Below are 121,896 nucleotides of genomic sequence, written 5' to 3'. Positions count from 1 at the left end.
TCCATGAATCCACATGGTAGGATTTGTAAAGAATTTATTCGTAAATCAGGGTGGAAAATAAGTATTTGGTCAATAACAAAAATACAACTCAATACTTTGTAACATAACCTTTGTTGGCAATAACAGAGGTCAAACGTTTACTATAGGTCTTTACCAGGTTTGCACACACAGTAGCTGGTATTTTGGCCCATTCCTCCATGCAGATCTTCTCGAGAGCAGTGATGTTTTGGGGCTGTCGCCGAGCAACACGGACTTTCAACTCCCGCCACAGATTTTCTATGGGGTTGAGGTCTGGAGACTGGCTAGGCCACTCCAGGACTTTCAAATGCTTCTTACGGAGCCACTCCTTTGTTGCCCGGGCGGTGTGTTTTGGATCATTGTCATGTTGGAAGACCCAGCCTCGTTTCATCTTCAAAGTTCTCACTGATGGAAGGAGGTTTTGGCTCAAAATCTCACGATACATGGCCCCATTCATTCTGTCCTTAACACGGATCAGTCGTCCTGTCCCCTTGGCAGAAAAACAGCCCCATAGCATGATGTTTTCACCCCCATGCTTCACAGTAGGTATGGTGTTCTTGGGATGCAACTCAGTATTCTTCTTCCTCCAAACACGACGAGTTGAGTTTATACCAAAAAGTTCTACTTTGGTTTCATCTGACCACATGACATTCTCCCAATCCTCTGCTGTATCATCCATGTGCTCTCTGGCAAACTTCAGACGGGCCTGGACATGCACTGGCTTCAGCAGCGGAACACGTCTGGCACTGCGGGATTTGATTCCCTGCCGTTGTAGTGTGTTACTGATGGTGACCTTTGTTACTTTGGTCCCAGCTCTCTGCAGGTCATTCACCAGGTCCCCCCGTGTGGTTCTGGGATCTTTGCTCACCGTTCTCATGATCATTTTGACCCCACGGGATGAGGTCTTGCGTGGAGCCCCAGATTGAGGGAGATTATCAGTGGTCTTGTATGTCTTCCATTTTCTGATGATTGCTCCCACAGTTGATTTTTTCACACCAAGCTGCTTGCCTATTGTAGATTCACTCTTCCCAGTCTGGTGCAGGTCTACAATACTTTTCCTGGTGTCCTTCGAAAGCTCTTTGGTCTTGGCCATGGCGGAGTTTGGAGTCTGACTGTTTGAGGCTGTGGACAGGTGTCTTTTATACAGATGATGAGTTCAAACAGGTGCCATTCATACAGGTAACGAGTGGGGGACAGAAAAGCTTCTTACAGAAGACGTTACAGGTCTGTGAGAGCCAGAGATTTTCCTTGTTTGAGGTGACCAAATACTTATTTTCCACCCTGATTTACGAATAAATTCTTTACAAATCCTACCATGTGAATTCATGGATTTTTTTTTCACATTCTGTCTCTCACAGTTGAAGTGTACCTCTGGTGCAAATTACTGACCTCTGTCATCATTTTAAGTGGGGGAACTTGCACAATCGGTGGCTGACTAAATACTTTTTTGCCCCACTGTATCTCATTTGTATGCTTAGCGTATTAAAACTGCATTCATTAAAGAAGGACATCCTTCCTGGTTGACATCAGTTACACTTTAATTTATTAGTAATTTCCCACTTATGGACTTTTTTAAAATAAATGTGGTGAGTTTCTCACATTGAGCAGATAAATCAGCTGCTCATCCTCCTCCCGCTTCCCTCCTTTTCTTCCAGTCTGTTTTTGATGTCAGAGCTTTGTGTATTTTTTTTTACCCAGCTACAGTATACAGCAACATCGTGTCTCAGTGGACACAACCTTCACCGACTCAGTTAGTGCAGCTTAAATATCACTTCTTTCTTTTGTTTGTTATCCATCGTCTTGCCTGAGGAAAATACGAGGAGGTAGACCTTTGCTGGCTTCATCCACGGACACTCTTCAATTTTAGTTTCAGTCAATGAAGAGTTATTGTTGCTGCAGTACTTTTCCATGACACACCTCTGAATGAATGTGTTTACTTACATTCAGATTCACTAACGTATGCATGGAGGTAAGGATGAAACTGGTCAGAGCTCACATTTCATGAATCCAGAGTAATTTTCTGTGGGCACTTTCACAGTATGCACATTTCTGTGCTCATATCGGTGAATGAAGGACCAATGGTTGAGATTCTCTGTCCCCAATAAAGCCACAGAAAAGGCCAAAAGAATTACAACCTCATTCAATCAATCAATCAATCAAGGCTTTATTCGCCACTTGAGGTTGAAAAGTGAAGTTTGACTGTTTGGACACCTGGCGGCACCTTTGCCAATTGGACGGGAGTCTGCTCATCTGATCAGAAGCTCTCGTAAACCCGGGAATCGAAAAGTGGGCCCTAAGGCCTGGGAACACCTCAATCCCTCAGAGCAAGCTAGAAGGCACGATTACTCAAAAGCTGTAGAAAAAAGGTGATTGGATTCAACTTGAATTGCTTGAATTCAGCCAAGAGGAAACTCTTAACAGCCTACATAGAGCACCGTGCATCATGAAAACAAGCAAAAGAAGAAAATATTAGATATGTGTACTTCAGTATGGCCTAAAACTGCACAAACCAACCATATCGATGCTTTCACGTGTGTATCTATTATTTCCAGCTGGTTTCTAGTTTCGAGTCAATATTTTCAATTAAAAGCTCACTGAATTCAGCTTTGTGTGCCTTACATTTGTGGCATGAGGGCTATAACACATCTTGGGTGCATCATCGCTTTGGAGGTTTTAAAAGAGACTCCTACTCAGAAGCGAGCAGAGCGTGGAATGTGTGGCTCCTTTAATGGTGGCATTGAAGTCCAGCTCCTGAAGGCATAAAATAATTATTTAGTGGGTGGATAGCAGATAGAGGGATGATTACTAAATTATCATCCTCCTACTTCTATACTGTATGTTAAGATACGCTAGGTGCCCTTTCACAGATGGTTTTATGTCCAATTTTACTAAATCAGTAGGAAACTTTGAGACTCTAGTGAAAAGTGCATCATATGTCATCCATCCTCCAGAGCAGGAGGAATCAAGACAGATGGCTTCCACCCAGGATGCAAGAAGCTGAAAGACAATTTAATGGGCAGCTAATCACTAATATCACAGGAGGAACGTGTGCACATCCTTATCAAAACACTTAATGTAACAGCTTGTAGGAATCACACAAATCCTGCAGAGGAAGTCTTTTATTTTAATATGGAGAACATAAACAGATGATTCTTGTAGGTCTGTCACTTTTCACATTAATAAACAAACCCCAAACACTAACTCAGAAAACTACAGATATAAAAGAGGGATTTTCAACATAAAGGCAGATTTTATCTGATTAAACACCTAATTCATCAAATACAGACAGAGGAGTGAAGTGTTTGAATACAGAAACAGTATGAATTGCATAGTTTACCACAGGCTAGATTAGGAAAAAACAAAATACAACAAAAGAAAACATGAGGGCTGTTGCCAAATTATGAACAGGAGAAAACAAAAAGGTTTAAAAACAGACTGACATCACTGTGGAATGTGGAGTGCAGGTCACACAGAAATACAAGAGTCATCTCAATACAGATGGGCAAAAATAACCCCACACACAGTCAGGTTATGATGTGATGTACAACACATGCCTAAAAGCTTTCGACCATGTGAACAAAACAATTATTCGGATCTATTTCATGGTCTGCTGGATACTTGGATACAGAGGAAGGAGTTTAAACTGTCACAGTGTTGCCTCATCACGCTGGTGAGAAGCTGTTCCGAGGCTTCTGATCGTTTTATAGATGAATTGTGAAGTTTTCAAAAAGATTAAATAACTTAACAAACGAACTCGGCTCTTTACTGTGAGCCGAGCATTTCAGCTACAATGACGCAGACAACAATTCTGGTTTTCAAACATCATCTCCTCCTCTTGTTTTGAAGTGACGACTGATCAATAAAACCCCTTTGCTTCACCTGACAACAGCTTATTGCATTCTTTAAATGTTTGATCCAAGTCTTGGTCTCATTGGACATTTAACAGACAGTATTAACAGAAACGAGGAAAAAAAATACCCACCTATAGACAACAAAATAACCCCATAAATTAAACAAAAGCTCTAATCATAAAACCAACCCTGGAACCTGATTTATAGTGTACTGTGTTCTATAGAGATGATCTGGCATGCACTTTCTAACAAAAGTAATCAAATAAAGCTGCCACAACTCCCTGAAAGCACTAATGCTATAGCAGATATTTTTCAAGCAGCAACTTAAGAAGGTTAAAAATGAAGCTAAAGCTTAAGTGCGAAAAACTGCAGTAAATCAAGTAAATCAATCCCCAGAGTCCCATGTTAAAAAACAAAAAGAAACTACTACCTTGGTCTCTATAGATAGTGTCCCCTCTCTGAATGTGATCACCTTTTTAATTTTTATAATTCAGCTGGACAGTGGTAGTGGCAGCTTTGACTGTCGGGTGTTCTGACAAAGGTAGCTAGAGCCTAGTGTGGAATTATAGAATTACAAATGATATTGCGGCGTGAGTGGTACAGGTTATCCAAGACGTTTGCGCATGAGTTTTGTGAGTCATTTAATATTTATTTGTCTATTTTTTAGCACTAAATGTTCGATATTTGTGTGTCTTACTTTGCATGTGTAAAAACTCTCAATGCCACTTGCTAACTACAGTGGCTAGCGTTAGCTAATGACTTAGCACTCTGCCTTTTTATCCAAGTGTAATCACCTCTGGTTCCAACTAACCAAACATGGTGACAATAAATATGCTAATGTTAAAGCTTAAAGTTACAGCATGTACAACTGCAGCTTGCAGTCAACTGAATTCTGTTTTCTCATCCCTCCTAATTCAAGTGACAATTCGAGTGACTATTTGTTCCGGAGGAAACTGTAAAACTTTCTGAAAGGAGTCCAATATGTCAGTCTAAAGTAAAGTTTACTTCTGTCTGATGACAAGGACACTGACGTCAGTTGTTGAGGATATCGTAAACTTTTCTGTTGGTAAGTGCTGCTGTTTTTGTTGCTGTTAGCCTGTGTTAGCTGCTGTTAGCCAGCTTTAATGAAACTTTAGGCGGCAGCCTCGCCTCTGTCAGTGCGCCCCAGGGTGGCTGTGGCTACAATGTAGCTTGCCATCACCAGTGTGTGAATGGGTGCGTGAATGGGTGGATGACTGGATATGTAAAGTGCTTTGGGGTCCTTAGGGACTAGTAAAAGCGCTATATAAATACAGGCCATTTACCATTTATTTAAAGTGGATCTCGACTAGGTCTTGGAAAAAAGGATTTAATCTCAGCGAGACTTTTAGCTGGATAAATAAAGGATAAGAAGATTGTTGGACTCAAACAATAAACTCTCATACGGGATAAAAATCTAATCAAACAGTGGGAAGGTGAATTTTAGCATAATTTAGCATGTTTAACATTAGCTGGCATAACGCTAGCTTGTAACCAGCTGTGGAGCACAGATGCAACAGGTGATTTCACCAACGGCTATATCCAGACATGGGCAATGACAATAAAGTTGAATTCTATTCTATTCTATTTTCTAAGATATTCTTACAATGTGGACATGTGCCATACTGTCTTTTTTTAGTACCATGCTGTTACTGAAGTCTTCTCTTTTTCCTGCATTTTGATAAAGTAACCTTTGTTTTGCTGGATATTCATAAGCTATCCTATCATTCATTTCCAGCCTGATCAGCTCACTTTTACTCATGATGACAGGGCAGCGCAGAGACATCCGCACTCAAGTATCATTGCAAACAATGATGTCACCCACCACGGTGCGTGCGCCGCAGGGATTCAGCGCAGTACTATAAATCAAGCTTTTCGACTGCAGGAGTTTGTCAAACTCAACAGAACTGGTCAGGATTATAACGCAGCTTCACAAGATTTTTCACGAGGCCGATGAGATACAGACGGATGTTACTCTTTTCAAGCATAATTCATCATCGGCGCTGCAGTTCCCACAGAGCGGTTCATAATGTTTTATTCTTACAAAAAACAGAAAATCGATCTCCATCTGAGAAAATGTGTTGCTGTCATTCTAAATTTTTCTAAATCACTTTACAATCACAGGAGGAGATCTTGGTAAAAAAAACAACAAAACACAGTATGGGAATCCAGATTTAGTCGGATCAAGAGCTCGACTTGTAAAGACAGTGCGAGACCATTGGACAAGTCGAGCGAAGTGAAGCATGCTGACAGAATAATCCTGTAGATCATTATCTGGTTCATCAACTATTTACATCACACTTTGATATCTTTGTGAGATTCCTCGTTGAACTAACGAGAGGAAAAAGGCACTTGACAATAAGATGCTGCCAGTTTAGCTTTGAGGCTGGCTCCACCAAAAAAAGAAAGAAGAAAAAAAGCTAAATGTGTCCTCCCTGTAATGCAAACCAGCTCACCTGCAGTGATCCATATGCAGCGTGTGTCTGCCCCTGACCCCCCCTGCATTCAAATGCAAATCCTCTTGTTTGTCTGACTTTCCAATGATGCTCGGGGCATTTAAATTCCATTCTGTGCCGATGTAGTAAGCAGTGAGGTCCCTGTCAAGGTGAGTCACAGCAACAACAACGGCGGCAAAATAAAAGGTGACGAGCTCACCTCGCATCAAACAAAAATCTATTCAGGAAAACATGGAACACCAGTGTTGCCTCCTCTTCCCCCACTTTTCCCAGTTTGGCACCTGCTTCTCTGACGCCTCGGGGGGAGGGAGTCAGTGATCTTCGCCCCGGGTGAGACGCTGTTTCAATGCAGACAGCTCATCAAGGTGAGTGACAAGTGTTGGGGCGGGAACATGAGATTCACTTTGGTGTCTGGAGGTGAAAAGATGCATACCGAGTCTTTCAACTTGATTTTTTTTTCCTGGTTAGAACTGCCAGGTTATGATCAACAAGAAGCTTTGAAGCAGTTGCTTCTGTTCGTCGACGTCAAAAGCCCATGAGTCAACAAAATAACTGCTGGAATGATGTCTTACTTTCTACTTTACACCACATCCCGCTGGATTAAAAGTCTAGCTTTTTGTGTTGGAGGCGGGGATATTTTCTTTTAACAAATTATACAAAATTGAAGCCAAACAGGAGGTTTGATGAGTGCTCCAGTCTTCACTGCAACTCAGACTTTACTTTCAAAACAAGAGTCCAAGCACACAGTGAGCTCCATTAAGTACTTGGACAGGGACACATTGTTTGCTCTCTTGGCTCCATACTCTTATTGCTTTGGATCGAAGCCAGCTTACATGCCAGTTTTACTTTGGTGGGATTCTCAGTTATACTGAAGAAACAGATTGAGTGGACGTTAAACAAAGTTTATGTCCGCGGCCCTCTGGCAGACACAAAATTTTACGAGTCGTGCATCGAAATCCAAACGAGAACAATTCATCATGTGAAATAAAGCCCTACTGAAAAGAAGAGGAATTATTAACCCAGTCTTTCTGGAACTTGTTCTGCAGTGTTTATAAACCGCCACACAGTTTTGGATTTTTACCAGCTGCAATTTCGCAATTTTGCAAGTAGAAATCAAAAGACAAACAGCAGTGAGCTCAAACAAATGCTGCCTCTGTGCAGTAAGAACATGTAAAGCTTCAGTGAAACATAAAATCAAAAAAGACTGAATGGAAAAAAACAACAGCATTATTTGTCCTTTTATCAAAAGCTGAAATTTGGATTTGAAGCTGAACAAAAGTTATTTAGGTTTATACACAACATCAAACTCTTTCCTGTTTGCGTCTCTTTACTGAGCTCAACTTCATATGAATGTGGTCATTTACTGGGATACGAGTTCGTAAAGGAGGCTAATGCAGCAAAGACACAAAAAGACCCACAGACATAACTGCTCATTTCATCTGAACATATCGAACACCAAAGTCTGAACTTCTTGTGTCCACATCTTTCAGAATGTCACCAGACACTGGATGGTTACAGTTACAAAAACAGTAATAGAAAGAAAAGAACACAGTTTAGCTAACGGTTTAGTGCAGTGTACTGGAAATATTGTGCGATGTGCTCGAAAACTCCCACTCTGCACCCCCATGTTACACCCACACAGCTGTTTTTACTTACACTTGCCTGATTAGACTCTTTTCTCAAGACTGAGTGGGCACAAAGGAGCTCCACTTGATTGACGTCCCCCTCGAACTTCTGCTAATGTTGTTGGACCCTTTAAACCGAGACAACACACACACTTTCTCACAGCAGGTGTTTTAACATGAACACGGAGAAAGCACACGTAGTACTAAAAATACCAACAATGTTACCGGTACCTGCAACTCAGAGACTACTTTTCAAAGGAAATACGAAGTTCGCGTACGTCTTATGGCATCCTGAATTGTATAATTAAATCATACAGGGGCCTCCAATTCAAGGAGATTTCTGTACTATATAAAAATCTAAGAGAGAACACGGCAACATCAACTGAATACATAAAAAAGAAATGGGAGCAGGAAATAAAAACTGATATCTCAACTGAGGAATGGTTAGATATGTGTGAAACCCAGAACACAACGACTAACTCAAGATGCTGGAGAGAATTTGGGTGGAAACACCTTACTCGATTCTTTATTACACCAAAAATCAAAAGTAAACAGACTCAAGACAGTTTGCCATGCTGGAGAAGATGTGGTAACATGGAAGCACATCATACGCACGTGTTTTGGGAGTGCCTGAAACTGCATAATTTTTGGAAGAACGTGAGTCTTGTAATAGGCAATATCTTGGGCTACCAATTACCACACAATTTTAAAACTGTATATCTTGGGAATATTAGAGAGTATGTTCTGTACGACGACTTGTATTTGACAAAAATCCTATTGATAGCTGCAAAGAAAGCTATAACAAGAAACTGGTACAAACTGGATCCGCCTTCATCAAAAGACTGGTTAAATATTGTTGGAGAAATCTATGCAATGGAAAAAATGACTTACATTCTCAGATTAAAGGAAGATATTTTCGTTGCTAAGTGGGAGAAGTGGACATTGTATGGCACCAAGGAAAATTAATGAACGAACAAAACATTTAAGGTCTATGACTCTGTATATCTATTGATGCATGCCTGTATAAAAGTACATATATAAGCTGGAGTATGTATGCTGCTGAGCAAAGGCAGGCATGCATACGGTAGTTGATTAGAATTGGCACCCACACCTTTTGTTCGCTTTAGTTCTGTTTTGTTTTGACTGTGTGCTTGCATGGTTATTTCTCCTGTAATGCAAAACATGTCTATGTTTAAACTGTGACAAAACTATCAATAAAAATTACAGTGTCAAAAAAAAAAAAAAAATACCAACAATGACTCCCGTAAGACGCAGCAGCCAGCATGAGCAACAGGAAGTTGAGATGATATTTTTTTTTATCATTTACACCTGAGCTCATCGTGCTGTGACAAAAGGCAACTGAGGTTGTGGTCGAATTGTCAAATATTGTCAAAACATAAAAAAGTGTTTGGCAGCCATAGCTGAGCTGGTTGAATGCCAAGGAAAAGAGCTTCAGTGCTACCTTTATTATTACCTGACTGTTTACAGGCCAAATATGAAGGTTATGCTACTTTATTAAAACTCTTCTTGTTGCTTTGCATGAAGTACTTTTTAGAAATCTTCTCTCACTTCATTTCATGGAAATTGTAACTTAGTTTACAGGGGGTTATGTTGTCATGTTGCTCGCTTCTGGGATCATAGTTAATGCCTTTTCCATGGGTAACCTGTGGTGTGTGGAAGACAATCAGTTCATCAAACTTGTCCGTACTAAGCCCAAAGGAAACGCAGTGAGCAGAGTTCATAAAGCACTGCAGCGACATGGATGGACTGGGATTCTGGAGGTCTCAGAGTGGGTCGGGTCAGAGATGTTAATCTCATGTTTCTGTGTAACTTCTCTTGTGTGTGTTTGACTTTTCTGAGCTGTTTTGTTTTGTGATATAAAACAAACAACAGCTCACAGCAGATGGCCCCGCCCCTCCCTGAGCCTGGTTCTGCTGGAAGTTTCTTCCTGTTAAACGGGAGTTTTTGCTTCCCACTGTCACCAAGTGCTTGCTTATAGTGGGTCAGCTGAATGTTGGGGTTTTCTCTGGATTATTGTAGGGTCTTTACTTTACAATATAAAGTGCCTCAAGGTAACTATTGTTGTGATTTGGCGCTGTATACAAAAACTTTAGTCACCAATATAAAAAACTGCTAGGTTGGTTTTCATGTTTTTCACAGTAACTTTCTAACTTTTGGAATAAATAAAGTCGATCTTATTTAGTTTTACTTAAGAGATGATCAAAGACTTAATAAAGGAAAAGCAAATTGATTCTTCAGCAGGAAGAAGTTTTATTATTAATCTAATCATTTTATTGTTGTGGTATATAGTTTTAAACTCCATCTAGTAAAAAGGTTGGTTATTCACATTCATATAGCCTGCATGAAACAACGTGGTAAGAACACAGATGGCAAAATATCTAAGGCGGTATTTCCAGTATTTGATCTCTACCATAGAGGCGAACAATTCGGACAACTGCCAGCCTCCTAGAAAACACGCCTATAGTATCAAATCAAAATCTACGTTGCTTTGTTCTCAAGTTATCGCATTCACAAGATTTTCAGAAAGAAAAATCAGGTCCCGTGACTGAAACTGAAGCAGCTAAATGGAACTGAGTCATAATCATTAGTATTTGCACGTGTGCTCAAACTACCGTTAAGTAAGATCTTTTTCACTTTAGTGACATCGCATATTTCTCAGCATTAGTCTGTACATTTTCACCACTATAAAGCTCAGCATGAATAAGTGAAAACAACTATGAGGGTGCAAGTCGAGACTAAAACAAGTATTATCAAACGCTCACAGCACATTCACATCAAGCTCTCCAGTGTAACATCAAAGTCATTCAATTAATCATGGAGTCAAAGCGCCCGTTGCTGCTCACTGTACACTCATCCCTGAGGTATGTAAAAAAAAAAAAAACCCTCTAAAATCTTTACATCATCTCATTTTTATTCATCCTCTTCAACACTTTTCTTTTTGGAAAAGAATTAAATATTTAAATATGCTTCTCAAAAATACATTAAAAGTGCATCCCCGAAGTATTTTTTGCAACAGAGTTCACAAACATCTATTCACATAATGTGAACAGAATTAACTTAGAGAGTGAAGGTGAGTACACTGTAGCGTGGATCAGGCTGAAAGTCCCACACAGTATAAGACCAAGTCTGATCCTTTAGGGGGGATTTTCAGTCTTTGGCTTCCTAAGACTTACTTGAGCTGGGGCTTTGTTCCATGGTGATGAAGAAGAGACAGACTCCTGCAGTCAGCAGGAGATGCATGGATTCGTACAGTAATTTGGGTGAAAAGACACTCCATATGAAGAGATGATAGCGCAGAACAGTTACCAGCACTATGTAGGCTGCGGCTGGCACAGACCTCAGCAGGGCCAAACAGTAGCAACCATGGCCGACTGCAACCGGGCTCCTGTGGAGAGGAAAAGGATTCATCAGAGAGGAAGATGCACTGCAGAGAGCAAAGCAGGCGACTGTACTGTGGATAATAGTCAAAACTTCCTGTGTAGAAAAGTTTTGATGTAAGCCAAGGTCATCCGAAGCTGCTTCATGTTTGTCGTGATGAAGTTGACTCGCTAAAAATGCAGATTGCTCAGTGATTCATAGCAGAGGCCACAATTTCGCATTTTTTCCTTTACACATGTACCCAGGAGAAGACTCTGATCCAATTATCTTGGCACAGTAATGCGGATTGCTGGCAAATTCTGATAAAGAAGTTAATGACTCTAAAACCTGCAAGATGGGATGGCGCGAGGAGATTAGGAGACGATGATGATGTAAAGCCAAACACGCACAGATATACAAAAGACTCGGTCTGTAATACACTGAAACACATGCGCCGGTTTGCTAAGGGATCTTCTTCATTACAGCAGGCAGAGTCCCAGCTGAGGGGGAGGAACTTTAAGTCTTTTCACAAGACAGGAAGGCAAACCAAAGGAGTAGGTGACATGCTAGGTAGACCGGTTAGCAGATGGATAGATAGAAACACACGAGTGGATCAAAGACTGACCAATACTGATAATCACGTTTTACGACTCAGTGGATAACAGAGAAAATAAAAGGCTTGTGTGTATCATTGTTACTGCACTTTCCTCAGTTGTGGAGGCAGAAATCATTTGAATAAACATTATTAAAATCTCCAAAAGCCACATCATGTTACTTAGTGGAAGCTAACATTTTCAGAAACTCAGTCTTTGTTTTGTAGAGTCTGAAGACGAAGTTCTTGGTGGAGGTGGAAGTGGTGGAGGTTGAAGAAAGCATACGTATGCATGCATGCATACGTACGTGTACATGTACATAACATTATGTAATTTAATTTAATTTTTTTAAATTTTCTATTTTATCTATTTCATTACACGGGCATTTTGTCGTACCACGGGGAAGAAATATTGCCGTTAAGTGCCTTCGTAAGTTGAATTTTTCGTTAAATGGGGTCTTCGTAAGCCGGGGTTCCACTGTATTCTAGAGTCAAATGCGAGGCCATCTGTCTGACAGCTAAAGCTTGGCCCACAGTGGGTCATGCAACAGGACAATGACTCCAAGCACAGCAGCAAATCTACACCAGAATGGCTGAACAAGAAAAGAATCAAGGAGCTGCAAAGGTCCAGTCAAAGTTCGGACATCGACCTGATGAAACGCTGTGGTGAGAACTTAAGAGAGCTGTGTATAAATGTATGGCTGTAAAGAAGAGCGGCACAAAATCCCTCCACAGTGATGTCAGAGGCTGATAAAGTCATACAGGAAACAATTACTTTAAGTTACTGCTGCGAAAGGTGGTTCTACAAGCTACTGAATCATGGGGTGTAGTTAGTTTTCACATGTCTGCACAGGACATTTCTTTTTCCCATGATCGTTGAGTATTTGATGACACTGTAAAGATGGAAGTACCTGAATTTAGACATATTAACTATCACACTTTACTGCTGCAAAGTGTCGCTGCTGTGACCTCCTCTTGACTTGGGTTGATTACTTTTAATTGGAAACACTAGGTTTGTAACAAGATTAAAATATCCTTGGTGTCATGTAATTATTGCATAAAAAAGGTGCAGAAAACTTCATCGCTGTAGTGAACTGCAAAGAAGCTACAGGCATGTTAGCCAAGCATTGTAGTGGGAATACACGCACAGTTTACCTGAGTGTTTGCTTGCATTACATTTAGCGTTGGTGTAAACAGCATGTGTATCAATATAGCCCGAGTGACTGCAGCTTCAGTAGCCTGCATTATGCATGATATGCTAATTAACCATGTGCTCTTGCTTCTTATGCTTTTAGCTACACCAGCCTGATAAAAGCTTTACACACAAAGCTTGTGATGGACTGATGACTGGTGAAACCCTGTGTGTACAGACACATTTCAAACATCTCCAAAGTGACATAAACCACTTCTTTGGAAGTGAAAACAGCTACCACGACACTTGAAAACACCCATTATTGTCATTCAATCCAAACTGCTGGCATGCTAGATAGACTACAGTACGCACAGCCTGTCAACACTGAACTAAAAACTACCCCTGGAAGCTCTAATGGATATTTCCAGGCACTATAGATAATAATATGAACATATTCCTGCTTTTTAACATCACAGTAAGAGGTTGAGATGATATATTTAAATATGTCTGGTTGCTTTTGCTGCCCTAATGGACTCGTTTTTAAAACTATGACTGACAAAGTCTCTCAGATAAAGAGAAATGAAATTGGTGCATGTCATGTCACAGTAAAGTAGAAATATAAAGCTGCATAAAAAAAATGGGGAAATAGAAAACTGAACGCCACCATTCTCTGTTTGTGTTTGCTGTTACGCCTACTTCCACAGAGTTGCTCATATCAAAACATCTTGGGGTCTATTTCTGTGTGCTGCCTCATAGGCGACCTCTCAGGTGGGTCACGAGAACGCACAGACAGTCTGTGAAACCTGTGAACAATACCTATAAAAACTGACAGTTTACAAAATCGCTAAGGGTGTAACTAAGGCTCATTGTGCTAATGCTGTGAGAAACTAACTGTAACTGTTACCCAAGTTAACATGTTTATCTGCTTCACTCTTGGTGGGTGCGTTGCTGAGGACCAGAGTAAATCAGTGCCAAGTTTGAGGATTTTTTGGTAAATGGTTCTCATGTTTTGGCTAAAAGCTGCTCTCTGAGCAAAGCTGTGACCGTAGCCTGCTCCACTCTGTGTGCAAGGAAAGGGCCACAAATATATTTACAAGCATGTCTGTTTGGCTCCGTGTGTTAAACTCTAACCTAATTCTAACTTTACCCCTAATATCAGACCTAACCTTCAAAAAACACCTTCCTAACACTTCACTTTACAGTTTGTCTCGTTTTTAACTACAATCTATTTCAATAAATCATTTCACCTTAAAGCTCACGAGCATGCAGATGCTGAGAGACTGACACTTGTCACTCTTGCAAAGTGTCTTAGAAATAAATCAGCATGAATGTGCCTTATGCTGAATGAATGAAATCTCACAGATTACAAAACCTACAGTGGATTAAGACAAAGAAAAACACACTGTGTGTAAATAATGATTTAGTTTGATGTCATTACTCAGCAGATGAGGACTTCCAGTACAAGCCTCGTGTTCCAGCTGCTGACGCTGCAGAGTGAATTTTAAACTAACTGAGATTATTTTAGCGCCATTAGTCAGAGTACCTCTGAGCACCTATTAGAGGTAAGTCTTTTGTGGATGAGTGATGACAAGCAGGAAAAGTTTTTGCACTGGAATGCAGTGTGTGATGTTTACCATCAGCTGGGCGGTGTTAACCCCCTCCAGAGGCTGCAGCGTTCATTACAGCCTACATATGAAATTGATGGGTTTCCCACTTGGCTATTCAGAGGATAAAACCACAGTGAACATGGCGAGGCTGCCAGGCACCAAATCCCATAACTGGCTGCAATTACGCCGTCGATCTAAATGGAATTTACCGCCTGCTTTCATTGCTCCAGTTTAGGTTCAAGTTTACAACCGATCAATGCAGGTGCTGCATTTGAACGGGCTTTCTCAGAAGCAACGTTTTCAGGAGCTATTTTCAACTTACTGTAAATGCAATAATTACAACTAGACATCTCAGGTATCATGCTTTTATTGGATCACGTAAAGTAATTTTCCTTTGCTGCTGTGCGTGTGTTTGTGTGATACTCGACTGCAGGATAAAATCAGTTTATGTTGATATTTCCGACCTATTTAGAGCACTTAGGGTGAGATTCCCGTGGATGTATGACCAGATGTTCTCCAAAAACACTGTGATGGACACTACGTGGCTTTTTTGATGACACATCAGTACTAAACAAAAGGTCGAGACAAAACCGACCACAGTGCTGGACTACTGGATCACATTTTTCATTTTTATACCCTGCTGAAAGCAGCAAAAAGAAAAAAAAAAACAATTCAGAAGGATGGAACTTTTTAATCAAAGACCGTCTCAACTACTGAAATGTTAAACACAGCTTATTCAAATGTGGGATCAAGGACTATTAAGAATATAAATCATGTATGGGTATTTTCACCCTCTACAGTCTAATTTCTATGCATTCTTTTTGCCAACAAAATTCACACGTTTTATTACATAAAGTAAGATTTCTTTATATCTCAAGGCAGCAGACTTGCATATATATCTCCGCTTTTTAGTTGCTGGCATTATAACATAGGAGGCAGGCTAAAATGACTCCTTTTACACAAACAGTATCTTTTGTCTGCATTAAAATAGCATTTTAGTTTTGGCTCTATCAGCAGGGCAGCTGCTGCCCAGCCACAGACCTCATCACTCAGCGCTGTGCAGAGGCCTCACGCTGAGAGGAAGCGGTAGTTATTGGCTGCTTTCACACACATACAGCAGCCCAGCTACTGGCCCCTCTCCAGTGGAGGTCTACCGCAGGTTAAGCTGTTTACATGCATCTTTGATACCCTCCAAGGAACGCTCCTCGTTGCCACGAGTAAACTAATTAACATAGCATTTCTGCGCGCCAGCACTGTCCCACCCACAGGCTGAAAAAGTATGAAACAAACAAACAACAGTCAAAAGTAACTGTAATAGCGATGCTGGTGTGTGGCGGTGCTGGCACAGAGGGCACAAAAGACAGTGAGAGAGAGGAGTGTGTTTGAATTTGGTTATAACGCAGAGCGGCTGCGCCCAAAGCTTTAGCTGACATACCACGTTTCGAAGAGCACAAGTGCCTCTCCATCAGTGACACCTACCAATGTTCCAAATGTTTTCTCATGAATGGATTACAAACTGGGCGTCGTTTCAAACGTTCGGTTATATAAAAAGTGATTACAACAATGTTTTTATGCAACCCAGCTGACAGTGGAAACTTCGATCATGTAGGACTTACGTATAGAATTGCTGTGCATGACTTTGGATTATGGAATCGAAACGACTACCAGCTCGTCACAGACGCTGGATGCTTCAACCACTTATCCTTTTCTTTTAGCTATTCAGGTTACGGTCATGCCACCAGGAGCACATACAAGATCGAGCAATCCTTGAAGCCAAGAAGGGGGGAGCCTGGTTATGCTGGTGGTTTCTTCCTGTTTAAAGGGAGTTTTTCTTTCCCACTGTTGCCAAGTGACTGCTTACAGGGGGACTGTTGGGGTTTTCACTCTAATATTTATGGTCTTTACTGTGACTGTTAGGGCTATGCGATATAACCAAAATCTCATATCCCGATATGAGACATTTATCGTCCCGACAACGATATGTATCATAAAAATGTTACATTTTCTGTCAATTCTGTGAATCTCGGGCAACTCGACTTGGTTAAAGTGTTTTCAGCTGGGCGTGGTGTACCTGGAGTCGAGTGTTACATATGTTGAAACGGCCGCAGTTTTCTTTGAGTATTTATTACACAGCGTGCTGCAGGGAAACGCCTGTTCTAAGGTTTATTTTTTAGCACCTGACGGCTCTTTTTAGCTTTTCGTCCATAAACACTCTGCATACTATTTCAAGTGATTCAGTTCATTTTGAAAAATCTCAATAGGATCTTCAACTTTATTGTGAAAGTTTTATGTGGAAAATAAACAACCGTACAGCGGAGCCACGCGATGGTTTTACCGTCGTTGTTGCTAACGACAACGCTTAAAAACAACCGCTTGTCCGTCCGTAGTGTGGTTATATTAAATATAAGAGAAAGAGAGAAAGAAATTCTACAGTGACCATCAGAATGATGAAAAAATATTGCTGTAAACAGTTTATTTTGCGACATCACGAAACAAACGATGGCGTATGAAACGATAGATGTTTTCATATCATCATCCGATATATCTCGTTATATCAAACAGCCCTAGTGACTGTTGCTGGAAATTGGTGACACATAAATAACACTTGTTTTCTAAGCTTGGGACAAACAGTTCACACCAGGAAGGTTCCTGCAGTTCACTTCACTTTCATTTTATACACAAATCAATTAAAATGCAGTTACAATCATAATTACGCATAAAACAGTGATTTGTAAAATCCCCAAAAGCCATCCTGAGCTTGTAAACAGGGGTCGAGACATCGCGATAAATATCATTTTTAATTCTGTATCCTAATACTAACATAAATCTTTAAAAGCACCTTGAAACTCCTAAAGTACAGTATAGAGATCCTAAAACAATACATCCAGACAGAGACACATGGGGAATAACAGTATAAATCCACTGGTGGGTGAATTTTAAATGGAAAGCTATGGAGAATATTTAAAAACCCTGAGTGATGCGGGGTTTTAGGAGTGAACATTTTTTAGTAGCAGCTGTCTTAAGCTCTGAGCGAGATGCTGATTTTTGTAGTGCTCTCTAGCTCGTTCCAAACCTGCGTACCTCCAGTCACACTAAAAGTTTGCAATTTTTTTTCTCTTTTGTGTGTTTACATAGCCAACCATTTACACACAGACATTCACAACTATGAAGAATTTTGAATTACCAGTTAATCTAGCCCCACTAACCACATCCCCTTAGACTGTGAAGCCAGAGTTCCTGGAGAACATGCAAACTCCACACTCCAGGACCTTCTTGCTGCGAGGCAATGATGCTAATCACCGTGCTAATCCAAAAACCAGTGAATAGTGGGTTTTAAATTGAAACTTACCGGTCTCTCTCCGAGCTAAGGTAGCAGACAAGGTGACACGCCCAGAGCAGCGGGCCTGCATAAGTGCTGAGCGCTGTTAAGAAGATGGCAGGTGCTTCTATGTAGCTTTCCAGTCCAACGAATCCAACTGAAATGTCGACAGTGGCTATGTTGTTGGAATTCCCCTGCAGGCGCACAAAGAAATCTTCTTCAAATAATTTACATTATATACAGACAAAAATAAGTAAACAAAGAACTGTGGATGTGCTTCAGAGCTCTAAAGAACTGGTGCTTTGCTTTATCATCATTACTGTGAGTTTCTGGCCACTTCCCAGCAGCCCAGTTGTTTGTTTTCCAGTCTCTGGCCAGAGCAGCGCACACAGCTCTCGGTCTGGAGCTGGACTTAGTAGCACTCAGACTACTGTATGCACCAGCAAACACATTTTATTTCTTTATTTGACAAAAAAGAAAGAAAAACAAAACACAGATTTCTGCCTTATTTAACTTTGCACCCAATTTTGAGCTTCTCTGGAACAAGATAAATATGTCTGCAGTAAACTGAAAATATAAAACTTTTGTTGTACTTTCTTTTCATCTCAGCCTTTAGAAGATATCATCACTGCAATGCAATCAGGATTTATAGCCCCAATCTTCTGGAAGTGCAAAATACAGTTACAAGGACAAAAAGACTTTGTTCAAATGAAAAAATATATATTTATTTATTACAAAAAAAGGGACACAACAAAAGTAATTGCTGTTCAAACTTATTAAGGTTTATAAAATCCCCCCAACACCACAGCATTCACACTTTTCCTGTAACTCAAGCCACTGACCTGCCCCTCTGTGCACAACAAGTGATAATAACATTTTAAACGGACGCTGTTTGTTGTGGCAGGTAAAGAAAATGAAGCCCAGATATCAACAGTGTCTCTCCTCTTAAAAGCAAATGTGATGACGGTCCGCAGACAACAACAAGCATCAAGTCAGCATTTGCCTCCCTCCTGTAAGCACATCTCCGATCACAGAGGAGGAAAACACTAACAGCTGGCTCCATTTTAAACAAACAGCAGACACCAGTGAGCAGGTTGGAGACTGCATATGGATATTTTCTGCTTGCTGGAATCCTGCTGCGATCTTTCAAATGTCATTTGGCACCATCAACAAATGTCTCACTTAAGAAAAAAAAAACAAAAAGAACTGCAAGACGTGTTTTTTTATAGACAAGATTGATTCTCACAAGACAGTGTCGGAGAGTGTGGCTGGACTAATGCGGTTCCTTAATGGAGTCGATATCGAGGAGGAGCAGGCGGCACACTTTCACCCTTTCAAATTAAAAATGCTTACAGTGCGTGGTGAGTAGCAAGGTTTCGATCACCTGAATAAAAAATATGCGCTCTAAGTTGCTCTGTGTATTCAAGCCCACCTTTTAGTTCTGCTCTCTGATGAATCATGTTTTCCACAGAAGCAGAACTTGTCACTGCTCATGCGGCAACATTTGCACAAACTGGCTCATATCTGAAGAGTAAACACCGTCCTTGCTGCCTTGCTGACCATCTGGTTTTGGGTGATGGCGATAAATCCAGAGAAAAATCCGTCACTCCCAACGATCGAGACAGACGATATCACTTTATTTATTTATTGTAATGCTAGTGATGTCTGCCGCTGATGTTACCTGGAATACTTCCCATAATCCTCTTGTGTTTTCTAGCATTTGAATGCCAAAAGAGATGGACTTTAGAAACAAAAGCTTTCTGCCAAAAATCATAACAAATCTTTGGAAAACACAACAAAGCAACTCTGTTTCTAGACCGTTAATGTGTTACAGTTCAGACTCGGTGCACCGATCCTCTGTACTCACGGATTCGATTTTAATTGGACATAATTTTGGTTATTCTTCACATCAGCGAGCTTAACTTTTATACTGTACGTCGCTGCTTACAGTTCCATTATGGTTACAGCTGCGCCGAGAATGTTTTTGCTCAAATGCCTGTAATTACATGCCTCGATGCTTAGATGGGAAAATTGTCTGGTGGCGGTCTATTCCCGAGCCCATCACAGCATTAATGACCCGAGGGGTGATGAGGGTGATTAAATTGTTAACCACGTGGAGGTTTGCTGTTGACAACAATGCACAGTCGCTAATCAAATATCTGCGGTAGGTGGAAGTCGAATCAAAAGGTAGGTTTTCCTCTCCAGCCTTTGAGGAAGAGGCATCGTACATCCTCGGGAAGCGGCCGGTCCGGTTGGCCTTCATGGTAGAGCTGGATGAAAGTAATATGATTTATACACAAACACTTCCTCTGCCCAGAACAGCACCTATTACAGTATCTAGCACTTTATCAGTGGCGATAGCTTCCGTAAATGTTGCTACACTCTGTGACAGGGCGTTAAATTAGATGTCTTTTACAATCAAGACACTTGCTGACTGTTTTGTTCTTCACTGTGCTTCCTTTTGTATTTCTGGGAGGTGTGATTTTCGCACAGCGTCACACACGCATTCACTACTCAGCACAACAGTCAAAGTCAATTTGGAAAGGTGGGTAAGGTTTCTCAAGAAAACGTGTTTGGTGATACGCTCAAAGGAGACCTATTATGCTTTGTCTTATTTTCTTTTGTATATATAGCGCTCACATTAAACATGACCACAAATTTAGAGGAGGTCAAGCAATCCTTCGATCCAAGATCTCAGGCTTGGGATTGCTCAAGTGCTCTCTTCGTGATCTTAAGTGGGTTAAAAATGCTTGAGCTAACAAACTTGCAGACTAGCATTATGGACACTGTAGGCCCACATGTGGCAAACTCTGGGGGTAAAAAACAAACAAAGCCAACACAGAGGTGCCAAATACTTCTAGTGGACACTTTATGTTGGCTCTAAAAGCAAGTCAATCCCAAAAAACTCCCATTTTAAAAACCTTAGGTAGAACAATGAATGAGATGATGCAGTAGAACAATTTGGATCTGGCAGGATTTGTGATCCCTGACTAGACTGGGATCCAGAGGAAACAGGCACATATTGTTCTGCTGGGAGAGACTTTTGGGGCGACGTGCTTGGTTTGTAACAATGTTTAGGCACAAAGTAATCGCATTAATTCAAGAATCCATGTTTTCCCAACAGAGCTTTTCTTTTTTGTCTTTCGGCTGCTCCCTTTAGGGGTCTGCACAGCTGATCATCTACCTCCATTTCACCCTCTCCATAGCATCCACCTCTGTCACATCGACCCTCTGTATGTTCTTCTTCTGCAGGTCTTCCTCTTTCCCTCCTGCCTGGCAGCTCCATCTACAACATCCTTTATCCAGTATATCCAGCGTCCCTTCACTGCACACGTCCAATCTGTCTCAGGCTTGCCTCTCTTTACTTTGTCTCCAAACCGCCCCCTTGGTACTAATTTCTAATCCTGACCATCTCAGTCATTCCCAAAGTCCTCACACCTCCAGCTCCACCTCCTGTATTTTTGTCAGTGCCACCATCTCCAAACAATACATCACAGCAGCCTTGTAAACCTTTCCTTTCACTTGTCACTCTGCTTTAGTCACAAATCACCTCTGACACCCAATTCTTCGGCACACCTCTTGTGTCTGTTGCATTAAGCGATTGACCCCAGGTATTTAAATTCCCCCACCTTTACTACCTCTGCTCCTTCATTGCTTCACTGTTACACGTTTCAAAGAAGAAAACCAACTAAACAAAATAAAGAGTTGAATGTTTGAGGAGTTCAAATTCATGCAGATTCTACAAGACTGAATGCAAATTATACTTGTGCAGTATAATTTGATTTAAAAAGAATCAACTTTAACCAGCTTACCTGAAAGTAAAAGAAGGCCTGACCAAACCAGTAGTGCATGATGGTAGTCTGGGCGGCATCATAGTGGAGTTTCTTCCAGATAAACTGAGCCATGAGCGTCTGGATCAGCAGGCAGCAGCAGAGGACTGGCAGGTTGTGAGCACGGAAGAGCAGCGAAACCAACAAAACCAAGCCACTGTAAATCTCCCATAATCCCCTGCTCTTCAGTTTGGCATCTGCTGTGATGATCTGGGATCGCAACAGGTCCTTGGTGCCTGAGAAGAGGATCCCCAAAATGAAGACGTAAACAAAGCGAGCTTCCACCGTGCCCCTAAAAAACAGAAAGATCAAACACTGAGTCATTTGTTGCATGTGCAGGAAGCCTGAACTGAGTTTCTGTTAAACTTCTCATTCATCATTCAAGTAACTGTGGCGAGTGACTCTGGGATGTGTAACTATCCAAGTGTTTAGCAGTTAAAGATCAGGGGTTTGGGGGCAAGAGGAAAGGGAATGACTTAGATCTTATGTTGCAATAGGGTTTTTTTAAAAGTTCACCACTTTAATTAATTTCATATTCCTGTCTCTTGTTACACAGGATTCCTCACATTTCTGTGACTCATAACCCTCCCTTCATTCAGTATGCAGTATGTCAATGTAACATTAATTATTATAGCTATGAGACTTGAAGACAGAACGAATCGCCGCAGGAAAACAGACTTCCTCGCCATCACGGTGTCTGTCGGGGTTCCCGCATCGCTATAATTTGATGCTATTAACATACTTTGAGTACATTTTAAGGTCATGTGACATTTAATCTAAATTGTCCTTGTTCGGTGGAGCACTGCTGCGTGTAAGAAGCAAGCATACTGATGTTGCTGTTAAACACACTACTCCTGAAATTGGCTTGGTTATTTCACGACAGCTGATTTGTAATGGTAAAACATTTCTCAGGAATAATTTTCATCTTTCCTTTGCCAGTAATGACAAGGAAAAGTCCAAACTCAGAGATGAACTATACGGGTTGCCACAGTTACAAAACTCCTACTACTGTATATCAGGTTGACTTTTTCCCTGGGTCCTCACTGTTATCATCAGATGATATGTACTTCTGCTTTAAACACACAGATATGTAGCACACAGTGGTGGTTACACAGGTACGTCCATATGTCTCTTATTTAAAATCTAATAATGGTGCGATGGTGGTGTGAAGGGCAGACTTTGAACTTTAATCATGGGGTTTAAGGAAAGTATTTCATTAACCGTTTGGAAAATAGAGCCATTTTTATGCACAGTAACTCATTTTCAGAGGCTTAAAAGTATTTGAAGTTTTGACTGACAAGCATTTAATGAAGGGAATGTGTGAGGTGAGGCCTGCTCCCTTCATCTTTCATGACAAATTAAGTAGATAAAAGATCTGGAGTTGATTCCAAGTGTTGAACTTCCATTTGGTAGCTGCAACATTCAATATTATATAATGAAATAAATATGTCAATGCACCAAATAAACTTTATGAGACTTTATGCCATGTCCTTAAAAAGAATGAATGCATTTGTCAGCTCACCAAAAGATTTTGAGTGCAGATTCTTTCCTTGGTTAAGAAAAAACATTCAGAATATCACAAAATCTAGCCAAAAACACACCAGAGAAGGTAGATGCATCACTGTCAAAGTTTGCAACTAAGATGCCTTCACAAAAAAGTGCAAACCACTGGTTACACTCAGGCGATCGTGGCTCAAGAGTTGGCAGTTCGTCTTGTAATTGGAAGGTTGCCCGTTCGAGCCCCGGCTCGGACAGTCTCGGTCATTGTGTCCTTGGGCAAGACACTTCACCTACTGGTGATGGCCATGGGGCCGATGGCGTGATATGGCAGCCTCGCTTCTGTCAGTCTGCCCCAGGCAGCTGTGACTACAACAGTAGCTGCCTCCACCAGTGAGTGAATGAATAGTGGTATTGTAAAGCGCTTTGAGGGTCTCGAAAAGCGCTATATAAATGCAATCCATTATTATTATTATTAACTCATTCACTGCCATTGACGTCTATAGCCGTCAATGGCAGTGAATGAGTCAATGGGTTTAACTCATTCACTGCCAATGGCTGGGAGTGAATGAGTTAAGAAGGCAAGATTAGGGTTTTCCAGAGAAAATGAAAAAATATGGAGAGATGAAACCATCAGTAAACTAGTGTTTATGCTATGCTGTCTGCTCAGATTCTGCGAAATGCTGTAAACCTGATAATGGGGGGCGACCATGGCGCTGGGGGTTGGGAAACGCATTTGTAACCGGAAGGTTGCCGGTTCGATCCCCCGGGCTCTCTGTCCTGGTCGTTGTGTCCTTGGGCAAGACACCAAGACACTTTACCCCACCGCCTACTGGTGTTGGCCATGGGGCCGATGGCGTGATATGGCAGCCTCGCTTCTGTCAGTCTGCCCCAGGGCAGCTGTGGCTACAACTGTAGCTGCCTCCACCAGTGTGTGAATGTGAGAGAATGAATAGTGCTATTGTAAAGCGCTATATAAATCCAATCCATTATTATTATTATTATTAATGATCCAAAGCACACTGTAAAAGAACCCGAGTATTTCAAACCAAAGAAATGAGATATTCTTTAAAAGCCAAGTTAGTAATCCGATTACAGCCCAATAGATCAAATTTTCAGATACAGGGAGTGCAGAATTATTAGGCAAGTTGTATTTTTGAGGAATAATTTTATTATTGAACAACAACCATGTTCTCAATGAACCCAAAAAACTCATTAATATCAAAGCTGAATGTTTTTGGAAGTAGTTTTTAGTTTGTTTTTAGTTTTAGCTATTTTAGGGGGATATCTGTGTGTGCAGGTGACTATTACTGTGCAGAATTATTAGGCAACTTAACAAAAAACAAATATATACCCATTTCAATTATTTATTTTTACCAGTGAAACCAATATAACATCTCCACATTCACAAATATACATTTCTGACATTCAAAAACAAAACAAAAACAAATCAGCGACCAATATAGCCACCTTTCTTTGCAAGGACACTCAAAAGCCTGCCATCCATGGATTCTGTCAGTGTTTTGATCTGTTCACCATCAACATTGCGTGCAGCAGCAACCACAGCCTCCCAGACACTGTTCAGAGAGGTGTACTGTTTTCCCTCCTTGTAAATCTCACATTTGATGATGGACCACAGGTTCTCAATGGGGTTCAGATCAGGTGAACAAGGTGGCCATGTCATTAGTTTTTCTTCTTTTATACCCTTTCTTGCCAGCCACGCTGTGGAGTACTTGGACGCGTGTGATGGAGCATTGTCCTGCATGAAAATCATGTTTTTCTTGAAGGATGCAGACTTCTTCCTGTACCACTGCTTGAAGAAGGTGTCTTCCAGAAACTGGAAGTAGGACTGGGAGTTGAGCTTGACTCCATCCTCAACCCGAAAAGGCCCCACAAGCTCATCTTTGATGATACCAGCCCAAACCAGTACTCCACCTCCACCTTGCTGGCGTCTGAGTCGGACTGGAGCTCTCTGCCCTTTACCAATCCAGCCACGGGCCCATCCATCTGGCCCATCAAGACTCACTCTCATTTCATCAGTCCATAAAACCTTAGAAAAACCAGTCTTGAGATATTTCTTGGCCCAGTCTTGGCGTTTCAGCTTGTGTGTCTTGTTCAGTGGTGGTCGTCTTTCAGCCTTTCTTACCTTGGCCATGTCTCTGAGTATTGCACACCTTGTGCTTTTGGGCGCTCCAGTGATGTTGCAGCTCTGAAATATGGCCAAACTGGTGGCAAGTGGCACCTTGGCAGCTGCACGCTTGACTTTTCTCAGTTCATGGGCAGTTATTTGGCGCCTTGGTTTTTCCACACGCTTCTTGCGACCCTGTTGACTATTTTGAATGAAACGCTTGATTGTTTGATGATCACGCTTCAGAAGCTTTGCAATTTTGAGACTGCTGCATCCCTCTGCAAGATATCTCACTATTTTTGACTTTTCTGAGCCTGTCAAGTCCTTCTTTTGACCCATTTAGCCAAAGGAAAGGACGTTGCCTAATAATTATGCACACCTGATATAGGGTGTTGATGTCATTAGACCACGCCCCTTCTCATTACAGAGATGCACATCACCTAATATGCTTAATTGGTAGTAGGCTTTCGAGCCTATACAGCTTGGAGTAAGACAACATGCATGAAGAGGATGATGTGGACAAAATACTCATTTGCCTAATAATTCTGCACTCCCTGTACTGAAGGCAAAACTGAAGGCAGTGAAGCCCACAAACAAGCTGACGGCAGCTAGAGTAAGGGCCTGACTGAGCATCAGCATTTGGTGAGGTTAACGGGTTCCAGACTGTCATCGACTCCAAAGGTTTTCCATCCAAACATTAAAAATCAATCCTTAACTTACGATACCGTAATCTTAGTGTACTAAGTAGGGCACCTATTACCTCCTAACTGTTAGGCCAATGTCAAAGAAACTTTGCATGAACAACTTCACGCGTATATTGATTTATTTATTATAAATTCCAATTCTTTGGCTTTTTCACATGAATTATGTTCATCTCATCATCGGTTTGCGTTTTTTCACGAGTCACCTTCGATATACATCGCACACATGTATGTTTAGAGTTAATTTGTCCAGTTAATTTGGAGCCACTGAAATTGCGGGACTGTGTATAAATGTGTGTAATTCCTAAACAGTTAAAACATTTGAGTCGTTGAATTAAATCTGAAAATCTGTCCTTTAATCAATTCTTGATTATTTGTGGTGCACAGAGACGATTCTCGATGACACCTTTTTATTTTTCATATTTCCCAGGGCCTGAAGTAAAGGTTTAGCCACCCTGTATAGTCAGATTGTTTTATTTTTGACTTGGTGCACTGGCGTAACTTTTTGGAAGCTCCTCTTGTACGGTTTTAGGATTGTTTATGGAGCCATGCTTATTTTTTTGACAGATGTTCTGGTTCTTCTGCACTTTTCTGATATTTAACTGAATCTATTCTGTCTCATAAATTAAGGCTTTTTTGATTTACCTTTCTAAATAAAAGCCTACATGCAGTTCTCTCAGACAGTTTTCTTTGTCTCCGATACCTCAACTTGACCTCCACCGTTCCTGTTAAGTACCATTTCTTACTTGTATTATGAACTCAGGAACTTGCTACTTCAAAACAATTTTCTTTCTTTTTGTAGCTTTCTCCAGCTTTGTGGGCATCAATTATTTCAATTTTCAAAGTGCTAAGCAGCTTCAACGAGGAGTCCATGGCTGCTGATTGTTGGGAAATGGCAGAGAAAGTATTAAGAAAGGTATGAAATTTGTATCGTCTGACCTTTCCTGTTAGATATTGTGAAAAATATATACCACATACTTTGTTTTTGACATTTTCACTCAAAAAAACTTTAAACCATGGACAAAATACACAAATCTTTTTCTATTTATCTTCTACTGACAGTCCTCTTTGTCCATTGCTTTGCATGTGGCATTTTCTCCATTTTCTGTCCTCTCTTTGCACTCGGGCTGTACCGGACTGACCCACCACTCTGGGACCTCTCTGTTTTTCTGGCCTAGCTATTAATGCCTCCAGGATATTCACCCGGTCCAAACAAAGGGTTGAAGTATAGAGGCTCCATATGCTGTGCAGAATGCTCCTCGAGACAAATGTGTGATTTGTGAAATGGAGCAACATCAGTAAAGCTGACTTACATTCTTGTTATTTTGAGCTTGCACCAGTGTTCTGAAGCAAAATTTTCCACGTGTTTGTTTTTTAACTTTACTTTCATAAAATGATACTCTGCTAAGAGTATGATGCCACGACATAAAATATAGCATCGAGCATACCGTGTAGTCTTTCTAAAACAAAACACTACACTGCATTAACCTCCTGTTTTCCCGTTTCATTTAGCTAATTATGATATGTTAAAATGGAAAGATTTCAACCTTCCTTCCTTCCTTCTCTATTCTGATTTTGATCCATGCCACCGTTTTCAGCTTCCCCTCTGTAGCCCTGTGACAGACTGGTGGTCTGGCCAGGGCGCACCCCGCCGCCTGCACCATGACAGCTGGGATCGGCTCAAGCGACCCTGAATTGGATAAGTGGAAGAAGATGGATGGATGGAAGTTTTCATCTTGGCAAAGATATAAGTTGTTTTGTTTAATTCAAGTTAAGTGAAGTCTAGCCTAAGCCTAACAGAAAATAAATACATCTTTCCTCTACATTGTTCCATTATAACTTTTAGCTTACACTCTAACCTCCTGTTTAAAATATTGTCACCACTGGATGCACTCTGTGTCTAAGAAATGAGGGTTTTAGTCAGTTTTAACTGTGTATTTTAAAACGTAATATTCAAATATAATCATCACTACATTAGGGCCAACATGACAGATACCACATTTGAAACGTGGACTGGTCAGGTGCTCACAGCCCACTCTTGTTTTCCTTTGAAGCTTTAAAAAGAAGTTATGGCTTAGAGAAGGTTCCTTCAGATATTTACAAATAAGGCTCCAGGTAAATGAAATCATTAATGAAGGGATGGCTAAAGCTGAAACGGTGTACTTCCTGACAGCTGAGAGACTCCAGCCCAACCACGACCCTGAATTAGAAAAGTAGAAGAAGATAAATGGATCAATGGATCTTCTCAGCTCAGCAAAGACATAATATGTCACTTCAAGTTGAGTTTAATCTATCTAGCCTAAGTGAAATCTAAGAGATATTATACATGTAATCAATTAGATTACAATTTAATCTAAAATTGTAATCAAAAATGTATCTTGCTGTACTTAAAAAAAGTAATCTTTTGATACATAACTTGGGTCAGTGTCACTACTGGTAGCATGAGGTGACACCTGGACCCTACAGAGGTTGCACAGGTAATCCAACTAATCTAGGATGGCACATCAATGTCTCCCAGCACAGCATTAAGGATATTTCAGGAGACAGACAGTTACTGTAGGAGAGCTGGACAGGACCATCAGCAGGACCAGCATCTGCTATGGAGCTCAACTGTCATTTAGCATAAAACAACAGAACTGGGAGAGGCAACACTGGCACTCTGTGATTTTCACACATGAGAGCAGGTTCAACCTGAGTGCATGTGACAGATGTGAAAGGGAGAAGCCTTGGTGAATGTTAAGCTGCCCGTAACATCGTTCAGGATGACGGGTTTGGTGGAAGGTCAGGTTTGGTTTGGGGAGGCATATCCATGGAGGGACACACAGACCTCTACTGGCTAGGCAACGACACCGTGAGTGCCATTAGGTCAGAAATCCTTTGACCCATTGTCAGACCCTAACGCCTGTCCGATGGGTCCTGGGTTCCTCCTGCTGCACAATAATGCCCGACTCATCTGGCGAGAGTCTGCAGGCAGTAACTGAAGAATGAATGAATTGATACCACTGACTGGCCCCCAAGCTCACCTAACCTAAATCCAACAGAACACCTCTGGGACATTATGTTTAGCTCCATCTGACGCCGACAGCTTGCACCTCAGACTGTCCAGGAGCTCAGTGATGCACTGGTCATTGGAACACATGATCTAAATATTCATTTATCTGCCAATTTATCAGATAACTAAGCTTAATTTATCACTGGTGCATTCTCTTGTTCATTGAATCGTTGAAGTATTTTCAGCCTAACTTTATTGATATAAATGATTCTGACAAAAAAAAAAAGAAGAAAAAAAATCAATCCCATCACAAACCACCACCAAAAAAAAGATTTCCCAGCACATAACACATTTTCCATTAAGGTCGCTCACACCCACACGTGCTTTCAATTACTATTTGGATTAGTAATAATAGTATAATAATTAGTAATAATTGCTAATGGGAGCTTTGAGCATGTTGAAATGTAGTGGAGCTGTGAACCAATAAGAAGGTTAATAGGGAAGGTAGTCCTACAGTGCGATATAAAACCAACATGAGTGGGGCAGATATCACTTAAGCACAGGCTGTCCACATGAACACTCACCCACCCACCCATTGTTTTATATGTGCTAAACAGTGAGCTCACTAAGTAGCAAATGTTAGTGTCACCACCTTAAAGTACTGATGTTACATAATTGTACCCATGGTTATTTAAGTACGAGTCACATGAACAAACATTGGAACCAAAGCACAACAACTGAGTTCATGGACACAACAGATTTGCTATTTTTCTATAAATCTGTACATCAGTAACTTTAATTTGGCTAAACTGTATCCACCTTCAGTAGCGTAGAAAGGGTTTGAGCCACACATTTCTTTTTATTTTGCTTCCAATGATCCAGAATTTCTTGCCTTTTTGTAATAGTGACATTAAGAGAATTTTTAGACAACACAGTGTAACAGTCATAATATTGTATTTTTGTACCAACAAGACGATTTCCAAAAGCTATGACCTGAAAACTGGTACATCCCAGCACGGTGTGCAGTGCGTCCTTAAAAAGTCGGAGGAAACTGGACAAGTTGAGGAGAAAGAAAACATCAGTGGCAGAGCTAAAAACTTATTTATAATAGATGAACAGTATGTGAAAGTTGTCGCCTCAAGATATAGGAAAACCCCGCTACCAGGCTCAGGGAGGGTCAGCCATGTGCCTCGACTGGTTGGAGGGAAAACAGAAGAGAGAAAAAGTGAGCTCTTAGAGGGACTAAAAACAAAAAGTAAACTACAGGAGAGCGAAGGCAAGAGTTCAGAAACATGCAGTAGCAGCACACACAGCACATGAGGAATGAAAAGATGAAAAAGAAGGAGAAATGATCATTGCCTCAGCCGGGGCCTGAGCTTATAGCATGACTAGAGGAGTGTTCACCTGATCCAACCCCAAGTAAGCGAGGGACTTATATCACTAACAGACCAACTGAAGTCTCAAATACAGCTCTGGTAGGTGTTCATTTAGTATTTTGGGGGTGATTTTTTTGTCCTGCTGCTCAGGGAGAGGAGAAAATGACACCCTGCATGACTATTGAGACATCTGAGGAGGCACTCCCAAGGCACTCTCAACAGGTAAGAAAACCATATTAGCTCCACATCTGAGGCTTCTGTTTGTTCTTTCTACAACAAGAGGCGGACTGCAGGGCTTATATCTGATGGTCTTGGCAGATGGATGTAGTGTGCAGCTTCTTTTGGTGTGTCACATGAATATATTATAGTCATCTCATATCATGAAGGGTGAGATTTTGAACTGCTGGCACTATATATGGTTACTTCAAATAGACCTACAGTCTGTGCAAACTCACACTGCTTACCAGAGGCAACCCAAGTGAAGCATGGGCTGTGCGTATGTGCTTTTTATATAGCCTGAAAACAAACCGCAAGCATGGGTTATTTGTCATTTTTATCCAACATTTTTTGTAGCTTGTCTCTTTAAGTTAACAAAAAAAGAGGACGCATGATAAGCGAGATTCAAAGGCAGACGAGGCCAGTAATGCATGCCCTGTGGTGCACGACGGTGAGTCTGGATCTAAAGTCTGAAGCTACCGCAAGGTTAAAAAAAAAAGTTTCCACAAGCTCTTCTTCTTCTTCTTCTTCTAAAAGGCTAACTCCACAAAAAAGCCTTTTCAAGCTATCAATAATTTATATACTGAAAAAGTCCCAAATTGAAGCTTTAAAGGAAAAGTGCTTTCGATTATGAAGGCAATTACATTTAGTCTAATTTCCATTTCAGGCATTCAGCATTTTCTCTTATCCAGAGAGACTTAAATGAAAAGATTTTCCCACTCACATCTGCTCTTTAATTAACTTACCGTATTTCCCGGACTACAAAGCGCACCTGAATATTAGCCGCACAAGCTAAAATCAGGGGAAAATCCTGTTTTGTACATACATTAGCCGCACCTGACTAAAAGCCGCAGGTGTTTCAATGTTGACTTATCATATGTAAGAGAATATGCACAAAGGGAATTGTCAGGAAAGAGATGGCTGTTTGGAGACACACCCCTTTTATTAATATTTTGAAAAACAAGTTATGGGTACATATTTGCACATGTAGTACATAACAGTAACCTACAGCACACCAGGAAAATAGATTCGGACTACCTTTTAGGCTCAGGTGCAGTGACACGGCTTTAACAAGAAGAAAAGTCAGTCATTCACCATCTTTCTCTTCTTCCTGCGCTCTAAAACCACCAAAGTCCTCTTCTCCAATGTCGGAAACGAACAGGCTCAGGATGGCTTCGTCATCCACTCTCCGCTTCTCTCCTTCGTTGTCACTTTCAAAACCAAAGAAATCCTCGTTGTCAGTGTCAGAGTCGAACACCCTCAGAAGGGCCGTGGCGGTGTCCTCCTCTCCATCATGCAGCAGTCCAGCCCTTCAAAATCCGTTGGTGATCGTGGATGTTTTCGCACTTTTCCACGCTGTCAGAATCCACCGGTGGAGTTGGGCATAACTTGCTTTTCGCAAGTTTATCGCCGCTCATCATCCACGCCTCCCGCTGAATGCGTAGCGCTACTTTGAAGTTTGTTTTTCGCGCTACTTCGTACGGCACTACGTTGCCTGGCGGACGGACATGTGACTAACATACCACTCTTGAACCCCGATCCTTCCGCCAGGCAACGTAGTGCCGTACAACAGCGGAACAAACAAAACAAATCGTCTTACGATATCACAAAAATCATGGAAAATCCATAGAAAAGCCGCACCTGACTAAAAGCCGCAGGGTTCAAAGCTTGTGCAAAAAGTAGCGGCTTATAGCCCGACAATTACGGTACATTTATTAATATTTGCCCTAAAACAAGGACTAAGTAAATTAGCCTCATAAAACAAAAACAGGCAACAAAGAGTGGACAGAACTGTGACGCGAGTTGTTTTTTCTTCTACCCATTTCATAATAGATGAAGGAGAAATAAAGAGTATTAGGAGGTAATGAAGTTAAGAAAGCCACTGAATATTAAGGCAGTTACAGCCAGAGGGAAACTGAGACTTAATTTTGTTCTCTGCAAACATGTGAAGATTAACAGTCATTAGGATGGCGGTGCCTTGAATATTCTCACCTCTGGACCTTTTTGACATCAGATATCTTGAAAAGCACAGATGGAACTAAACACATTCATGACTCAGTTCCATGAAGTCTCCCAGTAAGCTGTGCTAACAATACCAGGAACTTCTATGGCTGAAAGGCAGCCTTATTAATGCGATCAAATCCATCTGTATTTTTCTTTGACAAGCCAAAATGGCTGTTGTGAATGAGCTCCATTCGCCTCCAAACAGCTGTATAATTTTCAGAATAATATCCACCATTTTTGCTTCTGATGATATTTCCAAACTGCAACAGCAGCTCAAAAAGCTCTTTGCACATTTAGAGAATCTCCTGCTGACAAGCACGGGTGTCTTCAGTTGAAGGCAATCGCTCAGTAAATGAACGTTTCTTTTGCAGCAGGATGCAGTCAAAGCCGCAAAAGTACGACAGGATAATAGCTGACCCTGAAGGAGCTGAGCAAGTATTGGACATGTATTATTAATCAGGTTTTATGGAAACCTGTTCCAACAGAAGAAAGGAGCAGAGTAATATGCCCCATACAGCACTATTCCTTATTATTCACAACTCCCTTAACAATATGCCAGGCATTGTATTCATTATTATTTTATGCAGAGGAAAAGTGGAAAATCCTGGCCTGGATTTGATTTTACACGAGGACAGGGATGGATGTGAGCTGCCGGGTTGGCATAATAACTATCTAGCGTGGATGACAAACCTTTCATTCTGATGTACAGATGCAGGAAAATGTTTGTGAGCTCTCTGGAATTACCAGGATTTCTAAACTGATTAGAACACAAGGCCTGATTTTCATTTAAGCCACAAAATTCTAGATAAACACGATCTGACCAAACTAATGTTAAACAAACAGTGCAGAATCGTGGCAGAAGCTCTTTTAGCAGCAACAACTTTGATCCCAGAGACTGCTTGGGGAGACCTGCAAAACCACGAGGAGGAATTCTGGCCCAGTCCTCCCCACAAAACTGTTTCAGTTCTCACCAGTAACTCTGGGAGGTGTTGACTGAACTATCCAGGTCATGCTAACCATCTCAACTGAGAAAAGGTCAGCAGACTGAACTGCTTATTCTAAAGCTGATGTAGAATTCTGCAGTAAATCTATGTTGTAACTTGTGAACTAACTGGAGCCCCCTTTTAACACTACGCTGTAACCTTCCAAGTGCATGCATTAAAGCTGAGATCAGATCTTATATTGGTGTACTGTTTTTTTAACACGCATTTCAAACAAAGTGGTGTTCATTTTTACCAGAAATGCCAAATTCTGCATCATCGTGCTACAGAACATTGCAGCACATGTGTTGCACAACTTGAGGTGGTCTGAATTTGTTTATTAATCTATAAGTGTTCTGATTATAGACTCTCATGTCTAGCTCCTTAATGTTCCTGCTGCGGTGCTGTGAAAGTTTCTGTGTTCAAGGCACGGCTCTCCCCAATCAATCTTTCTAAAGAAGAGCAGACTTTGTCAGTAGCAAGACACTGTATGCTTTTATTTAGCGAGAGAGGCATCTTTACAACCCACGCTTTCAATCTCATCTCCTTAATTGGAATATGTGATTCTAACTAGCTTTTGGTCCCCCTCTCCTTTACAATGTCCCTTCACTTCATTGAGAATTGTGGACATTCATTGATGCACAGCTGTCTCTCGCCACAGCATTTCAATCAGTTGACTTTGACTGGACCAAAGCAGCAACTCAGTTCTCTTGCTTTTCAGCAAGTCTGTTGTAGAGTTGCTACTTTGGCTGATGGAAAGATGGCTTTGACGTTCTCCTGAACTCCTAATTGTTTTGGTATCTAGAGCAGTTCATGGTGGACTGCAAGGTGCCGAGATCCTGTGGCTGCAGAACAAACCCCAATCATCACCGCTCCACTGAGAGTCCTGTGAAAACTTTTCACATAAACATGCTGTTTGTTTCCCATCCTCAAACGATTACTCAGTGTATTCAATAAAGACTTGAAACAGCTGTTATCACTTATTCAGGTTGCATTTGTTTCTTATAACAAAGTCCAAATTCTTTGCAGAAATTCTATTAATTGTATAGAGTACTGTACAAAAGTCTTGAGCAGTGCTTAATTTCTTTAGGTTTAGTTTACACGGGGCCAGACTTGGAGTCTTGAGCAATGGTTCTTTGTCTGTCAATGTCTGATCATTTTCAGAGGAATGCTTTTTCTTTGACCTAGGAAATCATTCAAGCATAAAAAAGTTACATAAGTCAAGGGATGAACCAGTGTTGTGCTACAACATTAAATTGTATTTTTAGGCACTTGTACCTTTGTACCACAGTTGCAGCCTGTCATGAAAACACATTTGCTCCAATTTCTTTAAACGAATTTCCAAATGATGTCAAAGATAACACAGCTACACACCAACAATGAGATTTCCAAAGAGCTATTAAAAGAAAACTTGGCATATCTCAGCGTGATGTTCAGTGTGTCCTTAAAAAGTTTGAGGAAACTGAAGTGGAAGACAAAAGAAGACGTGGCAGGCATAAAAAACTACTATCTACTAGAGATGGACCGATCCGATATTACGTATCGGTCCGATACTGACCTAAATTACTGGATCGGATATCGGAGAGGAATAAAAAATGTAATCCGATCCATTCAATATCACAAAAGCACCTCACAAACTTGCGACATAGCGTAACCCAGCTCATAAACTTAGCACGTCAGAGGAGTATGGTCTCGTGATAGAGTGGATGGTAAATGGTAAATGGCCTGTATTTATATAGCGCTTTTACTAGTCCCTAAGGACCCCAAAGCGCTTTACATATCCAGTCATCCACCCATTCACTCACACACTGGTGATGGCAGGCTACATAGTAGCCACAGCCACCCTGGGGCGCACTGACAGAGGCGAGGCTGCCGGACACTGGCGCCACCGGGCCCTCTGACCACCACCAGTAGGCAACGGGGGAAGTGTCTTGCCCAAGGACACAACGACCGAGACTGTCCAAGCCAGGGCTCGAACCGACAACCTTCCGATTACAAGGCGAACTCCCAACTCTTGAGCCACGATCGCCCGGATGTGGCGTGCGGTCTGGTTCAGCATTTGGAGCCTCGCTACGTGCTTCCAAACCGGCATTTAATCTCCGAGAAAGGTATCCCAGAGAGAAGTAAAGGAAGTGTGCAAGTTCATCTCTGAATGTTTGTAAAGCATTCCCACCGAATGCTGGGAGCGACTCTCTCCCTCCCTCTCCTGCTGCTACTTCAATCATGAAACTGATCAATGATCAGCTGATCTGCTTTTCTGTCGCGACTCCGTCTCTCGTTTGTTTTTGGCCCACTTTGCGTTAGAAAAAGGAAACCAGCGGATAAACAACAGCAGCACGTTTAAGCTTGATAAACTGTTAATATTACTTTCTACACCAGGATCTTTTTCTACATAAAGATCCAGCTGACGTAACTGTGCAGGGGCGGGTCTAGCAAGGTTTAGCCAGGGGGGCCGATAGGGCATTAACAGGGAAAAGGGGGCACAAAGACATACTTTCCTTTCTAATTGTCATGTCTAGCTTTTAATAAATAATTATCTGAATCTTACAACCAAAGTTTCCATCTGATGTAAAATGTACAGACATCCATTATTGTATATAGTAACTATTAAGTCAAATTTATACCCTAGTAAGCTATAGTACTTTTTCCTTTGGGAAGGCACCATCTGTGCAGTCTGCAATTCTTTTGAAGAAAGATGTTGAATCTATTTAATCATTGTAGACAATTTTCTGATTTTTCAGATTTCTGTGCATTTTTTTTTTTTACACTTGCATTAAATTACAGTCGATTACGTCAATTAAGCATTATAAAGCAGAGGGTGGGGGGTGGTTCCCTATTTTTTTATTATTTTTTGCTGGGAGTTGGAACCCTATTAGTTAGGTTGCTTAATATTTCCACTAAGTACTCTTTGAAATACCAGAATAGGGAGGATGGTGTAGGTTTAAGTTTATTAGATTGATCAGTTTAGCTGATCTATGAAATATTTTGGGTGCAGTGTATCTTTTGCATACAGGTATAACAGAAAAGTTTTATTTTAGTTTAGTTTTTTAAACTTGAGTATGAACTTATACAAAATGCAGCAAGATATTTAAACAAAACATTTTATTGATTATAAAATATGCTATATCGGATTTATATTGGTATCGGCAGACATCCAAATGTATGATATCGTATCGGACATAAAAAAGTGGTATCGTGCCATCTCTACTATCTACAGCACATGAACAGTATGTGAAAGTCATGTCCTTGAGAAACAGGAAAATCCAGCAAGAACCTGACACAATACCTGAGAGATGGAAAGCTGTCACCTAACTATGGTAAATGGCCTGTATTTATATAGCGCTTTACTAGTCCCTAAGGACCCCAAAGCGCTTTACATATCCAGTCACCCACCCATTCACACTCGCATTCACACACTGGTGATGGCAGCTACATTGTAGCCACAGCCACCCTGGGGCACACTGACAGAGGCGAGGCTGCCGGACACTGGCGCCACCGGGCCCTCTGACCACCACCAGTAGGCAACGGGGGAAGTGTCTTGCCCAAGGACACAACGACCGAGACTGTCCTAGCTGGGGCTCGAACCAGCAACCTTCCGATTACAAGACGAACTCCCAACTCTTGAGCCACGATCGCCCCGTAACTACAACCACCTACAAAACACAGTGGAGGGTATGATATGGTTTGTAGCTGCATTTCAACCTTGTGGTGTTAAAGATCTTGTCAAAATTAATTAATGCAGAAAATTACAGATTATATTTTCTGCATTCATCTACGACGCAATACCATTTTTAAAGCATCTGATTGGCAACAGCTTGACTTTTCAGCATGACAATGATCCCAGACACACTGACAATGCAGTAAAAACATACCTGGATTGAAAAACACACAATGGAACAGATTGGCCTCCCCAGAGTCCAGACCTCAACATTGCTGAGGCAGTGTGGAATCATCTTGTCAGAGAACAGAACAAAAGGCAGAAACATCCAAAGAAGAGCTTTGAATGCCCTTCAAAAAAAATCCTGGAGACCTTTTAAAGAAATTGGAAGAGAACTTGCCCAATAAAGTTCAGGCTGTGCTTAAAAAGTATCAAATTTCACATTTCTAACAATTGAAAAAAACCCAGGGCTAATCTACATGACTCTGACACAATAACCATCTTCCTGAACCAAGAGGCACAAGAAAGTCTGAATACTGAAAGCCATCTTGTTTGCTCTGACATTTTCAAGGCAGACTGCGCAAACTGTCCTTGTTGTCTGAGCAATAAAGGCTCTATGTAATGTTTATATAATTTCCATAACTGCAGGCCCTTCAAAAAGTGTCTGCAGTGATTTTAAGAGTACCCTTATTATAGCATGTCATGCACAGTTTTTTGGTTGAAGACATGAATGAGGCTGATTTTAAGCATCAGATTCTTTAACTTTCCCAACTCTCATGGCATGAATCTCAGAAGGCATTATGCCATCCACAGTTTCCATCCAAACGTAGAGACATGCAGCCAAAATACAAAGTGCAGCAACAGTAAACAGGACTCCTGCAGCCCTTCATATCCCTGCTCTCTCATCTCTTTCATAACTCGAATTACAGTGGTCTGTAATAGATATGAATAAAGTCGTGGTTTTATAATAGAAACAGTCTGACAGACAGTTTAAGATGCAGTATAGAATCATTGAGATAATAACACTGTTTATCATGTTGCTGTTTGGTGGTGGATACATGCAAAGGATCCTGGAACTGCAGTCGAAGAATTTTTGTTCCAGATTACAGCCAGTGAAATTGTAAAGTCATTAGTATTGACAATCCATGCTATCAGTCCTCCTCAGATATAATGTTATTTTGTAGTGAATCATTTATAAAGTCTGCCATTCGCCTTCTGGCATGCATTAACTCAGACCACTAAACAAATGCAAAGCTTGGAAGAGGAAACTTGCTCTTATCACAGAACAATAACACAGAATATCCCAAAGTTGTGTTCAGCTGCGTCTTCCAGAGGAAGACATTCATCACAAAGAACAATGCTAAGAGTGCATTTTGTTACTTCTGGTGTTTTTTTGTTGTTGTAGAGATTACTTTTGGGTTTGAGAACTACACCAGGAAACAGATGAACACTTGGATCTTCACAGAAACAGGGAGATGTCCATTCATAGGCCAGTAAGCATTTATTAGAGCAGATAGAGCAATACTGTTGCCTTATTCTAGTTGGTTTTGTCAGATGGGTTAAAAACTGCATTACTAACATACAGCTTTTCTTTGGTATTACTTTCATAAAGACATTACATATAATTTATTTCAACATAATTTTTAAAAGATATTGCTCAAAACCAGTTTCTCTCAGAGATTCTTCACTGGAAATGTTTATTTCAAGGCATTCAAAATAATATTTCTTGTCTTAGTATCTGCTCTTCTCACTGGTCTTAAAGGGGTGGGGCTCAACTGGTATCTACCATAGACTGTATATAAAAGATGGCTCTAGCTTCAGGAAAAAAGAGAAGGCAGAGTAGAAAATCTTACAACTGCATTCTTTCAAGTGTCCAGCAGGGGGCGACTTCTGTAGTAGCAATAAGAAGTCACATCGTATGAAAATCAACAGGATGAAGGCCAGCAGCTCCCTTTATCAATAACCTCAGGAAATATTTTCATGAGTTTATGGCCTCAACTGCTAGTTTCAGGTCTTACTTAAAACAACATGACGTCAAGTTTTTTAAATGAAGACAAGGTACCCTGTGGTTCCCTGTGACTGATAGTCACTAGCTGTACTTGAAGAGAGCAATGTCCTCAGTTTCCTCAATCAGTTCTGCCCACCGGGCCAGATTTACTAAACAGGGCAAAATATCATGTAAGTGCAATCCCCTAAATAGCGCCTTAAGTGTGGTTAGTTTTACAAAAGTTGCTGCTTTCTAAAAAAACTGGCACAGTCAGTTCATTCCAACATCAAGCACAAAGAATAAGCCATGCTTTTAATCAGAATTAAATTTTGGCATAATTAGCAGTAAACTACACGTCTACTGCTAACTGAAAACTTCATGTTTGTGCGCTGGATTTGACCTTCTACACGCAATATTGTCACTTTGTAAAAACGAGGTCAAATTGCATAAAAGCTCATCAGGAAATGACTCTTCTGCTTCTTTGCTCTATGACCAGTCTGGTCATCTTTATTAAAAACATAATGTTTACTTTTCTAAATTATGGTTTCGATTAGAGTCAAAAAGAAGTGCAGTACGTGTCACAACTGTGAATGAAAAGTAAATAAAGCAAGCAAGCAATTGATTTATATAGCACTTTTCAAAAAACCTTCAACTGAAAACAAAGTGCTGTACACATGACATAACAAATAACAAAGTGAAATAGTATATGTAAAAATAAAATAAAATAAAACTAAACAACAATTTTTTTAAAAAAAAAAACCAAATTTTATTAGACTAAGCACACAAAGGCCATTGATTTTGGTCAGATTTAGCCCATGTCTGTTTGCAAAAACCCCAAAACCTTTGATGATAGATAAAATGCTCAGCTTGATGCTTCAAAACGGGACTTTACTAGCAAATTTCAAAGCAATGGCTACATCCATCTATTACATACGGTCTATGCTCCCCACTCAGTGAACTGAGACTAAGGAATTAAAACCCTTTTTCTATAATCAACAATTTTAACAGTTACACAAGAAAAATGTGGCAGGCTGACTGTGATGAATCCAGCTCTGTATTCTCCATTCACCAAAGCAGTTAAATGCTTTATTTGAATCAAAAGGACTTCTTATTGGATTATTTACTCATGTTTCCAGGCCACTGTCACTCAAATCTGATCAAATCACACCGACCTCACCCTGAAGAAGCAAAACCTCCCCATATTAAACTCCTTAGCAATAATATTATCAGTTCCCCCAACCTTCGACTTTGATTGTTCTATATTTAGTAATGAATATTTAATGTGAGTGAAAGAAAAGATGTCTCATTTCAAACTATGTTTTTTAGGGGTGTTAAATCCTTTGGGAAACCTTCACATTGCTTGATGAGGAGGTGCAATTCAATCAATTTCATCTTCTTATCTGCTGGATTTAAAAAAAAAAAAAAAAAGGTTAATAGTAGTAACAGTGGACAGAAAATAGTTGCTTGTCAAGCTGCAGAGCTGCCTGGATTTCATGTTACCTTGGAAACAAGCACTGGCGCTCCAGCAAGTGAATAAGAAAAGGTAAGACTATGTCCAATCCCCTTAACATGTTTGGTAGATCCCCTTCATCAATCACCTGCATCAGGCTAACACTTACAGTGAATCAGCCAAAACAAGTGATTCAGTGCCAGAGGAAAAGCTTTCAAGCAGACGCCTGAGAGCAAGCAGGACCTGCCCACTTTGTCTGAGCCCTGACTTTCTGCGGGATAAAGCTGAGCTTGTCACGGTGGCAACTGCTAAAACGCCACGGGGACCGAGGAGAAGACTTTAAAACAATGGTTACAGACACAACATCTAATTACACAACAAGCCACTAGATCAATACCTGCTTCTCTGGCAGCATGTGTTGATGTCCACCTTTCTTTAGACTTCTATTTTGTGTCATTTCTTTTAAACAATCCCGTTTGTGCTGAAACAACAGAAAGCGGTTTTTACGTACACGGCTCTGGCAGTCAGTGGAGCATAATAATTTGCTAAATGTTACCACTGATATATTGTAAACACAGAATTGACTTTGAAACAGGGTTATAAAACACTTTACCGCCTGGGTAATAAAACTGAAAAATGCATTCTGTGTGTGCCTGTCTGCGTGTGCGTGCGTGCACGTGTGTGTGGCAGAGGTTCACAGGTGTTTTGAGACGAGTTTGAATACATTTCCATTTTTAAGCGGGATCGGTATGCATGAATATTTTTAAATTGGGAAACTGCGCAACAGCCCCCTTTCGAGATCAAGCATACACGATAAAATGGGTCATGTTTTGTGCAGGTGTGAAGCACGCGCGCTCACACGCACACACAAACAGAAGCATAAACATTGTAAATGCTTCTAGTGGCTTTGTGTTCAGTATAAAAAAAAAAAAAGAGCCATAAATGTGGAGGGGGGGACTGAAACAAACTTTGGCTATGATGCATACAGCCTCAGACAGGTTTGGACCTCAGCCGGCTGCTTTGATGTTCAGCTACTTCCTGCTGGAACGTTCGCTCAGAAAAATTTCATTTGCTTCCGCTTTTGTTACCTTAATTGCATCTTCCTGTCTACAGTTATGTGTCAGTGCTGCAGCGGTAATCAGCCACCTCTCAATATCTAAATAAATACAAATAATTCAGAGTATATACGTGCCCTGTCGCCTGACTTTGTTAGCTTTCTATTTTTAGGTTCATTTGAGATGATGCCATAAGGAGGGGCGTGCGCGGGGGAGAGGAAAACTGAGAGGGAAAAAAGACAAACTGTATCCACAGTGACATCAATCCAAGCGAGTCTTTGAGCCCTTTAAAGTGAGCAGCGTTGGCTGTTCTCAACCCCATTAGCCATTTTGAAAGATGCAGCAGCGCAATTAGGCAGTTGGCACGAAGGGAGGTGAGGAGGGAGCCGGGGAGTTGTCAGGGGGCTTTACTCTGATAAAACACACAGAAAGAGTAACCCAAGAAGACCAGACTTTAAACAGGGTCATTATACAAAGCTGCTTCTTTTTAGATCCACATTACAGCATGGGTGGGGGGTGGGGGTGTGTGCATTTTTTATCTCAAAAAGAGATCTATCTAAAATTGCCGTAGCTTTAACTAGATGGCTGTTTAAAAATGGCCAAAACAACAAAATATAGACCCATGGGAAATTATTTGTCTCAAATGTTGGAAGCTTTAAGACGATAAAATCAAAGTTCTATTTTAATTGGCCAAAAATAGAATCTCCTTAGCAAGCAATGAAAACACAGAACCTGAGCTACACGACCTGCTGTCGTCAAAAATAACAGCACTTAAGTTAGTCTATAAGAAGAGCTAAAGCTAAAGAAAAACTTGAGGTGATGCACAATCATGATCACTGCGTGTGAAAAGAAACACTGAAGCACTGGGTCGAACATCGGCCATGTCAATTATACAGTCGGTCAAAAGGAGCGCAAGTCACTGCATGGCTTAAGTAAGGTATCTTTGTTTGGCTAAGGGTGAGAGGTTGAGATTTTAATTAGGCAAGCAGGCAGGCGAGCCTGCCAAGGAGAACAGAAAAGGTTAGGGAAGGCCAGGTACTGGTGGTAGATGAAGGGAGGTCAGGAAAACTAGACAGGAGAACCGTGTGCAGTCCTGAACACTCATCATTTTCTGACAGGGGTTAGTAGCAGGTAACTCTGTGCCAAGCTACTGGCTACAGGATGAAAAATTACACCATTTAGGAGGTGGAAAAATCCTCTCTTTTCAGACAATGCTAACAACAACTATTACAGACGGACTGTGCTAAAGGATAAGATATATACACGGTGTAAAGGGGCTCCAGTCTCCAAGAACACTAATGCATTTCAGAGCCAAACCATGAACATGATTTTTTTTATTCAGGTTGAGTTCAAGGACACACATAACTTCCTAAATGCACTGGATGCTGAGCAGCTGGCACCAGATGAACAGTTTTATCATCAGCTCTTTAAAATGAGAAACATTATTATGCATCTAGGTTGCTTGATTAAGACTTGAGGGTCTTAGCAGGGAAGAGTCTTACCCTCAGATGTATACTGGAAGGGCTTGAATGCATTTTCAGGCTTAAGAAATGAAAACTCTTCTCAAGATTTTTTTTAAATGACAGCAGGGACGACTGAGGACCATTAAAAAAAAAAAAAAAAAATCTGAGATAACAAAATCAACAGGCCGGAAAAAAAGCATCATCCTTGGAAAACCTGTCGCTGTTGAGCCAGTTAAAATGCCTCCAGTCTTACTGTTGTCATCACAATTGCGCACGCAATTTGATCCAATCTCAATACACAAATCAGTTAGCCATGGCTGGCTGACTTGTCAACAAACATGACCCCAAGACGAGGAAAACAATGCTCTCCATGCTTTCAGGCTTTCTTTACTACTAGGAAAGAGGCAGCAAACTTGATTTCTTTAAAATATGGTCATGAAGTAACAATTATAGTTACACCTGCTGGCATCTGATCATAACACAGGTTTAACTATCTCTGGATCTGCAGTTACTTACACTTTGCATCAACATGATTTTATTTTCCTGTTTTTTAATTCAACATACAAATGTCATAACTGAGACATTTTTTGTTTTGCAAAAAATGTATCTTCATCTTAAACAGGAAGCTAGCAACACATTTTGAAAATGTGAGATGGTGGAGGATTACCATTGTGCTGCCTCACATCTGCACTTTTTAAAAATGCGTAGCCATGCCACGGCACGATGTGGATTGGGACACAGTCTCACTGAAACAATTAATACCCTGCCTGTAAAACATCTTGGAATGACAGCATATGTGGCTCCAAAACCTGTATGTAAAGCCGGCTTCAGCATTAATGGTGCCTTCACAGATGTTATGGTCTGCCATGTGCACTATATCCTCAGTCACAATGGAGTAAAAGTACGACAGCGACCTCCTCTCCAAAGGATTCAGTGGAATTTTTCCTCTTTCAGCGACTGAGCGTGCAACAGCCTCAGCCTCTGGGTGATTGCTTTGCACTGAAAGGCGACTGCACAGCTTGCCTGGTGGTAAGCAGCCTGTCTTCAAACAATCACAGTGTGACTTGGCCTGGCTGCAATCACTCTCAGACCAACTGGTGAAGGTTTGTAAATAAATGCAGTCTAATTTAAAAATGCAGACAGTTTGCAAACACATTGTAATCACTCTGAGTCTGTGACACGTATATTTGCAAAGGGGGAATCTATTCAACTGGTTGGCAACAGGATTGTATTGTGTTTATATTATATGAAAGCATGGCTACTGTGCCCCCCCCCCCCCCCCCACCCCCCGTGTGATTTTAATGTTAACTTGTCATCTTGAGCAACTACGTCACTGTTTGTGGAGGAAAGTCTGTTTCAACTCTGTGTGAATCAGACTGGAATTTAAATTTTAACCTCCTAAGACCCAAACGCTTTCATGGCATACATTTTTAATTTCTCTTTGCTATTTTGGCTGATTGGGACCCGATGAATGCAAAAACAAAAAAATATGTGATTTTTTTTTTTTTTACCTGATTTTTGTTTCTGAGAAAAATGAGATCCACACATGAGGACATTCGCTTTAAATTTCGATAGCACAGTAACAGAATAATGTCCTTGTAAGTGGATATTGGGCCCTCGTAGAGCAAAATTTAGTATTTTGGTCTAGACAACCCAAAATGTGATGTCCACATATGTGGACGCCAGGTCCTAGGTTAAATCAGTAACTTGAATTTCTGTGTATGCAGACGGCAACAGATTTGCAGTTTCTGTTGATTTATCACAGTTTGCCATCATATTATCACAAACACATTGCACAAGTTGCCAAATTTACCCTAGGCAACTGATAACAGACTGACTCGTTTTATTGCTATCTTATGTTTGTCTTGACATTCTGAAGTTACTTTGGTGATGAGAATTGGCTGCAAGTGGAGACCAGAGACAGCCACGTCATCTCTGTTCACTCCAATGGACCAGCAATAGTCCATATACTTTTATAAACACACAGTTAGAAACATTAGCTGCACTAAAGGGATGTAGTCGGACAAAACTTTGAGATGGAATTTTAAAATGTAAAAAGGTAAAAAACAAGTCTGCATGTTATCCACTAAACATGTACTGGAACTATCTGAAGGCTACACAAAGCAACTGACAACCTTAAATTCTGAAGCCCCGCTGACACTTGTTCTTACTCAAGGCCTCTAGCGGCGACCTGGTCCCCTTCTTCAAGTCAACCGCTTCAATGGTTTGAGTGATTTACAAATCATTTTGCTTTTACATCCATTTTCACAGCAGCTCCACTCTTGTGGCTATGCAGCGAGGTTATCCATTTAAAATTATGCCAACTAGCACTTAACAGAGATACAAAGATAAATGAGGCTGCTGGGCTGCCATTGGTTTTGGTCTTAAATCAAGCTATCTATCCAAAGTCATTACAAGTGGTAAATATTAATAATGTGTATCCAACATGAAAGCAATCCATCCAATAGTTGTTTAGAAATTATACTCAAAACTACAAATATGAACCTCACTTTGTGGCCTGCACAGTTCTTTGCCGCTCAGGAATAGAGACAAACACATCGATTTGTATTTCAGTCATTGCAGCTAAAAAGCTCATTTTCAAGCCAAATGAAAAGCAAATTTACTTACAAAAATGATTCCAATATTCTGCATGTTAGTCTATTTCTTCTGTACTCACCACTCTAATTAAGTAGCTGTGTTGTGAATGTCATACTTTAGTTTCATAAGTTACAGATGACATGAGGGGAGAGTGTTGATGCGGCCGTACCAGAGATGTGTTGAAGGAGAAAAGACCTGTCGATACTTCTGCAGTTCCCACTGGCTGCCAATTTAAATCAACATTTATAGATTGCTTGATGCCTCTTTTAGTGTAATTAATTTAATTTAAGACACTGTCAAAACCGTGAGGACATGACGTTACACTAGGTCAGGGAGATTTACTGTAGGTAGATGTAAAGCGAAAAAACTGTACTGCAGTTCATCATCAGAGTAAGGGATTGTCCCAGATGACACGAGCAGCACTAGAGTCTTCACGCTCATCTGCATCACAGCACAGCCTGGCACTCCTGAACTTTAAATCAAGTCAATACCAGGGGACAGCAATTTGCCAGCTGTTATGGTGAATGAACTCACTGTTTCGTGGTTCACAAAGACTTACTTACTTGGACATAGTTCGACCAGAATGATGCCAGGGAAACAGGACGTTGCCGACAGCTGCCCGATAGCTGTACACACCCAAAAGCCCGAGGGCGAGGGCGACCTTCGAGACCCACGAGCACAGTCTTTGAACCAGGAAGTAGATGAGAACCAAACAGAAAGCGGACAGCAGGGAGAGGACCACCTTGTGCTCAGAGCTAGAGAGAAAATGGAAGAGAACAGTCACTGGCTGAGAAACGTGCCAAGCACTCAAATGATGAGGAAGGGATTTGGAATTTTCACAATGAAGTTTATATATTTTTAAGGTAAATGCTCAAAGTATTACAGTTGGCCAAGTAGTGGCTTAAGGCAAACCACATCTATGGTCAGTTTATAGATATCTATATCAAGATCTCTCTCTTTCTACATATACACATACATATATATATATACATATATTCAGCTCAGTTCCAGCTCATTGTTGTTATTTTTGGACTCTGCTAGTAAGTAGTAAGTAAGTAAAGTTTATTCATATAGTACCTTTCTCAGACATGTGTCACAAAGTGCTTTACAAGAAGGTAAGAAGACATAATACAGTCATAAATACATCATAAAACACCCGTCTAATTAAAAGCTTTTTGAAATAAAAAATATCTTTAGCTGCTCTTTGAAGGTCTCCACTGAGTCCAGACGCTGTAGAAATAGTAGAAGTGCATTCCACAGTCTGGGGGCAACAGCTTGGAAAGATCGGTCCCCTCGAGTTCTAAAACGAGTGTGGGGTACCACTAAAAGGTTTTGATTCAAAGACCTCAGGTTACCAGGTATGTGTACAAATCAAATCAGCAGTATAGGGAGGGGCCTGGCCTGTAATGCTCTAAAGGTTAAAACTAGAGTTTTAAAATGGAACCTAAATCTGATTGGGAGCCAGTGTAGCAACTTCAAAACAGGGGTCATATGAGCTCCCTTGTTCGAGTGGGTCAGTAGCCTCGCTGCAGAGTTTTGAACAACCTGTAGACAAGCTAGCCCTTTCTTGTTTAGACAACTAAACAGGCTGTTACGGTAAGAGAGCTAGAGTGGCTTTGCGTTACACACTTCAGGATAATCCTTAGTATTCTGAACTGTGAATTCCTATCATCTATCAGTTTTACTGTCTAAAAAAGGCTATTTTCTCCTTTCCTTTTAAGGCCACACTCTTGAAAAACCAGATGTCTTCTGACTGGGCTGCCCCTCGCACCTGGCTCCACCCACAGGTGGGTGGGGCTTCTGTCTTCACAGCCAGAGACCTGTGCCTGAGTTGACTCGACAAATCCAAGAAAAGAAAAAAATATTGATAGACCAGCTGATTAAAGCAGTTTGACGCTTTAGCGCCTGGCTCTCAGGGATTACTTGGACATACACTCACCTCATTACTGTGAACTGACTGTCTTTAATATGACGGTTCACCAGTGTAACTGTATATATAATAACACATGAAGAGAAAGCATTACAGGTTCTCATTTGAAGGCTGAAGGTGAGCATTTACTTTGATGAGATGAAATACTGTCAGTCAAATCCTCTAGATTCAGGTTAAATTTAAAAGAGGCACAGCCCCTCAATTGTTCACTGGATTAAAGTCTGTAATTGCACCATACTGAGCACCGATAGGAAATAGGACATATCAAAGTTGAAGCCGTGTATTTAGCCATTAGCTGGATCAGACTGGCAGTGGACGTTGAATACTTTGAGACAAGATGAGGCATAACGCTACCTGGATCTCATTATCCAAGCAACAGGCACTGCAGGTAGGAAGAAAGGGCAACACTGGACAGGGAAAAGGTCAGAATCCACATCTCTGTTCCACATTGTGATGAATGTTAAAGAACAAACTATAATCCCCCTGCCTCGCACTGCTGTCAGAATATTAATGGCTCTGAAAAAGCCACAGTTTTTACAGAGAAATCACAGTTTTCCTTCAGTCTGGGCAATCTGAAGACGATTTTCTCTTCTTGAATCTTTAAAAAAAAGAAAATGTAAGTGGGTAGTCCTATCAGCTTCTCAGCTAGAAAAACACATTTAAAATGTTTTAGTGTCAGAAGAAAAGACTTGCTCTGTGTGTTAACACCACACAGCTTCCATTAGATGTCTATATCTAGCATTGAAATCTAAATGTATTGTTCACTGAACCACTTTCATTACATCTACTACAGTAAGTAATATCCTATATCACGGCTTTCCCCAAAGAACATCAATGAATTTGCTACATTGATCTGTTACATTTGTGTGTAGGTGGAGAAACACATTGAGATTGAAAATCTTGTTGCTGCACTGCATTTTAGCCTACTGAGTATACTGTCTTCAGACAGATTGCCCTTCTGCAACGAATGTATCCCCATGTGACGGTTGAACTTCTATCCTTAAACAGTGAAAGACGCCTGTTCTTTTTCAATTCTGTTTGATTTGTCGTAAAACATCAAGTGTAGGGTTTTTTTTCAAATTGTAGTTGTGTTGGAAATAAGTTCCTGTTATGTCCTGTCACCTTCATGCTGCCACATATCCACGTAAAAAGAGAAATATACCATACAGCATGACACAGAACTAATGGTCCTCAGCTTTGCTAGCACCCCACCGTTCATTACAACACCAACAATACAACACTGGTTGTCAGAAAAAACAACATAGTGAAGATTTTGCTGTAGAGCCATATCAGCAATCAGTTTACCACTGTAAATTTAGCTTTGAGTAAAAGAGAGCAAATACACTTGAAGGGATTTATGCATGCATGTAACAGATTTCAGATAAACTTCTGAACTTCGGCGAAATCGCTTTTTGTACCCAGCCCTTTTGTACAGCTTAACACAAACACATCAGAGACAGAACCCTCTATCCTTTTGCTATTCATGGAGTCGTCTGATTTTCCCTTGAGGAGCGACTTAGGAATAAAAATGCTGCCAAGTTAATCTTGAATCAACCAAGAAGCTGTTACTGTTGCCACTCTCTCTTTGCTTTGCTGCCTAGTTAAACAATAAATGTGCACAAACCAACAGTGATGGTTAGTTAGGTAGTATTACTAGCTTTCATGCATTAGAATTAGAATCAATGTTTCCGTAACAATGAAAAATATGACTGTGCAAGAAAAGCATCACTGTAGTAATAGAACTATAATCCTCCACATTTCTCCTCAACTATTTACAGTTTTATTGTCCTTTCTAACATTGGTTGATTTTCACAGCTGTAATTACTAACAATACAATGATCACTAGCTGTCCAACCAATAGTTACACAAAGTTAGCGACTACTTAATAAACATAGTTTAGCATTTAGCACATAAAAACACTTGTCTTGCTATCAAGGAGGTAGCTGGCTAATCTACTAGCAACTGACCACTTGCTAAGAGGAAATATGAGTGCCTTTGGGTTTTTATTCAGGTAAAGTGACACACTGGAATTGGGAAACAATCACTGACCACTTAATAAAACACACCTGTTCAACTGCTCAGGAATGGAAATATCTTACCAGCAGCCTGTCACATGGTAGCAACTTGTGGATTTATGCAATTTAGGCATTTAAGTGATAGCCAGAGAAGAATGGTCAGACTGCTCCACGCTGATAGGAAGGCAACAGTAACTCAAACACCCAGTTGTTACAACCAAGGTATGCAGAAGAGCATCTCTGAACGCAAAAGCAGTAACTGTAATTGCTGTCAGCTAGCAACAGGAAACTCCAAAATTAGACAATTGAAGACTGATGAGTCTAGATTTCTGATGCAGCATTCAGATGGTTGGGTTCAAATTTGGCAGTGAGTGTAAATTCACTACTACATGGCATTAGGTGATGAATCATCAGTGAAACCAGTTAATTTATACTGTTTTCCAAATACTGCCTGCATTTTCTTGATATGAATAAAATACAGTGACTCAAATATTTAAACTACTTAAAACTGAAGCATTTATCAAAGTTAATATTAGATCAATAAACCCACCTGTTGAGCCAATGCCCAACGTCAGGGATATGAGCCCACTGCACCCCAGTTTGGTTGAGGGAGCGCAGTAGCCGGCAGCAGAGCAGAGTGAATGGTGGCGTGGCTAACGCTAACCACTTCTCTGAGAAAATCTCTGCTTTGGGGTGAGCGGAGGGATGACGGTCTTTGGAAGGGAGGATATGCTCTTCGTCATCTCCAGAGCCCCTCTTCTCTCTGAAGTACTTGCGGCAGACATCCTGGAACACGGTGAGGCAGAGCGTGTTGAGCAGAAAGTACCAGGTTTGGTGCTCTTCCTCTACGAAACTGCTGGCCGCCAGGCTGAGAGTGTGACCGACGGTGCCGGCCAGCAGCAAAACATCCAGCTCTGACAGCGACCAGTCAACCTCACTGCTCCTCAGAGGAGACTGTGAAAAGAGAATAAAAAAGGATCATTTTAAATACAGAGGAAAGAGCTATTCCATCCACACAGGCCCGACTACATACTCAACCTACTTTCACCTCGCCCACCCCAGAGTGATGGCATCACAATTCTCAGTGGGACAATTAGATGGATGAAACTATTGCTTGGGTGATTCACACTAATATAGCACAATACTGAAAACCTCAGCTCGTGACACTCATTATATGACTCATGCACTTCACAATACTAGGATTACTGCCTCGTGCTTCTAGCAGTCATGTAGCAGTTCATAACAATGAAAGCTTTGAATTGGCGCTTTCTTTAAAAAACAAAAACAAAAGACTTTACCTCATTCATTTATTCCATAATTTGTAGGAAATTCTGTCAAAATTAGCATACAGATTCTTAAATCGGGGCTGTGAGGTTACAATGACCGTGACCATGACCATCAGATCTTAAAGTCCAATTAGATGTTTGTGCCGAATTTAACAAATATTCCCAAGGTGTTCCTGAGAATTCATGAGGTAGGCATGAGTTATGCCTAAAAATGTCTGTCGTAATAATTAATCAGTATTACTATACTCCTTTGAGATTACCCATGATGCATTGAGTATTTCCTTTTCAGTCACCTTTCTCACTCAACATGTGTTAATAGACCTCTCTGCATTGAATCATACTTGTTATTAATCTCTGTCTCTCTTCCACAGCATGTCTTTATCCTGTCTTCCTTCTCTCACCCCAACCAATCACAGCAGATGGCCCCGCCCCTCCCTGAGCCTGGTTCTGCCGGAGGTTTCTTCCTGTTAAAAGGGAGTTTTTCCTTCCCACTGTCACCAAAGTGCTTGCTCATAGGGGGTCATATGATTGTTGGGTTTTTATCTGTATGTATTTTTGTAGCGTCTATCTTACAATTTAAAGCCCTTTGAGGTGACTGTTGTTGTGATTTGGTGCTGTATAAATAAAACTGAATTGAACTAAATACACAAAATGGATTTAATTAATTAATTAACTATGTTTTATGCTGATAATGTAAGGCAGAAAGAGGCACTTAGGTAGATGCATCATGGGAGTGTTCCAAAGTTTTTCCTGATTGGAGAAATGTTTTGGAATATATGGGCCAATGGTTGAAGTGTGGTTTGTCCAGAGGCTCATGCCAGACTGATTCTTGTGATTTGGAAATGATCTCAAACCCTGATGCTAAAACTGTGGACTGAACAGATAATGAACACTGCTGACTGTGAGAAGATGTTGGCTTAATGTTTCTGTGACTTCAAATCCAAAGTGAAAACATAACTTGTGTGTACTGGATGTTTGCCAAATCAATATTACCCAACAACTTATTGCACAAATTGACTTATATACCTCACTTTATGTCAGTGTATTGTTCTGTTGATGTTTTTGTCTAATTCAATAAGATCTGAATAAATAAAAAGGTATCGTGGGGTCACGCTGACCTTGGCCTTTCACACCCAAACTTAGCTCATCTCTGAATCCAAGGGAACATCCCTAACTAACTTGAAGAAATCTCTGACGGCGTTCAAAGAGCTACACAGTCTTCAAAAACGGGAAAGACACAAAGCATTATGGACAAAATTAATGCCTCCAGCTACAGCTGTCACCAGCGGGAGGTATAAAAACAGTTCAATTTCAAACCCGTTATGCCTGCTCTGTTCATGCAGACCAAAACGAGAACAAGCGTTAACTGATGCATGTGCTATTTGCACTCAAATTTAAAAAGGTACACCGTTCAGACTCCTGTTACGATGAACGGAAATATTACTGCCAAACATCAGATCATCCATCACATGTCACTACTGGATGTACAGCAGCAGGTTCCTGCCTTGGCACTGCTGACAGTGACCATGAGCTGTCATTCATAAATTGCAGTCGGTCTGTTATGGATGCTTCAATCCCATTTTTAAGATTGCTGTTTGTCCAATCGAACACTTGTATGCAAATGATTTTATTCACTGAGCTTAAGTTCAGGCTGAGTTCAGCCAGCCTCTTAGCTCAACAGCAATATTTTAACCTAACAAACAACAGACATGCATCTCAGCCTGTCTTTGCCTTGATGACAAAGACAGGCTGGGATGATATATTCAGCCCCTCCAGGATACAGTGGTGGCTTCGCTGTGGGACCGGGCTGTTGCAGAATAATTTCCCCTTACACCAGGTTATTGTTATTGCAACCTTTACACCTATCCCTCTTTAAACAAGATGCCGGGTCATTAAATATTTGGTCTAGCAGTTATGTATACACAGAAAGAGAAAAACATTACTTAACTCTGGATATAAAAGTCGTGGGTGAATACATTTTCATATATTAACAGTGCACTAAGAGCAGGTTGCATTTTTATTAAGGTCTTTTCAGGTTTTTACGAATATCTTCTAGATTAAAAAACAAAACAAAAAAAACAACAACAAAAAAACGGCGTGTTCCTAAACTCTCCCAAAATATAGTTCTCTACGAGTCCCATAGTTTAAGTCAAGTAGAGATTGTTCATCTGTTCTGTGTACGAAACTATAAGCCATCCATGCATTACTGAGAAAAGGACTGATGGCCTTTATGCCTACAGCTCCTGTTTTTGAGATAAAACATGTCACATCCCAAAGGAAGCTGTAAAATAGTTTTCCAGCTTCACTGCTCCTTGCTCTTTCCTTCAGCGGCTGGCAAATTGTGAAATCAGAAAAGCCTGCTGCATACTAATCTGTGTTAATGGCAGGGTTTCAAAGTAGATGGATACATACTTAATGAAAGTATTACTTAAAAAACAGCAAAAACAAGTAGCAACATTTACCCAGGCTAATATAACCAAGTGATGCAGGATAGATAAAACTTCACTAAATCATTGAGTATACAATTTGCATGCATTAGCAATACAGCAGATGACACATTTATGACTCAAGTTAGTCATCGGGTTTAACAGAAAAACTAGAGCAAAACACTCAAGAGATACTTCAGTTTATAGAAAAGTTATTATAAAAAGTATCACTGGCATACGTATTCAACACCTCCTCCACTGTGAGTGGAGGAGGAGGTAGTCACTGTTCATTCAATGACATTCGAATGAACGCTGTCCAGGCAAAATTGCTATTCAGCTATTATTAGAAAGAACTGCTTCTTTTGATGCATTCGGTTATATCCTGGTCTTGGATATTTTTGAAAAAAGGGTTGAGACTGGACCTGTTGAAATACTAGTGCCTACTAGACCCTAGGCTGAACTCAACTCTATACTGCAAAATAAAGAGTCTACAATTATACAGAGAAAACCCCAACAATCACATGACCCCCTTTGAGCAAAGACTTGGCAACCGTGAGAAGAAAAAACTCCCTTTTAACAGGAAGAAACCTGCGGCAGAACCAGGTTTAGGGGAGGGGCAACTATGTGCCACGACTTCTCTGTCTGCTCTTTTCACCAGCAGGTCAGGGCAGATGATTTCATCCTCCTAAGTCTTTCCTTTCTTCCTCCCCATCAAGGTTGTTTGATGTTTTCTCTGTAATACTGTAGGGTCATTTTCCTACAATATATATTTATAGAATATATTGAAAGAAAATGGAGACTTTAGTGATCCTACTTGGTTCAGATATCACTTGCAGGACAGGACTCATTTTATCTCAATTTTGTTCCCAAGCACGTCACCTGTTAAACACAACAAGGATCAGTACATTGTCTCTTTCTATACAAGCTAAACATTAAGAATTTTCTAGTTTTGGTGGTCCTATATGAATTGTAGCCTCACTTCCCTGTTATTAGCTGACCGGAGTAGCACCTAGTGTGGTGTTCTGCTGTGGCCCACTTACTTAAAGTTTCAATTTGTTGTGCATCAGAGATGCTCTTCTGCACACCTTGGTTATAACACGTCAGTATTTGTTACTGTTGCCTTTCTGACAGCTCAGAGCAGTTAAAGCTATTTTCCTTTGACATCAACAAGGCACTTTCCCCCAAAGCTCTGCTGCTCACCGCTAATTTCTCTTTCTCAGACCACTCTTTATAAACCTTAGAGACGCCTGTGCAGGAAAATCCCATTAGATCAGCAGTTTAGACCTGCCTGTCTGGCACTAACCTTTATTCTAATGCTGTCTGAACTGTAGCTGGTCGTCTTGACATGTGTACAGTTAGATTTCTGTCTTAACAAACAGCTGAACAGGTGAACCTAATGAATTGCTGAGTGAGTGTAAATTATATCCCGACTTAGTTTTCTGTGCTTTTGGCTGGTCTACACATCATCACTTACTGAGTCAGGAGGAAATTATACTCCCATCATGTTCTTTGCTGAGAGTCGAGGAAATTTAGTCGAGAAACAATCATCATATATCTTGTAAATAGGGCTGCCACGATTTGTCGACTAGTCACGATTACGTCGATTATCAAAATCGTCGACGACTGATTTAATAGTCGACGCGTCGTTTGAAGCTTTGTAAGATCACAAAAGACGCAGGAATAAGTGGCAGGATTTAAGAGTGTAATAACGGACTGTAACAGAAGATGGCAGCATTGCATGTACAAGGATGTCAGCTACCGTTAAACCCCGAAGAAGAAGAAGCAGCTGTGTCCCAGAATTCATAGCGCGGCCCAGCGCAGTTTCCAACAATGGCGGCAGCTAGTTAGTTTTAATGTTACTCTTATTATTCTTTCTGGGTCACAAAATAAACGTTTAACATATTTTCAGGCGAGAATGTAGCTGTGTAAACCTCAAATATCTGCTCAGTTTATCAGGACACCACATATTTTCAAAAGCGCTCCGACGTTTTCGGAGACATCTGTTACCCACTAGCTCGTTAGCGAGCCGGGGGCTAGGCTCACTAGCGCTGTGAGAACACCGGACTCCCCGCAAATCGTTTTCAAACCCACCACCGTCTTTCGCTACTCAGGTTAAATATATATGAGTCACTTAGATAACTTAAAATGTTATTGTTTGGCTTTTTTTTTAGTATTTTATTTGTTCCTGAGTAAATCAGTTTGTCTGAGATTAAAGTTATAGTTTTTACACAGCTGAATGTTTATTCAGCTGTCGACAACTGATTATCAGAAGTGTGAGATGCTCCAGAATATACTCCGGTGTCCTGTTATATTTTAGATAGCAAGGAGTTTATTAAACTTCACCGAAACAATCTGCAAATTTCATTAAAATTTAATAAACTATCATCTTGTCTTTATTTTTAGTTAGCACAGACCTTAAACACTTAAAGCTGTAAGCTAATGATAGTTATATAAGAGCAGATGCTGCTGGTGCAATAAGCTGTAGTTTTACGTCCAATGGATGATGATCTGATTAGTCGACTAATCGCAAAAATAATCGGTGACTAGTCGACTATCAAAATAATCGTTTGTGGCAGCCCTACTTGTAAAAAGGAAGTTTTAGTTTATACATTTAAAAGAAACCAGTTAATTAAGAGGGCTTCACAGGGCTGTTTTTATTTACTAATGCTAGGGTTATGGGTGTGGTCTTACATTAAACAAACACATGAGGGTTTTTCATCTTCACATGAACCATGAAGTGAACTACGATATGGTCGTCTATTGACTTGAGCAGATCATTCTAAATAATGCATAAATATTCTCTGACCATGCTGAGGGCTCCATGTAGAGTAGAACATAAATCAGGACTTGACCCGAAGCCTAATGTGCTGAAGTAGAATATTGCTCTGCCCTGCCAAAGGCCTTTTCATGACAAAGCACAGCTACTGATGTAGCAAATGACCTTTTAGTCTTTCTAGCCTAAAATTATTGGAGGGTCTTTGATGCCACCGTTGCATCTATGCCACTTAACATCACTTTTCCTGTGAAACCAATGTGTCCAGTATGTGTGTTTGATTTATCATATTCTGCCAGCTGAACCTGCCTTTCCATCACGCAGCTGTGAAATGGTAATACTGACTCAGACTGACTTCCGAGCTCTGCCATTTAAAATATGACTTTTTCCACTCAGGCATAATAAGAAATCATATTAAACTCTTGTGCTGGTGACAGACTAGAGTAAGCTCCTTACAAAAGTCATGAGAGACTCAATAGAATCATTTATTAAGGGATTCTTAGCCTTTTTTTGGTTGTTGGAAAAATATAAGCCACTTTTGGCTGTTCTCTTACCCACAAGGAGTCTCCCACAAGGGGTCTCCCACAGCAGGTAGCGCCGCATGTCTGAGTTGGCAGATTTTTTTATTTATTTTTTAACGCCGGATGCTTTTCCTGACGCAACCCCAACAGAATCAGTGTCTCCTCCTGGGATCGAACTGGGAGTCATCGCTTGATAGGCGAATGCATGAACATGATACACATTGCAGGTATTTCACACGTCTTTACAGCTCTTGTACAGAACTACTTTTTTAAAATGACCTCACCTTTGGGTCATTAAAACTCACTTAAATGGAATTCTCATCACATTTTTGCTGGAGCAGCAAGTTTTTCTTTTCGTTTCCACCTTGCACTGAAACTAATGAGGACAGAGAGTGAATATATGTTTTGGACAGTTTCCCCAAAGCAGTTATTTGTCAAGTCTAACCAGACACAGCTCTGCACTTAGATCCAAATGGATTCCTGAAAGTATACAACATTATTGTGCCTTAGGATTATTTGTCACATTTTCCAGCACTACATGCTACATCTGGTAGTAGCTTCAAACACACTTTTGTGTGAAATCTGTCCAAAGGTTTGTAATTTTGAGCAGATTTCCTCTTGTCTGACAAATATTCAGGGACTCCTGGGAATTCATCAATGTAATCCTTTGATACAAATACAGTTTAACAATAAAGCAGCTTTATTATTTAATCTCAGTATCAAAATGAGTTTGTCAGTCATGACTTTGAGGACACAGAGTCCACTAACTGCATTTCCTCCCACAGGTTATTAAAAAGATCTTGGCTGTAGAGATGGGCCATGATTGTACGCGCTTAATCACCACTTTTGGAACGAGAAATAAAACATGGCATGATACACAACGGCACTTTTATATACACTCTAGAGTAGCAGCAGGACTAAATCCATATGTAGCTTTTAAAGGAATTAATAACATTTAAAATCAATTTCAACATCAACAGGAAGCCAAATTATGGAAGCTCAACACAGTTGTTCTATGAATAGTTAAACATTTCAATATATCTGTAGAATGATTTAATACCTGACATTGATTATAATGTGTATGAAAGACTGACTTAGCTTCCAGGTCTTTAACCTGGATTCTATCTAATGGCCAGCAGGTGGCGACTCTTGTGGCTGAAATGATATCAGATTATTATCAAAGTCGTTGGGTGAATGACCCTCCAGCTCCCTTCATGTATGACTTCAGTAACCACTTTTTTTAAAGTCTTTAGAAATTGAAATGCCAGTTTGACTTCTTACTGAATATAACATGATGCTCATGTTGTGTTCCCTGTGAGAGTCAAACAGTGTGTACTGTGCATGTGTGCTTGCAATTGTGCATAGTGTTTTGGGTTTTTTTGTAATAGCAAAGTGACTTGAGCGAATGCCCTCTCGTTAACGTTGGCGGTCCGTCCAGTTTACATGGTCTTCTGCCAATCCTGCATGAGCATGTACTGCTCTTCGATTTCTCTTTTAGCTCCACCCCCTGCTTCTTATGACTGATTTTGATTTGCAGGCTTCACAAATCCATGATTGTAATGGTGGGCAACTATGGACCTGTTTACAAATTTACATTTAATTTAAAATTTGTGGGTCTGTCAAGCAGAATCCAGTGCTGTGATCCTTCACCAGTTGAAAAAAACAATCCATTACAAAACAACCTGAAAAGATCTGAAACATTAAAGTCATCTATCAAAGCTAAATGCCAAATTATTTTCAGCTTCAAGTCTCGGGATTTGTTGCTTTTTCTGTTTCATATCACTTCAAATCTCACATCTTTGAGTTTTTGTGTTGGAAATTCACCTTTCACTGGCATTTAATAAACTCAACAATAATTCAATTAAGAAGGAAATACCTCCAGGCTAAAAAAAGAGAACAAAATCCATTATTGGTTGCAGCTAGAGCAGGGCGATATGGCCAAAAATATTTATCACGATATATATTTGAAAATTTGCGATAACGATATAACTGACGATATAATTGATGCAAGACAAAATACAACTCCACAACATTACTAGTGCAAAAAGACAACCTTCCTTTTATTTTCACTTAAACAAGAAGCTGGTTTTTATGTACATTAAAGCTATATAAAAATTTAACAGTGCGAATACAAATTCCTTGCTGAAAGTTTAACCAAAAGGCATTTCCAGTAGAAATGGGCTGACATATCCTGAGCATAACCATGTATAATATCCACTGAAGGTAAAAAGAGGTGCTTTGCAACATTAAACTGCAGTGTGCAGTACGTATTTTTCGGACCATAAGGTGCACGGGATTATAAGGCACATTAAGCGAAACAAGGCAGTCAGATAAATCAAACTTTATTAAACTCATTCTTCTTGCTTCCTCCACTTCTGTACCATTGATTCATTAATGTTGAATTCTCTGGCAGCTGCTCTATTCCCATGTTGTTGCAGTATATTAATGACTAACCTCGTATTATGGATGGATTATCTCAGTTGTTATGGATTATCTCAGTTGTTCTCCTGACTGAAGTTTGGTCCGTTTACAGCATCCTGCCATGCGATTGCATTTGTCTCTAACCATGAAGAACCTTCACGTTAACTTTTATAAGTGGAAAAGTGTTAGTGTTCGTCCTCCAGCTTCACTGTTTATGTCATGCTAACATAGCTGTGTCGCTAGCGATCACGTAGCACATCATTATATACCAGCTAGCCCAACTTCAGTAACCCTACAAACGTCACTGCTGTTTAGTTTCCCGTCTTCATTTATGTTGGAAGTGATAGCAGAGCTGTACGTTTGAATTTATTCAGAAATCTCTCAGTCAGAACATGCTATATCATGCTTGGGTAACTAGCGAAACTAGCGAGCTAACTTCCGCTAGCTTCCTGCTAACTTCTAACTCCGTTAAATGTAATAAATGTTGTTTTCATGGATGCCTGGAAGTTAAACTTCATAGTTACACCTGGTAAAGCAGCAATGCTGATCGTTTTATTAAAGATGAAAGAATTTAGACAGTTTTTAAACTCTCAGTGATGCTGCAGTGTTGTTTGACCTGAAGGTTTACGGAGTTTAGGACCCAGATTACTCCCAGATTTAAGAGCATCTTAGTCCGACAAATACGACAATAACGACGGCCGCTTGCATGTTCTGCAAAAAAATGTGCTTTGTCGTGTATCTGACGGACAAACGCCAAACCAGTTCCACATCACTGAAGTTGCACCATTTTTACAAACCAATTCTGGTTCATTTGTTTCACTCAACAATCGGCCATGTGCGTATGAAAACAAAGGCACTGCGCATGCGCGTTTTACTCCCATTCTATCGCGATATTTCATTTTCCTATCGTTGCCTAACATTATACCGGTATTACCGTGAACGGTATAATATGGCCCAGCCCTAGTTGCAGCTATAATCAGCAGCAAATATTTGTGTTTGTTTTCATCCACTCTGAAACCATCTAAATACTGTACTTTGAGTTTGCTGTACATACAGCAGTGCTTTCGATTTATGAATGACTTTCAGCAGCCAAAGAAACGACACTGCTTTGGTGTTTGTTGTGATCAAGCTTTGCTTTTATAAGTGCATTCTCCACTGGGCACATGCTCACACAGCCTTTCAAGGTACTTGGCAGGAAGGACGTTTCATGAATCCTGCAGAATTTCAGTTCAGTGGCTGAAAACAGCTCTTTGACATTTTGGTTTCTACATGAGTTGAGCTTCAACAGTTTGTCTGTTTGATTTTTCTGACCAAAGTCTGGTAATTTCACAAAAATCTGCTGCTGGTACAAAAGCACATTTGTCATCACAGGTCATCATCATTACCTGCCAACTGAACTATGAGCACAGTTTTTTTCTTCACTATGACATTTGTAAGACTCAAAAGAAAACAGTCTTTTCACGGTCACTGGAGCCAGAGAAGAAACACCTCCAGTACTGTACGAAATCCTCCACATCTTCCAGTGTGTCGAGTCGGAGAGTTCATTTCCTCTCCCAGCCTAATGACCCAAGTGGATTCTTCTGACCTTTTTTTTGCTACATCAGCACTTTCTCAAGAGTTCCCAGAAGGCAAATGAGATGTAACCTTTACAGATAAATTAATAATGAGCAAAGAGTTGCAGCAGCAAAGGGAAGCTACTGTTAAAGCCCTTTAAACAAGCACTTATGACTCAAAGCTTCCATTTTTCACTGAAGAACCACTTCAACCTTTCTATGATTGATAACTTACTTCAACATATTGCTGGGAATTACTTCAGTTTGTTGAAGGACAATTTAACATTGCAGTGATGGAAAGAGAAAATTACTGAAACAAATTTAAACTACCCAAAACCTTTGATAGCACCGCCAAGAGTGCGTTATCGTTAAGGCTTAACAAATACACCACTTATCTTCTAACTGCACCAGCAGTTAGAGTCCAAATGATGGACCATCTTTAGTTTTCTTCATTTTCAATTCAGATTGACAACAAGTAAAAATCCTGACTGTCTTTAAACTACCTGAGTGATGTTTTTACGTCATTCTCCTAAAGGATCCTGGCAGTGCATATCTTCTAATTTACTATTTTAATTGTTAGTCAGACTCGACACCCCATCTGTCCACTGTGTTAGTGTCTGTTTTATTTACAGAGTTCGCAGTTTTATGGGCACAGTCAGCAACTCTTCTTCCAATAAACTGGACAGTATGTTGAGAAACGGCATCTACTCGCCTAATAGAACCACAGTCTACTGATGCATCCACTCATATAATATTTTATAAGACATTTATATACTAGTGTAACTTTTTTTAACGTAACTTTATTATGCAGAAACAGCTCCACTTTCCCACCCTCGGAGCCAAGTTTTTGGCAATAAAGAGGCATACATTAAAAAGTGATAATATGCAGCAATTGTACATTACATGGATTGACTTCTCCAGTCAGGTCTTATATGTGTACATGAATCAAATAAGTGTTTTTAATTTGTTTTGTCATCTTTTAAATAATTAATGGGGGGCAGTTGGAATATATAACGCACTTCAGAGTTTTGTATGTTTATGATGTCATGTATGGCTGTGCTTTTTAGCCTTGTTAGCAAGCTAACTGCTGTTTTTGGAGACATGTTTCTAATGTTGCCTCTATACATGAGCACAGTGGATTTAAAATCAAAAAATTAAGTTGTGTTTGAAGATCAGATTTTGAGTTTTCATTTACAAGCTTTAACAGAAGTGCAGAATTTACTGTTGAGGAATAACATACGTTTTTATACACAGCACCCCGTTTTCAAAGGCTCATGAGTACTTCGACAATTGATTTTATATGAAAGTTTTATGTCAAGGGGAGGCCTGTTCCCTCGTTATTCCATAAAAAAAACATTCAAAGAAAACTGGAATTGATTCCAAGTGTTGTACAAGTGAACCTGTATTTGGTAGTTGTGTTCAAAAGAGAGGCTGATGCAAGGGAAGGAGGCAAGTAGTCTGAAAAACCATTTAAAAACAAACAAAGACATAAAGCCATTTGAAAAATGAAAAAAATTGGAAAAATGGTAAATGGCCTGTATTTATATAGCGCTTTACTAGTCCCTAAGGACCCCAAAGCGCTTTACATATCCAGTCATCCACCCATTCACACACACATTCACACACTGGTGATGGCAAGCTACATTGTAGCCACAGCCACCCTGGGGCGCACTGACAGGCCAAATCAACAATCTGGTATATTCCTGAAAAGGCCAGCTCAGCAGCTCAGGAGCACCAAACACCTTCAAAGACCACAGAAGATGAAAATAATTCAAGAACGCTCAAAGAGGTAGCTGCATCATTGTCAAGGTCCACAAGAGACACTTTCGTGAATGGAGACAACAGAGTGCAAACTTCTGGTTGCACTTAAGAACTATCAGAAAATACACTTTTATTAAACTTCCTGAATTAAAGTTGAAGAGCTGCACTTTAATTGCACCTTGATTGGTTAACTTAAATCCCACTGCGGTCATGCCACAAAAAATGTGTCACTGCACAAGAACTAATGGACCTACCTATAAACCCCACCACCTGACAATGCAGACAATACTGCTACAACAATGCTTCAATTTGAATAATTATTTCTGTGTAGCATGGAAATGTTTCACACACAGGGTAAGAAAACACAGGGTAAACACACCAACACCACAAACTTCTGGCATGTCAGAAGTCATGATTATGTGATCACTGCTGTGTCCAAAAATATTGTTTGTGTTGCCTTTCTGCTACTCTCACCGTCACTCCGAGTGCCTGACTCACAACAACAACACAATATCATTTGCTTAAACGCACTACTATTTCTCACTTGTTTTCTTGTGTGATACTGCAGAGTAATCAAAGAGTAATTATTGCAGCTCTTCACAATCTCTGAAGCATACAATTGTTGTCTGCAGTTTTAAATTGACTAAGAGGCACTTACTCAGACACTTCTTTTAAGCCACTTTTTGGCAGAATCTTTTTTTACTTGTCAAAGTGAAAATACACTAAAACTTTTTTCTGAGACTGTTGAGAAGCACTCAAATGATTTAAATCTACATCCTTAAAGACTCTGCAAACTAAATCACTAAGTGAATGCACAACAGACAAGAGCATGCCGCTCCAGTAGATTTAGCAGGTTTTCTCTCAAATAAATTCCAAAAGTCACTTAGGTAACGTTTCTCTACCTACAGGAAGTGAAAAATTCAAATACAACAACACAAATCTGTTTAACAAGCAGCGAGGTTTCTAGAGAGATAGATGGATTCACTAACACTCAGTCTTTTATCCTCAGTGTCCCTTTAAAGCAATCAGAGAGCAGCAGAATGGGTTAGCGCGTTAGCTTGTGCATTCATGCTTTACATGCGGATCCACTGTATGTAAGTATGGCTCTCTGAGGGCTAACATCTGTTACAATATCTACCCGTGTTTCACTGCACTTACTCACCTTCCCATGAATCTTTGCACCCAGGGGGAGTCTTCGTGTTGCTATAGAGACCAGAATACAAAACATTGCTGAGGAGAAGGCAACGGCAGCAAACACGAGACCCCAGGAGAGGCTGCAGAAGTAACAGGAGCTCCCAGCAGATGTGCACACCAAGACGTGCACTGAGGAAAGAAGTAGGCACAAAAGGTAAAAAGGCAGGGAGAGCAGGGCCGAGAGGATGGGGAGGTCCACTGCTGCGGCACTGCTGAGGGCTTCAGGCATAGCCAGCAGTAAGACCAACAGGAGCTTAAAGGCCAGGAGAGACAGAGAGGAGAGAAAAAGTCTTTTACAAATCTGATGCAATCATTGTAATCTCCAGTTTTATAACCTCCCCAATTTATGTGAACAGTGAAGAGCAATTTAATAACAAACATAATGCATGCATGTACACGTTTAACTGATTTTCTAATTGAAAGAGACTTATGATGCTTTTCTCTTATTTATTTATTTTTTATGCAGTCGTGCTAAAAAGGTTTTACAGATCAGGACAGATTAAAAATCATCTGGTCCTCAGTAGGTCTGAAAATTAGGTAAATACAACCTTGGATGAAAAACAGCAAATGATAAATTACACTGTTTCATTACATCCATCCATCTGCTTATCTAATTCAGGGTCGCAGGGGGGTAGCCTATCCCAGCTGTCATGGGGTGAGAGGCTCGGTACACCCTGGACAGGGGTCATTATATATTTAAGCAAAAGTGAGCCCAAATTTACAAGCAGTATGTGAAAAACTAAGTGCATCCTTACTGCTTCCTTAAAAGAGTAAATAGCAGCCGTGTACTGATAATCAAAAAATTTTTCAGTAAAGGGAGCACCTCTATAAAGTTTGATGGTCTGGAGCTTTTAGATGTGTGTTAACACAATGCCAAACCGCAAAGCCACAGCAGTGGTCTCAGAGACCCAACTGTTGCTCTCCATCCATCTGCAAAGGGTTATAAGGCCATTTCCAAACATCATTCTACAGTGAGAAAGATTATTCCCACGTGGAGATCAGACTGTGCAATGTTCAGAGAAACTGCAAAAAGCCCAAGAGCTCAAACTGTTAAATGTTGAAGTTCATAATAGTACAATAAGAAAAAGATTGAATGAGTAGGTCTTGTTTAGAAAGGTTGCCAGGAGAAAGTCTCTTCTCTCTAAAATAAAGAATTCAGTGTGTGTGAGCTAAAAGCTCAGCTATAAACGCTCATTTCAGACAGTTTCATGGCTATCACTGACATCAGTAGAAGGGGATATCCCTAATATCCCTAAGAAGAAAGCCGGCTTAAAGGGTCAGTGGCCTTAATGGAAGAGGACCTAAAAGAACCAAAACAGACAGTGGATGAACTAATGGGTTGTAGCAAGGCCCAGTACAAGATAAACACAATAGATCCCCCTCTAAAGTAAATCTATCTTAGGACGGCTTCATTGTCACAAATATTTCCACTATCAAAAAGAAAGCATGACACCTGGTGAGGGTTTAGTTTTAACTTTTTGTTGCCGTGCACCTCACTCCCACACTCTAAAGCTGATAAGCAGCACACCAAACTATTACGAGTGCAGATAAAAAAAAATATGATGATTCGGTCCTTACCTGAAAGACAAACACCATGCCTGCAATCATGGAGTACATGTCATACTTGCCCAGCTGTTTGCTCAGAGCAGCGCTCATGGCAGCTAGGGCCTCCAGATACTGCCTCAGGACCTTTTTGCCCACGTTGGTCAGCACCTCGGAGGTGTTTCCTTCCAGGTAAAGCTTCATCCAGTTCCCGTGAGCCTTTTCTGCCACACGAAACTGCTCAAATCCCACCTCTGGAGTGGAGAGAAGTGGAAGGGAGCATGTTTTAAAGCACTATTATTTGCAATGCTCCAGCTACTGCAATCTGAATTTCAGGAGGGAGGGAGTGAGTGAGGAGGACATTTATAGCACCTGATTTTTTAACAGTTTATGAGGAATTTCATTAGGTTTACAGTTTGATTCTCACATAATTTCTTGGTTTGCTGCCATGTGATTAATCAGGACAAACCTTCTAAAATACAAAAACTAAGTTTTAGCTTTTATTTAGAGGAGAAAAACTTTGCTGCCTGGATCTCGGTGACCTAAATGAAATATTCCTAATGTTATAGGATAAACCATTCGCTAACTGTGGGTATTATTTCCTCATAATAATGACCAATTTTTCCCCATATGCTGATATATTAATTAATTACAATGTTAAGCCACAGCAAGCACTGGTACAGCTTGCGGAGTATTTTTACTACGAGCTCATTAAAACCCCAAACTGATCCATGACAAATGTGAAGAAAAGGTTTCATATTGCTGCCTACCCTGTTGTAATTTAGCCAAAAGAAAATGCAGACATATTCCAACTGCTTGTTTTCTTAGCAATGAAACTATTTATGAGTTCATCAATCATTGATGTTGAATTCTGTTTTTCAGAAATAGGAACCTATTAAATTTCATCATTTTCTTTTTCCCGCGTTCTTGTGTCAATAACATTCGCTAAATTGAAAACAATACGCCTGTGGTAAAACCATTTAGTTTGGAGCAAAGCAATGTACAATTTATCAAGATGCTAACTATGACAAGCTGTGACTCATTCACATGTTTACAGATGAAATTATGCTCCCTTTCATTTTACTTCAGCCTGTTCAAGGATGAAGCAACGTGTAGGCTTGTGTAGAGTTGTGGTATACTTCAGTGAAACACACACACACTACTAAAAACAATCACCTATCTCAGCAGCATAGGCAGAGATGATAAATAGTCACTGTGGCTTTGCCAGACAGAAGGGTTGGTTGAAATAGCAGAACTTTAAGCCACAGGCATGAATCATGCAATATCAATGGCCCTGGTCATGTTTCATCTGTCTAAAAGTACAGGGATTGGTTAATGGCTCTGCAAGACGCCTGAGGTTACACGCACGCACGCACGCACGCACGCACGCACGCACGCACGCACACACACAAACGAAAACACAATATGAAGATTGAAGCAAAGCAGACAGAGAGAGTGTGAGGCAGAGAGAGTTTCTAAAGTTTGTATCGCCACAGCTGAACTTTATAAAGTTACAGGTTAAGTCTACTGTAACTCCAATAAATGTGACTGCAAAAACAGAGAACACCCCCCCCCCCCCCCCCCCCCCCAAAAAAAAAAAATATCATAAAATATTTAACTTAGTGCACCAGACTGAAGCTGAGAGTGGCCGAGCATTATAAATCCTTGCTAAGTTTTTTCTCCAATGAGCTACTTTTTTGTCTTCCTGATGAAACCTCATTGAATACTGAAATCAGAAACGGACAGAAGGCGGATTTCTCCTAAGCAACTCCTCACACGCCCAGTAAAGATTCGACCCTAACAAATGTCCAACAGGCATGCTACTTAAAATAACATCCCCGGCGAATTTCCCAGCAGTGACAACTATTACATCCTTTTGCATAACAGCTTCATGATTACCCAAGTGGACGAATACAAAAAAAGGCAACATATCCAAATGTAGGTCTGCTGAGATAATTTCCATTTCATCCCATCTCTATGGAAACCAGGGACCAAAATAAAGTGGAAAAACTGCTGCCAGTGCCGAGTGTTTTTTTATGTTACAGGAAATAGTAGTCGTTTTGAAAATGCTGCATTTACTTCATGTAGAAGTTTGCTTCGGTTCACCACATCTGTTTTTTTACATGGGCACATTTGTATACAAAGTGCACAAGGGCTATCATAACATAAATAGGTTTAAATCTTTACACAGGCCTAGAGATTGGTTGGCAACCCCAGGAAACCTCTGATAATTAGTAGAACCCCCCACAAGTAGGGAGATCCTGTCTGTAGCATATTGCTGTCATCACCCATAGTTTACATGGAGGATGGCAACTTGTCAGCATTTAGTCTCCGGCTTGTAGCTGCGCATTTTAAAGTCTGCTGAATGAAACGGTAAGGCACAACTTTTACGCTGAAGCCAAAAGGTCTCTGTTTCCAGTTTGCATCACACATTTTCACAGTTTCACTATCACTTAGTAAGTAGTTGGCGAGTGTTTGCAGACCCACAGTGAGACTAAAGCAACCTGCTGGCAACAAAAAGCAATTGCAAGAAAGGGGGCCGGGTCGTGGGGGCAGCAGCAGAGAAGCCCAGACATCCCTTTCCCCAACCACCTCCTTCAGCTTGTCCGGGGGAACACCAAGGCGTTCCCAGGCCAGCCGAGAGATATAATCTCTCCAGCGTGTCCTGGGTCTGCCCTGGGGCCTCCTCCCGGTGGGACACGCCCGGAACACCTCACCCCGGAGGCGTCCAGGAGGCATCCTTGTCAGATACCCAAAGAAGTTCAGTCATCCGGGAGGGGCTCAGAGTGGAGCCGCTGCTCCTCTACATCGAAAGGATTCAGTTGAGGTGGTTCTCTAAGGGAGAGGCCAGCCACCCTTCGGAGGAAGCTTATATACTTATTTCTACACTGTAGCAACTGCCAGCAACCACTCACCAACTAGTTGTGGAATAACATAGTCTTCTCTTGCAACCAGTGTTTACCAGGGAGTTACTGACATGTCTCTAGGCCTTAGTTCTTCTAGGCCTTAGCAATCAGTTCCACAGTGCCTACCAGCAAACTCCAATGACTGGGGGTTAGCAGATGTCTGCCGACCAGTCTCTAGGCTTGTGTGATTGGGGCCTTAAAGGCCTGGAGCTGAGTCACACTCAGTCCACTGAGATGAGGACACAGCCTCCAGTACATGGGTTGACCAGTAGGGCAACCCAAATATTTTGTGCAAAGCTGTGATCTGATAACGGTCCTTAAATTTAAGAGATCACAAATCTAATAACCTGTTTTTCAGATTTGACATTTCAGAGTTATTTCAATGATGTGATAGAAGAAAAGAAAGATGATAATTAAAACCACTGCAGAACCTCTCTGGTGACACTGGGTGGAAAAAACTATTGCAAGGCCATAAGTGGCCATGAGTTAGTAATGCATAGAAATTGCATAATTAATTCTTAGTCTGTTCACAGAATATAGAATACAAGGGTAAGCACAACAGGGGTTTTTAATCACTGAAAGACAGCAACAATTTAATTTAACTGTATTTTATTTTAATTTTTGAAATTTGTAAGAGTATGCTGGAGAACTTAAGACTTCATCTTATCACAGCCTATAGTGATAACTATAGCCGGTAATTACAGGTTCCAGAGGGTGGTCTTCAAGCAGTTTAGTGGAGAGAAAAGTCATCTAATGCAAAGAAATGCAAAGGATCCAAAGTGCATTAGTAATCGCTGTTAAAACAAAAGAAATGTCTTTGGAAAACAAAGCATCAATCATTTAAATTTAGAAATGAAAGCACTTACTATAATCAATTCACATCATCAGGAGTTGCTGCACAGGAGTACCCTATCGACTAGAGCTGTGCAATATGACCAAAATCTCATATCCCAATATAAGACATCTATCGTCCGATAACGATATATAAAATCACAAAAATGTAACATTTTCTGTAAATTCTGTGAATCTCGGGCAGCTCGACTTGCGTGAAGTGTTTCCTGCTGGGTGTCGTGTACCTGGAGTCGAGTGTTTTAACCGATGCATGACATAAGTTATAACGGCTGAAGTTTTCTTTGTGAGTATTTATTATACGGCGTGCTGCAGGGAAAAGCCTGTTTTAATGTTTGAGACTAAGGTTTATTTTTTAGCACATGACGCCTAAAAACAGGCGCTTGTCCGTCCGTAGTGTGGTTATATTAAATATAAGAGAAAGAGAGAACTTTAAGAAATTAATATATCCACTACAGTGACCATCAAAACAATGAAAAAATATTACCGTAAACAGTTTATTTTGCGACACCACGAAACAAACAATAGTGTACAATGTTTTTATATCGTCATCTGATATATATCGTTATATCGAACAGCCCTACTATGGACAGCAACTTCCTATGGATATGCTTTTATTCTAAAGTGGAAGAGTAACCTATTTGGTGTTTTCTCGCAAGCTCTAGTGATGTTCTGAACTGCTAGACACCAGAAGCCCGCACCACGAAGCAGGATTTGGGGTCATGCAGGTAACTTCTGGGATAATGCTGCTTTATACACAAAAGCAGGTTATTCTTTACTAGTGTACATCGCTCAGTAAATTATGCTGGAAACCTACTTGTTTTCCTACTCAAGCAGATTACGCTACCTTTGTGTGCAGAGTGCAAGAGTCTAAAGTTTTTTTAATAGCATCTGAAGTCTTAGGTCTGTCTCTAATGATGATCAGTAGGATATATGGATTCTTATGTGGATTTACAATCCTGTCCTAATTTTTTTTAGCAAAACATTGATTTACAATTTTAAGAACCTATTTGTACATGGTCTAAATTTACACTTACACAGCTGCAGAGCCTGTGTTGTTCTCAGTCTATATTATGTGCTTTAATATGATAGTTTCTTACTTTATAAAATCAGTTGCTCTGCTATAGATCCTGCTAACTGAAGCCCTTGCATGGGAACGTGCTTTTAGCTAGATTGATAAACCTTGGGTTAACTTTTGGACTACATCATGACCATGAGTTATTAATTTTGTGGCATTAATATTCTTTTACACCTACTGTGTGGGGTGTAAAGTAATCTTCATCTAGGATTCAGTTGAGTTGCTATGCAAAATTATATCACAACACATCAATCAGTTGTGCATATATGTTATTGAAAGTGATGGAGTTATTAAATAGTAGTGTTGTCCTTAAACAGTCAGGTCCATACAGTAAGTACCGTATCTGTCGGACCATAAGGCGCATTAAGCGGAACAAAACAGTCAGATAAATCAAACTTTACTCAACTCATTCTTCTTACTTCCTCCACTTCTGTACCTTTGATTCATTAATGTGGAATTCTCTCGCAGCTGCTCTATTCCCATGCTGTTGCAGTATATTAATGACTAACCTTGGAATTGTGGATGGATTTTTGTCCCTAACCATCAGGAACCCTCATGGTAACTTTTATCGAGTGGAAAAAAGTTAGCGTTCATCCTCCAGCTTCACTGTGTTTATATTATGCTAGCATAGCTGTGTCGCTAGCGATCACGTAGCACATTATTATATCCCAGCTAGTGCAACTTCAGTAACCCTACAAACATCACTGCTGTTTAGTTTTTTGTCTTCATTTATGTTGGAAGTGATAGCAGAGCTGTACGTTTTCATTTGTTTCAGAAATCTCTCAGTCAGAACATGCTATATCATATTTAGGTGGAAGCTAGCGAGCTAACTTCCTGCTAACTTCTAACTCCATTAAATTTAATAAATTCTGTTTTCATGGATGCCTGGATGTTAAACTTAATTGTTACACCTGGTAAAGCAGCAATGCTGATCATTTTATTAAAGATGAAAGAATTTAGACAGTTTTTAACTCTCAGTGATGCTGCAGTGTTCGTTTGACTTTGGGACATGAAGCAGTTTTGGACCCAGATTCCTCTGCAAGGCTCCTGACTACGGTAGCCGTAATGCTTAGCTTTATTAGCTTAGCTTTGTAGCTTAGCAAAGTCGTACTAAAACATTTTTTGACAGAGTTTTGAGCGCCGTGTACCACATAAAATTGGTTTGAGGTCAGTAAGCACAACCAGAATTCATACATAAGATGCACTGTCGATTTTTGAGAAAATTAAAGGATTTTAAGTGCGCCTTATAGTGCGGAAAATACGGTAAGTGAACATTCACACATCACAGTGCATTTTAAAATAAGTTAATCCAGTACTTTTGTGAACCATTTTGAATAAAGCAGAAGCATTGTGCTATTGCCCAAATTTTATAAACCTGCTATATTTGTACCATTAGTTACTCAGCTTCATGGAAGTTAATAGTATGATGGACTATTAACTTCCATCCAGTCAACTCCCAAAATGAAAAAAGTAAAGACATCATCTGAAACTCAAATGTGTTATGCTTTTCTCGACTCCCCCCCCCCTTTGCTCACAACATTTTCTCTAGGATAGCATGCTTAGAATACAACTTAGTCAGCAAAAACATTTAGGGAAAACAACTTCTAAATAAGAAAATGCTATGTGTCAAATTATTTATGTAGTTCTATCTCTGCCTCTTTGGGATACTTTAAAAAGATAAGATAAATTACTTCTGACTGACGGTAATTGCTGCTGTTGGTGTATCGAATGCTTCTGAAAGTGAAAGACGGCAAGAGAAAGAGTGGGAGACAGACAAGAAGGGTGGGGAACAGACTCAAAGATGGATAACTCAGACAAACTGCGTGACCCCGAGATGCAAGTAGGGAGCAAAGCCATGTGTGAATATGTGCATGCATTTGCAGAGATGCAAATGCATGCACAATGCATGTTGAAGATCAGAGCATAGACTAAGTTGTGGGAGTTGGAAACGCTCCCACGACAACAAACTGACTAGTATCTAATGTTTGGCAAAGGTTAGTGCTTTTTTTGTCTCAAACTCTTATATCATTGTAAAGCTTTTAGTGCCATATGGTATGTCTGCAAAGTCACACTGGGTTTATCTTTGACAACCAGGAACTTAAAACTCACTGTAATCACAGACATTTAGAGGATTTTCTAACTGTAAGAAGAATATTTTTTTAACATCTGCTAAACACCATTAAGGCCCATTAGTGCCTAGTAAAACCGCCTGTTTGAATTGGTTCAGTTTCATCTGACACATGTTGAAATATATAAATTATCAAGTCTGCATTTTTGCTCAGGATTATAGCCTTAATTAAGTAGAATCTTTTGAGCTTGTTAGATGATGCGATGCTGCCTTCACTTTAATCAAACTGCTTCAGGTTAAACCATCTAAGAAAACGCTTTGATGCCAAAACACAGAGACAGACTCAAAGTAAATCACTTTTGAGCCATCTTAAGTCTGTACCATCTGTCACAACTGTTATACGCACAAAACTGAGCGGACTGCAAATTAAACTGTAATTTAAATGCAATAATGACAGTGTTAGCATCAGTTCACATATGTTAGCTCAACAGCTTATTTTACTACTTGCAATAGAATTAGCAGACTCATGTTGGTGTTTACTCTTCTTTTAGCTCAGTTCTTAATCTGTGATTATGTATAAAGACAGTATAGGTCTCCATTAGTCCGTCACTAGAAACATCCCTTTTCACATTATCCTTACTCACTGTTAACATGGGAATATTTAAACGTGCAGCTTTAAGCAATGAATAGGTTCGATGCAAGTAGCAGGCGACATTATAAATGACTTTCACTTTGTGGAATTACGACATTAGCTGGACTTTTTTTTTTAAATTTAAAGTATGCCTCCCTTAACTTTAATAGTTTAGGAGAAGGCTGAGGAATAGGGAATGATGGGAATTCATGGATGTTCCAGCTTCAACAGAGTTCTAACTGACATGAGGTGAAGAAAAAGTTCCATATCTTAATTTTGGAATAACTATGCCTTAAATTATTTGGCATACTTACGCTGCTGTGTGCAATGAAAAAAAAAAAGTAGCTACTGACACCATCACCAGCCAGGAAACAATACAGCATAATGATGAGAGTACCTGTCAAACAAGGTCTTGGCTTTTAACGAGTCCAGAGGAGGAACACAGTGAATCTGCAACCAACCTTTCTCATAGTCGGATATGCTGTCTTTGAGCAAGCAGCTGAGCTGGTGGCCATTGAGATGCAGGAAGCGCAGCTGGTCTCGCAGTGAGGTTTCCTCCAAGACACTCTGGATCACGCGGCCAACGCTGTTCTGAGATATGGGCAGGCCAAGGCCTAAGGCCAGGGTTGGGGTTAGGTCAACCTGCTCCACCACTCCTGGTTTCTCCATTCCCGCTGAGAAGACAGGGCAAAAGGGCAAAGAGTAAAAAAGACACAGCTGGTGCAATGGCTGATGGTGAAATAATAACTGGCATGTTTTTGGCCCAAACAATTTTGATTTTGTTTTGAAAATATTTGTTACCCACAGTGATTTTTTTGCTCTATCTATCTATCAACCTGAATCTACAATCTATCTGGCTATGCTACAGCTGTCCAAGGGAAACATTAGTTGTGCGATCTCGCGTCCAAATGATTTGAAGATGGGGACCAGTCTGCAACCACTTGCAGTCAGCTGCTTTTTTTAAAGGGACTTAGGGCGTAAAGAATGCAATAAAATTGTGGTATAACTGTCTGCTATTAATTTCTGATTGAAAGAGGTCAAGCTGGCAATTACATGCACCAAAATTGTACCAACCAAAACAATAACTTTGGTTACTAGCCGGTGGTAACAGCTATCTGAGGTTTTAGATTTGTGTCTGCAAATACTTGCCAACTAGGAGATAAGTGGATAACACAAACGGAAGAAGGTTTGTCTTCAAAGTAAAAGCCCAAATGTGTCAAAACGGACAACTTTTACTTTGACTGTTTGTGGATCACTATAAACAGAAGCCTAAATCAGAAACCAGAAAATGAACAAATTGAAAGAAAAAATATCATTATTATACGATTTGTGGTTGTCATTTCTTGAAGCTTGTCAGACACTTAAGTTGATACTTGGCTTCCTATCCTGAGCTTTCAAGTATACAAACAGAGAGTGGGAGTATTTTCCCAGATTGTCATTGAAGTTTTCAGGTTACAATGATGAACTAAACTGGTGTGTGATATATTCAAAAATGAACAAAGCAAATCACATGTGTGGGGAAATGGGAGAGCCACATACTGAAGCATGAGACAAACCCCACAGCTATGATCTAATTTTGTAATTGGACACAATGAAATAAGCCTGGGAATTATCCATTTCATATTAAAAGGAGATGGATTTGCAACAAGACACGGGTTTTGCTGTATTAAGCTCATAGCTATTTGGGATAATGCCACAAAGCTATCAAGGACATCGGCCTTGTTTAAATCTGCTAGTTAGCGATAAATGTCCCAAAAAAATGTCCAAAAAAATAATAGTCTTCTTCTCAAAGGAGAGTACTTTTCAAACCCGCTGGAAAAAATTAATTCATCTTATCAAATGTTAATCCCACATTAACTGTGTCTTAAAACCACACATTAGAATTTTACAATGTTGTTTTTTGTTCTCTGACAAGCAGTAAGTAAAAGCCTATACAGTTACGTCCAATGAAACTTCTTTAGAACAGTACCTGCTTGGTTTGCACTGTAATTTCTGACTTACACAGAACGTTCCCACAGAATAGATGTGTCATAACACAGTTAAAGGTTACAGCGGCTGAACGCTGATTCATAATTGAGAAAACTGCAGCTAGTGGAAATTCAATGTGCAATCCAATATCTGCCTTGCTAATGTAAAATACAGCCATAACCAGTCATACATTTTTGAAATGGTACAGTGAGGGATCATTCAGAACTTCTGGAGGTCACAGCTTGAGCACTAGCACATCAAACCAAAACAAATGTGTGTCGACCATGTTTTTTCATTTATGACCACAAAGGTTGCGTATTTATTTTTTAAAATCCAGCTCAAAGGATGTATATAAAAGATGAAGAACGCTATAACACCATCCTAACTTTTTGAAACAGGATGTGAGGAGCAAGAGGTGGATTAAATCTGAATAAGAAAATGATGGACACTGCACTTTCACAGGGTCAGACACAAAGTAGGTCTGCAATAAACAATATCCTGCTTTGTGCCCCTTTATGACTCTAAAGCTGCGTTCGTGCTGGAAGCAATTCACAGTGCCGAGGTAAAAAGTCAACACTCAGTGACTATGAGGTTAAAAAACCCGACACCAAGTGGGTGGATCCCAAGATAAATCTGAGTCTACTTTGAGGGGAGTGATTGAAGCAACTACCAATAAGAGCACAGGGTATTGCTGACTGATATATAACCTGGTAGTAAATATATTAAAGGTTTAGGCAGCCAGAGTCTGTAATGCCGGCTTCACAGCGATGGGCGAAAATCCAATTGCTCCCTGTGTGGCTGCAGCCTAATGGGACCATAATTTACAAGATGAACATCATATTGTATTCATTAAAATTTGAAACTAGTGACTGAGACCTTAACATCATTAGTAAAATAATTATTGAAGTCACAAAACAAAAGAGTCAATGGTAATTTCCCCATTGAATTCTATTTCATTTGACCTCTTTTAGAAACAAGTGTTGATTTCAGTCAGCTTCTTGAATTACGGCCATTTGTATACAAAGGATGCCCTTTTCATTTTAAAGTAATTGGAAAAGACATCAAATTAATTGCCAGGAGAGGCCTGTTCACTCGTTATTTCATCCCAGATTAAGCAGAGAAAAGACCTGGAGTTAATTCCAAGTGTTGAACTTTGATTTGGTAGTTGTTGCCTGAGGCTCTCAATAGGAGGCCTACAGAGCACGAAGGAGGCCAAAGGAAACAAAACTGAAGGCGCAGATCGACAAAAAAGCAGCTGTAGTAAAAGCCTACCAGAGCATCTCAAGGGAGGAAACACAGCATTTGGTTTATAGGTTCCAGAGACAAAGAGTCATTGATTTCCATTAAAGTATTAAATACAGTCCCTATATTTAAAAGGATGCTAGTTTGTCCAATCACATTTGAGCATCTGAAAATGGGGACGTTGAATGAAAAGTTTGTAATTGCTACAAATTTCATTTAAAACTGTTGTTAAACTCCTTGAATTAAAGATGGAGGCCGACCATCAATCACAACTTGATTGTTTTTAAAATCCACTATGATGGTACATGGTGCTACAACATTACAAAAGAGGTCTCATTGTCCACAAACCTATGGACCAAAATGTATGACAATAATCTGCTGAATTAATACATTATTAATTATGTGTTATTACAACAACAACAAAAAACTCAAAGTGTCCTATCAAATTTCCTTGGATAAAAGATGGCTCCTTTGCTGAAACTCCTCTCATAATGCACTCCATCTGCAATGCAGACTCCAAGTTTCCACAGCACACTTTTTTTTTTTTAAGTTGTCAGACCAGTTTCCTATAAAGTCACAAATCCACCTAGATTTCATTTGAGCAAACACAAACTTTCCACTGTCAGGAGAATTTAATAAAACATTCTTTCTGTGTCCAAATCCAAGATAAATACAAATTATCAAAATACATTTTCTAAGCAAAAAAAAGGACGATTACAGAGCTAAACAATAACCAGAAGATTTCTGATACCAACAGTGTCTTATTAACGCAGCTTTGCCCCAAGTAACATCAATTAAATGTGTTGTCAATCTGCAGTAAGAGGGTTTTATTTTCTCAATGATGCATTCAGATTAAAAAGTGAAGCTCAGGTAGTGAGGTGGTGCTGAAGTCTGATCGTCCGCAGCACGTTCTAATGAAAACAACAGACAGATGAGCTCTCTGCTAATGACCTATCATTCTCACAACGTTCAAAATAAAGTTCTGCTAATGAAGGCCACTGATTGCACTAACTGATGCATTAAAATAGAACACACTTGCATCAATATATTTACATCTAAAGTGGTAATGAGTAACAAGTCTGTGCCTACAGAAAGAAAAAAATCAAGGTACAGAACTTTAAATAGACGTCAGTGTCCTCAATGTAGTTCAGTGATTCAAATAAATAGATAATAACATAAAAATGTCCCTACATCAAGGAACTATAGGGATATTTCATGATTGCTAGAAATCCATCCATCCAGAGAAGGACTGCTCAGTTATCAACTAAACCTAACATTATTGGTTAGTGAGGGGCATCCATGAACTATACGGGTGAAACACACAGACACACGTATCTGCTGATAGGTTCCAGGTAAACGGCTACTTGAATAAAATACTAAAATGTCACTCACCAAAACTGAAATCCAAACTTCTGATGGGTGGCATCACACCACTTCCACACTGCCTTCATTGTTCGGCCCTGAAGGCTTCTGCTTATTTTAACTACCGTTAATCGAATTGTCTCAACAGGACACAAACACTCTACAAACACTGGCGGCAAAAGACCTCGTGATATTTTTTGATCGTGCTCATTTAAACTTACATATTCAATGTTTCAGACCTGTTTGGATTTTGTTTTATGTTCGTTAGAAAAACTTTAAGGTACAATATTTTCCACTCCGTGTTTGGCATAGAGATCACCGGTTTATGAATGAACTTGAATGAATGAATTCATTCAAAAGAAGAGTTTATTTCATTGAAGAAAACACATAATTTGAAACGTACTTCATCAACTTTCTGTGGTTGTTGCATGTTTAATATTTAAACCAAAAACCTCTGGTGGTTAAGAAAAGAGTCAGTCAAACTGTGAGCCCAGCGGGAGACATAAAGTACAAACAAAACCACACACGCTGTAGCAACTCCACTTAACTGTTAATGATTAATTAAGGTGAATGGTTCACATATAAAAAAATAAAATTAAAAAAAGTAAGTGCCAAGACAGTTTCAAAAATAGACTTGGCTGAGAAAGAAGCAATTATCACGACCGTACTTTCACACTTAAACACATTCATTGCTGCAAAAGAAAGCTCTGCTCATAAGCCTCTGTGTGCAATGACACTGTTCCTCACACTAATGAAACGTTATGTGTGAGAACTCAAGAAAGGCTGTAGCAGCTGGCAGACACATTACAAAAATCACACAAGCTCTTCAAGTTAATGGCAAGTCTGCTGCCACTTGCATCCTTTAAACGTGACCTGTTCTGATCACTTCCAGATCCATATTTTCCATTCTTGGACACGAGCAGATTTGATCACATTTAATCTTCTCGTAACATCCTGCAACTTCCCAAAATTGACATCATTTACTCTGTGCTAGAGATGGCACGATACCGATACCGATATCATAAATTTGGATATCTGCCGATACCGATATGAATCCGATATAGTGTTTTTTAATCAACAAAACTGTTTTTTAAAATATCTTGCTGCATTTTGCAAGTCTGCAAGTTCATACTCAAGTTTAAAACAACAACTACACTAAAGCTATTCTGTTATACCTGTATACAAAAAAAATATTTCATAGTTCAGCAATACTGATCAATCTAATAAACTTAGACCTACACCATCCTCCCTATTTCTAGTGTGGTTCCCCAGCTGCACCAAGGCCGATCAGCAAGCACTCCAGCGGGTGGTGAAAGAAGCTGGCAGAATTATTGGAACAAGTCTGCCAGAGATCAGTAATATCTTCCCCACTCGCTGTCTGAGGAGGGTGCACAGTATCCTGCGGGACCAACATCACCCTGCGCGCCACCTTTTCCATCTGCTGCCCTCAGGGAGAAGGTACAGGTCTATACAGGCCAGAACATCCAGACTGGCCAACAGCCTGTATCCACAGGCTGTGAGGCTCCTGAACTCTCTGCCCCCCTCTCACGGACAATAACCATATCCAACTTCTTAATAGCAATGAACTGGTCTGCATTGGTGCATCATATCTTTATTCTCTTCCCCCTCCTGCCCCCCCCCCCCTCTTTCTTAAATAGATAACTATCATATCTGATATCATATCTCACAGTACAATAATATTGAATGGGTTGCATTGTTGTATTTTGTCATGTTTCTCAGGTCTTTGTCTGAATTTCTACGAACATTATTGCTAAGGATTGTCTTATTGCATTGGAGTCACACTGGGTTAAATATGTACACTTGGGTTTTAAGGGGTATTTATTATTTTCTTCTTTTTTTTGGGTTGTATGGAAGCCCCAAACGCAATTTCATTGTTCTTGACAATGACAATAAATAAATAAATACTAAATACTAAAATACTAATTCTGGTATTTTAAAGAGTACTTAGCGTAAATATTAAGCAACCTAACTAATAGGGTTCCAACTCCCAGCAACAACAAAAATAAATAAATAAAAAATAGGGAACCACCCCTCACGCGCCACCTCATGATGCTTAATCGACGTAATCAACCTTAATTTGATGCAGTGTGAAAAAAAATGCACAGAAATCAATTATTTTTCAAGAAATATTAAATAGATTCAACATCTTTCTTCAACAAAATTGCAGACTGCACAGATGGTACCTTCCCAAAGGAAAAAGTACTATAGCTTACTAGGGTATATATATTAGACTTAATAGTCACTATATACAGTAATTGACTTCTATTCATTTTACATCAAATTAAAACTTTGTGTGTCAGATAATTATTTATTAAAAGCTAGACATTTTAAATGAGAATAAGAAAGAAAAGTATGTCTTTGTGCCCCCTTTTCCCAGTTAATGCCCTATCGGCCCCCCTGGCTAAACTTTGCTAGATCCGCCCCTGCACAGTTACCAGCGTCAGCTACGTAGAAAAAGATCCTCGAGTAGAAAGTAATATTAAATAAATTCTAACAACAGCTTATCAAGCTTAAATGTGCTGCTGTTGTTCAGCCGCTGGTTTCCTCTTTCTGGTGCAAAGTGGGCCAAAAACAAAGACGGACTCGCGACAGAAAAGCCGATCAGCTGATCATTAAACAGTTTCAGATTGAAGTAGCAGCCGGAGAGCGAGAGGCAGTCGCTCGTTAAGCTTAACGCAGGAATGCTTTACAAACATTCAGAGATGGACTTACACACTTGCTTTACTTCTCTCGGGGATAACTTTGTCGGAGATGAAATGCCGGGTTGCTAGCGAAGCTCCAAATGCTATCCAGACCACCACAGGTCCCGCATGCCACAGCCGCTCTATCACGTGATGCATACTGCTCCGACATGCTAACGTTCTGAGGTGAGTTACGGCGTGTTGCAAGTTTTGTGAGGTGCTTTCGTGATATTTAATGGATCGGATTACATTTTTTATTTTTCTCCGATATCCGATCCAGTCATTTAGGTCAGTATCGGACCGATACCGATACGTAATATCGGATCGGTCCATCTCTACTCTGTGCATTACCCTGCTAATGTCAAAACCTCAGATTCCTGGCTGCTGCTACTGTTGAAGTTTTAAACCAGCTCACTCTGGAGAGCCTGTTGTTAATTTCATGAACATGTTTGGGTTGTTCACAGCTCATTTGGATTCTTATTCCAATTCTCTGCAGTCAAAGATATGAAGTACTGAGTAATCAGAATGCATAAATGGTGTGGAATAAGTCATTCAAGCGCCTGTTACCCTCCCTTTAAGCCAACTTTCTTATGATTGGCTGATTTGTAAAGAGAAGGCCTGAGCTTCCGTGGCCAGAATATACCCACTACAAGGTGTTTTACAGAACAAAAAAAACATGTAAACTGAGCATTTAATACAGTCTGAAGTATTTGGCTCACGTGGATTACTTGAACATGTCCTGAGCCATATTTCATATGAACATCCACACACAGTCACAGGTGTTTTAAGTAACTCTGAATGTAGCGTTGTGTTGGTGCCAGACGGGCTGGTTTGAAACTGGTCAGGAACTGCTGATCTGCAGGGTTTTTGCTACACAGCTATCTCTAGGGTTTATAGAGCAGGTACAAAAAATACAAAGAGAAAATGTCCAGTGAGCAGCAGTTCTCGGGGTAAAAATGCTTAGTTGAAGCCAGAGGTCTGAGGTGAATGGCCAGGCTGCTTCAAGCTGATAGGAAGAGAACAGCAACTCAAACACCCACTAGTTACGACCAAGGTATGCAGAAGAGCATCTCTGAACATGTTAAGCCTTGCCTTCCAAATGCAGAAGCAGTAGAAGACCACATCTGTCAGCTGAGAACAGGAAACTGAGGCTACAATTTGCACAGGACCATCAAACCTGAGGAGCAGAAGATTGAGATTCTGAACAGGCAGCTTTTCTTCAATCTCTGCTGCGACATTCAGACGCCAGAGCAAACAACATGAAAGCATGGATCCCTCCTGCCTTGTTTCAATGCTGCTGCTGGTGTAATGGTATGGAGGATATTTTCTTGGCACACTTTGGGTCCCTTTGTGCCAATTGAGCATCATTTAAACATCACAGCCTCCCTGACTATTGTTGCTGACCAGATAATGTGCCATGTCTCAAACTTCAAATCATCTCAAACTATGAAAGTGCAGCATCCATCATTTTGACTATGACAATGAGTTCATCCCACAGTCACCACATCTAAAATCCAACAATACACTGCTGGGATGTGGTGGAACAGGAGATTTGGATCATGGATGTGCAGCAGCAGAATGTCAATATGAACCAAAATAAAGCAGTAAAATGACGTCCAAACTGGTACTATTAAGATGGAACTAAAAAGCGAGTGCATATGACAGAAAATAAGGAAACATTAAAATTAAGCATTAAACAGTAGAACAGTTACCTTTTCTTTTGAAGGCTGGACTTATGAGAACCAAAGGTGTACTGACTTCCGGCTCCGAAGAGCCTCCGTGGCTGCCGGTCTCCGACATGCCGTGGTCTCCACACAACACCAGCAGGTAAGGCAAGGATCCCTCGACTTCCTGAGAGAAGCAAACCTGAAGGTTAATGGCACTGCACTGTAGATGGAAGGCAAACTTTAAAGCTCTGAGATGGGATTTATTCAAGCCTGGAGCTAAATGTGTCTTGTGTCAGCTAACAAAATAAAAACGATACATCAAGTTTGGAAAACAACAATTCGTTAAAATGATGGCTGCTGGGCTAATGGATTACTTCTTCAGATATCTTTTCATTTTATTACGATGGCGAAATTCGACAGCAACATAAAAGGAAGGTATTAAATAATTACTTGTAAAAACAGAAAGCCGTAACAAACACTGAGGCTGTTTCATACCATCTTCAAAAAAAAAAAAAAACACACACAGAAAACAAAAACACACAGAGGGCGAATCGTAAGTCGAGGATGACAGACTGTGATCAAGCTTGGTTTCTTCCTTAAGTAATTCCCTTTCAACTAGACTCACAAGAGTCTTCCATTGACAATGAATTCAACAGGGAAAGCCTTATGAGTCATAGCAGAGGGGCTGGTTTAAAGGCATGACTGTAGATGTTAACAAAACAAAAGCCAGATCCTACCACATATTACCAAAAGACACTTCAGTTCTAATGTTGTATCATACCCACAAACAATATCAAAGGCCATCATTTATTATTTAAGAGTGAAAATTGTAATCCATTAAGCAAGACAACCTGAAAGACAGACAAAGTAATCATTAATGAGGTAGCTGGGATAAACCCTGCCAAGACGAGTTGGATAACACGAGTATCCGAGCAGAGGAGCAGAAAATGCTGCTGTTTTTGTAGATGGAGCTATTGAACGAGAGAACTTTCGGATACTCTCAGACTGTTACATAAAAACATGAAGAATGGTCTGAGCCGAGGCTGCAGGTGGAAAGCCTGCGCTGAACTGTGCCTTTGCGCTTTGCTGAACAATTATATTAGTTACTCAGCACAGCAGCAGCAAAAGACTATCCTCTGCCCCAGATTTTACCTCTTGGATGCTTGTAATAGGATGGCACTGGACACAAGGGACGATGGGGGTAAAGAAAAGAAACTAAAAACCACCTCGCCACACGCTGAGTGAGCCTCTTTTCTGTTTAAGATAAGTCAGAGTTTTCTCCTGGATGAAAGCACGGTGCCGACCTCTTCTGGGAGACGTTTTTTCACACTTCATAACAAACCTTTTTTGGGCCAATACACTGTCCTGAATCAGACACTTGCTCGTGTTCTCCATGAGTAAGCCAGGAGGAAAAACAAAAGCTTCACTTTACTCTGAAATCATGTTTTTTGATCTGGTAAATCAGTGATTCTCAGCCCAGGGGTATTTTAGCTGTTAGGAGGGTGGAAAGGTCAACTAAATAACTCATAGAAGAAAAAGAAATTGTACTTTGATTCCACGTTATGGCAGCCATACATGCCCATTCCTACATATATGTTTAAATGATGATGCATGAGCTGTTTATTTGCTTCTCCATAATTTTCTCTTCCCGTAGTTCTGGTAAACTCTTGTTTTTCTCCAGAACTGTGCAGACTCTTTCAGATGTTTTCTCATAAATCCGTCTTGTTCTTGGGTGTAACCAGTGGATTGCATCTTGTTTCTCTTGACTAGACTCTAACAATGATACAACTACCTCCTCAAGAGTGTTTCTGACCGGGCTATGGAGGTCAAACACAGGAAGCAAAGATCTCGGTTACGCCTAATGAGGTATTATGTCTCATCTGGTCATGAAACTGCTGTCTGTCAACTGTCCGGTTACTTTGAAGGTTTTAAAAAAAGTGAAACTGCATATAAGTAATAAATTCTAAATCCTTAACAGTTTATACATTTTTTTTTGTTAAACCCCTTAAAAAAAAAAATCAATCACGTCTTGATCGACTGTGTTATATCCACTTTACGCTTCACATCCAATTTCAAATCCACTGTTGTGGTGTACAACAACATTGTCTGGCTGTCCAAAAACGTCATGACCTAACTGCTCATACAAAGAGCCATAAAAAGCATTTTGTTTTTAGTCCAACCATAAGAACAGAAAAAAGAAACCCCAGCAGTTAACTGTACATTTCAGATGAAGGAAAGACTGGAGCGATATAGCTCATTAAAACAACAATATTCAAGCGTTTGAACTTAATAAAGATAACTGAAACAGACACATGAAACTATTTCCAGGTATAAATGTTTTTTTCACTTGTCTCCCTGACAGGCCTTAGATCACTTGCTCATTCTGCAGGTCATATTTAAAAAGTTTTATACTTTAAACAGCAAAAGTAGAAACCAACCTGTAAAAATTGAAATATATAGAAGAGAAGATTGAGGCCATGAGCTCTCCATTAACACAAAGGTCTTACTGAGGTCTTTATGACCAGGAGGTCCTGCTTTCCAATCATGTTTTAATGGAGAGTGTTGCGTTAGTCCGTGCTGCAGGTAAAGAATTTCTCTGTCCCTAATTTGCGCTCGGTTAAATAAGCCTCTCGCTTCATTTTGAGGTAGCCTCTGAGGCTACCTCCATCTCGAACCACCGTCCCTTTAAGAGCATCAAGGAGCGGCGGCAGCAAATAACACACAACTTGCGTGTGCAGTGAGACATCCTGATACCTCAGTATCATAAACACCCGGATATATTAGAAGCATGTGCTGATTGAGGAAACGTTGTTTGGTAGGAGCTTCTAAGATATCCTGCTGGACCCCACTGGACTGTGTCTATATTTAGGTCATAGTGCTGCTAAAAGAAAAAAGAACAGGCACAGCTTCCACTAATGTGACTGAAGCAAGACTTTCAAACAGGTTTCATTCAAAGAGCTCACTGGGAGCACATGTGAGGCTGCCCACAGCACAGAGATATCGCCATGAGCCCAGACAGACAGTTTTTAACAAGACAGAATTCAAAACTTTGGGATCTGGTGAAATGTTGAATCAACTTATCCAAAGGAAGGAAATCTTAAAGGGTTACGTGCACTTGGCTTCTGTTCTCTCTGTCATTTCAAATATACCAAAGCAAAGGGAAAGAAGAGGGAGGTTGTAGTCTCATGTAGACATGACTTGACAATCTAAATACAAGCTCCATAGCTGAATGACAGCAAGAAAATGCCCATTAGCAACACACACACGGTGCAAAGACAATATGCATGCACAGCTGCCAGACCATGTGAAAGGAGGGGGGGGAGAACAAAGGCACAAGACCTGCACACTGATCAAAGGCAAAATTAAAGATAACAAAAGCTTAACAGTTTATTAAATCTCTGGTGGTTCCTGCAACAGATAACATAATAAATGCTGGAAACGGTGCAAATTCTCTGTGTAATTAAATGCCTACCTAAAAACTGATAGTGTTAAAAAAAGAATCACTGATAGCATCATATTAATATATTAACCAGTCATTACTTCATATTTGCATATTTTCCTGTCTTTACTTTATTATGACACTAACTAGATTTAAACAACCATAAAAAAAAAAAAAAAGAGTTATTCTATAAATTTATTAGAGACAAACAGATGCTGACAAGCAATAGCTAATTTCAGTTCAGTCTTACGAAGCACATCAGTCCCATTAGCTTCACACAAAAATCTGAAGGCAAAGCACTAAAACAAAATATGGAGAGCAAAATAAAAAATAGAAGTCTGTCCTACATTCACCTCTCTTTAAAATGGCTCAAATTATATTAACAATGAGCAGCAACAGCACTGACAGTCCAATACTCCATCCCTCATCTCTTCCTAAGAAAAATAACAGCCTCTTCTGAAGCTTAATGTTCCATGTTGCTCAGAACCCAACAATGAAACCCTGGACCCAAAACAAAAGACTGAAAGGAGGTAAAATGCAAAGCACATACATGTAAGGTTGCAGAAAATGCAGAGTTGGATCTTTTCGAGGGTTTGCCAAAATGAGCTCCCCCTCATACATTATACACAGTCGTATAAGTTTCTTGGAAGTGGTTCAGGCCTACCTTTCAACTGGGCTTTTCAGGCCACAAAAAACTACCTCAAGTATTCAATAAGGTCTATTGGATTTGTGTAAACATCTTTTGTAGACTCCCTCCTTATTATTTACCTTGAGTCCATCTGTGGCAACTGAAGGCTTGTCAGGGATAGTTAACAGGCAACAACAGAGCTGAAGTACTTTAGTGCTGCTAAATTAATAATTAAATACTTTACCCATGTTTTTTTAGATGTTTTTGAGTGTTGCAGAGACCATTATTTTTGTTATGTTTTGGTTGTTTTTGGAAGAAAGCAACAAGACTCACATTTTATTTGCTTGGCAAACCAATTTCTGAGATTTTACATGTCTATGGGTCATGTATGGCCTAAAGTAGGCTGAAAGGGTTCCACAGGTTTCAAATAAAGAGGAACTATGCAGCTGGGATGCAGTATGCCCATCAAGTTGGGCACAGGTATCGTCATCACACAGCTGCTTTTATTTATGTTCACCCTTAAGACTCTAGTAGCAGCTGCAGTATTTTCCCGAGCAACAGGCGTCACCACTCAGACAACAGTGCAATATCAGCGCTAATATAGGAAAGGAACGAAGTCAAAACCCAATAATTTTAAAGTCTTATCTTTTCAAACTGCTGACCAGGGCTCTCGACTAACTTTTTGCCATGGTTGCACTGGTGTACCTGACTTTTTTTCTTAAGTGCACACAAATTTTTTAACCACATTGCTTAACACCACAGTTTTACATGTTCACTTTTTTTTAAAATTAGAGGACAGGGGACACTTGGGCAGTGCATTTATCGCAGCATATAATGTGTTTTCTGGATACACTGTGCTTGTTCGGCGTTTCCATTCGAAACATATTAGCACCAGTCACAAACACAACGGTCTTTCCACACTCACGGCAGTAAAAGCAGTGCATCATTCTGTCAGCTTTACTGTATCTTAGCCAGGGAAACTGGTCAAGCCACTCGCTTTAAATACACGTTCCCCTTTTAACTTTCAGTGGGCTCTAGCTCGGAGTCGATCGTATGTGGCTCGTTATGTGATGTCGTCTCCGAACCAGTGTTAGACGTAACCTGATGGCTTAGTGTCACAGCACTGGCTATGAATTTCGGGCAGATCAAGCATTAACCTAACGAAAAAGTTATCAATCGTTCTTTTCAGTCCTTTCTCATTACCCACAGCTGCATCTACTTCTGTCGGACGAATCAGAGAGGTCCCGCACTTGACCATCTCTGATTGGTTTAGACCATGATATGCATAATGTGCATCTGTTGCTAACCACACGGAGACTTTCAGAGTTGCAGAGGCTTTTTTTCTTTTCTTTTTTTTTACTCGAACAGCTGAGACCTAGGATTGTTTTTATAGTCGTATCGTTGAGAAATTAGGTTGCATGTGTGACTAAATTGGTTGCACTCTAGAGCCCTGTTGACATATCTCCCTCTGTATAATCTCTGAGGTTCTGTAGTGATGGTAGTAAAAACTGACACGAACGTGTCTGCAACCCAGCAGTCAAGAGGTATACCATCGGCAAAACAGCAGCTAGCAACGGCAGATGTGAGATCAATTTGACATCAGCTTTGTCATCCGGTGCTCTTCCCAAGGTGGAGAATGTTGACTATGACAAAGTCTTGGAGGTATTCTCCTGAATTCTAAAGATGTTGTCAGTTCCTGACTACCTTTGTTTCATTTGGAATCCATGCATCTCTCTAAAGACTCGGGTTGAGACTAGTTGGTAAATATTGCTAGTTAGCTACAATTAGGGGCCTTGGGATAAAAATAATGAGGTCTCATAAAAGAAAGCTTACATTCTAACCCAACAGAAACAAAAAGGAATTCTTCTATAACACAGAATGCAAATGATGCACATAAGAGTAGAAGTTAAGAAAATTAATTACCTTTGAAATGAGAGCACTATGGATCTTCTTCAGGATGTCGTCCATCTCCATCAGTTTGGGTTGGATGAGTGAGCTATACGGTCCACTCATATGACCAATGTGGTCCAGGCCTAGGTAGTGGAGGATTAAAATGTCCCAGTCATCTCTCTTTAAGGTGCTGTCCAAGTGACGGGTTACATTGTTGTCAACCTGGAAAGAAGGTGACGCACGTCTTTAGATACAAGATTTGTCATATTTAATTTAGGCTTGTTTTATTCAAAATTCATCTCCATACCAAGACTATCCTCATTAAATCTGAGCTAAGAGGAAATTTACCCAAACCTGTGGTACCCTTGATAAGTAAACATCCCTCCTATCAGGTAATGAGCTCAGAACCACCAAAATCCTACTATAAACAAGAACAGATTGCAAACAGTCCCACAGAAAATTGCCGCTAAGGCATATGGAGCTATTAGATGAGCAGTTTTGATGTGATGCTGGCTGATCAGCTGCCTTTATCCCTTGTATGACTTGGATCATTTTTATGTATCATTTCTAAAATTCATGTACCACATCAGCAACCAGGTGCTCTCATTCTTTTTTTTTTTTTTTCATATTAGCAGAAAATTACATTACATGACTTTTACAAGCAAACCCCAACGGCTCAACTCACACATACCTCAGTGTAGTCAGACACGAAAAAGGAAGTTGTGCCATCATATTCCATGAAGTGTTTTGGGAAAAGGCGCACCCAGGTGTCATCCCCGTAGAATACTATCCTCTTCCCTGCAGTTTTGGCTTGCCAAATGAGGTTGTCTTCCAACAGTGCAGGAGAATTTAGGTTCATTACCACATCAATGAAGCCTGGGATACTGCCAGTGGTAAGAGCCTGGGGAGGAATATGTTTTTGTCATTGTCCTTTGAACAATAATTGTCTTTTAATGGTGTTATACAACCTTACAGTTTCATCATATTAACCCCACTAATTAGGATTTGTGCTGCAGTACAGGGATTGGTTAAAAAATGTATACATTCATTAATTTATTTTATTATTAAAGGTAAAAAAAAACAAACAGTCAAATTTAAATGGCTACTACACTGATCTAACATTAGAAATTAAACCAATTCCCACATCACCAAACCAATCTTGCTACCACAAATGGAAAGTGAAAGCTGAATCAGGTAGACACATGATATTTATGAAGTATAGTTTCTACCGATTTCATCATGGAATCTGAAATAAAACAACATCGGCCTCCATTTGACTGACAACTATAACACAGCCTATTTTGGAAGCCAGGAAAAAGCTTGGTGCATCGTCGAGGGGGAAAGTACAAAGGCCTTGTCTTTATGCAGCGAAGTAGACAAGAGATTGTAGATGATGGCAGGAGACATTGTTATTTAACACCCCCCCTCCATGTGCTGCCTGGAGCACTGCTCTGGATCCTCGGGGACACTCAAAAATCCAGACTAAAATGAGTAGTGACCAGGATTTGTTATATGAGAAAAGCAAGACGGAGCTGTCAAGGGGTCCAGGGCCAGAAAATTCCCTGTCATCTATTCATCTATATCGTCCCTTATTGTGTTTATGTATTCATCTGATCAACCCTGATCAGATGAGTCCACATCTGGGTATTTTGTTCAGTGTTTTTAGGGGGTTTTTTTTGCTTACAAGACATTTTCAGCAATTTATGCTATATCACCGTATAGGTGCCACTTCTCTATCGCAATTCTATGGCTTCTACACAGGAAAAAAAACCAAAGATGTCACACTTCAAAAAATGGGGGTAGAAATGAAGTATCATGCATCAATGTCACAAGATTCAAGCTTTTCTTTATTTTCAATCACGTTTTGAATACTAACGCCAAATGTGAATTTCTATGCCAATGCTGAGGTTTAGACTAATAATTTGGTATTTCATGATTTTTTTTTCTGTTAGCATATTCTATATTTTATTTTGTTCATCTTCATTAATAACCACAACACTCCTGGTTTAAAACCTATTTCATTATTCTTTAACATTCATTCAGTGCAAAATTGCATTCGAAACAACTGTGCAAAAGTCTTGAAAACCCCCTTATTTCTTAATATTGCAGTAGTGCAATGTTTCTATTGAAAGATTTGCAAACATACATGGACACACAGTATATAAGGCAAAAACAAAATCTGAGAAATACTAACCAGGCTGAAAATCCATATTTGGTTATGCCCACCTTTATTCTTCAACAAAGTCTAAACTCTCTTACTGAGCTTTCTGGCTAAAAGTAGTCTTCAGGAATAGTTCTCCAGGCTTCTCGAGGGACATTGAAAGCTCTTCTTTGGATCTTGGCTGGGGAGGCCAATCCTTGACTGTGTGTTTTTCTATCCAGGTATACTTGGATACACACTGACAGTGAGCTGGGATTTTGTCATGATGAAAAATTAAGCTGTTGCCAATCGGACACTTTCCAGATGGTATTGCATGGTGGATCAAAATCTGACCAGACTTTCCTGCATTAATAATTCAGAATTAAAATAAGCGAAATTCACCAACATCCCCAGCACTACTGGTTAAAAGGCAGCTCCAAACCATGACAGAGCCTCCACTGTGTTCTATAGATGCTGTACTGTTTTAGATTATAATGACAATTTTGAAACAAAATTTTCACAACTGGGTTCATCACTCCATCAGTCCCATTGCCACCAATTTTCACACCAGTTCTTAAGTAATTTCCCTTCCTTACGAATGACTTCTTGACCGACAACCTTCCACTGAGACCATTTCTGATGAGGCTTCAATGCACAGGTGACAGATCAAGTGAAGGGCCAGATGAATCTCTCAGTTTCTGTGTCGGGTCTTTGCTGGAGTTTTTCATATTACTTAAACAGCATTTGATAGTCATGTCGTTGAGCAGCTTTACAAACAAAAGATTCTTCTGAAAATTGTCAGGGATAGGGACTTGACTAAAAATGAGTGAACAGCAGCCACAGTCCCCCCAAGAAAACCATCAAAACTTTGAAAGACCTTAAAAAAGACAAGAACTACTACTCAATGCAACCTTTAAAAGATTACAAGGAATTCTGGAGCCTTGGAAGCAAAATACAAAGAAGTCACAGTGGTTTACGCCTTTTGCACATCCTTGTAAATAACAGCCACTAATGCATACCAATATCTTTTATGTGTTTTTTAAGAGAAATAATATTCTTCTTAAAATATTTGTGTCTCCCTATTTAAAAATGACAAACTAATACACAAACTCTGGTACAAAGTAACCCACTAACAGCAGAAGCCTCTCAGTTGTTTCTGTTTATTCACAGGTGTAACAATTCCGAAACCCATCCTCTGAGCTCTGTTCCTGAGCTCAATTATTCACAACTTCCTTCCTTGCGATTGTTTTGCCTCTGCCAGCGCAGGTGCTTGTTTCGGGGAGAGATGGATGCTTTCTGCTTCAAAAGCAGGCGTCTCTTTCAGTTTGTTCGCTCTCAGGAAGGTCCCAAGTCTATTAATAGAGACAGCCTGACTAATGAAAACAGTGCCTTGGACATAAAAAAGGGCAAAAATGATAACACTGTTTGCAAGAACAAATGAAGGGACACAAAAGCATCTAGACGATTGCACAAGAAAGATCCGTTTGAAAGCTGTGCAGAAAAGTTCAGCTTAATTAGGCTACATCTTAAAATCCTTCTTGATGCCAAAACGGCATCGAGAAGCTGCCCGAATGAATCAGTGATTCATCAACGTACTAATTACTGTCCCACAGTATGTGTCTAGGCTTGCGATGCTACTGCGTAAATGTCAAATACAATATCAGTGGGGTATAGAGACACTCTCTGGCATAGTGATGAAAACTTGTCAAGGTGCCAAAATGCAGACGGAAGGGGGCTGCGATTCTGAGTCCTCGAGCCTGGAAGAAGATTTTTCAGTTTAATCCTCAGTGCTTACTTTCTCTTGACTCGTGAAAGGAACACTTTCTACCATTAACCTGAAAATATCCAGAATTTCTCAGGCCTTATGACCAGATAATACATATGGAGTTTTAAAACAAAAGCAAAAACTATCATGCCTTGCTGTGTTCTTACTATCCCGGGAGATACCAGCCTTTGAAACACCCACAGCTGCTATGATTAACTGAATTCACTGTCCAAGTCCGGCATCTCAGTAATGTCCACTGACTGCTGTGCCAGTGGGAGCGTGGGGTTCTACCGGCCACATGTGAATGCAGGACTGGGGAGGGAAACTAATTTTCTCTGCTTGCCATGGTAAGAATGAGTAACTAAACTGGGGATCATCAAATTTTGTAAAAATGACCCCCATGGGGGGTTTTCCTTCGTAATAACAGTTTGTTTCCCACAAATAAAACACAACACACAAAAGAAAGAAGACTATAAAGCCTCACTGTGCACCAGACTTGAAGTCAACCATGCAATATATCTCCATGGAGATATACTGTTATATTATTAGAAACTGTGGAGGTAGTCGTGTGTAAATTAATAGCTGTGACACGGAGAGATTATGATTTAGGTTAGTTGGCTGTGTCATAGCAGTTAATTGGGTGCAATGCAGTGATAGTGGGCAGTAATAGGCAGTTGGTCTGTAATGCCACCTACTGGTGTGTCATCAAGCCTCGACGATGCAACAGAGCACTTTTTGTTTGGACAGCAGAACTTCTGAATCACTTCAAGGTTAAACTGACCAGCAAACAAATCTACGCGTGCCTCTGGGCCCTGATGACTACATGCCTGTTTTTGTGTGACGCACCGGCTGCAGGGTGACAGCAGATGCCACTACACTAGGCCGTGTTTTTATAGTTTTCTATCGGCTCCTCAATGAAAAAGCCCAGTTTGAAAGGTAGATGCCAATCATGCAGGATGTAATTGTGGAGAGGTGTGTTGAAAAATGAAGCCACTACATTAAGCTCAAAATGCAAGGTGAGTTACCTTGAATCTAGAGTTACAGCCAAGCTCTCTAAAAAGTGATTAAGTGGCCCTTCTGCAGGACTGCAGATGAACCACAAATCAAACTTGCATGTTTCTGGGCAGCCGAAGGACGTGCCATCTTGAATTTTCCCGTCTCCTCCGTGTCCATACTACACACCTCTGCTGCAACGTAAACCCTTCACACACGCGCTTCTAAATCTAAATTTAAAATTTACTCTTATTGATCTCCTGCTACAGCCGCCTGCTCCACCCCCTCTCTGGTCCTGTCAAGAAATCTTTTTTTAAAAGGTTCAAATCTGGGACTGTTTTTTTAAGCTGTCTTTTCTTTCCATCGCTACCGCTTCCTTCTCTAAATCCGGGGATTATGGTGAAACATCTGTCTCCCTGCAAGTCCACCTCAATCTCGCTCCACTCTATCCTGTCAGCCTTCCTCCACATCACCAATGACATGCTCCATAACATCATAACCGGCTTGTTTTTTTTCGGGGTGTTTGTTCTCCTTTCTCTCACACATTTACAGAAAGTTTACTTTTTTCTGTTTAATTCACTTCTACCTCTAAGTATATTTTTACTTAGCAGATGTAATTGGCAACAGAGACATAGAGTAAAAAGCATTCAAAACACCAACATCAATCATTCAATTAACAGAAAAACCCAGGACTTCATTAGTTTAGTCATCTGCACTTCCCTTTTGCCAAGAAAATCTATCCACCTGACAGGTGTAGTGTATCAAGATGCTGAATTAATAGCGTGGTTGCTGCACAGCTGTGTCTTCAGACGGTAATAATAAAGGTCGCTCTACATTTTGCAGTGTTATCACAGGGCACAGGGCCACAGATGATGCTGGTTTAGACGGAGGGTGCAGTTGGGATGCTGATTGCAGGAAAATGTGCAGATTTGTCAGCTTAATGTTTATTTCACAACCATAACCATGTAACCAAAGCAGCCCAGGACTGCCACATCCAGCTTCTTCCCCAGCAGAAGCTGGAAGTGGCGGTCCAGCTAACGGGACAGCTTTTTTGCACAATTAGAGAATTTCCTGCAAAACTCTCAGAAACTGCTAGTCTGAATGCTCATGGTCCTCACCAGTGATCACCTTTGACGGCAGCTATCATGTTAGGGAAGTGTTCGCTTCAAAGATGAATCCCCGGGGTGGGGGGTAGGGTGGGGTCATGTACTATCACTTAAAGTTGTAGCAGGATGATGTTCAACCCCACAGTACAAAGATCTGTACACAACCCTTTTGAAGTTGAATCCCAGTCCTTATATGGCCTGCCTACTCACTGCACATGACCCCCTTTGAGCACATTTGGGACACTTTTCAATGGGCATGTACAACAGCCTGTGCAACATCCTGTAAATTAAACTTCAGAAAGACAAGAGGAGTGGGCCAATATTCCACAGACTACAGCCTTGAAAGGATTGTCAAGGACCGGCCATAAGTACTCAAGAACGTACAGACTGTGGACTGAGTTCTTAAGTACTTAAGAGAACTAGTCAAAATTTTGAACTTTATATGAATGGACTGAGTCTGGTGACATTCAGTGCCAACATGCACAGATGTCTTCAGGAAAGGGGCTACAACTGCCACATTCCTAGGGTCAAACCACTCAATTAACAGAAAAGTACTCCATGACTTCATTAGTTTAGTCATCTAGTCTACAACGTCAGAAGTATCTTACCTAGGCTAAGAAGCCACTTCTGACTTGACTTCTTCTAAGAAGAAAAAAACCGGAGTGCTGTTCAGTGGTCCAAAGTGCTCTTTCAGATAAAAGCAAATGTTGCATTCATTTGGAAATCAAGGTGTTCAAGTCGGAAAGAAGAGCGCAGAATCCATGATCTTTGAAGTCCAGTGGAAACTTGTGCAGTCTTTGATGATTTGGGATGACATGTCCTCTGCTGGTGTTGGTGGTGGTTAGTCCACTGTGTTTTATCAAGTCCAAAGTCAGCACAGTCACCTACCAGGAGATTGTGGAGCACTTCATGCTTCAGTCTGATTTCTTCTTAGCATCTGACCAAACAGTTTGCCGAATAGATTATTACTGAGCTTGACGGGCAAACCAATTCATCTGACCTGAAGCCCACGGAGAATCCATGGAGTACTGTAAAGTAGGAGATGAGAAACACCCGACCCCGAAATACAGACGAGCTGAAGACTTTTATCAAAGCAACCTGTGCTTCAGTAACACCTCAGCCTCCACGTCATAACACACCTATGCAATAATTTGTGTTAACGGAGGCCCAACCAGTGTTGAGTGTATAAACAAACTTGCTTGGGCATTTCTTTATTATATATCATTCATTGATTACTAAATTGATTACAATACTAAAATAATCTGAGATAATGAATTCCTGATTTTAATGAGCTATAAGCCACAATCATCAAAGTCAAAACAAAAGAAGGATTGAAGTATTTCACTTTATGTTTAATAAATACAGAACATGTAAATGTTGACTTAAAAAAAAACAAAAAAACTCTTTCTCTACCCTCCATTCTCCATGCTGGTATCCCACTAGAGTTACTTTTTTGTGCCTCAACCTCTCATCCTGTTCACTGCCTAACCAACACATGCTCTCTGTCACCCTCAATAACCTGAAGATTGCCGAGTCAGCACTCTCATGCCTCCCGTGCCAGACGCTACAGAGGAGAACTGTGTCCATACCGTGAACCTTCAGCAGCACGTTTCTCCAGGTCTGAGTTTGTATTGCAATCCCCGTCCGTTAAAACAACTCGATGCTGTCAGCACATCCTCGATCCTCCCACCGCAGAGCGCTTCCTCTAAGGCACAGGCTCTGCTTTTAGTTTTGCCCTCTGACACTCAGGCACACATATTCTGCTTCACCTGACAATTTCCGTTAGATGGCTTCCCCCAAGCTCAGCACTACCCGACACCCATGGACAAAAGAGGGCTGCTCTTTTCCCCCGAAAATCATTCCCTTTGCAAAATCTCTTCAACACCACTGACAACAGAGCCTGACTGAAATATCAAACTGTCAACTGCGGCCTATCACAAACATACAGGTAAAGGTTTTTATGTTGTCCATTTTGCACCAATATAAACACCTTTTATACGATTGCAGATTTTGAAATGGTTAGTCCGTGACACAGCTCCCGTTTGCAGCACATGTAGTACCGATCACAGACGAGAAGGGGCGATTTACTAATAAACAATGACTCCATCTCTCTTTTGTAACTGTATATATAATGCTATTGGCTGATGATATCAATATCAGATACATTCCCTAAAAAGTATCAGCAAGGGCTCCAGGCAGGCTTTAATTGGTGGTGTGCTCTCTGTCTGCCTGCGATGTTAACGTGTTACAGCACAGCAGACTGTCATGAAAGGTGCACATGACATGACTCCAACTCCCTCCTGGCTCCGCTCCCAAAATACTCTCGGCAACATGACACATCATCCAAATGTGACAACACACCATGTTTTCACGCTTTCAGCCATCTAACCCTATTTTCAGATACGGGCTGAAAACTTAGAGCTTAATTCAAAATGTTCATCACAGGTTCTTTTTACAAGCTTTTCTGGGCTCACAGAAGCACTGCCATTTCTAGCTTAAACACCTCTGATCAGGGACTGAATGATTTAAATCCTTCTCAATACAAGTCAAAATTACAGTCCTGGTCTTCATCAGTTTCACGTTTGTCTACAATCAAATTATCAAGAATCTGCAATTGCACAATGTATATATCGTTGTATTACCAGATCTTTGCACACCTCAATCACACAACTCTTTTAAACTGCCCTAAATCAGGTTGGCACCAGAATCAACCTTCTCAAGACGTTCATCCATATCGAAAACACTGATTAAGATCCTTTTGGGTGAAGATTTGGAGCTTTTCTTCATCTCCACCCCAATCACTGGTGGTGTACCTCAGGAGTCATCTTTAGGAGCTTTTTTGTTTATTTATATGTTCACTTTAGGCAAAATTTTTCATGAGCACAAAATCTCATTTCACTGTTATGCTAACATAAAACAAATATATCTAACTTTTAATCATTAGTAGTCAACCCGCATAAGTTCCATCCTTAGCTGTCTCCAGGAATCTCTTCTGAGTGAAGACAAATAAGACAGAAGTTAAAAACATAGCGCTAAGTTGTTTTTTTGTTTTTTCAAGCTGATGGAATTTCCCTAACTTAAGTCCATTCACTCTCTTAAGGATATGAATACCAAAAGTGAATACGCACAAATCTGTGCGTAAATCATGCGTACGAGCATTTCACACACAAATCCATCATTTATCAACATTTTCATACCTGAATTTGTTCAAACTTTAGGAACAAATCGGAATCCTGTGTACAAACAAATGAAAGCCTGGCTTCCTTAGGAATTTAAACACTTTAAAGTCTTTAAAATGAATACTACTGCCACTACTACTACTAATAATAAAAATAATAACTTTTATTATTGCATTTTGGTTATTATTTATAGTTTCCTATAACAACATGAACCAGAAAATATACCGAATTACAATAAAATATTTTTTTAAGAAAAAACAAAATACTAAATGGAAAGGTGCAGGTGCACCTTTTTGATTTAAATATATTCCATTATCAGGTATCTTATCATATATTAAATGTTCTTATCTTTCATTAAAAAGGACTTCTATCATTGCTAGATGTCACACACTGTAGAATTTCTTGGCACTATTCCATGGATGCTGGAGATCTGAATTTTTTTCTCTATCATTGCAGTGATTTTCTCACCTGAGCTCTTATATATTGCCAAACAATTGTTTCACAATCAGTGATATTGCTCAATCAAATGCTCTCCATCCACCGAATTTATCAGAAAGATTTGAAGACATTTATGTTTTTTATGGTTTTTGCTCGCTTCCAATCGTCTAGCTATTTTCTTTTAAACAAGACTTATACTTTCCACAAGCATTTTAAAGTGTTATATTTTATTCTTCCTCCATGCTGTTTTGTTATGTTTCCTGTCTTGATTTCTCACACTTTTTTAACTGTCTGTTCATTTTGGATGTTTCTAAATGTACTAATGACTCTTTTAACACATTAAAAAAAAATACACGTCCAATTTTCTCATTAGTGTGAATCAACAGATTTCTATAAAACACCAAAACAGATGAGATTTAGTTGTTTAAATCTGCATTTGAGTTGCAAAGCGGACAAAATGGACAGTAAACTGAGCATTAACACTGAGCCTGGGTTTCATGCCTGTAATGGAAAATATTACACGCCTTCAGCACCATAAAGAGAGCAGAGAAGTTAGTGTGTATTTAAAGGAATACCACATTACAGGGTTAGGTATTAACAACAGAATATTCCTGGCATCATCCGTTTCAAGTTTTCACTACATAATAAAGTGCTAATGTAGAGTTTCAGAGATGCAGATTTATGTGTGGAGTTGGAAAGGATTTGAGAAATGCTGATAGTTTGGATCCAAGTGGTTGACTCACTACAGCAAACACTAATCCAGAATTCTAACAGACACACGCCATGATGAGAGACAGTGGACAGATTTGATGGGCGAGTTCTCATTTCAACATCATGCTAGTGGCATCCTACCTTGATCCTGGGCATAGTGACTGTAGGTGGTCTCGCCTTGGCCACAAAGCTGTGTGATGAGCCTCTTTCCACCACGTGCCTTGTGTAGGGCATATACATACGACCATTGGGTCCAAACACAAAGTCCTCTCGGAGGGCATCCACTAACATAATAACCACCCTTTTAAACAGGGGCTGCGGGAGGCGAGATGAATTAGGAGCGCTTCCTGTGAGGTTAGAAGAAAGCTTATGAGTTTTAACAGATTTATGTCAACAGTACAGGCCGAGGAGAGGAGTGTGAGCAGATGTGGATGAGGCTGGACTCACCTGTCAGCGGCTCGGCTGGCAGATCTGACAGCTTGCTCTTGGATGAGAAAGAAGACTTGACAGGTACGGGGAAAAATCCCCGCAGGAAAAGGGCAATGCCAATCCCTTCGAATATTAAAATAAAGGAGGCAAAAACAGACGAGCGGACCTTCATGGTTTGGCCGACGGACACTTTAGGAAGTTAGGCTACAGAGATGACTTGCTAGCTAGCAACCAATATAACGCTTTCTACTCTGTTTAATTAAATTAAAAAGAGCAGTAAAAGTCATGGTATCCCATTTCAGGTGGAAGCGCTGTGAATCAAAATATTATAAAGCTACGTGTCAATGAGTTGCGTGGTGTATATGTGGGCGTAATTCACAATATACACACTACCAGCGGTTAGCACTGTGTTCATTCATAGCTGCTTCCGCATTGATAGCACGAAACTACGGGTGGGACTTAGAGCCAAACAACACCAAATCGCGTTTCCTACGACGCATGCTTGTCAGAGTGACACTGTTATTGCAAGGTATTAACCTTACAATATAAAGCACCCCGAGGCAACTGCTGATGTGTTTTGGTACTTTAAAATTGAATTGAATATTACAGTGTTATACACACGCACACACACACATTATATATATTTATGACTTTCTGTTTAATTATAAGGAAAGTTTTCCATCTGAATGTTTGCAATTCTACTGCTGTTTTCAGTACCTTCCATCTCAACAGCAGAAGCAGTTGAAAGCTCTTACTTGTCTGACAGCCACATAAAAACTGCCTGTTGGAAACCTATGGCCATTCATTCCCTACGTTGCTGATTAATGGCCTCATTAGTCATCCGTCAGAGTCGTATGTGCTCTCCCTGCTATGCTGACAAAATGTGAAGGAAAAACAGGCCTATAATCTGTAATAGTCCACACAGATTAATAAGAAGTGTTCCTCTCCTGAATCCACTACACACGCTGAAGTACACTTTGTGAGCGTTTGTCCTCCTCCTCTTTACTGCAGCAAAATGCCAGCTGGTCCCTGAATTAGATTTGCTTACATTGCCTAAGTACAAAGGACAGCACTTAGAGGCAATGACATACTTTCATCAGGCAAATGAACTGCTGGGGACAGTGTTGAATTTTTTTTGCACAATTTAAATGTGACACTGATGTGGTCTGACGCTGATGAAGCCTGACTGGACATTAGCTGGGGATGAAATTAACTTCCACCTCGTGGTGTGCTTGAGCTCCTGCTGCCATCTACTGGAAAAACAGAATATACAACAATGAATGATTTAGTTTTCCCCTAGAAACGCAGCATGAATGATGCAGAATATAAATTGTACTTTTCTTTCATGTGAAAAGGTCTAAAAAACAACAAATAAAGATGTAGTAAGTATGAAGGACTAGGTTCTAAATAATATTGATAGGACTATGGGATAAGTTTAAAGTGCAGGTTGTTTTCCTAAACAAAGATGGTTTGATTTGAGTTATGCATGTAGTATTGAAGCACTGTTAACTGATGAAAATGTCCAATCAGGCTTCAGCAGCGTCAGACCACATCAGTATAATTGTTCATAGTACATCTGTATATCTGCCCGTCTGTACAGCAAACTGTATTTCATTACCCATATTTATACATGTGTAATGACAATAAAGGTGAATCCTAATCCTAACACATCTGATGTGTTTTGTAAAGTTGTTAAATGTGATTTCATGATTGGGGACGATCCCCTGATTAGTTGTTTTCTCCAACAAAAGCTTAGAAACAGTGAAGGTGGTTAAAGTCACTGATGTTTATTACCAATAAAATTTGTGAAAACTAGTACTTATCTAGTTATACCAGAAAATATTGTCAAATTGAGTCATTGCCTTTTTGGAAAAGATGTCATTCCAGAAGTATTAGTGATCCCAACTATCAAAGCATTTTCATGGTCACGTAAAAGTGTCTTCTAGGACTACAATAGGACAGTGGCTGTCGGCGTTTACTACCAACTAAAGCCAAACAGCCAGCGAAAGCAGTCTGATAGTTTCTAGTCTGAGAAGTTCCACATTAAGATAATGAAGGATGGAAATGGCATCTATATGTTTTTTTCTTTAAAACGACTGACAGTATTAGTGCCTCCCTAGATACTGTGTGATACTTGGGAAAAAATAAAACAAAAAAATATTAGCAACTGCTGTACGTGATGACACCAAAAATAATGCGTCATTTTCAGGTGTAACAGAAAGCAAAAGTGTATTTTTCCCGAAAGTCCCTTTGACATACTTGAATCGAGTTGTCATGGCGACCGTGCCCTGCTGAACTGCTTGGCCTCCTCATTGCGGCTCCCAGTTATATTTCTATATAATTCTATAATTTGATCAGGGCGCATACTGAACAATATAGCAGGTAGATGTTGTACAGAACTGTACTATGTGAGCTTCTCTTGTTTTACTTCCTGTTGAACCAGTGTGGGGGTTTTGCATTTCAAACATCTAGTCATTCTCCTGATTGGTTTCAGACTGCATTTATGTAAATGTTACAAGTATAACTATAAGTTATAACTATAATGGTCATGAACATGAAGGTGTAATGATGAAAGAATGGTTTGTAATGCTGGTGTTGTCTGAGAGAAAAGAGCCAATAACTTGTGACACATGTACAAATAAGGATTTTCACTCCAGTTTGCAGCACTTTATTCAAAGAAAACGTAACAGAGCCTTTCAATAACAAAAACCTGCTCCATGTTGTTTTATAGTCTCACAGTCTATTTTTCTTTCCTCTTCAGAACACTAATAAAAGCATCTTTGGGAACTTCCACATTGCCGATACGCCTCATCTTCTTTTTACCTTCTGCCTGTTTCTTCAGTAGCTTCATTTTCCGTGTAATGTCACCTCCATACTATCGAGACCAAAAAAAGTGATTTCAAAGCATCAGTGGTATATTTGGACTTTTCTAAGAAGAAAGAAAAACAAACTTTACTTACACATTTTGCGAGAACATTTTTTCTATACGCCTTTATTCTGGAAGAGACACGTGTGGTCATACCACATATTAAATACAGTACTTCACATCTGATATCTACACATCATTTTAACAAAATCTTAGCTCTTGTACTTACGTTTCTCTTGCAATGACCTTACTTCCAATAGCTGCCTGTATGGCAATCTCAAACATCTGCCTTGGGATGGAGTCCTTTAGTCGCTCACACATGGCTTTCCCTGTACTGTACGCACGCTCCCTGTAATGAAAACACACTTATCAGAAAAAATCATAAAACTGTTAAAGTACTGACGGGTGCCCATATATCAGCTTCACCCTGACAGGTAAAGCTGATGAAAAAGCAAATGAGAGTGGAGCAGAAAGTCCACTACCCTCACCACGTCACCTTAAAATACAGTATTGAATACTGACATGCCCGTGTGTCATTTACAATTAATCAATAAGCGTTCTGTTTGGGAGGTCAGCACAAAATCAAACCGTGGTTGAAGCCACAGGACTCACGGTACTTTGAAATTTAAACATTTGTCCTTAATCTAGAGTACTAGCTTAACAACAGACTGAAAAAAAGCAGCATTATTGGTGGTACTGTCTCCTAAACACTGAAGAATGCAAAGCCGGATTTTCACCAAAGTCAGTTTGACACTTGAAGTTTCACCAAACACTATCCACACCAATATATTTGGTGATTTAAAAATCCAGTATATGAAGCTGATATTTTTTTCTGTCACAAAACGAACTGATTTCCTGAACATTTGATATGTGTAGGTATTTATGAGTCCCTAATAAGATAATATGACAACGCAAGTTTGGTTGTTTTTATGGCTTTAGAAACATGTTGCCCACAGGGAAGTTGCAGAGTGCCCTCTGGTGTACAAACTACGCAACACCAACAGTCCTAACATGAATGAAGGGTGTTTCTCCCATCCCCTCTTCACTTTTTAACTTTGCTTTTATTGGTTGTTATAAATGCAGATACCAATTTATCAGCAAACAGCTGATATCGTCTGGGCTCTAAGCTGTTTGAAGTAGGTCTAAGTGAAGTTTTCGGTTTCAGACACACCAGTGCTGGTGCAAGGAGAGACTTCTGAATGCTTTAGCTCACATTACAGAGACAGACATCAGCTGAGCGATTGAAAGGAAACAGTTAAAAGTCATAACATTTGTCTGATTTATTTTCTCACGCAATTATCTTATTTAGAATAAGTATGTTGTGCAAACTTGTGCACAACATACTCCATATAGCTTGTGTAGCTCTGTCCAAAGTTTTAAAATTATGCTTTATATTAGTATTATATAAAAATATAATGTCTTTGAAGGTTCTCAGTCATCCAGGTCATGGTAATCTAAGCAGCTTTAAAAGAAAGGCGACTGGAGTTTCTTGAAGACATTTCATCTATCAGCCAAAGTTTCAGGTGAACCCACTGTGACACCTTCCCACCCAAACCCTTTTGAGATCCCTTCCTAGACGCCTTAACGCCCACTCGCATAAGTCACATGATAGGGTGGGGCAAGGTCTCACAATGGGTTCACCCGTATAGTGATCCACATCAGTTTTCACACCCTGGCTCAGGTGATTAGGCAGATGATCAATGGATCAACGACCCTCTTAAGGACACTCCCAGTAGGGTTTAAAAATCTGGGACTCTCCACCAATTACCCTTAGAACTGAAGAAGGTTCTCGGATGAGAGGTGAAACGTCTTCAAGAAACTTCAAGAAGTTCAGAAGCTCCTTAGATAGTAATAGTTATTGATAATATATATTTACTTGTTTATTTGTAAGATATGTTAAGCCCGTGTAAAAATGAAAAAGCTTTCAGTTTTCTCGCGATTGGATAAAAGGAACTAGCTGTAATGGGTCAGCTAGCACCATCCTCTCAAATGAAGCATGAACTTCATCACCCATCTCTTTGGGAGAAACTGGATCATACATTTTCTATACATCTGTTTTCAAACTGTAAGGTATGTTAATGACTTCTCTACTTGAAAAGGCGTAGTGAACACGCCTCCAATAAAAGACATTCTGCTCTGTGATTGGTGCGTTGGCCTTAAGGAACAGACCGAAGCTTCGCTCGAGTCGGCTCAACTCCAAGGCTTACTGTATAAATCGTCTGAGAGTAGCCATCATTGGCGAAGCGTAGCGCCCTTCAATTACCTACGTCTGTGCTGGCTCCTGTACCAGCTTTGCTAGTGAGTACATTACACACAGATCTTGCTGAGCGTCATCACTTTTCTTCTGTAAAGTTACTCCTTTGTCCTTGTCCAGTGTGTAAAGTCATGTTAACAGCAGCTGCCAAAAGGCCTTTTTTTCTTAAATGTTAACCATAGTGCTGAATACATTTCATGCTTCACAGGCAAAGAGTAATTACTATAGCAATGAAGGACTATATACTGTAACCTTGCCAGTAACAATAACAATGAAGGTAAGAATATGACCAAAAAAATTCATAACAAGGTGCTCTTAAGTAACATCAGAGTCACATGTCCTGGCCAAACAAAGTAAATCATTCAGTGAAAATTAACACAAAAGTCTCAATTTTTTACCTCAGAGCATTATCTGAAATGTACCTGTGTACAACTGTGGTCAGCTCTTCTACTGGGCGTCCATTCAGCAGAATATCCATCTTTATCAAATCAGCAGCCTGGTAACCTGCATTCTCATAATCAAAGCTGCGCAACATAAAAATACATAAGGTGCACAGGAGAGGCTACACCATTAGAGTGCATGGAAAAAGATTTTACACCAAAATTAAAATGAACTAATAACTTAATGTGTGAAACCTATTTTTAAACTTGTAACATTGGATACTTTCCATAATCTACACTTTCCTAAAAATTATACCTTCTATAAATCTTAATACCTAAATACTGCAGATGAAACCTACAAAATCTATAAAAATCCTTTACACAGTGTATTTACATAACACTTTGATGGCTTTACCTGGCGTATCCAGATGAGAGTGATTTGAGGAGGTCATAGAAATCCACCACGATTTCATTTAAAGGGAAGAGATATTTCATCATGACACGCTGGTCATCTATGTACACCATGTTCTTCTGGACCGCCCTGCGATTCTATAAGAACACAAACCGTTAGTCTGACATGTTATTGATACACCAGCTATAACTTTATTGGTTATTTCTGAAACAGAGGAAGGCTGCATGGAGACAAAAACACCTGAAAATGTCAGTCTCATCGGAAAATACGTTCTTCATAAACACAGATGGAAATTCGTTCTCCAGGTTACAGTATTATTGGTCCTCTTTGTCATCAGACCAGTTTTTAAAGAGTTAAAAGAATTTGTTCTCCCACAATTTAGATAAGATGTTTACAAAGTAGAGCGATAATGTTAAAATAGAAAAGTAAAATAACTTGTACAGGTTAAACTGCAGACGGAGGTTTTCTGCTATATTCCATCTGCATTTTTCCCATTTCCTTCTTACCAAACACAGAGTCATAATCTTTCCAATGTAAACGTCTGGAGCGAGAATGGTCCCCAGGACCATGGGCTCCAAATACTCTGACACAACCGACCTGTCGGGGAACTGAGCAGGATTCACAATGGTTATCTCCTCACTGCCATGTTCCTGTAAGCAGAAGAAGGTTTGAACATTGTAAAACATATTTATTTCTATTTTCTGAGATTTTTTAATAATTTGTCACAAAATAATAGAAAATCATTACAATATTTACTGACAGTGGGATAAGAACGTTTCCCAGCATTACACGTTGTTTTATCTTTGAACCAACGATCTGACACATTCTTAAAGTGAATGAGTGCACTGGGCAGCTAAACAACATCAAACGCCTTGAAAGACCACAGAAGACAACTCAAGCCAATGATCACAGAATTATTTTCTTCGTAAGAAACAACTTAACAGCATCTAACAAATTCAAGAACACTGAAGCAGATAGACATAACATTATCAGGTGACGCCTTCATGAATGGACATACAGAGGATTTACAACAAGGTTTAAACGTCTGGTTTCATTCAAAAACAAGAAGGCCAGATTAGACTTTGGCAGAAAACATCTACAAGAGCAAAACAAACAAAAATAAGCGTGGAGATATAAAACCAAGACTAAATTGTAGCACTTTGTATAGAAAAGGAAAGAATATCTCATGATCTGAAACAATCAGCAGAGGCATATATGACTGCCAGTGGATCCATGTCACTAGTGTTTACTGATGATGTGACCTGATATGAAGTATCAGGATGAATTGTGAAGTGTACATGGCTGTACTCTCTGCTCAGGTTCAGCTAAATGCTGCAAAAACCAATTGTCCAGCCCTTCACAGAGCAAATGAATAACAACATATAGCAAAGAAATGGGATATTCTTCAATGGCCAAGTCAGTCACCTGATTTTAACCCAGTAGAGCTGCTCTTTAGTTAGTGAAGACTAAAATGAATGCAGAGAGACAAGCAAGCAGCAACTGAAGGTTGCTGCATTAAAGGTCTAACACAGGATCTCAAGGCGGGAAAGGATTTTCATCTGAGAAAAAAAATCATTATATTTAAAATTCTGTTAGTTTTTCCAGTTACTTTTGGGGCTCTGGAAATCAGAGACTATGCATGAATATGGCTGTGAATCCTAAAATGTTAATAAAATATCTTTGCTAAACCCCTTAAATAAAAAGCTGAAAGTCTAAACTTTAATCACACTGTGAATGTTTGATTTAAAATGATGCGGAGAGGCGATATTACAAAAAAAATAATAAAACGTTTAATGGTCCAACTATTTATAGAGCTGAGTGCACGATAAGTAACAGAGGGACTTCAGCATGCTTTGTGTTTTCCCATTAGCGTTAGAACATTCTGCACCATTTCCCATCAGGTAGCTCCTACACTATATCATTTTACAGGAAGCAAGCCAGTGACACCAGACAGCCTTCATCCATAATCAATTTCCAAGTCAGCTGAAACTTGCTTTTTGATGAAATCAGCGTGAGCCAAGCTCTGCAGCAAGGCTAGAAGATATACGAGCGTGGAATGGCTCTTACCTTGATGAGTTTGGCTGAGGAGAGCACAGCCTTGTAGGGCACGGTGGGCGCAGTCACGATAACAGAAGCATTGTATTCCTGCTCCAGCCTCTGATTGAACACCTCCATGTGGAGGAGACCCAGGAAGCCAAGTCTGCAAGGGGACAGGAAGGTCCACAGGTGCACTCGAACTTCATAATTGATATTCAGGCTTTTAATTAGAAAGAGGCCGTTTGGAAACAGTTCAACAGTAAGTAAGACTCATTGCTATCCCAGCACAGTGTTGTACATTTAGATTGTCTAAATCACGCCCATGAACAGAATCGAATGTACATCATCTGGACTGATAATGTGACCTGAGATAATAAACAGACTCGTACTTGGCTGAGTAATCTGACAACACCCAGTATGTCCTAAGGAAAGTTATGTTTCCCCGATTAATCATTTGTTGTTAAAGTTTGTGAACAAAATCATGACAGAATATTAAACTGGATTCAGCTCATTAATTTTCTCATCAATAAACACACAAACGTCCAAAGTGACAAAGCAGAAAACAGCTTTTGTAAACTTTTGCGATTTTTTTTTTTCAGACTTCATTTAAAAACTTTGTCAACCAGAAAGCTGGGCATTAATGGGAAATGAGGATTTTACTGTTTGGGACGGTCATGCTAACTGCCACATTCTGCCACGGCAGATGGCCCCGCCCCTCCCTAAGCCTGGTTCTGCTGGAGGTTTCTTCCTGTTAAAAGGGAGTTTTTCCTTCCCATTGTCGCCAAGTGCTTCTCGTGTTGGGAGTTCTCTGCATTATTTTAGGGTCTTTACCTTACTTTTGACTTTGACTGTGATTTGATGTTATATAAATAAGATTGAATTAAACTGAACTGAACATGTTGTGTTGCTGAGCACACGTAATTCCACATTCTTGTGCATTACAGATGATCATTTAATACACAAAAACACCAAAAAACACAACTAAATAACGCCAATCCAGAAAAAAAAAGTAAGCTGTCAAGCTATTAGCATCACAGTCTGTTTCATTGATGTATCCTGTGTCCCTCTTTTTCTCCTCATGTAGGCAAGATAGAGACCACTGAGGGAAAACAGTGCACAGAATTCTAGAGACAACTTTTTGACTAAGTACACAAACACAGTCTGTGTTTGTCCTCCATATCTAACTATGGAGGAGTGTGGTATCTTTGAGTTGATAGTGCGTGGCAGACTGACAGACAGAACTCTGTCAAGACTCAGATCAGAGGAAGATAAACAAAAATGAGATGAAGCTGCCCAAAGAGTGTGGCAGCCTCTGACCTTCTCAAAGAAAAATCTTGACACACCAACAGTCCTCGAATATCTGGCTTCCCGGCTAGTCTAAGTAATCTGAGACAAATCTTGGTTGTTGCTGATGGTCAGTTGCTACTAGCAGACATTCCAGTCTCTGGTTACCAAGGTAACCCTATAATGCATTTACCACCCTATCGTAAGTGAATCAGTAACAGTATCTTTCACTGTAACTGGCAGACACTTCAGTCGTTCGCCCTGAGAAAAGTTTAACTTTATCAAAGTCTTCTGGTTTAAAATTGATTACTCTGCCACACTCTCACACATCTCGGTGGCATGTGTTGAGGAGACCAGCCTCTGATTGTCACCTTGTGTGCTCAGGAGGATCTCAGGCTGGGGCAAAGGTTTACATTTCAAGAAGATGATGACCCAACACAGACTGCCAAGAAAACATGAAAAACAGTCCTGGTGTGGCCCAGCTAGAGTCCAGAGTCTGGACTTAAAGTTGATAGAGAACCTCTCAAGAGACCAAAGGCTGTGCACTGACCTAACTAACCAATCTCGTTAAGCTTAAATGACTCTGCCAAGAAAAATAGAAGATATTTCCAAAACTGTAGTGTGCCAAGCTTGTAGGGGTCATTCCAAAAAAGCCGTGACGCTGTCAGTGGTGCCTGCTGCCAAAGGTGCTTTCACCCTGTACCAAGTGCCTGAACACTAACATAAATGGGAAATTTGAATTTTTTCAATACTTTTACAGTAACCTCCTTAAAATCTCATAAGTGGGAACTAAACATTTGTGTGTCCACACCTCAGTGTCTTAATTACCCAAACACTTTGTTTCCATTCACCCCTACATGACACCCAACAGCCCAATCCTTGGCTGGGTATCATTTTTAGTCTAATTCAAAAAACATTCATGCCAACCTCCATCCTGCCCCCAGGGCCAGACTGCTGTCTCTTTGCACTGCGACACTTGAGTCATTCAGGGTCAGTCTTTCAATGGCGCTGCGGAGGCCAGTGTATTCTGACTGGTCCATTGGATACATGCCTGAGGGACGGGAAAAATAGAGAGTGTACATCAGCAGGAAACAAGACTCCTGCATCACAGTGGAAACACAAAGGACTTTCATCTTTATCCAGTTCTTTCGAAGTACTCAGGACTAAGCTTCACATTATTACCATCTCACAGTGTTTATGTAGAAATGGTTACATTAGCTCAAGTTCTTAATCTTTTTTATTTTTCTCATTGAAACAGAAAGGACACTTCTTACCAGCAAAGACCATGGCTTTGGCAGGTTTGAATCCTGGGAGAGCTTCGACTGGCTGTTCCTGCAGGTAGAGTGTGTCACCGATCTGGGCCTCTTTCACATCCTTCATCCCTGCTATGATGTAACCCACCTGACCTGCAAATCTACAAAAAAACCAACCTCAGAAAGCAACACTAATTTATAACCTTCAGTCTTTATTTTGCAAAAACCTCTGCACACCTGTAAATGAAACTGATTTTTTAACCTGTGGTTATTTTGGAAATGTTGGTCTGTATATTCAACAGTTCAAGTAACTGATAAAATAAAATAAAAGGTAATTATTGTCAAAGGTAGACTCTGAGAAATCAGAGAAAGCATACAAAAAATAATGATAAGGTGTGATCAAAATGTTTGCCGACTCCCACCATAAAATAATAAATAATAATTTACCCAGTTTAACCTTTTAAATTTGGTTGATATCCCACATAAGGTCATCTCATTGTAAAGTGCTGTGAGCATAACCTGTAGATAAAAGATGGACACGGCCTATATGTCATAACAGTAAAGCCAACAAGTGAGTTTTGTGTAGTGTGGTGAATTTTGTGGTTTTAAAAAGAAGTCTACTTCCAAGCTCCAAGACTTTCAGTAAACACATTCATGATGGGTTTAGAGCAGCGGTCCCCAACCCCTGGGCCATGGACCGGTACTGGTCCGTGAGTCATTTGGTACCGGGCCACGAGAGTTGAGGCTCAGGTGTGAAATTTATGGTTTTCGGGATTTTTATCGTTAACTCTGTTTCCCTGGGTCTCTTCCCGTGTTGTAGTTGTGTGTCTTATTTTGAAAGAAATATTTACGCGTTACCATAACTTTCAGTGTTGTTGGCGCATTTCAGGAGGACGATGCTAATAAAGTTACACAATTACACAGTGGATTCACATTTATTATTATGTTTACAAAATACCACAGGTTTTGTCTTAGTCGGGTCATTTTATTTTGTTGTATTTATCCGCGACACCTTAAAGGCCGGTCCATGAAAATATTCTCTGACATTAAACCGGTCTGTGGCGCAAAAAAGGTTGGGGCCCGCTGGTTTAAAGTATCAAATGTTACTGCCAAGTCATACTGAATACAACAAAATTGTCATTAATGTCCAGTAGGAGCATAAAGCAGAGTGTGCTTTACCATGCTGTTGACATGTCGTTGCCATACTGCTGTGCAGTGTCCCTCAGTTTCTGTCAGACCTGCCCATTGCTCAAAACATCAAGATGGCAACAGTGGAAATGCTCGGCTGTAGGTTTTACTAACCAATTAATGAGTAGGTCCATCTTTTATATACATTCTATGGCATAAACATTCCAGGGCTCCTGCTGTATTTTGATTGTTCTTTGGAGGTTCTGTTCTGACCATGTCCATATGCACATCTGCTGTTTCCCCATGGGCTGCAAACTCACAGAGAGGGTAAACATCAACGTCAGTGTCAAACTGACTCCATCTTCCTGCTGACAATTATCACTTTCAAAAGTGTGCACGTGAAAAATACTGAAGGCGGCACATCGAGTCAGGAATCAACCTAAAATGTTCTTTAAAGCTCACGCTCTCAAGTATAACGTCTTCACTTCCTTCCTCACCATCTTTCCTCACCTCCAGCACTAGATTGGGCTCCTTAGAGCTTCGTCGTTCTGAACCTGAGGATGACGGGTCACTGTTTTCTCACAGTGTAGGAGTTGATTCAGCACACGTCAACTGATCAAGTGAAAGCGGTCAGAACAGGATCAATCAGGAACTCTTAAAACAATCGTGAGCTACGTGATAAAAGACCACCTTTAAGGGGACAGCAGCCAAACTTAAATCAGGTAATCAGGTAAGTTTTCATCCCTTGCAGTGGAAACTCTTTTTCATATAAATTTGCTGAAAGTAGTTTAGTTTTTATTTATGTAAAACGTTACGATCACTGACTGTAGCAGAGATCATGAGATGAATCCTAAAGTCAGTTTTAGTGGAAATGAAAAGAAATGGGAAAAATGAGTGGAGGATTAACAGAGCGTACAGCTTCTGCGTTGGGTGCTCATCTGGCCGGAGAAGGCCTAGCTCGTTGACCTCGTAGGCTTTTCCGAGATGTGCCGACACGATCTTGTCCCCTTTTTTGACCCGACCTCCAAACACGGCAATGTTGGCCACGACTCCTCTGTAGTGGTCAAAATTGGAGTCAAACACTAAGGCTTTAAATGGGTCTTCAGTGCTCGCTATGGGCCTGTGAAAAAGTAGTAACATTTTACGTTTGTGTTTTTGTTTTATATCAAATATTTTTCAGACAAGGAGTAAAACCAGCAGAGCCTTCTTACGGTGGAATCCTGTTTACAACAGCTTGGAGCACCTTGTCAACATTTGTTCCAAGTTTAGCTGAAATCTGAAGAACACACGGAGACATTTCTCAGAAAAGTGACTCAAAGCAAAGTGAAGAGCAGCTTTTGCAGCAAGTGCTCACCCTGATGCATTCTTCGCGTGGAATATCAAACACCTTTTCAATCTGTGACTCCACCCGCTCTGGATCAGCATTTTTCAAATCAATCTGAAGGAGACGCACCAGAATCAAACATGTGTTCGACTATAACGATAGCGTGTAACAAACCCAAACAGTGGAAGGTCAGATCGTACCTTATTGATGACGGGAATGATTGTCAGCTGAGCTTCAAATGCCAGGTAGAAGTTAGCAACAGTTTGTGCCTGAATGCCCTTCACACGACAGCAAAAAATTAAAATCGTCACACATATGCAGCAAGCACATGACAAAGAAAGCATATTTTAGTACCTGATTGGCATCAACGATCAACAGGACACCCTGGCAAGCAGAAATCGAGCGAGACACTTCGTAGCTGAAGTCGACGTGACCCTGAGGAGAAGATTCACATGCACAGCTTGAGCAAAAACAACTTTACGGGAAAATGGCATGTTAGCCCGGGGATCACAAACTCATCTTTGGGCCACATACAGCTCATTTTGATTTTAATAAGTGCAGTTTCAACAGTATGTCTGTAACTATGTGGAAGTGCTCTTAAAGAGTTCAACATATCCTCTGCAGAAAGAATATATTTCATACATGCAAACTTTTGAGCTAACAAAGATGGAGGAAGCCATGCTCTAAAATTACAGCAGCGCAAACTGTGTGATCACATTGTTATGCGAATTTGCATGTATTCAGTTGGTGATGCAGAAAATCTATAACTGTTTTTATTCTTGGTCCCAATGCTGCAGAGGCTCTTTTACACAGATAAATTTGCAACGAATGAGCTCAGACTTGAACATTGATCAGTCTGTAAGCTATTTATCACCAAGAATACCTTTTCAATCAATAAGATAAATTTCACTTTGACCTGATGGCAAATGTCACATCGACTGTCAGGAAGCACTAAAGTAAATATATTATACTAAATATTCTTTTTTTCCTCCACTAAGTGAAGTGGTGATTGGTTAATGACTTTTCTCAGCTTTACTCTCATCATACTTGCAGCAACAGTGTTTTATTTGAATGCTCATTATAGATCTGCTGCACCTGTTCCTCTGATAATGTCTCTGAGTGGAGAAGGGTGTAACTCTTTTGATTTTGTGGAAAAAGAGAGTGAAACGATGCATGCAACAGCTGATAACTGCCATTGTGACACCTGTCAGCTGTGAGGGGGGTTTTAGGTTCGTCGGGCTAGTTAACGCAACAAAGCCCGGTTCTATTGAATTTGCTACTTAGTATACCAACGTACACCTCTCCTTACCGGGGTGTCAATGAGGTTCAGGAGGTACCGCTGCCCCTCGTGGTTGTAAAACAAAGACGCTGTCTGGGCCTTTACGGTTATCCCCCTCTCTCGCTCCACCTGCAGCTTGTCCAGCACCTGTTTGTTCTTCTCTGTCTTCGCTATCGCACCTGTTTGTTAGTGACACCATCAGTGAAAATGACATGAATTAGTTTCAACATATGCAACACCAAAAAATGTGAACTGCTGACGGGTGTTCCCTGACGTGTGTGAGAGGTGCTATCGGGCCTCCAGCAGCAGGAGTAGGGTGACCAGGAGTCGTACTTTAGATTGCTCATACCACATCGCTCATATACTGACATAATGTCCCAGGGAAGAATATGAACTTAAGTCACAGAGTACATGTGAGTCTCAAATGAAGTGTGTGGCTGAAAAAGGGTAGCAGTGATGTATGGGCTCATCCCCAGTGAACTCCAGACTAGGCAGCAGCTGAAAACAGCTACAACACGTTGACAGTTATAGAAAGCCATCAAGTCACGCTCCCCTCAATCCTTGATCTAGTTATGCTGAAATGAAACCAAAGTCAAATACAACTGATTTGTCCTCACACATTAAATTCCAAGTTTCTCCTGTTTTTGGATGCGTTTATTTCTCAAATTTCAGACCACCTCTTAGCATCAGAAACACATGTCACACTGCATCACACAACCCTGCTCTTTGCCTCACATTTGTTTCTTTGTTACTTTTACCCTTAAGTAGAGGACACTGTGGAGTTTCACTCGTGGAGCACTCTCGACAGGAGCAATATTACAAGTTTGTGTCATTAACTTCTACCTCCTGGACGTTTAAAAAAATAAAAATAAATTATGATTAATTTGGATTTGCTAAAAAATGAAAAGGTGAAAAGCTGACAATGTAGAGTGTGGAGAGCAAACATACCAGTCATTTCCAGCAGTCTGTCAGCCAAGGTGCTTTTCCCGTGATCAATATGGGCGATGATGCAGAAGTTCCTGATTCTGTCCACAGGGAATTTGGACAGGTCCACAGCATCCTTAAAAGCAAAACAGCAGAAGCGTGCACTGAACAGCTGTATTATAGTACTCCACCTAAAGCCATGCTGCACACTTGGTTCAGTAACTGCAGCTTATGGTTCTCTGGGGGCGACAAACAGAGAGCTACTGGCTAATGGAGGCAACAACTTTATGACTGTGCAGCTCCTTGGCTGTACTCTCAGAGTCCTTTCCGGACTGTAACACCAGGGTACCTGGTTATAATTATTAATATTATCGTTATCAATGTTTATTGTATCTAGTTCACGCTGACAGTACCAGGTCCCAGCAGTTTATTACCTTGTCGGACTGGGTGCTTAGCCTCCTGGAGCTGCTGCATAGCACAGGCAGTGCTTTCATCCAGCGGTGTCTAAACACTGTGTAGGTCACATTAGAGTCTTGATTCTTCCTTCTGCACATTTTAAACTGCAGCACACGTCTAAACAGGGGCGTCCCACAGCACCGTTTCACCATAGAAAACGACATGTTTCGGTTCCGCTTGTAGCCTCACGCCATGAAGAAGACAGGGAGGAGAAATAATGATGATGTAATGTTCACGCGATACAATTAAATATACTAATTATATATATAAACGAAACTTTAAAAGAAAGAGCACTGTAATCATAATAACCCCGGCGCATTTGCTTTCAGAGGGCTGACATTTTGGGTGACAGGTCAGCGGCAAGGACTTCTGGGAAATGTTGTTCGTTTATCAAGAGAGGCGCAACACAACAAGAGGAAGCCTTACAATAACTTCCGTTTTCGTTTAGTCCAGCACAGAAAGCAAAAACATCTCTTTAATTCAAATGTACACTCAGCAAAGGTTAGCGCACCTCCCTTCTAATCTGCCGAGATGACACTAATGTCGATAAAGCTAGCTCGACTGCTGCTGTTCATGTGAAAGGATGTAAAAAAAAAGAAAAAAAAGGCTAATACGACCCCAGGTCAGGCTAGTGCTTTTCTAAATATTATACAGCAATGTCCATAGTGATTATTGCCGCAATAATATTTTTACACTCACGTTTGAAACCATCGAAAGCGTCCAGGGGTCAACTGTCACCGCATAAAAATACCTTTGGAAATAACTGACAGGTGGAAGTCCCGCCCACTCAGGCTGTCAGATGAAGGATAAAAATGGATATCAGTTGCTATGACAACGAAACTGCCTCTCGCACAAGAATAGATTATGCCTCTCTTCTTTGTGCCAGCACAGATAATAAGCCTCTGCTAGTCCCCGCTTCTGCCTGTCATGCAATCATCTTTCCCCTTTTCAAAACGTGAGACTTTTAAACTGGGCGACGCGTTTGATTGAAAGCTGTTTTGCTTTCGATAATAAATGGCAGGCTTTTAAATGTAACGTGTTGCATTCATCCGTTTCAAAGACATCGCCTCATTCATCAAAGGCGCTTCTGCCTCGTTTCTCCCGCATAATAAAAAATGATGCCGGTCATAAATCTCTCAGAAATAGGACTGTCTGTTGGTATGCAAGACATCGTGCACGTGTAATTCTTTGCAGTGTTAAAACTTTAATATACTTTAATATAGTATAAAACTAGTGTAAAACCAGGGGTGCAGTCATGGGGGAGAAACATGGGGGTCAAAGGCACCACTCCTCTGGTCACCCAACACAAACAATGTTAATGGCTATTATACACTTGTTGCATCAAATAACCTATTTTATCCCACTTTTAGAACTTTTTTTGCAGAAGCATTTGAGCAGTGCTTAACTGCAGAAATACAACTGCAGCTACTATGTTTGCTCAGTTAAACAACAGAACTGGAACATGCTAAGAGATTAAAAAGAAACTTGACATGTTTATGACCTGTAATAATGTTTTTCGTGTGTTCTTAAGGTTACATTTGAAAAAGTAGAAAACCTCTCTGGGTACTGAACCCTTAGGATTCATCAGACAAGGATTTAGGAGCCTAATTTTATAAATAAAACTGAACTTAATTGAATTATGTTATCTGGCTGGATTTTTTTCACCAGAAAAATCCCAGTGAGCTTCCTGTATTCCAAGAAGACAAAAAGGAGGACCTTCATATGCACTGATTACTTTCCACTCATATGAATCTTTCAGCCTTGTTACACCATTTTTAGTTTTTTTGTGTAAAATGGATGTCGTGAAATAAAACGTCCGTCAGCACTGATTTCTGTCAGACCACCGCTCACCCACAGTGTGGATGGAAAAATGAAACTTCAGCGAGCTTTGCATTAACAGCTCAGCGCCACAGGGCTTTTTGTGGGTTTTGCCAACACGCTCATAATGATAGTTCCTGTCAGCCGAGGAGCACTGGTTGACAACAAATCCTCTTCTACTGAGGAAGGGCCGAGTTGCATCAATTGTGGTCCCAGGAGCCTACAGAGCTGTTGTGAACTGAGCTACAGTTGAGAGCTGTTCTCAAAATACTAATATAACACATTTCAGATTCATTTCAAATACCATCGAACTTGAATGGATTCAAGAAACTGTGCTTTAAAGGATACACCTAAATGATATCTTACAACCCCTGTTATTTGTTTATATAGCAATTCCCAATGCTGACATGTTAACTAGCTTCACTGAAAAGATATAGAAAGACAGAATCCGACTTTCTACTAGGTCTGAAATATGAAATAAACACTTTGTAAAATACATTGTTTCCCTATGAAAGCATGAAAAACGGTGACCTCGGAGATGGAGCCAATGTGGCAAGAAAACTGGTTCTTTGAATGAGAACCTGAGGCTGAGTCAGTCCCATTAGACTAGATGTTAGGAAGCCCTGTAACAGCAGAAATAAACATGTTTATAACCTGCTACAGAAAACCTGGTGAGTTTTAGTCTCTGGTCTATAATTTAATTTCCTGCTTCCCTTCACTTGTTTAAATTATATTAAGCATTGAAGTGGATTATAATGCGCAGAAATGCTCTGGCTGCCAGGTGGGTTACAGACAGCTGTCTCTTAGGTGTAACCTCAGCAAATTCACTCTGAACTGATTCAGTGAACTGGATCTTTGAACCATATTTGTGGTGTCTGCCATTTAGAGCACTTTAATGCAATTATCTGACATAATTTGTTTGATTGTTGTACGGCTCATTGTACTAATAGAACATCAAGAGGTCTGTCTTCCAGTTTTGATGAGGGAAATTCTAGTGGGTTGAGTTTTTTTGGGTGATATACCACCAATAGCAGGTTTTTGTGTCTGTGTGATCCACCCATACATTCTTTGGATGCACCATGCTAACCAAGCCAGTTAATGTTAGCTAATAACTCCACCCTCATCTCCCAATCCAGTCTTTAAGTCTGACGTCATTAGCTGTTTCTGGGTCCAAACTCTGCTTCAGGTCCCAAAGTCAAACGAACACTGGCGCAACACACAGTTACAAACTGTCTAAATTCTTTCATCTTTAATAAAATGATCAGTGTGGCTGCTCTGCCTGGCGTAACAGTTAAATTTAAAATCTGGGAATCCATGAAAACAGAGTTTATTAAATTTAACAGAGTTAGAAGTTAGCAGGAAGTTAGCTCGCTAGTTTCCAACTAAACATAATATAGCATGTTCTGACTGAGAGATTTCTGAAAAGATTAAAATGTACAGCTCTGCTATCACTTCAGACATAAATGAAGACAGAAAACTAAACAGTAGTCACGTTTGAAGTTTTACTTTAGTTGGGCTAGCTGGTATATAATGATGTGCTACTTTGTGGCTAGCTATGCGGCTATGGTTAACATAATATAAACATTGAAGCTGGAGGATGAACGCTAACTTAAGGGTTCCCAGTGGTTAGGGACAACCATGCTGTAAACGGACCAAACTTCAGTCAGGAGAACACCTGAGATAATCCATCCACAATACGAGGTTAGTCATTAATATACTGCTGCATGGGCTGGGCTGTAGTTACATTGTAAGGTTTTAAAAACTGAGCTTTAAAATGAACAGCAGCAATAAAAACCAACAGAGGCTGACAGTGATCACTGACTGTTTTTAGGGGCTTGTTGAGATTAAATAGAACAAGATACAAAACATTAAAACATGTTAAAAACACAACAGCCATATTAAACGCAGAGTAGTTTGGACCCGGAAGCAGGGCTCTTACGTCATCACTTAAAGACTGGATAAACATCATTACTGATCCCGAAAGATCACAACTTTAATGGCCACAATGTAAAAATAGTCTTTAAAAAGTAGCGCTTTCTATGCAGAATTTTGGCCCATTCTTTTTCTCAATGCTGCTTTAGTTCATTGAGTTTCTCTAAAGGTCCCATCACTGGGTTTCACTCAGATGATGTTGCTTGGGATCATTTGCATGTTGTATGACCTTATTTGGGCAAAGCCCCTGCTGTGAGCCAGATGGCCTCATAGTCAACTCAATATACATCAACATTTTTGCTAATTGTGGTGCTGTGCATTACAGCCAAGCATCTCCACTTTTGTTTTTCCAAAGAAGATTGTTCATTGTGCATTCAATTAGCAGCACCTGGCTGCTACTTACCATCTTAAATCCTATAGAAGGAGTATACTTAGCTTTTTGCAGTACTGAATAGAGTCCTGTGAAAACTTTAACATGACTGTGCAGGCTCAGGAATTAACTATATATGGTGGTTCGAAACTTGTGAAGGCGTTTTACAATCCACTGTTAATTTTAGCTCTTTAAATAGCAAGTTTAAAACACACCAACACAGTGATTAAAAGTACCCAGAACTTATATAACAACACAAAAATAAATTGAACATTTGTACATCAGTAGACTTAAAGGTTGGAACTTAAAGGACTAACAAAAGTAGCCATCTTCAGTGTCTTTCTTCACTAAGCTCTTTACAGTTAAAAAGAAAAATAAGCAGCTACGCAGTTCATTCTCTTCATTTATGTTCTTGTCTCCAAAGTCAGGACAAAAACCAGATATAAAGAACTGAAATAATGTTTTATTAAAAAGTGCACTGAATCAAGCATCCGCCTGGTGAACAATCCCTTTATCTGGAATGTTTAAGACTCTGTCAGGATGTTGGAGAAATATGAATTATAGCCAAGGACATAATGAAAATAAATTATAAAAATCATAGATTTTGTCTCCATGCAAAGTTTTTTTCAACAAACAAATCAAGTGAAATTAAGTTAAAATACCCATGTGAAGAAAAAGTATATCACGTCATGAAAAAACTTACACAGAGTATCATGTATGACTGCTGATATGGGGCTGAACATGACTTTTCTCACACAATATACAGTAATCATGAGCAAAACAGGTTTAACAATACATTTTTCTCATTCTTGGAGTCCAGCATCCTCTTACTGTTTACAGATCAAAGGACATTTTTGCAGGATTTTAACCACCACCAAGATACTTCCCTAACTTTAAAGACTGAGTTACATGAACATTTGTATTATACAAGAGCAATAAACCCATGAAATTATTTAGATTTTACCCCTGATTATAAATAGATGTACTAAACTAAAAGTAAAGTAATAAAGGCGTGAATAAATACTCTGGTATTAGCTGGTTGGTGTTTCTGTGAAACAGTCTCCTGCCTATAACTGACATCTCATATATATATATTTAATGGAAGGACTCAGAAGAGACTAAAATAGAACAAAAAGGTGAGTAAACATCCAACTTACATTTTAAAAAATGAATGTTCATGTTGTTTAGTTTCTGCTGGTGTGTAAATACGCAAAGTGTTTGCTAGCATTATAGATTTATACTTCTGTGTTGAATCTCTGCAGAGCCTACAACTAAAGCATGATTTAGACTTCCGCGGGAAATCGACGTCCTAACTTCCGTAGTAACCGGAAACTCCTTTTATCCCTATTCCATATACCTTCCATGCCAGTCAAGTCATTGCGTCATGCAGCAACTTGATGTGTAGTTACGTACATGGGTTGCCGTGTAGGGTTAAAACGGGGTTCCAAATATGGCGTAACTTACAATGTTACGGAGCCTCACAAGGGACATTGGGGGGGGGGGGGGCGGGCAGGTGCAAATGAAGATGTACTTTTGCGACATCCCACAAAAGCTTTGCGAAATCCAGAAGAAGTTTTTGATTTACATCCATGCACTTCCAGACCAGTATGGAGTTCTTGAAAAGAACCATAGCGACGGAAGACACACGCCCACGGGAGAGATTTATAGAGTTTTATTTTGAGTTTGGGCTAAACTGTGATGTCATTAAATCAGAGCTTTATTTAAGAGAGAGACATCTGAAGAGAGTCCTTACTGTAAGGGAAAACACTCGTGGCAAGGCGTGCCCTGACCTGGTGGCCTGGGTTACATTCATTATAAATGCAGGGAAAAGTGTTTCTCAGGATCTTGCAAAACTTTTGTGGAAACTCTGGATTTCTCCAATGTTCCTTGCGGATCTGACGCAGAAGTACAATTCACATGTTTATCATTGCCAGCATTTGCACTTGTGGCAAGGTGCCTGCGTTACTCTGCAGTTTTGCTGCCAGAACACTAGTTGGACGTTCTTGAGCCGATTAGAGTCGAAAAGAAGGCCAAGAATAGTTGTAGCAGGCTGCATTAACACAAGGAGCAGGCTGCAGGCTTAATGCAGGCTGCATTAACGTAATAGCAGTTCTAGGTAGGTCCACATCAGGCGCAAGTTCATAAAGAGTTTGCTGTTACAACATAACAACAGCGTATATTTAACACAGAAGCATAAATACCACTTAAAGCAACACTTCTGTCCGCTCTGTTTTATTTTTGTGGGGTCATCTGCGCACCCTGATGGCCAGAGAAAATAATTTTTATGGGTAATCTTGAATTCTTCTGTTCCCCTTTGGAGATCTAAAACTAATCCGTTTATCTGCTGTTGTTGTACATAAATTATTTTTTCTGGGGTATAGCTAGTTCTGAAGTTTTCCCATTTTTTGCACAAATATTACACATGCACAACCTTTGGGAAATATGTCTTTTTTTTATAGTGTATCGTTTGTTTCTTTGGCGATATTGTCCTGTAATCCCAAATGGTACATCGAGCTGGCAGAACCACACATTCTCATTTCATATCTTTTTCTTTTCACAGCCTTTCAGGATCTGGGAGTGTTTCGATATTTTTGGAGATTTTTTCTTTCTTTCTTTTTTTATTGAAGCCCCATACCTGTAGTCAAAGATAATAAAACAAGCTTTAAACTGTAACAGTACTATACAAGTGTGTTTTTGCACTGGCTTGGAAATAAAGAAAAAGAGTTGAAAGACTCTTATATGAAGAAAGAAATCAAACGATAGTCAGTCCCTTTCACTCGAGACAAAAATATATACTGTTATATCAAGAAAGTGGGCATTACAGCAGAATTCAACACACTGAGAAGTGATCCGAAATCAAACGTGATTCTTAGTGATTATGTGTTTACTCTTCATTGGATCTGTATGTACAGCAGCCACATACTGAAACTGGAAACATACTTTGAAAGAAATATGCACTCTAATTAGAGTCATCGTACAATATATGTCACCATGAAACCATAAATATAAATATACATACACATTTACAAAAAGCCGGGCTCTTAAAAGTGCTGCAGACAGTGTAGAAAACAGGCGAAGATAGAGGGTCACACTGCAGTCCAGGGCTTCACTCTGCAAAGGTTTGTGTACATAGTTGCTGGAGGTATTTGATTCATTACTTAGACCCCAGACAAGAAGCTATCAAAACTGGTCTCTTAAACAGAGGGGACCATATTTGGTATAACGGGTTCTTTGTTTAAGTAGGTTGCCCAATAGACGAGGTTGAAGATGCCAAAGAGAACAGGAAACAAAATCCGTGACAACCTGTCAATTTTGCTGACACTGTTGAAGGTCTTCTTGCTTTCTTGGGCCTTGCCATCCGCTTTGGGCTTGTTTGGGTCCGTCGCTCCGCCTTTGGCGATGGTGGGAAGAGTACTGGAATCCTTGGTCACGTTAGGCGCGTAGTTGGCTACTGCTACAGCGTAGGCGTTATTCTTCTTGACGATGGAGGCTCTCTCTTTCTTCTGTTGAGAGACCAAAAGGATTACCTGGAAAGGCAGCTTTACTTGTCACCATCTGCCCCTGAATTTCAAAATGCATTTACATGAAGAGAGCGGAAAGACCCCGGTAATGGATCGAGCACATTTTGCAAAGTC

General features: G+C 40.2%; 3 protein-coding genes across 4 annotated transcripts in view; all 3 read right to left on the bottom strand.

The window, feature by feature from the left end:
• Positions 1–5,447: 5,447 nt before the first annotated feature.
• Positions 5,448–98,969, bottom strand: pigg (phosphatidylinositol glycan anchor biosynthesis class G (EMM blood group)). The gene is made up of 13 exons (XM_085419619.1): positions 98,563–98,969; positions 98,257–98,462; positions 88,475–88,684; positions 87,817–88,005; positions 81,872–82,010; positions 73,347–73,559; positions 65,390–65,607; positions 63,780–64,064; positions 50,427–50,830; positions 46,495–46,686; positions 21,809–22,118; positions 18,027–18,190; positions 5,448–11,374 (listed from the first exon to the last, which is right to left on the bottom strand). The coding sequence occupies exons 1-13, from the start codon at positions 98,714–98,716 to the stop codon at positions 11,152–11,154; spliced, it is 2,907 nt and encodes a 968-aa protein (XP_085275745.1). The 5' UTR covers positions 98,717–98,969; the 3' UTR covers positions 5,448–11,151.
• Positions 98,970–101,195: 2,226 nt separating this feature from the next.
• guf1 (GTP binding elongation factor GUF1) lies at positions 101,196–114,513 on the bottom strand. Of its 2 annotated transcripts, XM_085419602.1 has the most exons (17): positions 114,120–114,513; positions 113,710–113,821; positions 112,792–112,940; positions 111,837–111,917; positions 111,683–111,760; positions 111,513–111,596; positions 111,370–111,434; positions 111,075–111,278; positions 109,052–109,191; positions 108,705–108,828; positions 106,524–106,656; positions 104,963–105,106; positions 104,460–104,593; positions 104,087–104,188; positions 101,640–101,759; positions 101,505–101,541; positions 101,196–101,419 (listed from the first exon to the last, which is right to left on the bottom strand). In XM_085419602.1, exons 1-17 carry the CDS (start codon positions 114,303–114,305, stop codon positions 101,285–101,287), a joined length of 2,028 nt encoding a protein of 675 aa, XP_085275728.1. In that variant the 5' UTR covers positions 114,306–114,513; the 3' UTR covers positions 101,196–101,284. The 2 variants fall into 2 exon arrangements, with proteins under 2 accessions (XP_085275728.1, XP_085275735.1); XM_085419609.1 differs by lacking the exon at positions 101,505–101,541 and having other exon boundaries at positions 101,342–101,473.
• A 5,568-nt stretch (positions 114,514–120,081) lies between these two features.
• The window catches only part of LOC146677241 (gamma-aminobutyric acid receptor subunit alpha-2-like), a 5,284-nt gene continuing 3,469 nt past the window's right edge, over positions 120,082–121,896 (bottom strand). The window contains exon 3 of the mRNA XM_085379497.1: positions 120,082–121,764. Coding sequence (XP_085235623.1) covers positions 121,456–121,764 — 309 coding nt within the window. The 3' untranslated portion in view covers positions 120,082–121,455. The remainder of the gene's footprint in view (positions 121,765–121,896) is intronic.

This window comes from Rhamphochromis longiceps, linkage group LG2 (assembly GCF_057381845.1).
Source record: "Rhamphochromis longiceps isolate RC_006_pf linkage group LG2, R_longiceps_female_GT1.1, whole genome shotgun sequence".
Lineage (NCBI taxonomy): Eukaryota > Metazoa > Chordata > Actinopteri > Cichliformes > Cichlidae > Rhamphochromis > Rhamphochromis longiceps.
The sequence above is the reverse complement of the archived record's forward strand: the minus strand, read 5'-3'. Positions and strand labels throughout refer to the sequence as shown.

Coding starts and splice junctions, on each gene's coding strand:
- guf1 (XM_085419602.1), bottom strand. CDS start 114,305: ATGTCGTTTTCTATGGTGAAACGGTGCTGTGGGACGCCCCTGTTTAGA. Junction 113,822..114,119: donor TAAGCACCCAGTCCGACAAG/GTAATAAACTGC, acceptor TTTGCTTTTAAG/GATGCTGTGGACCTGTCCAA. Junction 104,594..104,962: donor AGATTATGACTCTGTGTTTG/GTAAGAAGGAAA, acceptor GTGTTCTTATAG/AATCGCAGGGCGGTCCAGAA.
- pigg (XM_085419619.1), bottom strand. CDS start 98,716: ATGAAGGTCCGCTCGTCTGTTTTTGCCTCCTTTATTTTAATATTCGAA. Junction 88,685..98,256: donor TCACTATGCCCAGGATCAAG/GTAGGATGCCAC, acceptor ATTCCTCCCCAG/GCTCTTACCACTGGCAGTAT. Junction 46,687..50,426: donor GTTGGGCATTGGCTCAACAG/GTGGGTTTATTG, acceptor TTTTCTCTCTAG/CTCTGAGCACAAGGTGGTCC.